Here is a 134407-nt window from a genome sequence, read left to right on the forward strand (position 1 = left end):
AGTTTCTTCCCTGTGGACAGAAACTCCATAACAGCAGGAGCGAGAGAGGAGGCTGGGCCCCGCCCAGATAAGAGAGAAAAGACCACATATTCCTCATTCTCCTTCTCGGTCAAGGAGACCTTCCCGACTACACATGTGCAGAAAGGCTCCTTGGGTCAAAAAGGGAGGGGGTGCCGCCCCATAGTAAGTGATGCCAACATACCCACAGGCCTCTTAGCTAGAATCCACCTTGGCTAAGAGATGCGCACGCACACAGGGGAGGACCCTGAGATGTACCAAATACGGACTCAGAACAAGGCAAAGCAAGATGATTGGCCAAAGGAAACCCGGCAGAAATGTCCCATAAAAGTGATTCAAACTACCACGAGGGCGTGACTCTCCTCTGAGCCCGCCTGTGTGTCTATCCACACGTACCCTTTTTCCTCCTAATAAACACTTTACTTGTTTCACTACTTTCCATCTCTATGTGGAAATTCTTTTCTACACAGCTGACAGGCCAGGCCCTTGTCACTGGTCACTGGTGGTGGTGGTGGCCTAGTGGCTAGGGTTCAGCCCGCTCACTGCCGAGGCCTGACTTCAATCTCTGGCTGGAACCGAAACCCTGCTTTAAGCTGCTGCAGGCAGAGGCCACCCGAGATCAATTCTGTCCCACACAACAGGTCCCTTCTCTAGTTGGGCCCCTCACCATCTCCCAGTACAAGGAGTGTACAATATAAAATCTCTATTTTCCTATGAAAACTTTTTTGTTCACGTTGAGGTTTTAATTTTTTGTTTTTTTCAGGGAGGGAAAGGCTTGTTGCTTTGCTCACCGATGCTTTACATTAGGGGTTGACCACTCCTGCTGCTATCAGTACAGTAAACACTGTTGGGGAGAGAATCCGGCTGTGTCTCCAACCCACCCTGCCCCCACCCCCAGCGGGGTCTCATTGAGGGGATGATCCCTGAGGCTCAGTTTTGGGCCCTGCCTGTCACAGCCTGCCTTTGCCTAAGCGAGTTGCACAGTAGAACTCAGAGACCTCATTGTTGTGTCTCACTGCTGTTTCTCGTGGCCTGGGTAGAGAGTAGGAAATACCTGTGTCTTCTGTACTTATCCATCTTGGCTCCCGATGCAGTTCTTCCAGGACCTGCAGTAAAGACACCTTCAAATACAAAAACTGTTCAGACTCAACTTCCTTGGAGATCCTCAATGTGCCCATGAGAGAAGGAGACTTTTATACCAGACGTGTCAGTAGGAAAATGACTCGGAGCCACTCTGTTAGGTAAGAACGGAGATCATGTAGATCTTAGAGCCAAGAGGGGTGTTGAAGAGCCTGAATAAATTGCAATGCATGCACGATTTTGCTTCTCGTAAAGGGACACAGACACTCTTGGTCTCAACATCTTTCTAAGGGATGACAACATTAATCAAAATCTACAAGTTACAAAATGAGTGCATAATATTTATTGTACATTAAAAATATACTTACACATTATATACTTACATATTTGTATAGGAATGCATTACATCTTATACATATGTAAATTTCTGCTCATACTTTTTTATATTTTAAACTTCGATAACTTTCTTTAAATATTCTAGGCTTCTGTTTATGATCAGCTTGGCATTACAGATCATCCACGTGGGAAACAGTAAGAACCATTTTGTTTATAGTCTCTTAGTTTTTGTTGCATATTTGTTTCTCAATCATTATCAGTCTCATATTTTCAATTAACTTTTTAAGGCTATCAAAGAGAGAAATATAAAGGTAGTAGAGAAGGAATCAACAGTGCTACAGCTCAGAAGCTCCAGCAGAAGACACTCGACTGGACCTTGAATAATTTTAGGGAGGAGAACGACAGCGCGGAGGGCTGGAGGCCGCAGGGTTCATTGCCCTACTCGCGGACTTTCCGAGAGCGTAAGTCGCGATGCTGCCCACAAAGGTCATCTCGGTCAGTGAACTCTGAGTTTAGGATCTGAAAAGTAACCTAGGATAATTTAAGGATAAAACATTTTACCATCTTCAAATAATGATACCTTATAAAGTAAAAAATATTTCCTAGTGAGGTTCTCTGTTACTCTGAAAAATGTTTTACTATTTTATTGGTAAAACGATGCGTTCGCTTTTAAACGGGTATTTTTCTGCGGGTCCAGAGCACCGTGATTTAAATGTATGTAAAGCAACCATCCCAACCCAGGATAATAGCGGACCTTTTCTAGTCTTATTGCAGACTCTCAGGCTCCAGACCCCTGGTCCCCAGGGGGTCCGCAGTGAGGTGTTGGGTGGATGGGCAGTGGTGGAATTTTAAAAAAAAATTTTTTTTGGCGTCTTCACACCCGTGGGTGGTCCCCGCCCGCCCGAGAGGCCTGTCTTTAATCACCATCTTGGGAAGTCACAGCCTAACTTTAACATGTGAAAGGAAGAAAGAAAGAACCCCCTACTTGTAGGGGGCAGGGTTTCCCGTCTGTTTTAGGGCTCCGGCTGCTTCCTGACCCGCCGGCACCCCAGGTAGTTCGTGTTTTAATCCTTAAGTTAACAAGCAGGGTTTACCTGAGCAAACACTCTTAGCAGGGAGCCAATTTTATTGCCTCCCGGCGGCGATCTTGCTCGGCCCTCCTCGGGCTTCTCAGATGCAGAGGGCCGCGCGCGGCGCTGACGCCCAGGCCTCCCCCACAGGTGCGCCCCCGCGGCCGCGCTGCTGCCGGAACGGCGGCACCTGCGTGCTGGGCAGCTTCTGCGTGTGCCCCGCTCACTTCACCGGCCGCTACTGCGAGCACGACCAGAGGCACAGGTAGGCGGAGGGTTGAGCAGGCTGCGGGCGGCGCGGGTCGGAGGGGGCGCAGCGGGCGGCGGGGCGGCGCGGGGGGGCGCTGCGGGCGGCGGGGCCGCGCGGGGCGGGGCCGGGGGCGCGCGCGCCGGCCGCACTGACGCCGGGCCTGCGCCTCCGCAGCGAATGCGGCGCGCTGGGGCACGGAGCCTGGACCTTCCGCGGCTGCCGCCTCTGCAGGTGTGTCTTTGCGGCCCTGCACTGCCTCCCGCTCCAGACGCCCGGCCGCTGTGGTAAGAAGACCCGCGTACTGTGCGTACAACCCACACACGCGTGCAGCTGCTCCTTCCTACCCAGCGATCTCCCTGTGCCAGACGATCCAGGCATGGGCAACCTGGGTCGATTCATGACTCGGGAAAGTCGTCGTGAATCACGCAGTGTATTATCATTACTGTCATTTAAAAATTTATTCCTAAGTGTCCCATATCCCGATTGCCGAGTGTATACGTGATGCCCAAACAGTGTCCTTAAGTGTCCTTTACAGAGAGCAGAATTCGGGGAGTGCGCAAGCTGGTAAGCAGAGCCGCGCCTGGCAGACAGGTATTTCTCTACACTAAGCCAACACCACCTTCTCACCTGTGAAATGCAGAGGGCACGCTGGAGCAGGACGGCAGCAGGCCTGCATGGCCAGGTGCTGCCCTTCAAGGCCAACCCGTCAGTGCTCCCAGGGAAGCAAGGCGCCTGGTAACCACAGCTCAGACCCGCCACATAAATAAAAGCCAGTGGGGTGTGGAGAACACGCAGGGTGAACACGCATTTATGAAGATTCTGAGCAGTTCCCAACTCAATGCAAATGTTTTGCTTGTAAAACTAAGTAAGGAACGTGAACTTCCTAGGTCAGAAAACAAACAAAATGCTCTGCTGCTAAGCCATCGTCTTGGGCAGGGACCAGGGACACAAGTAAAGAAGGCACAGCATTTCCATCGCCCTCTCCCCTTTTCAGTAAGCTCTGGCTGGGACAGCAGTGAGGGGCTCAGTTAATGCAGGCACAGCCCTTCAGCCCTCTCTGTAGCCCTGGGTGTGCTCCATGTGAAGCCCTTAGGCCCACTCCCCTGTTCCTCCCTGCACTGCAGTCAACCCTGGGCAGATCCCACTATCTAAGGGCACGCGTAGTGGTAGCGCAAACCTTCATCCCCGCTTCACACCCTCTTGTCCACTGTCAGGACTGCAGTAGAGGGGCAGCACTCTTGGCGGTGGGGTTCCCTGGGTGGGGCCCCTAGTGGAGTAACACGCTAAATGAACGCTCAGCCTCCCTCCTCTGCAACCTGGATTAGCAGTCTAGTGACACTGTTAGTGAAGGTGCAGCCCTTCAAGCCCACGTCTGCTCCCCCTTCTCAGCCAGCTCTGCACGGTGCACGGTGCACGCAGTGTCTGTGGGGGGGAGTGTGATTATAGTACAATATCATTTCCCTCCCTCCCTCCTACTGGGCTCTCTGTTTGTTGGGCCTGTGCCCCTGATTCACTAGCTGCTCTTTCAGCGCCCCAGAGAACGGAGGACAAAATTATGGAATAAGCATCAGAATTGCAGGTGGTGCCTGTGTAGTCCTACAGGTGAAGTCATTTCCCACTTGTCATGTGCTCCCAGCAGTGATGTGGGGAAAGGGCTAGCTGTGATCATTTCCAGTCTTCTAAGCAAGGCCAGCTTGGCTTCAGAAGCAACAAAGCAGGAGCTGGGTTCTAGGATGTCTGCTCACATCCTGGGAAACACCCAAGGCTGGGACCGCTGTCTGCCAAGGACAGTGACAGCGACTCTGAAAATGTGGCTTCTGCTCATCAAAGTTGAACAAAATAGTGCAGTCATCTTTCAGGGTAACTTGTCAGGCGCAGAAAGGGCAGTTACCTTTTGTACTCTTTGACCCATTGATTCTGCTTCAGGGCAGGTGACAGTGGTTGTGGCTGTGCTGACAGCGGTTATGATGACATGAGGATGACGATGATAATGAGAGCAGCTGCACTGATAGATGTTATGATGATGTGAGAATGGCAGTCATCATGACGGTAACTGTCTTTATTAGCTCTCAGTATATTTCAGGGACTTTATACACTTAATCCCATTCAAGTCTCATAACAAGCCTATGAAATAGGTGTTATCCCTTTTATATTTGAGGAAACTGAAGCTTACCGTGGTTAACTCCTATAGTTAGTCTTTGTTTTTTTTTTTCCTTAAGAGATCATCACAGAGGTTAGTTGTTAATTTAGAAACAATATATGGTATTTTACAATAACATTTAAATTATTTTAAAATATAAATTAACATACCATGGCATATTGATATAAACATTGACATAATGATAATTAATATGTAATTAATATTAATCTGTGAATAAAATTGCTACCGTTCACAGAGTACATAAGCACATCCCTAAACTACATCAAACACTTTTTTAAAAAATTGAGATATAATTGCCATATAACGTTATATTAGTTTCAGGTATACAACACAGTGATTTGATATTTGTATACATTGAGAACTGATAATCACAGCAAATCTAGTTAACCTCCATCACCACACATAGTAATAATTTTTTTTCTTGTGATGAGAACTTTTAAGGTCCACTCTCTTAGTAACTTTCAAATATGCAATACAGTGTTATTAACTATAGTCACCGTGTCGTACATTACATCCCCATGACTTATTTATTTTATAACTGAAGGTTTGTACCTTTTGACCCCCTTCACCCATTCGCTCCCCCCACACCTTTGGCAATCACCAATCTGAGTTTGGTTTCTTTCTTTTCTTTTCTTTCTTTTTTTTTTTTTTAGATTCTACAAAAAAGTGAAATCAGAGGTATTTGTCTTTTTTGTCTGACTTATTTTGCTTAGCATAATGCCTTCAAGGTCCATCTATGTTGTTGCAAATGGTAAGATTTCCTTTTTTTAATGGCTGAATAATATTCTGTTTTATATACATGTATGTAAATAGCTCACATTTTCTTTATCTATTCATTCATCAATGGACACTACGGTGCTTCCATGTCTTTTGTTCCATAGCTATTGTAAATAATGTGCAATGAACACAGAGATGCAGATATCTTCTAAAGTTAGTGTTTTCATTTCCTTTGCACAGATACCCAGAAATGGAATTGCTGGATCATATGGTAGTTCTATTTTTAATTTTTTGAGGAACTTCCGTACTGATTTCCATAGTGGCTGCACAAGTTTACATTCCCACCAAAAGTGCACAAGAGTTTGGGGTCTGATTCTTAACGACTTTACTATTCCAGACTCTTCCTATAATTATCAGTATAAATTAAGGACGATATTGTTTTGGAGTGTTTTTTTTTTTACACTAAAATTTTATTATGGATATAACCAGAACTTTTATTGGCAAAATCACATTTTTTATTGAATTTTTCTCTGAGCCACTGAGTAGATTTGCCCTAAATATATCTTTTTTTTTAATTGAATGAAAGATTCTTTAAATTCTATAGTGCTTTACAATTTTCAGAAGTTTCACACACATGATTTCATATAATCCCATAATAACCCTTTTATTTTCCCTACGCCTATATTGCCCCTCCCCCCTTTCTTCTCCCCTCTGGTAATCACTAGTTTGTTCTCTATATCTGTGAGTCTGCTTCTTTTTTGTTTTATTCAATAGTTTATTGTGTTTTTTAGATTCTGCATATAAATGATACCATACAGCATTTGTCTTTCTCTATCTGACATTTCACTAGGCATAATACCCTCCAAGTCCATTCATGTTGCTGAAATGGCAAAATTTCATTCTTTTTATGGCTGAGTAGTATTCCTGTGTGTGTGTGTGTGTGTGTGTGTGTGTGTATCACATCTTCTTTATCCATTCATCTGTTGGTGGACACTTAGGTTGCTTCCATGCTTTGGCAATTGTAAATAATGCTGTTATGAACATTGGAGTGCATGTATCTTTTTGAATTAGTGTTTTTGTTTTTTTTTGGATGTACACCCAGGAGTGGAATTGCTGGGTCATATGGTAATTCTAGTTTTAGTTTTTTGAAAAACCTCCATACTGTTTTCGACATTGGCTACACCAATTTATATTCCCACCAACAGTGTACGAAGGTTCCCTTTTCTCCACATTCTCAACATTTGTTCTTTGTGTTCTTTTTGATGATACCCATTCTGATAGTTGTGAGATGATATATCATTGTGGTTTGGATTTGCGTTTCCCTGATGATTAGCGATGTTGACCAATTTTTCTTGTGCCTGTTGGCCATCTGCATTTCCTCTTTGGAAAAATGTCTACTCAGTTCTTCTGCCAATTTTTTTAAAGCTGGTTTTTTGTTTTGTTTTGTTTTTTATGTTGAGTTGTATGAGCTGTTTATATATGTTGGATATTAACCCCTTATAGCTCATATCATTTGCAAATATTTTCTCCCATTCAGTAGTTGCCTTTTTGTCAGTGGTTTTCTTTCCTGTGCAAAAGCTTTTAAGTTTAATTAGGTCCCATTTGTTTATTTTTGCTTTTACTTCCTTTGCTTTAGGAGACAAATCCAAAAGAATACTGCTGTGATTTATGTCAAAGAGTGTTCTGCCTGTGTTTTCCTCTAGGAGTTTAATTGTATCCATGCTTACGATGTAGGTCTTTAATCCATTTTGAGTTTATTTTTGTGTTTGGTGTTAGGGAGTGTTCTAATTTCATTCTTTTACATGTAGCTGTCCAATTTTCCTAGCACCACTTATTGAAGAGACTGTCTTTTCTCCAATGTGTAATCTTGTCTCCTTTGTCATAGATTAATTGACCATAAATGTGTTGGTTTATTTCTGGGCTTTTTAAGAATATTTTTGATAGTATTATTTAGAATATTGAAAATTTGACCATGTTGTAAATCCAACAGCAGAATAATAGGTAAGTAAATGTTTTAACTCCTTTAATGGAAGATTATGATGACTTTGAAGAGTATATGGAAGATAGAATGGAAAACTGTATTTACAATATATTTCTAATGTGAAAGGACACATATGGATGGGGGATCACAAATAGATAACAACATGCTACAAAATTGTGGTCCTCTGGCTCCTCCAGGGACCCAAAGGCCAAAGGATCTCCAAGGGCTCTCCCTGCTATGATACTCTATGGGTCCAAGTTTGACAGGCTTTCTTAGTCCCATTATAATATCTTTTCAAGGGCAGGATAACCTGCCCTGTGAGGGTGCAGGGCAGGATAAAATTTATGCAACATATTCTTGTTTGTTGGTGTGAGCTATTTTGTAATTTTTTTCTGTTCCATGACCTAAAATAATGCTTTCTGCCTAATAATTCTAAATAAATATTGAATGGATGACCTTTGACCTTTTAGTTCCAAATATAGTGCCAAAGAAGAAACACCATATAAGCTATGACCTACTATTATATTACATTAAAACAATCAATTTTCAGTGCTCTGAATACAATATGCTTAAGACAGGCAACTATCCTTCTACCATTTTCTTCATTTACATTTGTTAATTTTGCATTTAAAGAGGCAATGTGACATATAAAAAAAGCATGGGAAATCCCCCAAATACTTGTTCAAACCCCCCAAAACACTTGTTGTAATATTCATGATCTTTATGGAAGGTTAAATAACTGTGCTTCAGTCTCCACAGCAGCAATATTTACCCCATTGGTTTGTTAAGATGAAAAGGCCCTATACCTCTTTCATATTATACATAAAGTAAAATATTGTTACTTTATTATCATCACCATCAACCGTATTCACATCAATACAATGAGGTTAGAAAAAATGACTTAATAATCTAGCACTTATATGCAAATGTACTGAAATGTGGTTTTTAGGTTGTGAACAATACCCACTATACCATTAATTGATGAGCACTGTTAATTAGAGTTAAAAAAAAAAATCAAGAAGAATGACAACCTTGGAGCTAGCAGTCCTTGAATCAGCCCAAGATCTCATTTTACCAAGAGGGTGATTCTTCCTACACATAGCCCAAAGAATTAAGTATTTCTTTAGTATCAAGAACCATTATGTTCTAAAATTTAGAGTCTAAATAATGACACAGTGAAGTAGCAAATTCGAATGTCTTCAGAGATAAACAGGTCATGTAAATGTCAGACTGGGGTCAGGTCAAGCCTCACCTTCAAACCCAATTTAAAAAAAATACAGTTCTGGCACAAAGCAGTCAGCCAACCAACCAACAAGGAAACGAACAGAGCCAGCCTGTGGGCCTGTTGGAAGGATGGCCCTCCTAGGTCCTGGCCCCAGCTGGCTCTCAGCAGTGGGTGTGCTGCCCAGGAGAGAGCAGGCTCTTTGTCAGATCCCTCTGGGACATTCTCCCATGACAGATGCCGTTTCAGTGGGGGAGCTTCTCTGGGTGTCATCACAGAGAGGAAACCATCTGGCTTTCCAGGGGCATTCAGGGATATCTTCAAATTGGAAAGTTTGGGGAATGCTGGCTCTGGACCTCATATTGAAACAAGATATTATCGTCATCCAGGTGGTCTCTGTTTAAATCCCCACTCAGTGGTGGTGACACGGTGACACATGCTGAGCATTCACAAATTTGATTTCACTTATATTTCCTTTACATACATGCCTAAGACTAACATAATGATAAAAATCTCTGCTATGTCTGCATAAGTCTAAAAAGAGACCTTTTGAAAAGTGTATAATTAAACCCCCAGGTTATAGTAAATCATCCATCGGTAGCAGAGTTTCCTTTTTGGTATGACATAAACTAATGACAGGCCATAGAAGCACTGATTTCATAGATTCTAATAAACAGTAAATATTACTAAAGCTTATTTAAATTTTTTCCTGTCAGTATATAGTGGAAGTTCTAATATTTTCTCGCTAAGCTCAATGGGTGACCTTGGGCCCCCTGGGAGGGACTCTGCATGGTGCTCACAGCCCCAGTTTGGGGACCCCTGCTTGAGGGACGGACTCCGTCTAACCAAATTCACAAAGCTGACTATAACAATGGCCTTTGAGTTCATATACAAGAAAAGACTGCCAACAGGGCCTGAATCCTTCTCTCTGTGGGCAGCCTGTTCCCTTCCACCAGGGGAAAATCAGTGAAGCTCAGTATAGGCTGACCCCTTCTTTACCTGTAGCTGCTTCTCACATGGGGACCACCTGTTGTATCATCAGCTTTTCTGGACCCTCCTCTGAGCCCACATGCTAAGGTTCCTGTTTTGTGGGGTTCTAGTACCCTGGAACAACCCTCTCCCATGTGGGGTGGTGTGGGGAATGGTGCCCAGGTCTGGAGTGGGCCTGACCTCGGTCTTGTGCTGAGCGTGGCCTCCTGGACATGCCCACCATAGTCACCTACGGACAGATGCAGGGCAGGTCCCCGCTGCGATGGCTCGTCTTCATCGTTACTCATTAGTTTCTGACGGTTCATGCTCACCACAGGTTTTCACGTTCAGAAGGCACTTTCTGGAGGAATCCTAGAGGACAGCACTTTGTGGGTTTGTCGGGGGAAGAGAAGGCTGGCCTCTGCCAATCAGCCCTGGGGAAAAGGTCCCTTTCAGTTGGCCCTTTCCTCATTTGCATGCTTCCCTGCCCAGCTGACCCCACATCCAGCCCAGACTTGCTTGTGAGAATGCTTAGTGGAGTTGGTGCCCCTGCCTGCGGCCATGCCTGTGGGGCTTGTCAGCTTCACAGGGTAGCCACTCAGCACCGGCGACTTTGGCCGAGACCCTTGCCCGGTCTCACTACCCCAGAGATTCCCACTCAGCACCTTTGGGCTGGGGTCCTAGCTGTATAGAAAGCCAGACGCACGGAGCCTTGGGGCTCAGAGTGAGACCTGCAGTGGAGGACCCACATTGCCTCAGCAAGGTGGTGAGCACTCCGGGTGGGGCATCGTCCCCAGTGCTCTGCAGCTGCGCCTTGTTGTAACTTCCTCTGTGGGGATATCCGCCGTTGCTGTAGGGATGGGTGCTTTCCTCGTCTTCAGTAGGTGGTCCCTAGTCAGAGAAATAGAGTCAGGACTAATTGGGGAAAAGTTGGACCCTCTTTGCGACAGATGGGTGCAAGCTATTTTATGTTATTTTATTTAAAATCAGATCCACTTACCTGGATTGCTAAATGACGGGTGTGGAACTCTGAACCATCACCTTGGCCAGCTCACGTGCCAGATGAGAAGGGCTCAAGGGCTGTTTCTCTGTGAGCCTTAAAAACAGCAAACTGATTCTCCTTCAGCTCTCCAAGTTACACAAAAATCCCTCTGTTTCCGGCCGCAGCTCGGGGAATGTACAAGCTAAAGGGAAGCACGTCTTCCTGGAGCTGCGCTGAGCTCTCCACACTGGGCTTCCTTCCGCGCTCCGCGCTGCCCTCCTCGTGGCCAGGAAGCCTCGGCTTAGGCTCCGCGGCTGATGCAGAGCCTGCTGAGCAAGGCCTAGAGAGGAGGCCCAGCGAGAAAAGGGCTTTACCGGAGCAGGTGCAGACATCTCTGCTTCACTCTCTTAAAGCAAGCCTGCCACAGCATGTCTCATACACCCTCGGGATTTTTTTCCAGACCTGAAAGACTTTCTCGCCTCACACTCTAATGGACCAAGAATGCGGCTCACGGGGAATGTTCTCCTCCTCCTGCCCTGCTTCCTCCTGAAATCCATCCTCAGCGAAGGGGGAGGCCGCTGACGGGACCGCAGTTCCCCCCGGCGGAACCAGAACCGCGCCTGGCCTCCCAGCGTGGCCGAGCGAGGTGGCGTTGCATGGGGAAGCCGGGCTTGCTTGTCCTGTTGTATTGTCTATGTTGTAGGCCATAGATTGGTTTCATTTCTTATAAAGTGGAGCATTAGATGCATATTTGTGTTGTTTAATAAACATTTGCATGAAAGAGCCTTTCTTGCTTTCCTGGGTACACGATTTAGAAGCGCAGGAGTAGACGCTAGAGGTTGGGGCCCATTCAGCCCGAATCTCTGATGATTTCCGAGTAGACCAAACATGTGGCCCCTCCCAGATAGCAGCTCCCCTTTGAGCACTCCTTGAGCCCCACACAAAGCTGCGACAACACTTCACATCAGTTATTTGCTCATTCAGTCTCCCCACTAGTTTCTAAGTCCTGGGGGGCAGGGACGGTGCCACCTGTGTGTCCCCAGCACTGCTATGCTGTGAGTCTGCCAAGAAGAAGATGCCTAAAAATGCTCCATAGACAGAGAAAGGAAGGCAAGAAGGGGGGGGGAGCCAGGGCTGGAGGCAAGCGGCGGGGCACCCCATCTCCTTTTCTCCAGCTTCCTCTACTAATGGCTCAGTTGTGACATCCTTTTCGGGACAATTAGCACTTCTTGGGATTATCACTAACATCTCTGTAAAAAGGAGCCCTTAAAATAAAGTGGACCAAGGAGGCTGTCTTCCCGCCAATCACACAGTACTTGGGAGTCTGGCGTTTCTCAACTGGATCTGTCAAATATATTAGCTCTCTATCGATTAAACAGAGCCCTGTTTGGACAGATACCATAACTCGAAATCAGAGGAGTGAAAACAAGAAGAATATTGTAAATTATTCAGGCAAACTAATCAATAAGAATAAAATATGAGAGAGACAAGGACTCTGGGATAGACAACACAGCCTGAATTAAATTAATTGGTCAAAATATTGATATTTTATAAACCTTATAGAATTTCCTTTAAAATATTCAAAGCTGAATTCAATGGGAAGGCCATCACGGGATTTATTGTGCATGTGATATAAAGCTACATATACTGGAGTGCTGTTGTGGGCAGAAAAGTGTCTTTCAATCAACATTGAAACCGCTCTGCCGGGATAGGGTGGTCCCAGTGCACGACACATACAGGTGAATAGAGAGTTCTCAGTGTAAGCACTGAAATGGGAAGTCTGCTGAACTAAATGGGGTGCTACTTTACAGCTCTACAGAGTGAACGTGAGCGCGCACACGCGCACACACACACACACACACACACACACCAATGCTGCAAATATCTTCTGAAGCCCACCATAAGCTGGGATTGGTGGCTCTGCCCTTCAAGCTTGAGTGGGAGAGAGAAGTGAAAAAGTGCAAAGGTCAGTGACCACAGAAGTCCCCCAGGACGTGGGGGGCACAGGAGCCAGGCAGGCTGAGAAAGGCCCCCTGCACATAAAGCTGCGCACTTTAGAATGTTCACTTTGAATGCACTCAAAGAGGTGATATTTCCATTGAGTTTGTCAGCTTTTTAAACCCACTTTAGTTCATAAGCCTATGTAATAGTTATTTTTTTAATCTATATTGTAAATTAGTTTATTGGCATTTTCAAACTTTTCCACCATTGGCTATGAAAATATGAATTTGATGTAATATTCAAATAAGAGTTCAAGAAAAAGAAGGTAGAATTCAGTAAAGGGTTGACTGGGACTCTGGTTCAGGAGAAAATAATTATTAAAGTTTTGAAACATAAATATTTCTAGGTAATAATGACTTTGATAGCGAAGTTGTCTTTACATGGTTTCAAGTACATTTTGAGCAGTACCATCTGTTGCAGCTTAATTTTATGGAAACAAGTGATGAACTTTGCAAATTTATCCTAAGAACCTGATGAATATGTTTATATTATGTGTACAGTGTTTACAAAATGCGCATCTTCTACACTTTTATACCAATATGAAGTGTGCTAAAAAAAACATAGGCAGACAAAAGGATACATTGTCTCATTTTCAATAGCTCCACTTCAGGAAATTGAACTAAGAAGGCTGTTCCACACCTGAGAGTCTACAATTGTGGTAAAAAGGAAAACCAAGACATGTTCATTTTTAGTATGAATATCCAGGATATAAACACTCATTTACATTTTAAATAGAAAATTAGGAACCAGGATTATGGATTCTCCTAATAGAATAATTCCTGATTTTAAGCAAAAAAACCCCAGATTAACCATTTTCTCTATCTATCCATTTATCCATCCACCTAACTAACTAACCAGTTGAGAAACCATGACCTACCTAGCTCTGAAAAGATCAGAAATTGTGAAAAGTGAGCTGCCAACTTTTTCTGTAGTGCATGGAGAATTTGAAGGTAAAAGGTATTTTCCCTGTAAATAGCACCCCAGTTGTTCAGAGAGACCATTAAAAAGTAGAAACTTCCCTGGAGACAAAAGACGATCCTGGGCTCCTGGTTGGAAACTTCACATAAATGTGTCATGTATCTTATCTGTCTCCTGCTGTTGAGGAGAGTAGATAGAGACAGCCTTCCTGGGCCATTATCTCAGATCTGCCCCCTGCTCCCCACCCCCAGAGAAGAGCTTTTTCACACCCTGGTTTGGCTCACTCTGACAGAGAGCGAGGGGACCCTCCTTTGGAGAAAGCAATAACAAGCTCTCTCCAATTCTGGATTGTTTATAGAAGCCACTCTTTCCTTTCCAGCTTTTGTTCTCACTCGGTCTACCCTGGCATATCCTAGAAAACTAGGATCTGCCCCCACGTGGCCATGTGTGTTCTCGCTAAGGGACCCACACAGGGATACTGAGAGAAGGAACAAGGAAGTCCACAAGGATTTATACTAGTCACATGATTTCAATTCCCTGACTGTTCAGACCTTCCAACCCATCTCTGTGTTAGGGTTTACTTCAGAGCCAAAGCAAATGCCTTTTGCTGGGAAGGAGCCCTCTTGCACCTGTCGGCCACAGCACAATTGCCCCCCATCTAGCCTGGAAGCGACTGACTTTTCTTGGCTGGGAGCATTGAAAAGCAGCCTCTGAATGCATTTCCAATTTCTGCTGTCTGCAAAAGCCACTCTGGCACATGTAGCTTTATGTCACACAGGCAGTAGGTCCTGTGACAGACCTTTCTATTAAATTCAGCTTTAAATAGCTAAAATTGAGCTCTGTAAGCGTTTTAGGCACAGTCTTTTCTCATTTCACCTGGACTGTCTGCTACTGGGAGAGGAAAATGAGGGGCCGTGTTTCTTCCAGTTAGAACTGTTGGGCACTCTGCTGATTTCCTGACCAGCAACTGGACCCCTGCGGGACCCCGGCTAGACACAGTGAAATTCTGTAGCCACAGAGATGGCTGTCTCCAGCAGTTGGACACTGCCAAGCTGAGAGAGGGCGCTGTGCTTCAAATGTCTGCAGCGCTTCCAGTGGGGCTGATACAATGACGTGCAAGTAAACGTTTAATACCCAGCTCTCCAGAAAAAAATTATATATACATCAGTTTACTATAAGTAATGTGGTTTACTATGCATAAGCATATACAGCACAGAATGTGCAAATAATAACAGGATGTATAATGCTCTATGTTGTAAATTCCATGTAGCAATAAGCTTTTGTTGATTTTTACCAAAATCTACATCTGTACCCAACCTATGGTTGTGATTCAACCATGATTTGACAAACGGTGCTGCATCCTGCCAACAGAAGTAATCAATAAACAATCTATAATAGGAATAGAAGAGAGTTTTATTTGAGCCAAACTGAAGACTATAGCCCAGGAGACAGCCTCTCAGATAACTCTGAGGAACTGCTCCAGAGAAGCATGGTTTTCAGCACAGTTTTATATCTTTTCAGAACAAAGAACATCAAACAAGTCAGTGATAGATTCCTTCAAGGTTTCAAAAAAAAGAAAGAGAAACAACAGATCAGCATGTACATAGCGAGTCAGCATGGCCTTGGCCCCTGGGAAGGGACCCTTATCATCGAAGGAGTACCAGCATTGGCATCAAGAGAAGCATTTAATCTTTGTTTTATTTATTTTTTTATACTTTATTTTTTCTTCCACTTTTATTGAGATATAATTGACATACAGCACTGTATAAGTTTAAGGAGTAGAGCAAAATGATCTGATTTATATACATCACAAAGTGATTATCACAATAAGTTTAATGAGCATCATCTCATATAGATGCAAAATGAAATAATTCTTTTTCTTGTGGAGAACTCTTAGGATTTACTCTCTTAAACAACTTTCATATATAACATACAGCAGCATGAATTATATTTATCATGTTGTACATTACATCCCTAGTACTTATTTATCTTATACCTAGAAGTTTGTGCCTTTTGACTGCCTTCATCCAATTGCCCCTTCCTCCAACCTCTGTCTCTGGGAGTCACAAATCTGATCTCTTTTTATATGAGTGAGTTTGTTTGTTTGTTTGTTTTTCTTTTTTCAAATTTATTTTCTTTTTGGCTGAGTTGGGTCTTTGTGGCTGTGCACAGGCTTTCTCTAGTTGCAGCGAGCAGGGGCAACGCTTCATTGTGGTACATGGGCTTCTCACGGCGGTGGCTTCTCTTGTTGCGGAGCATGGGCTCTAGGCGCGTGGGCTTCAGCAGTTGTGGCTCGCAGGCTCTAGAGCACAGGCTCAGCAGTTGTGGCGCATGGGCTTAGTTGCTCCGCGGCATGTGGGATCATCCCCGACCAGGGACTGAACCCGGGTCCCCTGCATTGGCAGGCACATTCTTAACCACTGAGCCACCAGGGAAATCCCTGTTTGTTTTTCAAGTATAATTGATCTACACCATTATGTTAGTTCCTGCTACACAACGTAGTGATCTGATATTTCTAACATTCCAAATTGATCACCATGGTAAGTCTGGTTACAATATGTCACCATACAAAGATATTACATAGTTATTGATTGTATTCCTCACAATGTACATTTCATACCCATGACTCATTTACTTTGCAACTGGAAGTTTGTACTTCTTATTTTTTTAATAAATTTATTTATTTATTTTTAATTTTGGCTGTGTTAGGTCTTTTTTTTCTTTTTTCACACTTTTATTGGAGTATAATTGCTTTATAATGGTGTGTTAGTTTCTGCTTTATAACAAAGAGAATCAGCTATACATATACATATATCCCCATATCTCCTCCCTTTTGCATCTCCCTCCCACCCTCCCTATCCCACCCCTCTAGGTGGTCACAAAGCACGGAGCTGATCTCCCTGTGCTATGCAGCTGCTTCCCACTAGCTGTCTATTTTACATTTGGTAGTGTATATAAGTGCATGCCACTCTCTCCCTTCATCCCAGTTTACCCTTCCCCCTCCCAGTGTCCTCAAGTCCATTCTCTACGTCTGCATCTTTATTCCTGTCCTGCCACTAGGTTCTTCATAACCATGTGTTTTTTTGTTGTTGTTGTTTTTTTTTAGATTCCATATATAGGTGTTAGCATACAGTATTTGGTTTTCTCTTTCTGACTTACTTCACTCTGTATGACAGACTCTAGGTCCATCCACCTCACTACAAATAACTCAATTTCGTTTCTTTTTATGGCTGAGTAATATTCCATTGTATATATCTGCCACATCTTCTTTATCCATTCATCTGTTGATGGACACTTAGGTTGCTTCCATGTCCTGGCTATTGTAAATAGAGCTGCAATGAACATTGTGGTACATGACTCTTTCTGAATTATGGTTTTCTCAGAGTATATGCCCAGTAGTGGGATTGCTAGGTCATATGGTAGTTCTAATTTTAGCTTTTTAAGGAACCTCCATACTGTTCTCCATAGTGGCTATACCAGTTTACATTCCCACCAACAGTGCAAGAGGGTTCCCTTTTCTCCACACCCTCTTCAGCATTTACTGTTTGTAGATTTTTTGATGATGGCCATTCTGACCGGTGTGAGGTGATACCTCATTGTAGTTTTGATGTGCATTTCTCTAACGATTAGTGATGTTGAGCATTCTTTCATGTGTTTGTTGGCAATCTGTATATCTTCTTTGGAGAAATGGCTATTTAAGTCTTCTACCCATTTTTGGATTGGATTGTTTACTTTTTTGATATTGAGCTGAATGAGCTGCTTGTAAATTTTGTAGATTAATCCTTTGTGAGTTGCTTCATATGCAAATATTTTCTCCGACTCTGAGGGTTGTCTTTTCGTCTTGTTTATGGTTTCTTTTGCTGTGCAAAAGCTTTTAAGTTTCATTAGGTCCCATTTGTTTATTTTTGTTTTTATTTCCATTTCGCAAGGAGGTGGGTCAAAAAGGATCTTGCTGTGATTTATATCATAGAGTGTTCTGCCTATGTTTTCCTCTAAGAGTTTTATAGGGTCTGGCCTTGCATTTAGGTCTTTAATCCATTTTGAATTTATTTTTGTGTATGGTGTTAGGGACTGTCCTAATTTCATTCTTTTACATGTAGCTGTCCAGTTTTCCCAGCACCACTATTGAAGAGGCTGTCTTTTCTCCATTGTATATTCTTGCCTCCTTTATCAAAAATAAGGTGACCATATGTGTGTGGGTTTATCTCTGGGCTTTCTGTCCTGTTCCATTGATCTATATTTCTGTTTTTGTGCCAGTACCATACTCTCTTGATTACTGTAGCTTTGTAATATAGTCTGAAGTCTGGGAGCCTGATTCACTCAGCTCCATTTTGCTTTCCCAAGATTGCTTTGGCTATTTAGGGTCTTTTGTGTTTCCATACAAATTGTGAACTTTTTTGTTCTAGTTCTGTGAAAAATGCCATTGGTAGTTTGATAGGGATTGCATTGAATCTGTAGATTGCTTTGGGTAGTATAGTCATTTTCACAATGTTGATTCTTCCAATCCAAGAACATGGTATATCTCTCCATCTGTTTGTATCGTCTTTAATTTCTTTCATTAATGTCTTACAGTTTTCTGCATACAGGTCTTTTGTCTCTGTAGGTAGGTTTATTCCTAGGTATTTTATTCTGTTTGTTGCAGCGGTAAATGGGAGTGTTTCCTTAATTTCTCTTTCATATTTTTCATCATTAGTGTATAGGAATGAAAGAGATTTCTGTGCATCAATTTTGTATCCTGCTACTTAACCAAATTCATTGGTCAGCTCTAATAGTTTTCTGGTAGCATCTTTAGGATTCTCTATGTATAATATCATGTCATCTGCAAGCAGTGACAGGTCTACTTCTTCTTTTCCGATTTGTATTCCTTTTATTTCTTTTTCTTCTCTGATTGTTGTGGCTAAAACTTCCAAAACTATGTTGAATAATAGTGGTGAGAGTGGGCAACCTTGTCTTGTTCCTGATCTTAGTGGAAATGGTTTCAGTTTTTCACCATTGAGAACGATGTTGGCTGTGGGTTTGTCATATATCGCTTTTATTATGTTGAGGTAAGTTCCCTCTGCATACTTTCTGGAGGGTTTTTATCTAAATGGGAGTTGAATTTTGTTGAAAGCTTTTTCTGCATCTATTGAGATGATCATATGGTTTTTCTCCTTCATTTTGTTAATATGGTGTATCACATTGATTGATTTGCATATATTGAAGAATGCTTGCATTCCTGGGATAAACCCCAGTTGATCATGGTGTATGATCCTTTTAATGTGCTGTTGGATTCTGTTTGCTAGTATTTTGTTAAGGATTTTTGCACCTATGTTCATCAGTGATATTGGCCTGTAGTTTTCTTTCTTTGTGACATCTTTGTCTGGTTTTGGTATCAAGGTGATGGTGGCCTCGTAGAATGAGTTTGGGAGTGTTTCTCCCTCTGCTCTATTTTGGAACAGTTTGAGAAGGATAAGTGTTATCTCTTCTCTAAATGTTTGATAGAATTCACCTGTGAAGCAGTCTGGTCCTGGGCTTTTTTTTGTTGGAAGATTTTTAATCACAGTCTCACTTTCAGTGCTTGTGATTGGCCTGTTTATATTTTCTATTTCTTCCTGGTTCAGTCTCGGAAGGTTGTGCTTTTCTAAGAATTTGTCCATTTCTTCCAGGTTGTCCATTTTATTGCCATAGAGCTGCTTGTAGTAATTTCTCATGATCGTTTGTATTTCTGCAGTGTCAGTTGTTACTTCTCCTTTTTCATTTCTAATTCTGTTGATATGAGTCTTCTCCCTTTTTTTCCTGATGAGTCTAGCTAATGGTTTATCAATTTTGTTTATCTTCTCAAGAACCAGCTTTTAGCTTTACTGATCTTTGCTATTGTTTCCTTCATTTCTTTTTCATTTATTTTTGATCTGATCTTTATGATTTCTTTCCTTCTGCTAACTTTGGGGTGTTTTTGTTCTTCTTTCTCTAATTACTTTAGGTGTAAGGTTAGGTTGTTTATTTGAGATGTTTCTTGTTTCTTGAGGTATGATTGTATTGCTATAACCTTCCCTCTTAGAACTGCTTTTGCTGCATCCCGTAGGTTTTGGGTCATCATGTTTTCATTGTCATTTGTTTCTAGGTATTATTTGATTTCCTCTTTGATTTCTTCAGTGATCTCTTGGTTATTTAGCAGTGTATTGTTTAGCCTCCATGTATTTGTATTTCTTGCAAGTTTTTCCTGTAATTGATATCTAGTCTCATAGCATTGTGGTCAGAAAAGATACTTGATACGATTTCAATTTTCTTACATTTACCAAGGCTTGATTTGTGACCCAAGATATGATCTATCCTGTAACATGTTCCATGAACACTTGAGAAGAAAGTTTATTCTATTGTTTTTGGATGGAATGTCCTATAAATAGCAATTAAGTCCATCTTTTTTAATGTATCATTTAAAGCTTGTGTTTCCTTATTTATTTTCAGTTTGGACGATCTGTCCATTGGTGAAAGTGAGGTGTTAAAGTCCCCTACTATGATTGTGTTACTGTCAGTTTCCCATTTTACGGCTGTTAGCATTTGCCTTATGTATTGAAGTGCTCCTATGTTGGGTTCATAAATAATTACAATTGTTATATCTTCTTCTTGGATTGATCCTTTGATCATTATGTAGTGTCCTTCTTTGTCTCTTGTAATAGTCTTCATTTTAAAGTCTATTTTGTCTGATATGAGAATTGCTCCTCCAGCTTTCTTTTGATTTCCTTTTGCATGGAATATATTTTTCCATCCCCTCACTTTCAGTCTGTATGTGTCCCTAGGTCTGAAGTGGGTCTCTTCTAGACAGCATATATACAGGTCTTGTTTTTGTATCCATTCAGCCAGTCTGTGTCTTTTGGTTAGAGCATTTAATCCATTTACATTAAGGTAATTATCGATAGGTATGTTCCTATTACCATTTTCTTTATTGTTTTGGGTTTGTTATTGTAGTTCTTTTTCTTCTCTTGTGTTTCCTGCCTAGAGAAGTTCCTTTAGCATTTGTTGTAATGCTGGTTTGGTGGTGCCGAATCCTCTTAGGTTTTGCTTGTCTGTAAAGTTTTTAATTTCTCCATCAAATCTGAATGAGATCCTTGCTGGGTAGAGTAATCTTGGTTGTAGGTTTTTCCCTTTCATCGCTTTAAATATGTCCTGCCACTCCCTTCTGGCTTGCAGAGTTTCCGCTGATAGATCAGCTGTTAACCTTATGGGGATTCCCTTACATGTTATTTGTTGTTTTTCCCTTGCTGCTTTTAATATTTTTGTTTGTATTTAATTTGTATAGTTTGATTAATATGTGTCTTGGCATGTTTCTCCTTGGATTTATCCTGTATGGGACTCTGCATTTCCTGGACTTGATTAACTATTTCCTTTCCCATATTAGGGAAGTTTTCAACTACAATCTCTTCAAATATTTTCTCAGTCCTTTTCTTTTTCTCTTCTTCTTCTGGGACCCCTATAATTCGAATGTTGATGCATTTAATGTTGTCCCAGAGGTCTCTGAGACTGTCCTCATTTCTTTTCATTCTTTTTTCTTTATTCTGCCCTGTGGTAGTTATTTCCACTATTTTATCTTCCAGGTCACTTAACCATTCTTCTGCCTCAGTTATTCTGCTATTGATTCTTTCTAGAGAATTTTTAATTTCAGTTATTGTGTTGTGCATCATTGTTTGTTTGCTCTTTAGTTCTTCTAGGTCCTCGTTAAATGTTTCTTGTATTTTCTCCATTTTATTTCCAAGATTTTGGATTATCTCTACTATCATTACTCTTAATTCTTTTTCAGGTAGACTGCCTATTTCCTCTTCATTTCTTTGGTCTGGTGGGTTTTTACCTTGCTCCTTCATCTGCTGTGTTTTTCTCTGTCTTCTCATTTTGCTTAACCTACTGTGTTTGCAGTCTCCTTTTCACAGGCTACAGGTTCATAGTTCCCATTGTGTTTGGTGTCTGCCCCCAGTGGCTAAGGTTGGTTCAGTGAGTTGTGTAGGCTTCTTGGTGGAGGGGAGTAGTGTCTGTGTTCTGTTGGATGAGGCTGGATCTTGTCTTTCTGGTGGGCAGGACCACTTCCGGTGGTGTGTTTTGGGGTGTCTGTGACCTTATTATGATTTTAGGCAGCCTCTCTCCTAATGGGTGGGGTTGTGTTCCTGTCTTGCTAGTTGTTTGGCCTAGGGTGTCCAGCACTGTAGCCTGCTGGTCGTTGAGTGGTGCTAGGTCTTAGCGTTGAGAATGACATCTCTGGGAGAGCTTTCACCATTTGATATTACGTGGAGCTGGGAGGTCTCTGGTGGACCAATATCCTGAACTCAGCTCTTCCATCTCAGAGGCACAGGCCTGACACCCGGCCGGATCACCATGACCCTGTCAGCCCCACGGTTTGTTACTGTTCTCTGAAATCAGTCCTCCACATTGTTTCCTTAAAGAGTAAAAGCTTGTGGAAAGTATAGTCCAGGCTCTTCAAGGAACACACAACTGGGGATACCAAGGAGAAAACAGAACGCAGATGCTGCAGTTTTCCAAGTGCTGTCTGTCCTCCCCATGTGGTAGATTTTTCTAATCTTTATTTTTAACATGGACATTCTTACTTCTGGTCAATGTGCCCTTTCCTTAATAATTAAAGCAGATGTACAATGTATGTTTGATAGGACTCAAACATGCTGTTTTAGTTAGCAAAAAATTCAAGTTAACTCATGTATAAGCCAGAATGACTTCCCCATACCTCAATATGTGAAAATTGCTTCCATCAATCCTAATTCACTGACTCTTTCTCCAATAAATGTCATTAAATCTGATATGTGATCTACTATGAAACTATTTCTACTCCTCATTATGTTAATTAACTGAAATCTCTGAACTTTGGCAGTTCAGTTCTTTGTCGACATGAATGATTTCTTTGCTGCTTTAAAATCAGGCTTGGTAAGACACACAGACACAGAAATGACTGTCATTAAGGAAGTTCTCTTCCTCACTTGTGCCAGCCATGGTTGTTGTGTGGTAAGCAAGAAACACTGTAAAATAAAAAAAGAAGCAAGGGATCTTCAGGGACTGAGCATCAGGTGGGCACTTGACCTCCCTCCTCAGAGGATGAAAGACTAGGTCTTGCATTGAAGGCTGGGGGAAGGAAAACTCAGCAGTGGGAAAGGAAAAGCACACTCAGGCTCCTGCTGAGCTGACCTGTTAAAACAGGTGCTTGCTGTCTTCTCTGACCAGGAGACCAACAGCAGCCAGTGTCCCGAGGCTCCTCCCTGCATACCACTCTCCCAAGTTAGCTAATGTAGCACCAGGTATTTAGTTTCTGAGCTGCATGGGTTTAGAATTAGTTTTGGCAATATTCTTTACATTTAATGTTGGAATTTTTATGTTAAACAATATTTATTCCCAGTTGTTTCAAAAGAATTTTACAAAAAAAAACAAAAAACAAAAACAAAGATAGCTCTTAATAAATTATTTGAGGCAATTACCCTGGTTCCTGCCACTGAGGTCATGCCTTCTGTCATACACTCTTTGCTGGACAAAGCCGTTGCAGATTTAGTGTTTACCATCTGTCCTATGTCCTTTCTAGGCCTTTAACTGTGCTCAGTTTGCTCATCCCTCTAGGGGTCATGAGAACAATATTACCTGAGGTCTTGCATGATGACTTGGACATTAATACGTTTATACTGTAGATCAGTTTTTTAGCTATAAAACTCATGGCTCACAGTTTCTTTCCATGAGTGTCTTTAAATATGTTACTCTATTTTCTTCTGACATAAAATATTGCCCTCAGAAATGGTGATGAGACCCTATTTTTTTTCCTTTATACAGTATATTATTTGCTCTTCTTTTCCTAGATGCCCAAGGATTTCTTTACTAGCTCAAGTCCTGCCATTGGTTCTGAGTCACTGCTCAGTGTTCCCTGTCAACACACAGTTTGAACATATTTCCTTATTTCCAGGGAATTTTTCTGAATTATAACTTTTAATATTTGCTTTGTGTCTTGGCTTTGGTTTCCTTTTTCAGGCACCCCCTCCAATTATTCATCTTCAGTGCTTATCTTCAAATTTTGACATTTTTTCTCGAATCTTTATAATCTCTTGTTTAATTTCTTTTTTTTAGCATTTTCTTCTTTTCACCTTCCATCTCTCATAAGACATTGTCACTTTACTTTTGCTTTATAATTCATTCATAAATGATTTTCATTTTTTTTCTCATTCTTTTCTGAGGTCTGTCCTTTCATTTCTGAGTTGTTCTAATTCTAACTTATGATGTCATTTAATGTCTTGTATCATTTTCTTAAGGCCTTTTTCTTCATTTTTGGAAAAAGCACATTACAATTCATGAAGTACATCAAGAAGAAATGCTTTCATTTTCTTTGTGGTGTTATTCTGAAAGTATGCCCCTTTACCCACTGTGGTACTGTTGCCTGGAATTCAACACCAATATTTTTCTGTAACTAAACTTTATATGAAATTTGTTTTCTCAAATTTGTAGAAAGCAGTATGATTTAAATAGCTTTTCTCTCCTGTTGTTGTTATGAAATGCTAACAAATATGGCACCTTGCTTCTGGAGTTTTCTCAGCTCTGTTCTTCCACCCTTCTTTCCTGGGGGGTCTGTCTGCTCTCTCATTTCCACCACTGCAGCTGCCCTTCTCTATACCAGTTTTGCTCTTCAATATAGCGAGCAGCTTTAGAGCTTATGAGAGAACAACTGCCAACATCTTCCTCAAAGCTATAGCTATTCCCTTTAATTGGTTACATATTTTCAGATTCAGCTTTGAAGCTATTTTCAATTACATACATACTTTAAAATTATTTAATTTCTGAGTTATTTTAACTTAATTTTAATACACATTTTATTCTTATAACTATTTTTTTTAACTTTATTCTCATAAATTTTTTTAAATTAATTAATTAATTTATTTTTGTCTGTGTTGGGTCTTCGTTTCTGTGTGAGGGCTTTCTCCAGTTGCAGCAAGTGGGGGCCACTCTTCATTGCGGTGCTTGAAGAGGTGCTTGGAGAGGTGTCGCGGCCTCTCCCGTTGCGGAGCACAGGCTCCAGACGTGCAGGCTCAGCAGCTGTGGCTCACGGGCTTAGTTGCTCCACGGCATGTGAGATCCTCCCAGACCAGGAATCGAACTCGTGTTCCCTGCATTGGCAGGCAGACTCTCAACCACTGTGTCACCAGGGAAGCCCTATTCTTATAACTATTAATTTTTAGTTTCTTATTTATTTTAGTCATGGATTTTTAAATAATTTTTGTTATTTATATTTGAGTCATTTGATTTTAAGAGTTGTTAATTTTAGTTTTATTTAACAAAAAATTATAATAGATTAATTTATTTAGCAAACAGAATCTTCTCTGTGCCAGGTTTTTGGAAAATATTCATAAGATTAGGATCCCAGTCCAAAGAAGCTTACAGTTTTAGACAACCTCAAACACATTACAAGGTTATGTGTTGTTAAAATGTATACAAATGAAATTCTATGGAGATGACTAACTCTTCCTACAGTAGCTAGTGAAGATTTTTTGAAAGTGGTAACACTGTACTCTCCGAAAAAAGAAGAAAGGGAATGACATTTGATACTTGTGCAGAGTCCGAAGGTTATCATTTTATTTATTTCAGGTTTATCTATTTTGAGGGATTTGTTATGGCAATTTATTTTTAGTTTTTAAGTGGTTGCTTTTTATTTCTAGTTCTTTAGAGTCCTGGTCATGTAGGTTCAAAATAATGTCTAATTGGGCCTACAACTTTATCAGCAAATGGCTATTGCTATTATCAGGCACAGACACCAGACTCTCCCTGGGGCCTCGTGTATGACATGGGGCTCCCAAGTATAGTCTTAAATATTCACCCATGCTACATATAAAAGCACTATTTTGGAAATGACCTCTAACAAGAAATAACTCTTAATTTTTTTGACTTTTTTTAAAACAATTTAAGTGCATGTAAGAAAATATGTCAGCCACATTATACCGTGAATTTGATTACTGAGAATCTTGAAAACATACACCTAAACTAAGAATTATGTGACTCAAAAGACAGAAATGTTGGTCTCCTGCAAATGAATGGGCTCATGTGCCAGGGTTTCAGAAATGCACCCCAAGCTCTCTGTGCCTAGGTGACTCTGCCACTCACTGCCTGTGAACTGTCAGTGCTCAAGGGAGCCAGAGTCATGGCTGCGTCTGAAGCACCTCCCCGTGGCATCTCTCTCCACCAAAGACAAGAGCTACATCAAACAAGGCCTCTTCAAGACCTGAGCCCCATGGCCCTGTCGTAGAATCTTCCAAGGAAAGGCTATATTAGTTCATAGGTGACAGTGTGTCATGTGGTGGATGAGCACGGGGCCTGGGTGACTGTGTTCCATGGAAAATGTGAGCATATTCTGCACAGAGCTCACTGGGAAAACCCTTGGTCTAAGTCACTCATAGACTAATGACAAATTACACCATCAAGTTATGGGCCTGTCCTACACTTGCTTTCCAAATGGTGGGCAGAAGGGCCTTGATTGCCCCAAGGGTAGGCAGACCCAGAGACAAGAATATCAAATTCTTGGCTTTTCTGTGGAGAAAGAGAATGTTAGGAGATACAAACAGGGGATTGGCAGCCAAGGCAATTTGGGTAGTGTCTGTGACGGGCGAGGGTCCCACCCAGGCAGAGTCCTGGTACAGACTGCCTTCCTATATGTAGCCCAGTGACCATGGCATCAGGGTCTTTCCCTGGGTGTTAAGGAAGGCAGGGGGTAGGACAGATGGGCAGGCCCAGCTTTGCAGGCATGTGGTACAGTCATTTTTATCTTTGAACCTGTGACTTGTAATAGGGCATGTGCATGAGGACAGAGAGGAAATGCCCGAGGTGGGCATGTGCATCTGAGCAGGCACAGCAGGCCATGGGAAATGTGCAGCCTAGCCCTTGGCTTGATCTAATTAGGTTTTTGGGCTCCTGTGCAGGGATGGTTTTTGACGTCAGTACTTGGGACTTGCCCTGACCCCAGAAGGACTCTTGTAGCTGTTCCTTTCCCTGATTCTCTCTGGCAAACCAGCTAGCCTGCAGTCTAGCTTTTATCTCTAATGAATCTACCAGTCTCCTCTTAATTGCTTTTTACCACAAGCTCCATTATTTTTTGAGGGAGCTCTTCAGTTTGAACTCTCCCACATTCTGTTGCAAATAAAGTCAGCTCCTTTGGGAAGACCTTCAGATCTCTTTGTTATATGACCTGCTTCTCCCTGGGCAAAATCTCTGAACTCTAGAGTAGAAGGTAGGGATAGGCACACTTCTCTGTTACCTGCTTTAGGAGCTGGAGGGGGTGGTAGCCTCAGGTCGTCTTGGCTTACCAATCCTAGCATGGACACCTTGCTTTTCAGACAGGGACGAGGACAGTTGTGGTTCCAGTATTTTCCATGCACCACACCCAAGGTAGAACCTTTGTCCATAGGGACAAAACCTTTGTCAATAAGAACTGGACAGAAGAAAGAGCCCCAATCTCTTGGCCACTCTTGCCTCCACAATGAATACCTGGGGAGAGAATGAGAACATGTCAGCACACTGCCTCTCCCAAGAGGATGTTATAACCCTCAGACTGGGAGCTGGAGGGAGGGGGAGCCTGTTGTCCATGGCCATCTGTTGTCATGTTGAGCTGGGATGGAGTAAGGAAGAAGTAGGTAGTGATTCAAGTTCCAAAGACTTTTGCTATTCTCGCTAAGTTTTTGTAGGTTTTCTTGAATAAATTCTTCTTCATTTGTTATATGCCCATAGGACCATTTCTGGAGACTTTTTGTTTTTAATTAATTAATTAATTAATATTTTGGCTGCGTTGGGTCTTCATTTCTGTGCGCGGGCCTTCTCTAGTTGCAGCGAGCAGGGGACACTCTTTGTTGCAGTGCACGGGCTTCTTATTGTGGTGGCTTCTCTTGTTGTGGAGCACCGGCTCTAGGCATGCAGGATTCAGTAGTTGTGGCACACGAGCTCTGTAGTTGTGGCGCATGGGCTTAGTTGCTCCACAGCATGTGGTTTCTTCCCAGACTGGGGCTCGAACCCGTGTCCCCTGCATTGGCAGGCGGATTCTCAACCACTGCATTACCAGGGAAGCCCTGGCAGGCGTATTCTTAACCAATGTGCCACCAGGGAAGTCCCGAGACTTATTTTGGAAAAATAATCTTTACCAGTTTCACCGGGGAGTCAGAAGTAGCACTTCCAGCCGGAAATTTTGAGATCATTTGCTATTCAGTAAAGCTAACAGATACAGGTTAATAAGTGGAGATATTTTTAAATCTTTGGCATTTACAGTCTGAAATCTTTGTTCATTTCTGCTTTCTCTTATTTCTTCTGGTTCGTATTTGGGGTGGTTTGTTTCCTTTTGTGGTTCGTTATGTTTGACCACATGCTGGTCAACTAATTATAGGGACTTCCTTATACCAAGAATGAAGGTACCATCCTCTAGAGTAGTTCGGCATTTGTATGGGTCACAGACCACCTCAGACTACATTCACAGCTTGATGTGACCCCTGGCTGGTCAAGCTATAAGCGCAAATCTGCCCCTACCCTTGTCTTCCCTTTTCGTCTGGTTGCCAGGCTTGAGGGTGAACAGTGTATCTTATCCTATTAGGCTTTTTGGGATCCCAGTGTAATGTGGGGAGTATTTCCTCTAAGGTTCTTGAGACGGTTAATTTTACAGGTCAACTTGCCTAAGTCACAGTGACCAGATATTTGGCCAAACATTATTCTGGACATTTAAGTCAGTGGACTTTGAGGAAAGGAAATCGCCTTCCATGATGCCGGTGGACCTCATCCAATCAGCTGAAGGTCTCACTAGAACAAAAGACAAACTGTCCTGGAGCAAGAAGGTATTTTGCCAGCAGACTGCCTTCAAACTTCAACTGCAACATTGTCTGCTCTAGGTCTCCAGCCTGACAGCCTTTGGATTTTGTATTAAAATGTACCTATGGGATTTTAACTTATGGAGGTGACCAGGTGATGACACAGAGGGCAGTGCCATTGAGAGAAGACTCATGACTTACACTTCCCAAGAGGAGGGGGCCCTCTACCCGACACAGGGCCACATGATGAAGCATCAGTCTGGTCAAGAGACAGAAGCAGAAGTGAGAGGAAAGCATGGCCCAGAGCCTTTATTGTGGTTTCCGTGGAAAAAGCGAGACAGGCAGGAAAACAGTTTAGGATTAGAGAGTGTGAATAATGTTAGCCGGCTCTAGGCTATATGGGTGGCCTCCAGTTTTCTGCAGTGATTTAGGGCAGGGGAAATACTGGCTTGGAATGTGAGAGTTAGATAAAGAAAGCTGTTGCGGGTATGGATTTGGGATTGGTTGTTTGCATATAAAAGGTATGTTCACAGTTGATTATTATTTCTCCCAGGCCAGCAAGGCCTCCCAACATGTCAAACCATCATGAAATACAAAACACTTAAAATATGGTTAATATGCCCTCAGACTGCTGCATCAGTTCTTCCCGAGTCAGCCCACCCTGCAAATTTTGGATTTTTAGTCTCTATAATGAGCCAATTCCTTAAAACTGTCTTTCTCTATAGATAGATAGATAGATAAACATGCAGCTGGTTCTCCGGAAAGCCCTGACTAATACAGCTTCCTTCCTGTTGCCTTGGCAGATGTCTGCTGAGGCCCAGTTTTGACCTATATATTAGAATACGCTTGTAGCAAAAATAACTTTGGGTCTCAGATATTCTGATTGTAGGCTTTCCTCCAGAATTTGGTCTGGCAGATCTCCACTCTCTTTCTACCTCTTCATGAAGATTTTTTTTTAAATAAATTGATTCAAACTTAATTTCTTTCCTTCTTTTTTTTTTTTTTTTTTTTTTTTTTTAGTGGAAGACTCAATCCAAATAATCTAGACCACCTGTGGCAGTTGTCTCCCAGTTGTCCCTCCAGGGGCCCTCTCACCCCTCCTGCTGATCTTGGGGTGATCTTTGTCCCTCCAGGCAAACTCTCATACCCTCCTTGTCTGTGGGGTGGGGTGGGAAGTGGGAAGGTGTAGACAGACTCTTATTCCCTCTGGTGGCAGTTGCGGTCAGCCAGGGGGAGCCTTAGCTGAAGATTTGAGGAAGGAAACAAAGTGGTCAGGGCATTTATTTCCATGAAACCTCCTCTTGTGAGGTTTCCTAGGCTCGCTATGTCCCTCAACTGCAGGTCTCCCCTTCTCTCAAGGCAGCCTCTCCATGGTTTTCCCACCCAAACTATTAGAGCCTAGAACTGGCGAAATCTCTGTTTCTGCTGCTTGGGCCAGGCACCTGAACTGGGCCTTCTCTTTTCCATGTACCCCAACCATACTTTGGTAGTTAGTTCTTTTGTAAATAAACACTTTACAAATTATCCTCCCTTAGTGTGCCAGCTCCGAGGTCCATACTTTGTGATGTCCATACAAGGTAATGGTTGCATTTCTCTCTCATCTGTGTTTATCCTATTATTCACTCAATCTAGTGTGCTCTTTAATTCAACTACTATATTATTCCTATGTAATATTTTGACTTTGTTCTTTTCTGTGGTTTCTTTGTCTTGGGTCTTATTGCTAATAATATTTTCCTATATCTATAAGGATATTAATTAGCTTATTAAAATTTTTTGATCTGTCTTTTCCAACAACTTTATTTCAAATACAGTAAGTCCCCTATACGTATGAATGAGTTCCGTTCTGAGAGCACATTAGTAAGTCCAATTTGTTCTTTAAGTCCGACAAAGTTAGCCTAGGTACCCAACTAACACAATCGGCTCTATGGTACTATACTGTAATAAGTTTATAATACTTTTCACACAAATAATACATAAAAAATAAACAAACACAAAGAATAAAGAAAACATTTTTAATCTCACAATACCGTACCTTGAAAAGTACAGCAGTACAGTACAACAGCTGGCATACAGGGCCTGGCATCGAGTGAACCGGCAAGAAGAGTTACTGATTGGAAGAGGGAGAGGAGTTGGGAGATGGTAGAGCTGAAGGATCGTTGGCAATAGGAGACGGAGGGCAAGCTGCAATTTCACTCATGCCTGACGTTGATGGCACAGGTTCTGGTTCCTTGCTGGATTCAATTCTATCTACCCTCTTAAAAAAATGATCCAGTCATGTCTGGGTAGTAGCTTTTTTTTTTTTTTTCTCATCACAGATGACACGGTACCACTGGATTGCATTCTGAATGGCTGCTGCAACCTTTGTGTACCGTTCTATGTGCGGGTCCTGTGCCACAAAAACTAACAGTGCCTCCTCAAATGAAGAAAATCCCCTTGCCATTTCCTGCATTGTGAATCTGTTCGGTTCTTCAGTTGCTTCTTCTTCCTCTTGTCTCTCTTCGTTCTTTCTCTGGTAAAGTAAAGTGCACAAAAGCACAACCACTTGTAGAAGATGCACTCAAGTGACAACATAACGCCAGACACATGAACTAACTTACATGATTGGACATGTGAACGCACGTTTGCATCTTTGAAAGTTTGCAACTTGAAGTTTCATATGTAGGGGACTTACTGTAATCTGTAACATGCAGTCTGTTGTATTTTTCCTGTGACAGTCACAGTCAGTGTGTAGTTATGCGGGCATGTGTGCTTGTGTTCATCATGGTTAGCAGACACTCTGTCGCTCTGTTTGGTACAGTGCACCAGAGAAGGGTAAGGTCCTGAAGAGTTCAAGGAGAAGGGGGAGTGTCCCCAGAGCAGAAGTCCCCAGGCACCAAAGGGCCACTGTTAATCTTTCCTCCGTACTGACCCCCCCCCCCCCAGGCAGCTCCTGTAGTCGGGGCTTCAACTTTAAAGCCTTAGAAGAAATCACAGTGGAAGGATCAAGTCTCCCTAGTAACAATCCCCCTGCCCTTGGGGCTGTGTAGAAGTAGGGGGATGGAGGACAAGTGCTCGAAGGTGGCTGGTGGGACCTACATACCAGTTGACACGGCCACCCTGAAACACACTGGCACCAGAGAAGGAGAGGCAGCATTTATCTTGAGGATGCGGGGTGGGAAGGGGCAAGAGCAGAACATGTAAAGGGCCTCTTCAAGCCCATTCTCTCACTGCCTTCCCTTCTTCCCCCAGCTACAGGCCACTCCAGTGTCTCCAGGTTTTCTCATTGATTTTGGTTTCTGAAATCTACATTTCTTCTTGTCACCTCCCAAGCTCATCCAGGGTTGATTCTGAGGTGGGAAGCTCCCGATGGCAGGTCTGGTGAAAACCCCTGCAGGGGCCACTCCCGGCCTGTCCCCCAGCCCGAGACACATCGGCCCTGCAGATCTGCTCTGCACTCTGCCCTCCATCTTGTTATCTGGGATCTTCCATCGCCACTGACCAGAGGGAATTCTGGGCCACATTTGGGACAGGTCAGTCCTGAAAGAGGGATTCAGACAGGGCCTGAAGAGTCTGTGAGGGGCCTGCACTAGAGAGGAGAACAGAGGTCTCAGAGCACTCTCAAGACGTCCAAGCCGGAATTCCTGTTCCACTAGTGACTACTCACGGACCTCAGACAGGTTACTTACCCAGGCTAGGCCTTGTGTCCAGATCTGTAAAAAGAGACCAAAGCTGGATAATGATGCTGAGCACTGAAGCTGATTCCAGGTAATAGGGAAGTGGGCTGGGGTTGGAGCTGTGACTTGTCAGGTCTCCAGAGTGTCTGGGAAATGTATTTGTGTCCACTGAGTTGGGGGCCCAGGGAGCTTCACGGAGAAGCAAGCAGTCACATCCCTCCATGCTCCACACAGAAACGTGCTGCTGATGGACAGAGCAGAAGTCACCATATGAGAGAAATCCAGCACAGCCAGCACGAGGCCACTGTGGGTTGAAGGAAAGCGACAGTTCCAGGGACCACAGGTGGCCGAGGCTGCAGTTCTGAACTGACCAAGCGCTTGCTCGCATCTCAGGCCCAGCGGCCCTGCTGGGGAGCCCATAACTGAGCCCACTGTCAAGGGAGGGCTTTCTCACTTCCAGACACTGCTGAACTGGGAAGGAAATCTCTGTGTGAGTAGAAGCAAGATTCTGGTGACCACGTGCATGTGACTTCACCTGTTCTCACTTGCTGGTGAGGTGACAGGGCTATCTGGGTGACAACAGGTTTGGAAGGAATTTTCACAGAACACCTGATGGCACTTTAGACTCAGTGGACCTGCAATGACTCAGGACTGCTCCCTGACCATCAGGGGTCCAGACTGGGGGCTGTGGTTGCAGGACTCTTCTGAGAGATCTGCTAACTAGTTAAGATTCTGTGACCCAGACATGTTTGCCAGGGGCAGCTCAGGACACGGCTTATGGGCTCAGTGCTGAGCCAGCAAGTCCTAGGCCAGCCCAACCTCAACCACTGCAGGACGTGGCAAGTCCACGGTGGGGGTGGGGGGAGTAGGGTGCCCTGGAGACTGGCAGAAGACAGGGCTGTGGGTAGAGGGGGAACAGGCTTGGAGCTGAGCCTTGGAACAGAGCTCTGAGGATGGCTGACCTGAGCCTCCTGGCCAGGGCCCTTTGCTGTCTACTTCAAATCAAGCCTTTCCAGCAGAGCCTCAGTGGCCTGTGGGCCTGGAAGAGCCTTCTCCATCCTCAGCTCAGGGCAAATCATCCATGGCTAGGACGACGATTATGTTGGCCACCACTGCCCTGCAGGCCCTAGGGCATGCCACTTCCTCCATGAAGTGATGCTTTGGCCCTGAGCCATGCCAGCTCTTCTGGAAGACTCACCAAGGAGGGTTAAGCTCCAGATGGCCAGCCAGCTGCTGGGTGACCCTGTCCTTCCCCACCCCCATCCAGGGAGGAGCTCAAAGCACAGTTGGGTTAGGAGTGCGAGATGGCTCTGATGAATCAGAAACAGGAGCAGGAAGTTTCTTCCATTATTTTTATTTTATCAGGCCTGGAGCAGACTTCAGATGGCCAGGAGGGCTCAGAGCTGGACACATTCAAGTAGAACCCGTTGGCACTAATGCAGACAGGCTTCCAGGGAGAGGGCCAGGTGGGCCCCATGCATCTGTCACAGCCACCGTGTCCAGAGGAAACTCAGCAGCAGGAGGAAGGTCTGTGAAGTCACAAGGGTCAGGAAGCTGCTGGGCTTGTGGACGCTGCCCAGAGAAGTGAAGCTGGGCTCAGAAGGAGGTCTGCTCTCAGGAGGAGGGGAAGAAGGACCAGCATTGGGTGAAGCAGCCTGCTTCTCGGAGATCCACTGGGCGAAGTAGGAGACCTTGGTAAAGACGCTGGGGCTTATGGGCTCCTGGCAGGGCAGAGTCCAGCTGGACAGCCCAATCAGAAGCCAGGTATTATTCAACTGGCAGACGAGGGGACCCCCAGAATCTCCCTGAGGAAAGAGAGGGCATGAGTCATGGGGACCAAGATGGAGAAGGACATGCACTGCTCAGACAGTGTGAAGACACCAGAGTGGAGTTGAGGAGCCCTTATGGCAAGGTGGGGATGTGAGTGAGTTATTCTCATCAGAATCACCTGGGCAATTTGAAAGGTCCAGACACAGGGTCCCACTGCAGACCTCCTGGATCAAAATCTCAAGGGTGGGGGCTTGGAGCCCATTTCACGTCTACAAGAATACACAGGGGGACCCCAGGATCTGGATGCCAGGCCTCTGCCCTTCCAGCCCCATGTGGGAGAAGGCGCCCCCCAGTGTCCTCCAGAACGGCCATGGCAGGCCTGGAGGCCTCTAGCTAAATCCTCTGCCTAGTACTGCATCCTACCTGGGACTTCATTTTTGACTCATTAAGGACTCCAGTTTTTCCTCGATTTCTTGATTAAGCGTCTTTAGAAAATGCCAAGCTGTTGGATGTGCTCAGAGGAAAAGAGGTGATGCCTGTGCCCAGGCTGGTGGGGTGGCTGGAATTGCAGGGGATCCCAAGGGGCTCCCAGAAGAATGTGAGGAACTTTGAGCGTGGGATGCCAAGGCAGGAAGGCACCTGCCACCATGGGGCAGAACGCTTCCATCCCACAGGGCAAATGTGGGAACCAAGGAAACACAACACCCCTCCAGCCTTCTGTTGAATGAGCATGCCTGAGCATGCTCTGTGTGTGGGAGACGATGAGGTGACATGCAACACAACACGGACAATGCATCCCACACATCTGCAGACTCCAGATGTGGAACAGGGGTGCCCAGAGGAGGGCCTTCAGAAAGCTTCTCTGACAAAAAGACTGGAGGGGTGAGCAAGGCCTGACTCTGGAAGATGCAGGCAGAGGTGGCCAGCACGCTTGGCATGGCTGAGGCCAAGGACTAGCAAGGCCAGCTCCCAGCTCTCATCAGCCAGGGGCTGGGGGTGAAGGAAGCACTTAAGGACACTCAGCAGGGAAGTGATGTGACCTGAATCGAATTCTAAAAGGATGGCAGGGTGGTTCTGGGGCTGGGTGGAACACAGCCAGTGGGAGGACATGAAATGCTGCAGGGAGACCTGTCAGGACACGATTGTGGCAGCAAGGGTAACAAAGACAGGCAAGAAACAGTGAGGCATGGGGTTTGCCCTATATGACCCTTCCTCTCCATCTAAGGAAAGAATGGAGCAAGACAAGAAAACAGGATGAGTGCTGAGGGGTGGGTCCTTGGTGTGCTGGTGTCAGAAGAAGGAGGAAGAGAGCAGGAAACACAGGAGGGGCCGCCCTCCGAGTCTGATGAAAGATGCTGGAGGGTGCACTGCTGAGTGGGGGGGCGAGGATGTCCACCAGCAGCCCCGGTGAGACCGAGGTCTTTGGTCATCTTGATAAGAGCCGTCTGGAGGAATGGCAGGTGCAGAAGTCTGATGCAGTGAGCTAAGGCAAGAAGGAGAATTGAGGAAGCAAGAGAGGGCAAGTGCAGACACCCTGGGGCCAGCCCTGCTGGGAAGGCAGGCAGAGAATGAGGGCAGTGGGCAGAGGTGGGAAGGGTCATGTGGTGTGTTTTCAGATGGCAGCATGTTTCTAGGAGACAGAAAGTGCTAGAAAGAAGGTGCAGGAGAGGGAGAGGAGGCTGTGTGAGGAAGCTTGTGGGGCCACAGCCCGAGAGGAGGACATGGCCCCTCCAAGGTTGACTGTGACCATGCTCTCTTTCTTTGGGCTGTCCACTTCCCTTTCTGGGCCTCAGCTTCCCCCCCGTAAAATAGAAGCACTGCCCAGAGTGGGAGAAGACATTGACAGTGCACGCACGCAACATTGGACTCACAGCCCACAGTTCAATTTGAAATAAGGGCAAAAAAACCATGGATAGACACAACAGAAAAGGCAATACCCATATGAAAAAGTGCTTGCCTTCATTATTCACCAGAGAAATGCAAACGGAAAATGCATGCAATGGTTAAAATGAAAACGGTGGACAGTGTGAAGTCCTGGCAGCCACGTGGAGCAGCCATTGCTGGTGGGAGTGCAGATGGGTCCGAGCAGGTTGGAAGGCTGCTCTCCAGTATCTAGGAGAGGTGAGCATGTGCACATTTTATGGTGCAGTAACTCTACTCCCAGGGCTATACCCAGCCAAACTGTGAACCCATGTGCACTAAAACACACGCACAAGGATGTTCACAGCAATGCCATTCGCAATGGTCTCAAGCAGGAACTACCCAAATGCCGCCAACACTAGAATGGACAAAGAAAATTACAGTATATTCACACAACAATAAGTAATAACAATAATTCACAACAATAATACAGTATATTCACACAACAATTACAGTATATTCACACAACAATAATAATACGTACAACAATATGACACACAACCAAAACTCCACACAAGATGGACAGACCTCACAGACCTGACTGAAGGGGACCAGCCGAGGGTGTGTCGAGTGAGATTCCATTTAAGTAAGTCCTGACGTGAACCCACAGGGCACTAGCAGCCAGGTTAAGTTTACTCTGCGGTGACAGGAAGGAGGTGTAAGACCGTTTGGGTGCCTGTTACATGAATGTGTCAATGTCTAAAAACACACATCCAACAATACACTTGTAAAGTATGCCCTTTTCTATGTATGCTGTCCTTCAACAAAGCTCCTAAAAGTTATCAAGAAACTGGATGGAATAGACCAGCACCCTTTGGGGGCTTCTGTGCTTCAGCTGTGATGCTTCAGGATGGGGTGGGCCCAGGAAGAGGAAGTCAGGGGCTGGGGCAGGGTTCAGAGAAGACACAGAGGAGAGGTGACAGATGCCGCAGGAGAGGAGAGGCAGCCCACGTCACTTACTCGGCAGATGGACTTTCCTGTCATGAGGTCCCCGGCACACAGCATGTCATCACGTATAGAATAGGTATTGTTGTTGGGATCTGGCCCCTGGAAATACGATGTACAAACCTGGCTGTCGATGACACCAACCTCTCCCTCCTGCAGCGTGTAGGGAGCAGACAGGACCCCTGTGTGTGGGGGGGAGAGGGGTTCAGATGTGGGGTGTACCCTGGGAGAGAAAACAGCTCCCTCCCTAACCTTCCTGCTAATAGAGATGCCATCAGTTCTAGCTGCCAGGACTGGGGAAGCCGTCAGAGATGTGCAAAGGTGAGGCGGAAAGACATCCAGGGCAGATGAGAGAGCAAATGTGAGGGGCCTGTGGTGGGGAGGACGAGGAGGGAGCTCATCGTGGCTGCAGTGGGGTGGGAGTGGCGGGGGAAAAAGATGACGCAACATCATAGCAGAGTCCAGAGCAAGCAGGGCCTCCTCACCAGGATGTGGAGCTTGGATTTCATTCTGAGCACACTGGGAAACCACTGAAGGGTTATATTTAAAAAACAACGAATCTGGCTGCTATGTGGGGACAGAAGCGGAGGCACAGTGGGTGGACGCTGGAAGTCCTGGCTTGGCCAAAGTATGGCAGTGATGTCCTTAACAATGCCCAGTAGGTGGCGTGACAAACAAGGCGTGGCCTTGCCTCTTGAGCAGCACCTGGTCTGGGGGCACTGCCCACATGGGTTCTATTTCTAGATCTTGCTCACAGATGGAAGGCATCTTCCCATGGCAGCACGGTGTTATGGTGACAGCTCTCTCCTATGGAGCACTTGCTGTGTGTGCCTCACGTGTCGCTGGGCTGGCCCAGGCTCAGCAACTGCGGTCAGGGGAGGGCACGGAGGAGGAAGGACAGCTGCCAGCTGAGACTCCCTTTGGTGTCATCTGCTCCCTGTCCTGGTAGCTGCTGCAGCCTGCGGCTCCCCTTCATGCCCCAACTCCTGCCCTCCCACCTGTCTTGGAGAATCCTCCTTGCCCTGTCAGTGGTTCTTAACAAGTGAAAGTCCATCCCAGGAGAGTGTCTTTGGAAATGTTGGAGAGTTGGCTGTCCTCATGACGAGGCGTTGTGACTGACATCTGTGGCCAGGAGCAGGGATGCTGGCACTGGCCTGCATAGCAAAGAAAGTCCTGCCCCAAAGGCCTCCACTGAGATACTCTGCCAAATCATGACCTACAAATCATGCCAAATTGACATTCTCCTTTTTTTTTCACTCAATGTTATTATTTTTCTAAATCAAAAGCATTCACCCTAGAGCAAAAATCTTTGCCCAACATTTCTCCTCTCTCGGTCTAAAAATATGCAAGCCCAGCAAGCTGGCAGAAAGGGCAAGTTCCACTTGAGTTAAGGGGTGAGGGAAGTGAGGCTCACAGATGTAAAGGTTCTTAAGCCATAAATGCCCCAACTTCACCTCCCAGGCCAGAGAGCAGGCCTACCTTCATTTCCTTACTGGTGCCCCAAGTACCTTCTACAGCAGTGGAAGCTCAAGAGGTGTCCTGAAGGGGCCTGGCCCAAACAGGCCCTGGGAGTCAGGGTGGAATCCTGAATGCCTGAGTCAAAGAGCTCAGGTGCCTGATTCCAAAAGTTAGAGATTCTCAGACTGTTTTGAACCATGGACCGAAGGAAACTTGAACTGATAGCAGACATGCTATCAGGTCTGGAAGGGCCTCACAATGGTCACTGCTCTCCCCCCTCCTCCTCAGCCCTTGCTCTCCTCGCCTGCCCTGCCCCCACTCACGTTCCTCGGTGACCATCCCCCAGCCAGTTATCCAACAGGAGGTATGAGGGGGCAACTGTGTGTTAGGTCCCGGGAGGCAGACGGGGCAGATGTAGTCGGAAAAGTCCACGGGCCGATACAACTGCAACAGGGTGATGTCACTCCCCATGTAGTAGCACTTGTTAAAGTCAGTGTTGATGATGACTCGGTACACTGATGCCTGCCGACTGTGGGAGGTAGGCGTTTTTAGCCGATAGTACCCTAGCAGGACTTTGTAGGCAGATGGATCATGGGACCTGTCGTGGGGAAGCTGCGTTATCACCCATGTCCTCTGGGTGCTGGGCCAGCATGCTCGCCCTGGCTGCCTACCTCCCACCCCCTCCTCCTGGTGAGACCCCACCGTTATTCAAAACCATTCTCTCCCCTCCCTTCCTAATACTGAGGTAGGTTTGATTGCTGTCCATAGCCTCAGCACATTTGTCCTTTGAAAGTTTCTGATGGCTTTCCCAGCACGCACCAGAATCAAAGGAGCAGAGAATCTTCGTGCTGGAAAGCAACCTTGGGGGTACATCAAACTGTACCCCTTCAGTTTAGATGAGCAGAGACTTGGCTCATTCCCAGCTCTGACCAGAACCCTTGGAAGTTCTCAGGGCCTGGGGTGATTCTCAAAGACCCTACTTCCCAGCCCAGAATGATGCATCCCCCTCCTGCCCAGTCCTCACACACTGATTTCTCTAAAAGCTGGTCCTCCTCTGTTGACAAGCACTCAACAAGCCTTTGTGGAGCAAATAGAGGAGTGCATGGAACTAAACTTCTGGCTACTGGAACATGAGCAACTTTCCACCCACATGTCCTGCTTGGGCTGTCTCCCTACCCAGACTCCTCCCACAAGGCCCCTCCAGCTCCAAGCCCCTCCTCTGATGGGACCCATAGAGCTTCCTCTAATAGTGGCTCAGGGTCTACCCTCTTGCACATTCTGGCCTCCCATCCTGCATCACAGTAGTTGGGCTTGTGTCTCACTTTCCTGGTAGGATAAGAAACTTCAAGGTGGGTCCTGCATCTCCACGTCCCCCACAGTGGGCCTCACATGGGGCCTGGCACCCGTGGGTGCTGAATGAATGAATAGAACCCAAGTGGGATCTCAAAGACAGCTGATGCCAGCAGCTCTATCCTCCTGACTTGGAGGGTGACACTCTCCCCACCCACTCTGGGCACAGAGCAAGCCCAGGATGCACCTGAGGGGCAGCCCACTCTCTTGACTGCTGTGTCCCATCTCCCCGGACAGAGGCCATCTGCTTTATGCCTCGCTCTGGCCTGTTGGGACGGTGGTGACCACAGCTCCTCTTTGGCACATGCTTTAACAGAAGTGACAAGAAGAGCTGGGTCCCAGGATGCCTCCAGAGAGAAACATGTCAGACTGTGCAAGTGGTCAGGACCCAGGGAAGCCTCCAGCGGTTGTGCTGGAGATGGCCTGTGGATAGCCTGGCTTGAAGGGGGCAAAATGCTTGTCCACACCAGGGCCTGATGGATGCCCCCAGCCCTGGGAAGTGGGGGCCCTGGGACTATGGTTCTAACACAAAGCCTGAAGCATGTGGCCAGAGACACTACACACCCACCGCCATTTGCACAAGAGGAAAGTAAGGCTGAGATCTTGTGGACTCTCTAGAGCTGGGCAAGATGTAGAAACCAGAGTCCACCTTGAGTGGGAACAAGATCTAATTCCTTAAGTTTAGGGAAGATAAAGAGTAGACTGGAAGCACTTTCAATGGAACTAAAGTCTGTTTTCCAGTATTTATTGATCATCACAGTTTGAGTTAATTTCCATTTAGCTGTTTAAAAGTAAACTACACACAGCTGAGATAAGCACAACATCTTGGCAAGTCTTACCAAAGTGTGAGGAGGCATCCCTGGAGAGAGAGAGGAGGTAGATAGCCCCTGTCCTGGGATATGTGACTCAGACAGTCAGGAGACTGGAGTCCAGTGGGGAGCAAGGATGGCCTTCCAGGGAGAGGGAACTGCTGAGTCAAAGGCAGGGGCAACAGCACACACAGAGACACCTGGTGGCAGCAAAGCCTAAAAAAACCTGGGAAAAAAAAGCCTGGGACAACCTTCATCCCCTTCTGTTCTGCTCATTTGTGCTCCCTCCGCATCCCACCCAGCAGCGGGCTGTGGGGAAGACGTACAGTTGGAAGCAGTGGGCAGCTGAGGCCACCCGGTAGGCACTGATGAGGGCGGCTGCACAGATGTGCTGACCATTGTAGAGCAGGCTGACCTGCCATGGCCACCGCTTCTCAGGTGCGTCCCGGCCACCGAAGATCCTCCCAGTTACGGCAGGCCGCCCACACACTGTGGAGACAGTCCCAGCCATGAGGCACCTGTGTTATGGATGCCAACCTCGGTGCCTCTAAATGTCAGCATCCATAGGACCCAGGGCCACCACAGCCCATCCTCCCACTTCATAGCTGGGAAATCCACGGCCCAGGGTGAAATGACATGGCCCACATGACAAAGGGCCACCTGGCTTCGCTGTTGATGGCAGCGCTAAGGAAGCAGCCTGCGGGTCTGGAGGGGGCGGGAAGGGAGGCAGCTGCAGAGGGTCTCAGCACACCAGCTGGGGGCAGAGGTCTGGGCAGGGAGGTGGTGCTGCTCCAGACCCTTTCCCAGACCTAGTTCACGTAACTAGCACCCCGCTGTCTGAAGTCCCAGAAACTGAGGCCTTCCAGAGCGATGCCACTGAGATGAAGTGGTTACATCCTTCTCACCCAGCCCAGTATTCTAGACAGACTGAGGCCAAATGGAACCTACTCTGCTTGACAATTCCCCTCTGAAAGCAGTACTCCCTCATTTACCAAATGAAGAGGGTGCGGGGGCCGACAAGGACCGGCCAGGTCAGGACTCGAGTCCTTGGACTGAGGACGCTTGAGATCTAGCGGGAAGAGCCAGCGGGGAAGATGGCCCTCCCTTCCCCCACCTCCCATGCCCCCTAGGGACCCAGGGACTCCTGAAACCACTGGGCAGGTAGAGGTCCTACCTGTCTACCGTCGGGGCGGGGGGGGGGGCAGTAGGGGGAAGGGAGGGACATATGAGGGGAAAGAGACCTTGACCCTCTTGCCCGCCTGCCCACTCACCCTCTTCGGTGCGCAGTGGTGGTCCAGCTGCGGCTGGCTGTGGCGGTCCCGCTGTGGTGGTCCCAGACACCTCAGTGTGCAGCAGGAGTGAGTGTAGGTACAGCAGGATGACAGCCAGGGTGCAGGCTCCCCGCCAGCCTGGACCTGAGCCCCCAGCCCCCTTGATCTCCATGTAGTCAATCCTACATCTGCGACCTGACTGAGCCGACAGCGGCTCGAGCGGGCCCTGGGGGGTGCTGGGAAACCGCCTCCTTTTGTGGGCCACACCCCTGACCTGGACCTGACCACCTGCCGCTCGCGCACACACACGCGCGTGCAATTGGAGAAGCAGCGTGCCACGTGTGTCCGGAGCTCTCGCAGCCGTGGTCCGTAGAAGGCAGTAATCGCTGGGAGCCCCCAGGCTGATGCAGGAAGCAGAGGGCACATAGGATCCCTGCGTCCAGGGACCCCAGTTTGCGGGGAGACATCAGGACAGCTATGGCACTATGCCAAGGAATAAATACTAATGCTCAGAGGTCAGGTGCTCGTATAAGTGTCACCAAATGTGCCCAACTTGCTTTCAAGATCCAGTGCACTTTGCATTCATCTGTTCCTCTGCCCCCAGTCCCCATGTGATCAGGTCAGGGCCACCAAGGGTAACATCCCTTTCTCAGACTCACTTGGTACTGTACAACATGACATAATCATGGGGTGGATACTCACAGGTCTTTCCCACACTCAGCAGAAGGGAATTATACGAGAGGATGGGTCATTAGGGGGTCCAGCCACTGACCTCTAATGACTCATGTCCTTCCTTCTCAAATGCTAAATCATTCACTATGCCTCAAGGTCCCCAAGAGTCTCATCCCGTTAAACTTAAAATTCAAAGTCTCATCTGTTGGAGGAGGTCATCAAGAGGAGATAATTGCAGGTTGACCCTGGAGCAAGACCTGGGCAACTGGGGGCTCCTCACCCCTCCCCCGCCCTTGGAATGTAGGTTTTGCCCACAGTGGGTGCTGCTCCAAGGATGCAGCCCTGAGAGAGGAAGGTGTTGGTGAGACCATCTGGACAGTTTACGTGACTGAACCCAGTTAAGACCTCTGTGTGAACATTAAGAATCTGGGGAGCAGGTGCAGAGATCTACTTGTCTTGGGGCCACCAAGTTCTTTAAAGCTTAAAATTTTTCTTATAAATTCACTTAAAATAATAGAGACTTACTGTAAAAATTATGAAGAAAATAATAATTGTGGACACTTATCATGTCCCTTTTTACAGAAAGTAGCACATGTTTGCACTGGAAGAGTTCTATCAGGTTACTTCCTGCTAGTAGAAATCTGAGGGTCCAACTTTCATTTTGTACTTTCTCTGTCCCTTTCAGTACAAGATGGCAGTGTTTCTACTGACATAAACTTCTCAAGAACCTTGTGGTCCTTGCTGTGGATTTCACTAGGTTTCACTCCATTAGACAAAGCCACATCCACAGACTGTTGAGATAATTCCTTTTCTAACTTGGCCTCCTGTTGAGATGTTATGTATATATCACCACAATAAAAAGCTGGAAAAAAGGTAATATGACTGTCTCAAATATATCTAGAGACATAGAGGAAAAGATTGGAAAATTTGAAGAGAAGTTGGAGGAAGTGAACAGAACAGGGAGGGAGGCGGGGAAGCATGATGACTGGACTCAAAGGTGGCACCAAGTGTGGGGGAGTAGAGGCGTTGCAGATGCTAAGAGTGACAAGGGGCAGGATGCAGGACACACCAGGCAGGTGGGTCTGAGGACAAAGGCAACCTCCCACTGGGGCTGCGAGAAAACTCTTTTCAGGGAACATTGGGAGATGAAAGGGATTTTGGCGAAGCTGGGGTCCAGGGGATTTGCTGCTCACCATCTAGGCTGCATCTGATGGTGTTCAGAGGAAGGAAGGGCATGACTGGCACCAGGACAGATGCCTTCCATGCGTCCCACATGTGATCTTCACAACTATCAGCATCCCCAGTTTGCAGGTGAGGAAACTGAATCCAAGGATAACCAAGCCTTATACAGGGAATGCAGGGCCAGCACTCAAGCCCAGGTCTGCTGCTGGCTTGCCCTTCTGTGTCCTGCTCCTGGTCAATCAGAGCTCTAACCATTACACTTCCTGCCCCAACCCCAATCTGTTTCCAAGGAAGTGCAGAAGATAGATTGTGTGCAACCTGTGGCTGTAACCAGGCTGCTGCCACCTTGAGCTAGGTAGGTTTGGAGAGGAGGAGGGTGCTATGAGCAGTGGCAGGGTGCTGGGAAGGCTGCAGGCACCTGGAAAGGAGCAAGCACCCTGAGGCTTCACAGCCACCTGGGAGGATAGACTGTCCAGAACCCCTTCGCAGATGAAGAACCAACATCACTGAGAGGCAAAGTGACCTGCAGGTAGGGTCAGTGCCAGCACTGGGCCCAGCTAGCAGGCATTAGAATCCATGACAGTAACCATTGCCCCACACAACCTGTCTCTACAGGCTTGCAAAGTGCTGGGACAGGACAGCACCCCTACCTTTTCTAAAACTTTCAGTATAGTTGATTTACAATGTTATATTAGTTTCAGGTGTAAAACATAGTGATTTGATATTTTTATAATTATACTCCATTTAAAGTTATAAAATATTGGTTATATTTCCTGTGTTCTACAACACATCTCTGCATTTTATTTATTTTATACCTAGTAGTTTGCACTTCTTAAGCCGTTTTCCCTACCTTGCCCCTCCCCCCAGCCCTCTCCTCAGTGGTAACCACTAGTTTATCTGTATCTATGACCCTGTTTCTGTTTTGTTATATTCATTAGTTTCATTTTTTTAGATTCCACATATAACTGAAAACATGCAATATTTGTCTTTGACTTACTTCAAAAGCATAATAACTTCAAAAGTGTAATATCCTCCAGGTCAATCATATTGTTTTACATGTGGCTAAGTAATATTCCACTGTGCATATATTATATACCACATCGTCTTTATCTATTCATCTGTCAATGTACACTTAGGTTGCTTCCATATTTTGGCTAGTGTAAGTACTGCTGTATTGGGGGTACTTACATTGGGGTGCATGTGTCTTTTCAAGTTAGTATTTTCATTTTCTTCAGATATATACCTATGAGTGGAATTGCTAAGACCATATGGTAGTTCTATTTTTAATTATTTTAGGAACCTCCATACTGTTTTCCATTGTGGATGTACCAATTTACATTCCCACCAACAGTGAACTAAGGTTCCCTTTTCTCCACATCCTCACCAGTATTTGCTACTTGTAGATTTTTTCATGGTAGCCATTTTGACAGGTGTGAGATGATATGTCATTGTAGTGTTGACTTGCATTTCTCTAATAATTAGTGATGTTGAGCCTCCTTTCATGTGCCTTTTGGCCAGTTTGGTTTTTGCTATTGAGTTGTATGAGCTGTTTATATATTTTGGATATTAACCCCTTATCAGACATATCATTTGCAAATATCTTCTCCCACCCATTCTGTAGGTTGCCTTTTGTTTGTTTTTTTTTTTTTTTTTTTAGGGTTTCCATAGTTGTGCAAAAGCTTTTAAGTTTAATTAGTCCCACTTGTTTATTCTGGCTTTTGTTTCCCTTGCCTGAGGAGACAGATCCAAAAATATATTACTAAGGCATGCCAAAAAGTGTATGTTTTCTTCTAGCAGTTTTATGGTGTCATTTTACACTTAGGTCTTTAACCCATTTTGAGTTTATTTGTATATATGGTGTAAGAAAGTGTTCAAATTTCATTCTTTTACATGTAGTTGTCCAGTTTTCCCAGCACCACTTATTGAAGAGACTGTCTTTTCTCCATTGTATATCCTTGCCTCCTTTGTTGTAGATTAATTGACATGGGTGTGTGGGTTTACTTCTGGGCTCTTTATTCTATTCCATTTATCTATGTGTCTGTTTTTGTGCCAGTACCATACTGTTTTGATTACTGTAGCTTTGAATTATACTCTGAAGTCCAGGAGAGTGATACTTCCAGGTTTTTGCTTGTTCATTTGTTTGTTTGTTTTTCTCAAGATTACTTTGGTTATTCAGAGTAAAATTCATACATATTTTAGGATAATTTGTTCTAGTTCTGTGAAAAATGTTTTGGGTAATTTGATAGGGATTGATTTAAGTCTGTAGATTGCTTTGGGTAGTATGGACATTTTAACAATATTAATTCTTCCAATCCTAAACACAAGATATCTACCTGTTTATTTGTATCACCTTCAGTTTTCTTCATCATTTCTTATAGTTTTCAAAGTATAGGTCTTTCACCTCTGTGGTTAAGTTTATTCCTAGGTATTTTATTCTTTATGATGTATTTATAAATGGGATTTATTTCTTGCTTTCTCTTTCTGATACTTCATTAGTAGTTTATAAAAAAGCAATCAATTTTTGTATATTTATCTAGTATCCTGTAGCTTTACAGAATTCATTCACTAGTTCTAATACGTTTTTGGTGGAGACTTTAAGGTTTTCTATACATAGTTATTGTGTCATCTGCAAATAGTGACAGTTTTATTTCTTCCCTTCCAATTTGGATGCTTTTATGTTTCTTTTTCTTGTCTGATTGTTGTGGCTAGGACTTCCAATACTATGTAAAATAGAAATGGTGAAAGTGGGCTTTCTTGTCCTGTTCCTGATTTTAAAGCAAAAGCTTTCAGTTTTTAGCTATTAAGTATGATGTTAGCTCTGGGTTTGTCATAAATGGCCTTTATTATGTTGAGATATGTTCCCTTTATACCAATTTTGTTGGAGTTTTTTCATGGATGGGTGTTGGATTTTGTCAAATGCTTTTACTATGCCTATTGAGGTGATCATGTGATTTTTACCCTTCCCTTTGTTAATGTGGTATATCACATTGATAAATAGGGATATTGAACGATCCTTGCATCCCTGAATAAATCTCACTTGATCATGGTGTATGACTCTTTTATATATTGTTTAATTTGGTTTTCTTATATTTTTTAAGAATTTTTGCATCTATATTCATCAAGGATATTGACCTGTAATTTCCTCTCTTGTAGTCTTTTGTCTGGTTTTGGTATCAAAGTAATGGTGGCCTTGTAGAATGAATTTGGGAGTGTTTTCTCCTCTTCAATTTTTAAAAATAGTTTGAGAAGGATAGGTGTTAACTGTTCTTTATATGTTTGGTAGAATTCCCCTGTGAAGCCATGCAGTCCTGGACTTTTGTTTGTTGGGAGTGTTTTGATTACTGATTCAATTTCACTACTAGTGATCAGTCCATTCAGATTATCTGTTCATTCTGATTCAGGCTTGGAAGATTGTATGTTTCTGGGAATTTATCCATTTTTTCTACATTGTCCAATTTGTTGGTAATTTGTTGTTCTAGTATTCTCATGATTTTTTTGTATTTCTATGATATTGGTTGCAATTTCTCCTCTTTTATTTCTCATTTTGGTTATTTATTTATCTCTGTTTTTTCCTTAATTAGCCTGCTAAAGATTTATCAATTTTGTTTATCTTTTCAAAAAACCAACTCTTGGTTTCATTATTGGATTTTTTTTCTTACTCTCTTTTTTTTTTGTCCCTATTTTATTTATTTCCTCTCTGATATTGATATTTGTTATTCCTTCCTTCTGCTGACTTTGGGCTGTGTTTGTTCTTTTTCTAATTTCTTTAGATGGTAGATTAGATTGTTTATTTGATATTTTTCTTATTTCTTGAAGTACGCCTGTATTGCTATAAACTTCCCTCTTAGAACTGTTTTTGCTGAGTCTCATAAATTTTGGAAAATTGTGTTTTCATTTTCATTTGGCTCAAGGTATTTTCTGATTTCCTCTTTTATCTCTTTGTTGACCCACTGAGTTTTTCTTTTTAAACATCTTTATTGGAGTATAGTTGCTTTACAATGTTGTGTTAGTTTCTTCTGTATAGCAAAGTGAATCAGCTATATGTATACATATATCCCTATATCCCTTCCCTCTTGACTCTCCCTCCCACCCTCCCTATCCCACCCTCTATGTGGTCACAAAGCTCCAAGCTGATCTCCCTGTGTTATGCAGCTTCTTCCCACTAGCTATCTATTTTACATTTGGTAGTGTATATATGTCAATGCTACTCTCTCACTTCGTCCCATCTTACCCTTCCCCCTCACTGTATTCTCAAGTCCATTCTCTATGTCTGGGTCTTTATTCTTGTCCTGCCCCTAGGTTCATCAGAACCATTTATTTTTAAGATTCCATTATATATGTGTTAGCATATGGTATTTGCTTTTCTCTTTCTGACTTACTTCACTCTGTATGACAGACTCTAGGTCCATCTGCCTCACTACAAATAACTCAATTTCGTTACTTTTTATGACTGAGTAATATTCCATTATATATATGTACCACATCTTCTTTATCCATTTATCTGTCAGTGGACGCTTAGGTTGCTTCCATGTCCTGGCTATTGTAAATAGTGCTGCAATGAACATTTTGGTACATGTCTCTTTTGAAGTAGGGTTTTCTCAGGGTATATGGCATGGGATTGCTGGTTTACATGGTAGGCCTAAGTTTAGTATTTTAAGGAACCTCCATACTGTTCTCCATAGTAGCTGTATCAATTTACATTCCCACCAACAGTGTAGGAGTGTTCCCTTTTCTCCACACCCTCTCCAGCATTTATTGTTTCTAGATTTTTTGATGATGGCCATTCTGACCAGAGTGAGGTGATACCTCTTTGCAGTTTTGTTTTGCATTTCTCTAAAGATTAGTGATGTTGAGCATCTTTTCTTGTGTTTGTTGGCAATTTGTGTATCTTCTTTGGAGAAATGGCTGTTTAGGTCTTCTGCCCATTTTTGGATTAGGTTGTTTGTGTTTTTGATATTGACCTGCATGAGCTGCTTGTATATTTTGGACATTAATCCTTTGTCAGTTGCTTTGTTTGAAAATATTTTCTCTGATTCTGAGGGTTGTCTTTTCATCTTGTTTATGGTTTCCTTTGCTGTGCAAAAGCTTTTAAGTTTCATTAGGTCCCATTTGTTTATTTTTGTTTTTATTTTCATTCCTCTAGGAGGTGGGTCAAAAAGGATCTTGCTCTGATTTATGTCATAGAGTGTTCTGCCTATGTTTTCCTCTAAGAGTTTTATAGTGTCTGGCCTTACATTTAGGTCTTTAATCCTTGTTGAGTTTAGTTTTGTATACGCTGTTAGGAAGTGTCCTAATTTCATTCTTTTACATGTAGCTTCCCAGTTTTCCCAGCACCACTTATTGAAGAGGCTGTCTTTTTTGCATTGTATATTCTTTCCTCCTTTATCATAGATAAGGTGACCATAGGTGTGTGGGTTTATCTCTGGGCTTTCTATCCTTTTCCATTGATCTATATTCCTGTTTTTTTGTGACAGTACCATACTGTTTTTATGACTGTAGCTTTGTAGTGTAGCCCGAAGTCAGGGAGCCTGATTCCTCCAGCTCCGTTTTTCTTTATCAAGATTGCTTTGGCTGTTCGGGGTCTTTTGTGTTTCCATATAAATTGTAAAATGTTTTGTTCTAGTTCTATGAAAAAGGCCATTGGTAGTTTGATAGGGATTGCATTGAATTTGTAGATTGCTTTGGGTAGTATAGTCATTTTCACAATGTTGATTCTTCCAATCCAAGAACATGGTATATCTCTCCATCTATTTGTATCATCTTTAATTTCTTTCATTAATGTCTTATAGTTTTCTGCATACAGGTCTTTTGTCTCCAAGAAAGATTTATTCCTAGGTATTTTATTCTGTTTTTTTTTTTTTTTGCAGTGGTAAATGGGAGTGTTTCCTTAATTTCTCTTTCAGATTTTTCATCATTAGTGTATAGGCATGCAAGAGATCGCTGCGCTTTAATTTTGTATCCTGCTACTCTACTAAATTCATTGATTAGTTCTAGTAGTTTTCTGGTAGCATCTTCAGGATTTTCTATGTATAGTACCATGTCATCTGCAAGTAGTGGCAGTTTTACTTCTTCTTTTCTGATCTTGATTCCTTTTATTGCTTTTTCTTCTGATTGCTGTGGCTGAAACTTCCAAAACTATGTTGAATAATAGTGGTGAGAGTGGGCAACCTTCTCTTGTTCATGATCTCAGAAGAAATGGTTTCAGTTTTTCACCATTGAGAATGATATTGGCTGTGGGTTTGTCATATATGGCCTTTATTATGTTGAGGTAGGTTCCCTCTATGCCTACTTTCTGGAGATTTTTTAATCATAAATAGGTGTTGAATTTTGTCAAAAGATTTTTCTGCAACTATTGAGATGATCATACGGTTTTCATTCTTCAGTTTGTTAATATGGAAGATCACATTGATTGATTTGTGTATATTGAACAATACTTGCATTCCTGGGATAAACCCCACTTGATCAGGATGTATGATCCTTTTAATGTGCTGTTGGATTCTGTTTGCTAGTATTTTGTTGAGGATTTTTTCATCTATGTTCATCAGTGATATTGGCCTGTAGTTTTCTTTTTTTATGACATCTTTGTCCAATTTTGGTATCAGGGTGATGGTGGCCTCATAGAATGTGTTTGGGAGTGTTCCTCTCTCTGCTACATTTTGAAAGAGTTTGAGAAGAATAGGTGTTAGCTCTTCTCTAAATGTTTGATAGAATTCACCTGTGAATCCATCTGGTCCTGGGCTTTTGTTTGTTGGAAGATTTTTAATTACAGTTTCAATTTCAGTGCTTGTGATTGGTCTGTTTATATTTTCTATTTCTTCCTGGTTCAGGCTTCCAAGGTTGTGCTTTTTGAAGAATTTGTCCATTTCTTCCAGGTTGTCCCTTTTATTGGCATATAGTTGCTTGTAGTAATCTCTCATGACCCTTTGTATTTCTGCAGTGTCAGTTATTACTTCTCCTATTTCATGTCTAATTCTGTTGATTTGAATCTTCTCCCTTTTTTCTTGACGAGTCTGGCTAATGGTTTATCAATTTTGTTTATCTTCTTAAAGAACCACCTTTTAGTTTTATTGATCTCTGCTATTGTTTCCTTCATTTTTTCCCATTTATTTCTGATCTGACCTTTATGATTTCTTTCCTTCTGCTAACTTTGGGGTGTTTTTGTTCTTCTTTCTCTTATTGCTTTAGGTGTAAGATTAGGTTGTTTTTTTGAGATGTTTCTTTTTTCTTGAGGTATGATTGTATTGCTATAACCTTCCCTCTTAGAACTGCTTTTGCTGCATCCCATAGGTTTTGGGTCATCATGCTTTCATTGTCATTTGTTTCTAGGTATTATTTGATTTCCTCTTTGATTTCTTCACTGATCTCTTGGTTATTAAGTAGTGTATTGTTTAGCCTCCATGTGTTTGTATTTTTTGCAAGTTTTTTCCTGTAATTGATATCTAGTCTCATAGTGTTATTGTCAGAAAAGATGCTTAATACGATTTCAATTTTCTTACATTTACCAATTCTTGATTTGTGACCCAAGATATGATCTATACTGGAGAATGTTCCATGAGCACTTGAGAAGAAAGTGTATTCTGTTGTTTTTGGATGGAATGTCCTATAAATATCAATTAAGTCCATCTTTTTTAATGTGTCATTTAAAGCTTGTGTTTCCTTATTTATTTTCATTTTGGATGATCTGTCCATTGGTGTAAGTGGGGTTTTAAAGTCCCCTACTCTTATTGTGTTACTTTCCATTTCCCCTTTTATGGCTGTTAGTATTTGCCTTATGTATTTAGGTGCTCCTATATTGGGTGCATAAATATTTACAATTGTTATATCTTCTTCTTGGATTGATCCCTTGATCATTATGTAGCATCCTTCTTTGTCTCTTGTAATAGTCTTTATTTTAAGATGTATTTTGTCTGATTTGAGAATTGCTTCTCCAGCTTTCTTTTGATTTCCATTGGCATGGAATATATTTTTTCATCTCCTCACTTTCAGTCTGCATGTGTTCCTAGGTCTGAATTGAGTCTCTTGTAGACAGCATATATATGGGTCGTGTTTTTATATCCATTCAGCCAGTCTATGTCTTTTGGATGGAACATTTAATCCATTTACATTTAATTACTTAAATTAATAAATTAAATTATTTAATTAATAATTTAATTATTAATATGTATGTTCCTATTACCATTTTCTCAATTGTTTTGGGTGTGTTTTTGTACATCTTTTCCTTCTCTTGTGTTTCCTGCCTAGAGAAGTTCCTTTAGCATTTGTTTTACAGCTGGTTTGGTGGTGCTGAATTCTCTTAACTTTTGCTTGTCTGTAAAGTTTTTAATTTCTCCATCAAATCTGAATGAGGTCCTTGCTGGTTAGAGTAGTCTTGGTTGTAGATTTTTCCCTTTCATCACTTTAAATATGTCCTGCCACTCCCTTCTGTCTTGCAGTGTTTCTGCTGAAAGATCAGCTGTTAACCTTATGGGGATTCCCTTGTGTGTTATTTGTTGCTTTTCCCTTGCTGCTTTTAATATTTTATCTTTGTATTTAATTTTTGATAGTTTGATTAATATGTGTCTTGGCATGTTTCTCCTTGGATTTATCCTGTATGGGACTCTGTGTGCTTCCTGGACTTGATTGACTATTTCCTTTCCCATGTTAGGGATGTTTTCAACTATAATCTCTTCAAATGTTTTCTCAGACCCTTTCTTTTCTCAGACCCTTTCTTTTTCTCTTCTTTTTCTGGGACCCCTATAATTAGAATGTTGGTGTGTTTAATGTTGTCCCCGAAGTCTCTGAGACTGTTCTCAATTCTTTTCCTTCATTTTCTTTAAACTGCTCTGCGGTAGTTATTTCCACTATTTTATCTTCCAGGTCACTTATCCGTTCTTCTGCCTCAGTTATTCTGCTATTGATTCCTTCTAGAGAATTTTTAATTTCAGTTATTGTGTTTTTCATCATTGTTTGTTTCCTCTTTAGTTCTTCTAGGTCCTTGTTAAACGTTTCTTGTATTTTCTCTATTCTATTTCCAAGAATTTGGATCATCTTTACTACCATTACTCTGGATTCTTTTCAGAGACTGTCTATTTCCTCTTCATTTATTTGGTCTGGTGGGTTTTTAACCTTGCTCCTTCATCTGCTGCATATTTCCCTGTCTTCTCATTTTCTTTAACTTACTGTGTTTGGGGTCTCCTTTTTGCTGGCTGTAGGTTAGTAGTTCCTGTTGCTTTTGGTGTCTGCCCCCTGTGGGTGAGGTTGGTTCAGTGGGTCATGTAGGCTTCCTGGTGGAGGGGACTGGTGCCTGTGTTCTGGTGGGTGGGTCTGGATCTTGTCTTTCTGGTGGGCAGGTTCGCATCCAGTGGTGTGTTTTGGGGTGTCTGTGAACTTAGTATGATTTTAGGCAGCCTCTCTGCTAATGGGTGAGGTTGTGTTCCTGTCCTGTTAGTTGTTTGGCATGGGGCACCCAGCACCGTTGTTTGCTAGCCATTGGGTGGAGCTTGCTCTTAGTGTTGAGACGGAGATCTCTAGGAGAGCTCTCACCAATTGATTTTATGTGGGACCGGGAGGTCTCTTGTGGTCCAGTGTCCTGAATTCGTCTCTCCCACCTCAGAGGCTCAGGCTTGATACCAGCCTGGAACACCAAGAACCTGTCAGCCATACAGCTCCAAACTCCACACTCCAAAGGCAGCCATTTGGATGTGCCAAAACCTACAAGTTTTAAAAGTTGTGTTTTTCACTTTTTCCTTGCTAAGTGTCTATACGGGGAAATGGCTGGGGGTAGACTGGGGAGAAATATGAAGGGTTAAGTGCCCAAGTTTGTGCAAATTTTGTTCCATTTCATAGGCTGACCTCTTTGTTTATTGTCTTTTCCACTGGTGGCTTTCAAACTTTATTGACTCAGATCCAGTACCTTTCTTAAACTCTGTAAGTAGACTCCAAATAGGACCTGATGAAGCAGGTTCTCTTTGTATTGTATGGTGCCAATTAGCATGACAGTTTCTTCATCTTAGCTCATTAAATTCTGGATTCCCTCTTTTCTGATCTTTATCTTCAGGAGGGCCATCTCCATGTAGTCAAATACTGAGCTGAGTATCTGGAGAACTGGGCTCTTGTGTAGGCTGTACACTGAGTGTGAATTTGGGTAATTTCTCTTTTCTGGGCTTTAGTTTCCACATCTCTGTAAAACTAGGGCTCAGGTTTTTGGATCTACTGTCCAGGTCAAGGGAAAAGTTTTTCTACCAGTCTCCAAAACATCACTAAGGAGGAACAGAAAACTGTCAGAGGTATGTATATTATTCAAATCAACCCCAAAGAAACTCTCCTCGAGCCAGAGAGCATCTCAACTGAGAATATCCCTTTGCAGCCTCCTCCTCCAATTTAAGCCTCAAAGAGGCTGACGGTGCTGCTCTGTTTGTAATTTTCTTGTTTCTAATTGTGACCTTTTCCTTTCCACCCATAGAAATTCCTTTAGTATTTGTTGCAATGCTGGTTTTGTGGTGCTGAATTCTCTTAGCTTTTGCTTGACTGTAAAGCTTTTGATTTCCCCATCGAATCTGAATGGCAGCCTTGCTGGGGAGACTATTCTTGGTTGTAGGTTCTTCCCTTTCATCACTTTAAGTATATCGTGCCACTCCCTTCTGGCCTGCAGAGTTTCTGCTGAGAAGTCAGCTGATAACCTTATGGAGTTCCCTTGTATGTTATTTGTTGCTTTTAATATTTTCTCTTTGCCTTTAATTTTAGTCAATTTGATTACTATTTGTCACAGCATGTTCCTTCCTGGGTTCCTTGCCTGGAACTCTGTGCTTCCTGGACTTGGGTGACTGTTTCCTTTCTCATGTTCAGGAAGTTTTCAGCTATTATCTCTTCAAATATTTTCTCAGGTCCTTTCTCTCTCTCTTCTCTTTCTGGGATGAGAATGTTGGTGCATTTAATGTTGTCCCAGAGGTCTCTTATACTGTCTTCATTTCTTTTCATTCTTTTTTCTTTATCCTGTTCTGTGGCAGTGATTTCCACCATTCTGTCTTTCAGGTCACTTATCCATTCTTCTACCTCATTTTTTCTGCTATTGATTCCTTCTAGTTTATTTTTCATTTCAGTTATTGTATTGTTCATCTCTCGTTGTTTTGTTTTTAGGTCTTCTAATTCTTTGTTAAACATTTCTTGTATCATCTTGGTCTGTGTCTCCATTATTTTTCTGAGATCTTGGATCAACTTTACTATCATTACTCTGAATGCTTTTTTGGGTAGATTGCCTATCTCCACTTCACTTAATTGTTCTCTGGGGTTTTATCTTGTTCCTTTGTCTGGGACATATTCCTCTGCCTTCTCATTTTGTCTAACTTTCTGTGATTGCAGTTTCCATTCTACAGGCTGCAGAGTTGTAGTTCTTGCTTTTGCTGTCTCGCCCGTGGTGGATGAGGCTGGTCTAAGAGGCTTGTGCAGACTTCCTGGTGGGAGGGACTGGTTCCTGCCCACTGGTGGGTGGAGCTGGGTCTTGACCCTCTATTGGGCAAAGCTGGGTCTTGTCCATCTGGTGGGCAAGGCCATGTCAGGTGGCAGCTTTGGGCTCAGGGAGACTTTAGTCATCCTGTCTGCTGATGGGTGGGGCTGATTTCCTACCCTGCTTGTTGTTTAGCCTGAGGTGTCCCAATCACTGGAGCCTATAGGCTGTTGTGTGGGACCAGGAATTGGTGAGAAAATGGCAGCCTCAAGAAGGGCTCACACCAATGAGTACTCCCCAGAACTACCACCACCAGTATCTTTGTCTCCACAGTGAGCCACAGCTACACCACTTCTTCAGGAGACCCTCCAATACCAGCAGGTTGGTCTGGGCCAGGCTCTTATGAGGTCACTGCTTTTTCCCCTGCGTCCTGGTATGCATGAGACCTTCTGTGTGCCACCCCAGAGTGGAGTTACTGTTTTCCCCATTCCTGTGGAATTCCTGCAATCAAACCCCAGTGGCCTTCAAAGCCCGATGCTCTGGGAGATCATCCTCTCATTGCCAGACCCCTATGCTGGGAAGCCTGACATGGGACTCAGAACTTTCACTCTTGTGGGAAAATCTCTGTGACATAATTATTTTCCAGTTTGTGTGTTGCCCACATGGTGGGTATGGAATTTGATTTTATTGTGGTTGCACCTTTCCTCCTGTCTTCTTGTGGATTCTTCTTTGTCTTTTTATGTAGGATATCTGTTCGGTAGGTCCAGTTTTTTTTGTCAGTGGTTGTTCAGCAGTTAGTTATGATTTTGGTGTTTTTGTGAGATGACATGAGCTCACGTACTTCTACTCTGCCATCTCATCCATATGTGCAACATTTAGAGGCATGACTGCTTCTTTCTAAAAAATACCACAATAACAAGAAGGTTCTATATAAAGCAACCTCTTCAGATTGTTTGATGTAGTGCAGCCAGAGTGATGTTTCTAGATGCATTCTCTGGGTCAAATTACAGCAGAACACAATTGGCTGAACCAGGTCCTTTTGCCCAACAGGCAAGCCAAACCCTGAGACACTGGCTGAGGTTTGCAGTGGAGAAAGAGTTTATTCACAAGGCAGCCAAGCAAGGAGACCAGAGAACAAGCCTCAGGCCCACCTAAAACAATAAATTTAAATGGACTAAAAATTGATGATTGAAAGATAAATATTGTCAGTTTTTTAAATCAGATATATGTTGTTGATAAGATATAACCCTAAATAAACAACAAAGATGGTTAGAAGTAAAAAGAAAAAGATACAATAAGCAAATACTGATTAAGTGTAAGGTAATAGAAGACAGAAAGTAGACTTTATAGCAAAAAAACATTACTAGAGTGAAGAGGGTCACTATGTAATGATATGAGGGCCCAGTTTATCATAAAGGTAGACAATCAATATACAAAATAACAAAGACTAAAAATTCATAAAGCAAAAATTGATAAAATTTTGAGACTAAATTAACAAAACAACCCTCAGAGAGAAAAATTTTAAGACCACCTCTCTCTAATTGATAGATCCATCAGACAAAATAAATAAGGATATAGAATTTTGAACAATGCACTTGAACTAATGAACAAATTTAGAACATAGCACTCAAGAATTGGAGAATAGATAGCACATTTAAGCATGCCTGGAATTATTTAAAAAATTGACCACATGCTACCCCATATATCAAGTCTAAGTAAATTTCAAAAAAAAAAAATTAATTCCTATGCAGGTCATGGTATCTGAGTCCAGTGCAATTAAGTTAGAAATAAATGACAAAAAGATAATTAAATAAAATATGCTTGGAAATTTAAAAACTAGACCAAAGACCAATTAATTAATAATGGAAATTAGAAAATGTTTAGAATTGAATGATAATTAAAATATTACATACCAAAATTTATGACATGCATGCAAGCAGAATTTAGAGGAAAATGTGTATTCATATATCCTCTATACAAAAGGAGAAAGGCTCAAAATTCATGACCTAGGCTCCAAATTAAGAAATTGAAGAAAGAACAGCAAGTATGTGTCAGATAGCTATGACTGTGTATCATAGGGATCTTGCAGATGTCATTAAATTAAGGATCCTGAAAATGGAGGGTTGTCCTGGATTATCTGCAATCTGACCTGGATTATTGCAACCATAAAGGTCCTTACAAGGAAATAAGGAGGCAGGAGAGTGAGAAAAGGTGTGATGATGGAAGGCAGAGGTGAGAGAGAGAGAGGGAGGGAGAGAGAGAGTTGAAGATGCTATGCTGTTGGCTTTGAAAATGGAGAAAAGGCCACCAACCAAGAAATGTGGGAGGCCTCTAGAAGGTGGAAATGACAAGGGCACAGATTCTTCCCTAGGGCATCCAGAAGAAACACAGCCCTAATGACACCTTGATTTTACCCCAGTAAGATCCATCTTTGACTTCTGATCTTCAGAACTTTAAGATAAGAAATTTGTATCATTTTTAACCACTAAGTTTTTGGTAATTTGTTACAGCAGTAATAGGAAACTAATACAGTGGTTTTGGTTTGGATGGCTCTTCTCTGCTCCCCATAGTGTCCCATGTACCACAGATTCACCTGGGTATTTCCTGTGGCAGTGGAAGTTTCTAAGAGAGCAGAAGTGCTCAGAGGCTTGGACCTGGCACTCCATTACTTCCATTGCATCATACTGCATAAAGAAGAGCACAACACCACGTTCACAGGATGACACAATGGACTCTACTTCTTGATGGGAGGAGTGTCAGATCACATTGCAAGAGACCAGGATAATGGGAGGGAAAATATTTTGGTTGCTGTAGCAATCTGCACCCACCTTGGAAAACAACAAGGTTGAAGATGCCCTTACTCTATGGTTCAGCAATTATATTTCAAGATATAGTTCCTAGAGAAACACTTGCTCAGCTACTCCATGATCATAGCAGCACTGTTACTTTTAGCTAAAAATAGAAAACAACCCAATGACCTGCAGTAAGAGAATGAGTAAATGCATTATGGAATGTTCACACAATAGAATACTATACAGCATTTAAAATGAATAAACAGCTGTACACATCAACATGGATGAATCTCATAAATATATTGTTGTTGCAAAAAAGGCAAGCCACAGAATACTTTTCAGTTCCATTAATGTGAAGTGCAAGGAAATGGGAAAGATTAAACAACATGAGGTTTAATAACGTTTTACAGAGAGAGTGTAAAAGATAGACAATATGATTAATACAAAACTGAATAAAATGGTTATTTGCATGTGAGAGGGAGGAAGATGTAATTGGGGACAGTAGGGGAATTCTAAACTATGGATAACATATGTCTTAAGCAGGGCCCACAGTGTTTGTTCCATTTGTTGTACTTAAAATGTCATAAAGTGTTTATGCACTGTTTAATGTATGATGTGTTCCAAACAAAAGAATTAATAAAATATGTGATCTGCAGCCTCTCTTTCTTGAGCCTTCCCACCTTCCCACCTCCTTTTGCATATGAGAAGGTAAAGTCCTAGAGAGGGAAGGAATGTGCCCAAGGTTACACGCCTGTTTACCGAAGAGCTAGATTTTGGCTCTCCAGCTCCTGACCATGCTGGTTTAAAAGGCCAACAGCTAGTTTCTGTCTGTATGGTAGCATTGAGTTTGACTCTCCAGCATGTTCATTTTTGGTCCTGGAAAAGAGCACAAGCATGTCTAGGGCAACAATTATTGGTCTAAATGTGAGCATGTATCCTAAGTTGTCCATCAGTGACAGGAAAGTCCTAGACAATGGGATGCATCTCTCTCTTCGGTGGGCTCAATGGGAACCATCTGTGGATGCCAGGATGACAGAGTTCTGAGCTCTCCTGATATGTTTTAGGAAGCTGGAACATCCAGATACTTATCCTCTCCCTTACAGCTGGTTCCGTTAGGGATGGAACATGACTTGGACTTACTGAGAGAGATGTCCACATCCCAGACCTGGAATCAGGAGCCAATGATGACAGAAGCAAAGGCAGGAAAAGTATTTGGCTGCAACATCAACTTCCTGGGCAAGAAAGACCATCCCATGCCCACATTATGTGACCAGTGGTGCAGGTCACAGCACCCCCCTGGCCAATGCTGCTATAGTTTAGACTGGGTTATGGCTACATTGCCTCTGTGCCTGGTTCTGCAGGCCTGTTAATGATTCTGAGACCTACCCAGGATCTTGCAGTGCATTTTTTCTCTGGATGAACCAGCCAGAGGAGTGTTCTGTTTCTTGTGACTAAGAGCATGGATTTATGCAGAATTTGTATCAAAAAAATGAGGGTATTATAAATTATGGGTTTAAACAATAGCAAAAGAAAACTTGAACTCATAGAAAACACTTCCCTGAAGATTCTATCAATACATTATAAACTGAATAATTTTCCCTACCAATTTATAAATTCAACCTAATTCCAATGAATGCTTATATCAATATTGCCCTTATCAAAAATTAATGAACAAAGATAACCAGGAATATTCTGTAAAAGCAGAGCGATGAGTGGGCACTGGCCCTATATAAATATAAAACAGTGTGGTACTAGCACATGAGCAGTCAGAAGAACAGAACAAAATAGAAAGTCCAGAAATACTTGTAAAATTGTGGCACACAGATTTATTAAGCTACTCTCTCAGCAAAAACTCAAGCTTTATACTTCTCTTTGTGACGCTGCGGCTGAGGGTCTCAAATCACATTATTCTTTGCCAGCTGTTAAGCTGTTAAGCTCTGCCAAAAATGTTCACTAGAGATGCTGGAGGGCACGAGTGGGGAGGAGATAGAGATACTTCCGGTTCTGCTCCCCGTTCTTGTCCGCATCACCTCAACAATAGCCCTTCCCCTCAGCAGTAACAATTGGTGCCAGTGTCCATCCTTTCAAGCTCTCTCTTTGTGGCGTCTCAGAAATACCAGCACCAGCCAGACAGTACCTCCTGTGCAGAGATCTGAGTCTCAGTGACACGAAGCCCCTTCTCTGAGCCTCTAGGTTCAGGTAACCCCAACCCTTTCTCTTAGTCCACAGCTCTTGAAGGGAAGCTTCAAGTTATTGTCTCTGTTACTCTCCCAGGGCCCCTTCCACATGGCTAAATATGCGTAAATAATTCCCTATATTCAAGTCTTTCTGTTAGAGTAATTAGTGTGGTTTTGTTTTCTGACTGGTCTCTGACAGGTATTAAAGAGAGAGAGAGAGGGAGAGAGAGAGAGAGAGAGAGAGAGAGTGTGTGTGTGTGTGTGTGTGTGTGTGTGTGTGTAAAGGCATCATTCCTTATCAGATAGTGGGAAATGATTTGATCACTCATCTTTGGACAATTGGGGGCCACCTAGATTAAAAACAAATTTCACACGAAGCAAATATTTAAATAGAAAAATAAAGCCATAAAAGGTAGTAGAATTTGTTATAATCTCAGAGGGGGGAAGTCCTTTCTAAATGGGATACAGAATACAGAAGTGTTACAAAGAAATAGTAATTGGTTTTCCTATCTAAAACTATAAAATTCTACAGAAGGGAAAAATATGATAAGTGAAGTAAAAGGACAAGTCAAATATTGTGACAAGATAATTTGCTATTGATATCAAAAAGGGCTAGTTTCCTTAAAATATAAAGACTCTAAGTTTAAGGCCAAGTAACCCTATTAAAAATTACCAGAGAACATATACGCAGTCTACATAAAAGGAAATAGTCATGGCTCATAAAAATACAAAAAGGTGATTGACCTCATAAAATTGGAATGGAAAATAAAGTCACAATGACATGACATTTTTCACTTTTTGATTTGGTAAAAATCCATGAAGTTTAAGAATACCTTCTGTTGACAACAGTGTGATAAACGTAACCTGTGAGAATGTAAATTGTTCTAACCTCTAGGGAGGGCAATTTGCAACAACTAACAATGTTTTAAATGCACACAACAATAACTCTATGTGATAGATACCATATTGTCTTGCCCATTTTACAGATTAGAAAAGTAAGGCACAGAGAAATTAAGTACCTTCTCCACTGTCGAAGATCTAATAAGTAGTAGAATTGGGATTCAAATTCAGGCCATCTGGCACTAAATGACATGCTCACAAACACTACACAATATGAGGATTTTTATCCACACACAGGAGCCAGGGATTCTATTCTTCGTTATTTATCCCACAGCTATAATTGCTTATTTATTTATTTATAACTGATATATAACATTGTATATGTTTAAACTATACAATGTGTTGATAGATACATTTAAATATTGCACTATGATTACCAATATTATAGCTTTTGCTAATACCTCTGTCACAACACATAGTTATCTTTTATTTTTTGTGGTGAGAACATTTAAGATATAGTCTCTTAGCAACTGTGAAATATATAATACTGTTAAGTGTAATCTCTATGCTGCACATTATATCTCCAGGACTTACTCATCTTCTAGTTGCAAGTTTGCACCCTTTAACAATATCTCCCCAATTCCCCACCCCTCAGCCCCTTGTAGCCACCATTATACTCTTTTTAAAATTCTACATATAAAGTAATATCATATAATTTTTGTCTTCTTCTGTCTAGCTTATCTCACTAAGCATCAAGGTCCATCTATGTTGTTGCACATGGCAGAATTTCCTCTTTTTAATGGCTGAATAAGATACCACAGTGTGTATATATATCACATCATAGATGGATAGATAGGTAGATAGATAAATTGATAGATAGATGATAGATAGATAGATAGGTAGATGATAGGTAATCAGATTTCTTCTCTATCCATTCATCTGTTGATGGACACTTAGGTTGCTTCCATGTCTTGGCTATTGTAAATAATGCTGCAATGAACATAGGGGTGCATATATCTCTTTGAATTAGTGTTTTCATTTTCTTTGGGAAAATACCCAGAAGTGGAATTGCTGAATCTTATGGTAGTTCTACCTTCAATTTTTTGAGAAACCTGCATACTGTTTTCCATAGTGGCTGCACCAATTTGCATTCTCCCCCCCATAGTGTTCCTGGGTTTCATTTTTCCACAATCTCTGCAAAACTTATTTCTTGTCCTTTGATAATAGACATTCTGACAGGTGGGAGGTGATATCTCATTGTGGTTTTGATTTGCAGTTCCCTGATGATTAGTGATCTTGAACATCTTTTCATGTGCCTGTTGGTCACCTGTATATCTTCTTTGGAAAAATATCAATTCAAGTCCTCTACTCATTTTTAAATTGGATTTGGGGTATTTTTTGCTATAAAGTTGTTTAAGTTCTTTATACATATTGAATATTAACCTCTTATCAGATACATTATTTGCAAGTATTTTCTACCATTCAGCAGTTTGTCTTTTCATTTTGTTGATGATTTCCTTTGCTGTTCAGGAGTTTTTTATTTTGATGTAGTGTCACTTGTGTATTTTTGCTTTTGTTGCCTTTGCTTTTGGAGTCAGATCCAAAAATTCAATTCCAAGGCTAATGTCAAGGAGATTACTGCCTATGTTTTCTTCTAGGAGTTTTATGGCTTCATGTCTTAAATTCAAATCTTTAATTCATTTTGAGTTAATTTTTTAGTATAGTGCAAGATAGTGGTCAAGTTTCATTCTTTTGTATGTAGCTGTCCAGTTTTCCCAACACTATATATTGAAAAACCTGTCCTTTCCCCATTGTATAGTCTTACCTCATAAATTACTTGTCCATATATTTGTGGATTTATTTCTGGGTTCTCTATTTTGTTCTGTTGAGCTATGTGTCTGTTTTTATGACAATACCATACTGTTTTGATTCCTATAGCTGTGTAATATAGTTTGAAATCAGAGAGTGTAACTTTCTTCTTCTTTCTTAAGATTGCTTTAGCTATCTGGGGTCTTTTGTGATTCCCTAAAAATTTTAGGATTCTTTGTTCTACTTCTGTGAAAAATGCCACTGGAATTTTGATAGAGATTTCATTGAATCTATAGATTGACTAGTATGGATATTTTAACAATATTCATTCTTCCAATCCAAGAACACAGAATATCTTTCCAGTTTTTGTGTCTTCAACTTCTTTCATCAATGTCTATAGTTTTTCAGTGAACAGGTCTTTCACCTTCTTGGTTACATTTACTTCTGGGTATTTTATTGTTTTTGATATAATTGTAAGTGGAATAGTTTTCTTAATTTCTTGTTCCTATAGTTGGTTATTAATGTATGGAAATGCAGCAGATTTTGTATATTGATTTTGTATCCTGCAAATTTACTGAATTCATTTATTATTTCTAATAGTTTTTTGATGGAGTCTTTAGGGTTTTCTATATTTAGGATCTGACATCTTCAAATAGTGACAGTTTTATCAATACTTCTTCCTTTCCTAATTTGATGTATTTTATTTCTTCTTTGTGTGTGTGTATGTGTAATTGTTGTGGCTAGACTTCCAATATTATGTGGAAGAAAAGTGAAAATAGTGGGCATCCTTGTCTTTTACCTGATCTTAGGGGAAAAACTTTCAGCTTTTCACAGTTGTGTATAATGTCAGCTGAGGGTTTGTCATAAATGGACTTTATTATGTTAAGGTATGTTCCCTCTATACCCACTTTGCTGAGAGTTTTTATTGTAAATGGAAGTTGAATTTTGTCAAAAGATTTTTCTGCATCTATTGAGATAATTATGTGGTTTTTTCCTTTCCTTTGGTTAATGTGATGTATCACATTGATTGATTTACATATGTTGAATCATCCTTGTGACCCTGGAATGAATTCAACTTGATCATGTTGTATAATCCTTTTTATGTATTGTTAGATTTGTTTGCTAAATTTTGTTGAAGAATTTTTTATCTATATTCATCAAAGATATTGGCCTGTAATTTTCTTTTTTTATAATGTCTTTGTCTGGTTTAAGTATCAGGGTAATGGTGGCCTTGTGGAATAAATTTGAGAGTGTTCCCACCACTTCAATTTTTTGGAAGAGTTTAAGAAGGATAGGAACGAATTCTTCAAATGTTTGCTAAATTCACCAGTGAAGCATCAGTCCTTGACTTTTGTTTGTTAGGACTTTTAAATTTTTTTTTAATCGAAGTATAGTTTATTCACAGTGTGTTAGTTTCTGGTGTACAGCAAAGTGATTCAGTTATATATAGATTCTTTTTCATATTCTTTTCCATTATGATTTATTACAGAATTTGAATATAGTTCCTGGGCTATACAGTAGGGCCTTGTTGTTTATCTATTTTATATATAATAGTGCATATCTGCTAATCCCAAACTCCTAATTTGTCCATTCCCCACCTTCTTCCACCTTTGATAACTATAAATTTGTTTTCTCTATGTCTGGGAGTCTATTTATGTTTTGTAAATAGTTTCATTTGTGTCACAGATTCCACATGCAAGTGATATCATAGGGTATTTGTCTTTCTCTTTCTGACTTACTTCACTTAGTATAATAATCTCAAGGTCCATCCATGTTGCTGCAAATGGCATTATTTTATTCCTTTTTATGGCTGAGTTATATTCTACTGTGTGTGTGTGTGTGCTTGTGTGTGTGTGTGTGTGTGTGTGTGTGTATACTACATCTTCTTTATTTATTCATCTATCAATGGACATTTAGGTTGCTTCCATGTCTTGGCTATTGTAAACAATGCTGATATGAACATTTAGGTGTAAATATCTTTTCAAATTAGAGTTTTCTCCAGATATATGCTGCAGAGTAGGATTGCTGGATCATATGTCAAGTCTGTTTTTAGTTTTTAAAGGAACTTCCATATTGTTTTCTATAGTGGCTTCGCCAATTTACATTCCCAGCAACAGTATAAGAGGGTTCCCTTTTCTCCACACTCTCTCCGGCATTTATTGTTTGTAGACATTTTGATCATGGCCATTCTGACTGGTATGAGGTGATACCTCATTGTAGTTTTGATTTGCATTTCTCTAATTATTAGAGATGTTGAGCATCTTTTCATCTGTCTATTGGCAGTATGTATGTCTTCTCTGGAGAAATGTATATTTAGGTCTTCTGCCCATTTTTTGATTGGTTTGTTGCCATTTTTATTATTGAGTTGTATGAGCTGTTTGTATATCTTGGAAATTAATCCCTTGTCTGTAACATTGTTTGCAAATATTTTCTCCCAGTCCCTAAGTTGTCTTCATTTTGTTTATTGTTTCCTTTGCTGTGGATAAGCTTATTAGTTTTATTAGGTCCCATTTGTTTATTTTTACTTTTATTTATATTACCTTAGGAGATTGACCTAAGAAAACATTGCTACAGTTTATGTAAGAGAATGTTTTGCCTGTATTGTCTTCTAGGAGTTTTATGGTGTCATGTCTTATACTTAAGTCTTTAAGCCATTTTGAGTTTATTTTTGTGTATGGTGTGAGAGTATACTCTGATTTCATTGATTTACATGTGGCAGTCCAGCTTTCCCAACACTACTTGTTGAAGAGACTGTCTTTTCTCCATTATATAATTCTTGCCTCCTTTGTTAAAGATTAATTGAGTGTAGGTGTATGAGTTTATTTCTGGGTTCTCTATTCTGTTCCATTGGTCCATATGTCCATTCTTATTCTAACGCTACACTGTTTTGATTACTGGAGCTTTACAGTATTGTCTGAAATCTGAGAGAATTATGCCTCCAGCTTTGTTCTTTTTCATCAGGATTCCTTTGGCAATTTTGGGTCTTTTATGGTTCCATATAGATTTTAGGATTATTTGTTCTAGTTCTGTGAAAAATGTCATGGATAGCTTTGGGTAGTATGACCATTTTAACAATATTAATTCTTCCAATCCAAGAGCATGGGATATGTTTTCATTTCTGTAAGTCATCTTTAATTTCCTTTATCAATGTTTTATAGTTCTCAGCATATAAGTCTTTCCCATCCTTAGGTTTATTCTTAAATAGTTTTTGAAGCAATTTTAAAAGGGGCTGTCTTTTTACTTTCCCTTCCTGATGTTTCATTGTTAGTGTAAATAAATGTAACCAATTTCTATATGTTAATCTTGTATCCTGCTACCTGGTTGAATTAGTTTATCAGTTCTAATAGTTTTTGTGTGGCGTCTTTAGGGTTTTCTATATAGAGTATCAGGTCATCTGCATATATTGACACTTTTATCTCTTCTCTTTCAATTTTGATACATTGTATTTCTTTTTCTTGTCTGGTTGCTGCAGCTAGGACTTTCAATACTATGTTGAATAGAAGTGGTGACAGTGGGCATCCTTGCCTTGTTACAGATTTTAATGAGATGGCTTTCAACTTTTCACCATTGAGTATTACATTGGCTCTGGGTTTGTCATAAATATTTCTTATTACATTGAGATATGCTCCCTCTGTACCCACTTTGGTAAGAGTTTTTATCATGAATGGATGTTGAATTTTTAAACAAATGCTTTTTGTGCATCTATTGAGATGATCATGTGGTTTTTGTCTTTTATTGGTATTGTGTATCACATTGATTGATTTGCATATGTTGAACCATCCTTGTGACCCTGGTATGAATCCAACTTGATCATGGTGTATGATCTTTTTAATGTTGTGTTGGATTCTGTTTGCTAATATTTTGCTGAGATTTATATTCATTTATATTTATATTCATCAAAGATATTGGCCTGTAATTTTTCTTTTTTGGTAGTGTCATTGTCTGGTATTGGTATCAGGGTGATGGTGGCTTCATAGAATGACTTTGGGAGTGTTCCCTCCTCTTCAATATTGTGGAAGAGTTTGAGAGGGGTCAGTATTATATCTTCTTTGAATGTTTGGTAGAAGTCCCCAGTGAAGCCATCCGGTCCTGGACTTTTGATTGCAGGCGGTTGTTTTTTGTTTGTTTGTTTTTTATTACAGATTCTATTTCACTTCTAGTGATCAGTCTGTTCAAATCATCTATTTCTTCTTGATTCAATTTTGGCGGGCTGTATGTTTCTACAGACTTGTTCACTTCTTCTAGGTTGTCCAATTTGGGGGCACATAATTTTTCATAGTATTATGTTATGGGTTTTAAAAAATTTTTCTCTGGTATGGGTTGTTATGCCTTCTCCTTCATTTCTTTTTTTTTTTCTAAATTTATTTTTAACTGTGTTGGGTCTTTGTTGCTGTGTGTGGGCTTTCTCTAGTTGTGGCGAGCAGGGTCTACTCTTCATTGCAGTGTGCAGGCTTCTCATTGCAGTGACTTCTCTCATTGTGGAGCACAGGCTCTAGACGCACAGGCTTCAGTAGTTGCAGCACGCAGGCTCAGTAGTTGTGGTTCATGGGCTCTAGAGTGCAGGCTCAGCAGTTGTGGCACATGGGCTTAGCTGTTCCGCGGCATGTGAAATCTTCCCAGACCAGGGATCAAACCTGTGTCCCCTGCATTGGCAGGTGGATTCTCAACCACTGCCCTTCTTCCCTTCCACCAGGAAAGCCCTCCTTCATTTCTTATTTTGTTTATTTGTCTCCTCTCTCTTTTCTTCTTGGTGAGCCTGGCTACGGGTCTGTTGATTTTTTTACCCTTTCAAAGGACCAGTTCTTGGTTTTATTGATTTTTTTCTATTGCTTTTTAACTCTATTTTATTTATTTCCTCTTGATCTTTATTATTTTCTCCCTTTGGCTGACTTTAGGTTTGTTTGTTCTTCTTTTTCTAATTCTTGTAGGTGTACATTATGTTGTTTACTTGATATTTTTCTTGAATTTTGAGGAAGGCCTATATTGCTATGAACGTCCCTCTAAGAACTGATTTTGCAGCATCCCATAGATTTTATATCATTGTTTTCATTGTCATTTGTCTCAAGGTATTTTTTTAAGTAACATGTTTTTTAGTCTCCATGTAACTGTTTTTTCTCATTTCTTTTTCTGTGGTTGATTTCTAATTTCATGTCATTGTGGTCAGAAAAGATGCTTGAAATAATTTCTATCCTCTTAAATTTGTTGAGGCTTGTTTTGCGTCTTAGTATGTGGTCTATCCTAGAGAATGTTCCATGTGCACTTGAAAAGAATGTGTATTCTGGGTTTTTTCTTTTTTTTGATGTAATGTCCTGAAAATATGAATTAAGTTTAATTGTGCTATTGTGTCATTTAGGATCTCTGTTGCCTTATTCATTTTCTCTCTGGAATATCTGTTCATTGATGTCAGTGGGATAATAAAGTCTCCTATTATTGTATTATTGTCAATTTCTCCCTTTATGTCTGTTAGTATTTGTTTTATGTATTTAGGTGTTCCTATATTGGGTGCATATATTTATTTTTTATTGAAGTATATATCATGACACTCCTTCTGGCCTGCAGATTTTCTTTCATTTTTTAAAACTTTTTATTTTATATTGGAGTATAGCTGATTAACAATGCTGTGATAATTTCAGGTGCACAGCAAAGGGACTCAGCCGTACATATACATGTATCCATTCTCCACCAAACTCCCCTCCCATCCAGGCTGCCACATAACATTGAGCAGCGTTCCCTGTGCTATACAGTAGGTCCTTGTTGGTTATCCATTTAAAATATAGCAGTCTATACAGATTGATCCCAAACTTCCTAACTATCCCTTCCTCCCATCCTTCCCTTCTGGTAACCATAAGTTTGTTCTCTAAGTCTGTGAGTCTGTTTCTGTTTTGTAAGTAAGTTCATTTGTATCATTTCTTTTTAGAGTCTGCATATAAGGGATATCATGCGATGTTTCTCTTTCTTGGTCTGACTTACTTCACTCAGTATGACAATCTCTAGGTCCATCCATGTTGCTGCAAATGGCATTATTTCATTATTTTTAATAGCTGAGTAATATTCCATTGTATATATGTACCACCTCTTCTTTATCCATTCCTCTGTCGATGGACATTTAGGGTGCTTCCATGTTTTGGCTATTGTAAACAGTGTGGCCTGCAGACTTTCTGCTGAAATATCAGCTGATAACTTCATGGGAATTCCCTTGTATGCTATTTGTTGCTTTTCCCTTGTTGCTTTTACAATTTTTTCTTTGTGTTTAATTTTTGTCAGTTTGATTACTATGTGCCTCAGCATGTTCCTTCCTGGGCTTATCCTGCCTGGGGCTCTCTGTGCTTCTTGGACTTGAGTGAGTGTTTCCTTTCCCATGTTAGGAAAGTTTTTGGCTATTATCTCTGAATATTTTCTCAAGTCTTTCTCTCTCTCTTCTCATTCTGGGGCCCCTATAATGCAAATGTTGGTGCATTTAATATTGTCCCTGAGGTCTCTGAGATTGTCTTCACTTCTTCTCATTCTTTTTTTTTTATATTTTATTCTGTTCCATGGCAGTGATTTCCACCAATCTGTCTTCCAGCTCACTTATTCTTTCTTCTGCCTCATTTATTCTGCTATTGATTTCTTCTAGTGTATATTTAATTTCAGTTATTGTATTGTTCATCTCTGTTTGTTTGTTCTTTAAATCTTCTAGCTCTTTGTTAAACATTTCTTGTATCTTCTTGGTCTGTGCCTCCATTCTTTTTCTGAGATCTTGGATCACCTTCACTATCATTTATCTGAATTCTTTTTCAGGTAGATTGCCTATCTCCACTTCACTTAGTTATTCTTCTGGAGTTTTATCTTGTTCCTCCATCTAGGGCACATTCCTCTGTCTAACTTTCTGTGTTTGTGGTCTCTGTTTGGCAGGCTGCAGGATCGTAGTCCTTCTTGCTTCTGGTATCTGCCCCGTGGTGGGTGAGGTTGGTCCAAGGGCTTGTTCAGGCTTCCTGGTGGGAGGGACTTGTGCCTGCCCACTGGTGGGTAGAGCTGGGTCTTGTCCTTCTTGTGGGCAGGGCCTTATCAAAGGTTGTGTTTAAGGGCGGCTGTGGGCTCAGGATGACTTTAGGTAACCTGTCTGCTGATGGGTGGGACTGTGTTCCCACCCTGCTGGCTGTTTAGCCTGAGGCATCCCAGTACTGGAGCCTGTAGGCTGTTCAATGGGGCCAGGTCCTGGTGCCAAAATGGCGACCTCCAGGAGAGCTCATGCTGATGAATATTCCCTGGGACCTCCACCACCAGTGAAATAGGATTCTGGCATTTTGACATTCAGGGATGCAACCCTGCCACTAGATAAAACCACTGAGCAACCTCTTCTGAAAACAGAGAATCTTCCAAGGGAAATGTTGAAGCCTGAAAAGTCCTCTTCTTCTTCTCTTCTCCCAGCAACTCCTCAGTTTCTCCCTTTATATCTGTTAGTACTTGCTTTATATATTTAGGTGCTCCTATGTGGGGTGCATATATGTTAACAAGTGTAATATCTTATTTTTGTATTGATCCTTTTTTCATTATATAATGCCCTTCTTTGTGTTTCATTTCAGCCTTTGTTCTAAAGTCTATTTTGTGTGATATGAGTATTGCTACCCCAGATTTCTTGTCCTTTCCTTTTGCATGAAATATTTTTTTCCATCCCCTCACTTTCAGTCTCTGTGTGTCATTTTTCCTGAAGTTAATCTCTTCTAGGCAGCATATTGAAGGACCTTATTTTTTTATCCATTCAGCCAACTTATATCTTTTGATCAGAGCATTTATTCCATTTACATTTAAGGTAATTATTGACAGGTATGTACTTATTGCCATTTTATTACTTCTTTTCCAGTTTTTTTTTTCTTTTCTGTTAATTTCCTCTTCTCTTTGTTTCTCCCACTGTGGTTTTATGATTTTCTTTGTAATATACTTGAGTTTTTTCTTTTTGCTTTTTGTGTATTTATTGTATGTTTTTGATTTGTGGTTATCATGGGGTTCATATATTTTGACCCAGAATTATATCTACTTGCTTTAAACTGGTAATGATTTAATTCAGACACATTCTAAAAGATCTACATTTTTAATCCTCTCCTTCACATTTTGCATTTTTCATGTTATATTTTATATCTTCATGCTTATCCCTTTACTGTTTATTGTATTTATAGTTGTTTTTGTAATTTTCTTGTTTGTTTTTTAATCTATGTACTGCCTTATTTAAGTGATCTTCAATCTTTACTATATATTTGCTTTTCCCATTGGGATTTTCCTTTTCCATCAGATTCTACTTCTTTTCCGTTTAGAGAGGACCCTTCAACATTTCTTTTAGAGTATGTTTAGTACTGCTGAATTCTTTTAGTTTTTGTTTCTATGAGAAGTCAGCAGAAAAATTAGCTGATAGCCTTATGAGACTTCCTTTGTAATGTGACTCTTTGTTTTTCTCTCTTGCTGAGATTAAGTCCTGTTTATCTTTAACTTATGCCATTTTCTTTATGTTATGTCATGGTATGGGTCTGTTTGGGTTCATTTTGTTTGGTACTCTCTGTTTCCTGTTCCTTTCAATCTGTTCCTTTCTTCAGCTTTGGGAAATTTTCACTCATAATTTCATCAAATACATTTTATGCTCCTTTTTCTCCCTTCTCCTACTGAGGCCTCTATAATGTGAATGTTAGTATGCTTGATGTTTTCCCAGAGGTCCCTTAAGCTGTTCTCCTTTTTAAAAAGTTTTTTCATTTGCTGTTCTGAATGGGCAATTTCCATTATTCTATCTTCCAGATCACTTATGCATTCTTGTTATCACCTAGTCTGCTGTTAATTCCTTCTAGTGTGCTTTTTATTTCAGTTTTTGTATTCTTCAGCTCTGACTGATTTTTAAAATATATTCTTAGTTCCTTGTTTAAATTCTCACTGTGTTCATCTATTTTTTCCCCCAGTTCAGTTAGCATTTTTATTACTAATGCTTTGAACTCTTTGAGTTCAAATAAATAAATAAATTAGATAAATAGATAAATAGATAAATTATTTATCTCTGTTCATTAGGGGTTTTTTCAGTTTTTTTCCTTGTTCTTTCATTTGAAACAAATTACTCTTTCTTCTCATTTCACTTAACTTTCTCTGTATCTATGAAATTAGGTGAGACAGTTACCTGTTCCAGGTGTGTCCTTGTGTGGAAGCACCCTTATGCAGTCTGCATGTGCCCAGTGGCTTTGGTGGGAGAGCTGGATCTGAAGTGAGGACAGGCTGTGTCTTCCCCTAGGGTGTGCTGGCAGCCACTACCTTGGTGGGAGGTGGGGTTGGAAATGGAGGGTCTAGAGCTACAGTTGAGGATTTTCCTATGCTTGTGACCACATCATCCTATGTGGATGGTTTCATTATCCCAAGGTGCTGCAGCAGAAACCCTGAGGGTTGGTCCAAGCTGGTTCCATTCCTTCTAAGTGTCTTCTCTCCCACCTCCCAACAATGGCATCTTCATCCCAGTGGGGAGCAGCACTGGAGCAAGAGGGGCCAGGGTCAGCACCCAGTGTGGGGCCAGGCTTATGTTGGGATGGACCCAGCATTCCAGTCAGAACTCCAGACATCTTCTGATCTGCTGCCTTTGTGTGCCAGCAATGGCTTCTCTCGCCCATTTTAGATGCAGTGCTGGGTCCAACCTGGCTCTGTTCCCCCAGGTGCACACTCTCCTTGGCAATGGCAGCCTTCACCCTAACTGGGATCTGCACCAAAGCTAGAGATGCTAGAGCAAGCACTTGGTGTGGGCAGGGGCACATGCTGGGTTGGTAATGGGAAACTGGCCAGAGCCCTAGGCTGTTTCAATCTGCTTTCTGCACCTTATCCCAGGAGTAACTACGCATGTGCATGCTCTTCATGAGTAGAGTCTAAGTTTCTTACAGCTCTCCTGTAAGTCCCCTGGTTTTCAAACCAGCCAAGGGGACTCATCTTCACAGTGTCGCAAGCCAAGTTTGGGATGCCCAATATGTGGTTCGAATAACTCACTCTCCAAGGAGGATTCCCAAGACTGTGATACCCCCTCCTCTTCTGTGTCCCCTGCTAAGGGCATAGGTCCTGAACTGATCACTTCTCTTTCCTTCCGACCTGAATCCATGTGGATCTTTCTTTACAGCCTTGGTTGTTGAAGAGCCTTTCTGCCACCTTCCAGGTTGTTTTCCAAGAGAGTTTCTCCACATGTTGATGTATTTTTTATGTGTTTGTGGAGTGGAGGTGAGCTCAGCATCCTCCTATTCCACCATCACCATCTCCTCTCTCACTAATGTTCTCTTATTAATTGCTTTCTGGTTGTTTTCATTTCTATGCTTTCTTTCTTTCTGTTTCTGACTATATTTGCATATGGGTGGTTTTCCCTGGTGGTATCCTATTTCCCCTTTCTTTATTTTTTGTGAATCTACTCTAAGTTTTTGCTTACTATGAGGCTTACATATGACATATCATACATAAAACAGTTCATCTAAAGCTGATAGCAAATTAACTTCAAGCACCTATAAAAGTTTCACCCTTTTACTCCCCCTTTTTATATTTTTGATGTCATTATTTACCTTTTTAATATTGAGTTCTAGATATCCAAACATTTGAGCTCATGAATAAAAACATCTGGGGAGGGACTGAACTCAGACGTTGAAAATGTAATTGCATGCACTGATAAAAACTGCTGGCTCCAATGAGTTACATACCAGAAGATGACACTCCAGGAGAGAGGCCACACTATAAATTTCCAGCTAAAATAACAGGTCCCATCCTGTCCCAATGTACCTTTGCTCTTGCCACATCCCTGCCTACAGTATTCCACTCTCTACAGTGCTCCAAACCTGGGCTCCTGAGATCTCCTTAGATTTCCTCTAGGAAATTCCCTGACCCCTGCAGCCAGCCCCCAAAGGTGCCCACAGGTAAGCAATGAATGATTTCTTACTCTGCCTCTTAGTAGTTAAGCTTGTCTTCAAAATTAGACTGAGCTCCTTGGAAGGGACCATGTACCCCTATACTGGGAGACACATAAGTGCAGTGATCACACTGGCCCTTCTCTACAACCCAGGACCCAGTTCTTAGTGTGCCCCCTCCAGGGACATGGCTGGGAGCCTACAGGGAACAAAGTCTTGAAGTCAAGCTGGTAGCAAGACCCCAACCTGGCAAGCAAGAGGCAAAGATTGTGGCAGACAAGAGGCCTGGCTGCAGCAAGCAACCCCAAAGGTAGGACAATCTGCACATGTCACCACCTTCTGACTCTCAGCACAGGACAGGGCTCCTATCCACTTCCACCTGGCTGTCAGGGGCCCCAAACTTCTCCCCTGGAAAAGGTCTGTTCTCAGAAGTCACCAGAGATGGGAGAAAGAATACCTTCCTTGGCTTGCTCCAGGGGCTGTGTCCTCAGAGAGCTCCTTGCTCTTTCCTGACAGCCAGTCCAGAACTTATTACCAGAGCCCTGTGGGGCAGCAGGTGGATCGTAACCTTGATGAAACCAAGGTAGAATGATAAGAGGGCCTCTGGGGTTGTCCCAGATGTTCCAAAGTTGGATGGAGTCAGAGAACACTTGAAAAAAGTTATTAGCTCTAACAGAATCTATTGACCAAAGTTAATTAAATAGGCTGCTTTTATTCTCAAGGCCAGCATTGAGATTGAGAGTAACAGAGCATTTACCTGACATGTCTAAAATAGTCTATATCTTCCCACTTCTGGTGTCTCAGCTCAATTTTCAGAATATTAGAGCTGGCAGAGGCCTCAGAGCTTGGGTGGTTCAACCCCACATTTCAGAGATTGGAGTGGAAGCCTAAAGACAGATTGGGGTGGTGCAGAGCCAAGGCTTACTGGGCCTGAGTCCCCTGCCTGTCAACCCAGCATAGCTTCCTCATGTCCAGACAGGGGCAGAAGGTCCTCTCAGGCCAGTGATGAGGAGCTCTGCCACTGCCCACTCTCCTGGGTGGGAGAGGGCTCATCCACTCAGGGAAAGTCACATAAGGACTCAGCAGGTGATGCCAGGTGGGGACCACAGGACAAGTCCCAACCTCTTAGCTTCTGTGGTCTCAGTCTGCATTCCTAACTCCCCAGAAGGCAGGATGTGCCCAGAGGTGGATTCTCCTCCTTTTCAGGGGATCCAGCCTCAGGGTATTTCAGTGCTCATATGGGGAACACAGAGATGGGGAAAGATGGAAAGTTCTCCAAGGGGAAAAAAGAGACATACTTAATAAAAATAGTATATTTAACATTCATGTTTACATCTGCCTCTTCAAAAACCTCACAAACATGCAGTAGTGAACAAATAAAGGTATGAACTCACCAGGAAAAAGAGGGTGAGTGAGGACAACACAGACTAGAGATGTCAGTGATATGTTGGTAGGGGAAGAAAGACAGACAGGGAGAAAGGGGGCAGGAACTAACTCGGCGGGGCTGCAAAGTCCAGGTCTAGCCTTCCTGAGAGGAGAAAGCTATAGGAGAAAGTCAAGAAAGACTCTAGACCTGCCCCACCAGAAGTGGGAGAGAGGTCTGAGCTGGAGTCCAGGTGCGCTGACTGACTGTACAAGTAGCAGTGAGACCCCAGACTCACCCCCTCCCCTGAGAGGCTCTGGATTCCAGGGCAGTAGACTCAGCCAAGATTAGGGTGAGGACCTAGGGTGAAGAAAGAGGGCTAATCAGAATGTTTGTGAATGCTGAGACCTCAGACCTCTCCCCTCAGCAGGCTGTTATGAGCTTGACAATAACTCAAAGGCAGGAAATTGTTGGATTCTTCTCCAGAGAGACTGAATGAGCCCAGACACTGTGGGACATGGAGCATGGTGGGAGGCATGAACAAGCCATCACACTGCACAATCACCCTATAATGGAAGCCCCAACACATAGTTTCTCACTCATTTTCAATGCCTCACCCTTAAGTAAAACAAAAGCCCAAGAATTACCAAATATTTGGGGGAAGCCTCCAAAGTCAAATACAGAAAGCAAAACAAATACTTTAGAGAAAATAGGAACTCAGAAGAAAATAGACAAGGTAGATGCATAAGGAAACTTGAATTTATATAATTTATACAATAGAACTAATAAAAGATACAGAATCCATGACACAAGAAAAGGTGCTATAAGAAAAAGAACAGTGTCAGAAAGCACTTCTAACATCTATTAGGAGTTCTTAGAAATAAACATTATGACAAGAGAAATTAAAATTCGATAGAATGGGAAGATAAATTTAGGAAAATCTATTAAAAAGTAGGAAAAGTAATAAAATTTTAGGATCAATTTAGGAATTCCAACTTATAAATCCTAGGACCTCCAGAAAGAGAGAGAAGGAAAGGAATTATTTATTTGTTTGTTTGTTTGTTTTTGGATGCATGGGTCTTCGTTGCTGCGTGCAGGTTTTCTCTAGTTGCGGCTCGTGGGTGCTACTCTTTGTTGTGGTGTGCAGGCTTCTCATTGAGGTGGCTTCTCTTGTTGTGGAGCCAGGCTCTAGGCACACAGGCTTCAGTAGTTGTGGCTCGTGGGCTCTAGAGCGCAAGCTCAATAGTTGTGGTGCACAGGCTTAGTTGCTCCGTGGCATGTGGGATCGTCCCAGACCAGGGCTCAAACTCGTTTCCCCTGCATTGGCAGGTGGATTTTTAACCAGTGCACCATGGAGGAACTCCCTATTTTTTTTAATTCAAGAAAATTTCCCAAGATTTACCTTTTAGATTTAAAGAGTCCAGAGTGTTCAGCACAATAAGAGAGAACAAAACATCAAGTTACATTATCAATGTGTTTCAGAATCACAGGAATAGTGCTAAAAGCTTCCAGAGAGAAATAAAATACACAGGGGACAAAGGATTTGAAAATGGAAGAAACAGGAGCAATGCCTTTATAATTCTGCAGGAAAATTATTTCCATCCTAGAACTTAGTACTCAAACTATCAGTCAAATCTAAGAGTGAGATAGGATTGCCTTAGACATTCAAGGTCTCAAAAATTTATCTAAGGAAGCTATTAGAGTACAGATTCCAGCAAAATCTGTGAATTAACCAAGAAAGAGGAAAATGATATAACACAGGAGAGAAGTTAATGGCATTCTCTGGATGATGTTAAAAGAAATTCTAGGACAGACCTAACATGAAGCCAGAACCCATAGGAGCAGGAGAAGAAGGGATACCAGAGAAAAAGCATCCAAAAAGAAAAAAGGAAAGCTATCAGCAGACTAGGAATGCATTTGACCATGTGGAAAATATATGGAGATATTGTTTACATATTCACTGAAGAGTTTGTGAGTAGCAACAGAAACATGGAAAATTAAACAGACACAAAAGGAAGCAATGATTAACTCCAGGAAAAATGAAAAGTTATACAAGGACAGAAACATAGTCATAGCATACTTTGGAGTTTATCAGTTAATAATGCCTACATAATTATAATGTGAATGCTATATTGATTTAGCAAAATAAAAGTTATCAGAAAGAACTCATTTCTCGTATTCAAAAATATTTGGAGGTGTCTTTGCTGGAACAGGGTTAGATTTACCCAGAGTCCACACTCTCTGCCTCTTCCTCCTGGTGAACAATGTGGTGTTGTAAAAAATCTCCCGCCAGAGTGGGTAGCTCAGTCTGCAGGTATGGAAAAAAGGATTTCCCCTGAAGTCTGCAAATCTAGTTATAAATCTGGCTGATGACCCAGCCTAAGCAGTCAGAATCTAAGTCATGGCAGCCCAACCAAAGTTGTCTGCACATGCCTGCAAGTGGCCTGCCTGATTCTGTGTGTGTGTGTGTGTGTGTGTGTGTGTGTGTGTGTGTTTGTTTGTTTATTTATTTATTTATTTATTTTTGGCTGTGTTGGGTCTTCGTTGTTGCGCACGCTTTCTATAGTTGTGGTGAGTGGGGGCTACTCTTTTTTGTGGCGTGTGGGCTTCTCATTGCAGTGACCTCTCTTGTTGTGGAGTACGGGCTCTAGGCAGACGGGTTTCAGCAGTTGTGGTGCATGGGCTTAGTTGCTCCATGGCACGTGGGATCTTCCCGGACCAGGGCTTGAAACCATGTGCCCTGCATTGGCAGGCAGATTCTTAACCACTGCACCACCAGGGAAGCCCCCTGCCTGATTCTTAATGTAGTGGAAACACACAGGTTTGTGGTGCCGTGGTAGATTTGAGTTCTAGTTTCTGCTCTGCTTTAATTCATTACTCTAGGCTAGTCATTCAACTCTGGCCCTTAATTTCTTCATCTCTCAAATGAAGACAAGGACACACACTCACAAGGTTGCCGTGAAGTTAAGTAACTGTAACACTAAGTGACACTTATTGAGCACTTACTACAAGCAAAATTCTTTACATATATGACTTTGCTTCATTCTCACAATGACTCTGTATGTTAGGTGTTATTGTTTCCCCCATCCCAAAAAAAGATAAACTGGAAGAAACTGTCACCATTTTTCCCTGTGATTTATCCCCCAAACATCAGCCAGTTGGCCCAACAGTCATTTTATGCACAAAACCATTTGTAAAACCTCAAATTCTAAAATGTTGGAGTGTTTCCCCACTTCTCCTCTAAGAAAGACTGAATCAGAGCTGAAGAATACAATAATCAAAATGAAAAATACACTAGAGGGAATCAAAAGCCGATTAGGTGATACAGAGGAACACATAAGTGACCTGGAAGACAGAACAGTGGAAATCACCCAATCAGGACTGCAAAAAGAAAACAAAAATTTTTTAATAAGAATAGTTTAAGAGACTTCTAGGACAACATCAAGTATACTAATGTTCACAATATAAGGGTCCCAGAAGAAGAAGAGAGAGATAAAGGTGCAGAAAATTTATTTAATGAAATTATGGCTGAAAATTTCCTGAAGCTGAAGAAGGAAACAGACATCCAAGTCCAGGAAGCACAGAGAGTCCCAAATAAGAAGAACCCAAAGAGACCCACTAAGACATATCATGATTAAAATGGCAAAAGAGAGAATTTTTAAAGGCAGCAAGAGAAAAACAAAGAGTCACATACAAGGGAACCCCCATAAGGATATCAGCTGACTTTTCAGCAGAAACTTTGCAGGCCAGGATGGAGTGGCATAATATATTTAAAGTGCTTCATGGATAAAAATCTACAACCAAGGATATTCTACCCAGCAAAGTCTCCATTCAGAATTGAAGGAGAGATAAAGAGTTCCCCAGACAAGCAAAAACTAAGAGTTCATCACCATTAAATCAGCCTTACAGTAAATGTTAAAGGGTCTTCTTTGAGTGAAAAAGAAAAGGCTATAACAATAAATAAGAAAATATATGAAGGGAAAAAGCCTTACTCATAAAGGTAAATATATATTAAAGGCAGTGGATCAACCACTGAAGCCAGTACAAGGGATAAAAGACAAAAATTGTAATATCAACTATAATCACAATAAACAGTTATGCCATACACATAAAGATGTAAAGTATGACACCAAAACATAAAATGTGTGTGGGGATGAGTAAAAAATGTAGAGCTTTTAGAATGTGTGTGAACTTAAATGACTGTCAGTTTAAAACAAATAAAATTAGTTATAGGCCAACCTCATGGTTCACGGATCAAAAACCTACAATAGATACACAAAATCTAGAGAGAAAGGAACCCAAAAATAATACTAAAGAAAATCATCAAACCACAAGGGAAGAAGAAAAGAACAGAGAACAACTACAAACACAACCAGAAAGCAATTAACAAAATGACAATAAGTACCTACCTATCACCAGGGAGCTTATAAGCAACAGAGAGAAAACTGAGTACTTAAAAAGAATCAGCAAATAATTTATGACAGATTTGTATTGTTCAGAAGATGAGCAGAATAATAAATTAATTCAAGTGTATTAGGTGTCTCTGCTAAGGTCTTTCTCTGGGCATAGGGGCATCCTCAGTTCATGCCCTGGACAAATCAGAACTACCAACACCTATAGCATTTGGATGCTAAATATGTGGTTCAGCTCCTTCCCCAGGTGCAGGTAACTATGAGGAATATTCTAGACTGAGGGCCAGACTCTCTACAGAAGCAAAAGACTTGATAGAATATCATACTCTTTATCAGCTACCTCTAGGTCACATTCACTACCAGTGCTTCCTGGCATCACGTCCCAAATAAACTGTCGGCACTTATATCCTCAGGGCCTATTTCTGGAAGAAGCCAAATAGGACAGGTTATAGTACAGTGATATCTTTCACTCTTCACCCTTTGGCCAGGCCCTGTGCAGGCCCTTGTTCCTATGGAAACCCTCCCTCCATCCCTTGCCATACGGTCATGGCTTGTCCATGACACAGGCTCCAAATGCATGGTACCTAGGTCCATATGGGTCCAGCACATGCCCTTGCACAGCAACCTCAGGAAGAGGTGCCCTCTCATGATTTCTTCTGAGGAAAAGTCACGTAGGGTAAGCATATAGCCAAGGACAGCAGGTGTCTGTTCAGCCACCAGGACTCTGGGTATTTGCGGAAGGGTCTACCACTTCCTTCAGTGGACTGTAGTGGGGTTTGAGGAGATAATGAACAGACTTCACAGGGGGATATGCCATTTACTCCTGAACCACTGTTGAAAAGGACGATGAGGAAGAGCAAAGTCACTTGACTTAAAGCACAAACAGATGATAATGATCATGACAATGATCCCAGTAATTATCTTGTAGGTAAAAGTAAGCTGTAAATAAACTCATAGGTAACAATAACATGGAAAGTATTGGAAGAAGCTAATGCATGTGAAGGCTCTTGACCTTTCAGGAAGGAGAAGAAGGGTAATTAACTCTAGAATTTCTAAAAATATATAATGTTAAGTGTATTCTTCAAAATTTTAACTAGTAAAATAAAATATAGATAGAAAGGGTAGGTCTAGTTTTTGTGCAGCCTAAAAGTTATACAATTTTACAAAATAAAATCACCAAAACAAAATGAGGTACAAAAGTGAATATTTTTAAATGCAGAAAAAATATTTTTATTATTTTACTTTTTATTGAGGTAGCATTGGTTTATAATATTAGATAAGTTTCATGTGTACAATATTATATTTCAACTTCTGTATACACTATAGCATGCCCACCACTAAAAATTTAGTTTCCATTCCTTACCATATGATTGACTCCCTTTACCCACTTCATCCTCCTCTCATTCCTTTCCCCTCTAGTAACCACTACTCTGTTCTCTGTATCTATGTGCTTGTTTGGTTTGGTTTGTTGATTTATTTGTTTGTTTGTTTTTTATACTCCACATATGAGCAAAATCAAAGGAGCAAAAAACATACAATGGAGAAAGGATAGTCTCTTCAATAAATGGTGTTGGGTAAACTCAACGGCCACCTGCAAAAAAAATGAAACTAGACCACTATCTCACACCTTACACAAAAATCAACTCAAAATTGATTAAAGACTTGAATGTAAGACTTGAAACCATAAAACTCCTCAACAAAAACACAATACACACAATTGTCAAAGGGAATACACACTCTGATGTTGACCTTAGCAATATCTTTCTGGATATGTATCCTCAGGTGAAGGAAACAAAAGCTAAAATAAACAAATGGACTACATCAAACTAAGAAGTTTCTGCACAGTGAAGGAAGCTATTAATAAAATGAAAAGACAACTTATCGAATAGGAGAATATATTTGCAAATCATATATCTGATAAGGGGTTAATATCCAAAAAATATAAAGAACTCATATAACTCAAAGACAACAACAAAAAACAACCTAATTCAAAAATGAATAGAGAAGTTGACTAGACATTTCCAGAGAAGACATACAGATGGCCAACAGGCACATGAAAAGGTGTTCAACAACACTGCTTATTAAGGAAAATACAAATCAAAACCACAATGAGATATGACCTCATGCTCATTAGAATGGCTATTATCAAAAAGGCAAGAAATAACAAGTGTTGGCAAGGATATGGAGAAAAGCAAACCCTCATATACTGTTGAGTGGGAATGCAAATTGGTGCAGCCACTATGGAAAAAGGTATGGAGATTCCTCAAAAAAATTAATAATAGTACTATCATAGGATCCAGCTATTACACTTCTAGGTATTTACCCAAAGAATAGAAAACACTCATTCAAAAAGATACATGCGGGCTTCCCTGGTGGCGCAGTGGTTGAGAGTCTGCCTGCCAATGCAGGGGACACGGGTTCGATCCCTGGTCTGGGAGGATCCCACATGCCATGGAGCAGATGGGCCCGTGAGCCACAATTACTGAGCCTGCGCGTCTGGAGCCTGTGCTCCACAACAAGAGAGGCCGCGATGGTGAGAGGCCCGTGCACCACGATGAGGAGTGGCTCCCGCTTGCCACAACTAGAGAGAAAGCCCTCACAGAGAAACGAAGACCCAACACAGCCATAAATAAATTAATTAATTAATAAAAAAAAAAGATACATGCACCTCAGTGCTCACAGCAGCATTATTTACAATAGCCAAGATATGGAAGCAACCTAAGTGTCTCTCAACAAATGAATGAATAAAGAAGATGTGGTATATATGTATACAGTGAAATATTACTCAGCCATAAAAAAAAGATGAAGCCTTGCCATTTGCAACAACATGAATAGACCTTGAGGGTATTATGCTAAGTGAATATTTATTTAAATGGGGCCCATTCAAATGAGGTATTCTAAAGCTTAAATTTTATTAGCTTCAAAATGAATCTATCTCCGTTAGGCAAATGGGTAATGGGAAAAACTCAATTCAATGGACAGCAGAAGAGGAATCAAATAAGAAACACAGGGAATAATAAACATAACATAATATGGCAGAAATATACTTAAAAATATCAGTAGTCACTGTTAAAATGATCTATCATAAATGTTTGCCAGATTTACATATATATACACACACACATACATATATTTGTGAGTGTGTATAACCATGTGTGCATATGTGTGTGTGTGCAGTTTTTTAATATCAGCCATGTTAATTATACACCTATATAAATAATATTTGTCCATGAATATGTATAACCGTGTGTGTGTGTGTGTGTGTGTGTGTGTGTGTGTGTGTGTGTAGGGTTTTTGACATATAAGAACTTAGAGAAAAATAACAAAATCATTCATAATTTCACGACCCAAATACAATCACTATAACATCTCAGTATACATTCTTCAGGTCCTTTTGATGAATATATTTATTTTACAGAATTAAAACCAGATTGTAGTACTTCTTCTAGACTGCTTTTTGTTTAGAAATATTCCATGAATATTTTACCAGGTTAAAAATATGGTATCTGACATATTTTCAATGTCTCCATGTTTCTCCACTATATGAATATACCAAAATTTATTTGACCATGACCAGTTTGGGGGGCCAAAAAATGCTGCTTTCTATTTTAGGCTGCATTATAAGCAATGACATGGTGAACATCCTCATGTTTTGCCATGTGTTTGATGGTTTCCTAGCCTCTTTGCCCACTTTATTTTTCTTCATAGCCCTTATAACCAATCAACTTACTATAACTTGTTTATTTATTGTCCACCTCCCCCAATCAGAATATTAACACCAGGAAGGTAGAACTTTATCTGGTTTATTCCTAGCAGCAAGAACAGTGCTGGGAATGTAACAGTCACCAAATAAATATTTGTTGAATAAGTGGATGGATGGATGGGAGGATGATGTGCCAGAAATACTGGTGTGAAGAAGATAATAAAAAATCCTAGGAAAAGGGTCCAAAGGAGGCAAGTGTTTTAATGGAAGGAGGAGGGAGAGACAAGGTTTGACAAGTTCTCTTAGTGATCAGGAAACAGTTTTATGCATGTGGATGCTGAGGCTAGGGGTCTGTGCTCATTGGTTGGAGTTCCTATCAGAAGAAATTCCCCCTCTTTGGAATAGATGACCCCTAGGTCTCAACCAGTCTCAGACACTATCATTTTGCTACACAGGTATCTTTTATAAGCTAAATGAAATTGTGCCCTCCAAAACTAGATTTCAATCTTTGTTTTCCAGTGTTTAAGGGAATGGTCGTTAATAATGTGAGAAGAATAAGAAATATAACTAAGCTGGAGAGCACTGACATACATTTTTTAAGTAAAAGGGTTAAAGTAAAAAAGTAAACTGTGTGTAAGTTTACAAAAGTAAACTTACAAAGCTACAGCAATAAAAAAAAGTGGTACTGGCATAAAGACAGACATCAACCAATAGAATAGGTTAGAAAACCCAGAGATAAACCCTCACAGAGATGATCAAATTATCTTCAACTAGGGTGTCAACATCATTCAGTGGGGAAAGGACAGCTTTTTCAGCCAAAGGTACTGGGGAAACTAGATGTCTGTATGCAAAAGAATGAAGTTAGGCTCATACCTTACACCATATAAAAATTAACTCAAAATGGGTGAAAGACATGAACATAAGAGATAAAACTATATAACTTTTAGAAGGAAACATAGGGGGAAAGATTCGTAACCTTGTATCTGGCAATGTTTCTTGACAGATGTCTTAGATGTGACACCAAAAGCACAGGAAACAAAAGAAGAAAATAGATAACTTGGACTTGGCCAAAATTAAAAACATTTGTGTATCAAGGGATACTACTGAAGGAATGAAAAGGCAACTCAAAAAATGGGAGAAAATATTTGCAAATCATATGCCTGATAAGAGGCAAATATCCTCAATATATAAAGAATTCCTACAACTCAACAACATGGTGGTATTGGGATTTCTAGTATCCATCCCCTCCCAGAAGTATCAATTTGAACAACTATTTGCACACAAAAATACCTATATAAGAGCTATAGATTCCAGGTAAAGAATTACAGCAGCTGGGTGAAACACAGAAATAAAAAACATATTAAGGAGGTAGGAAAGGTAGATTCACATTACCCCATCACTCCTCCCTCAAGCCTTGGCAGCCCAACATGGAGAAAGACACCCTCCCATGGAGAAAGACACCTCACCCATAGCACCGGACTTCACATGGACCCCAATGCTGGCCTGCCCCTGCACCAGGCCAACTCCCATGGCCTTAGATGTCTCCTTAAGAGAAAAAAATTATTCATGTATAAGGGATGTACAAGGCTATCAGTGGATGTCTCAGCAGAAACCTTGCAATCAGGAGAAAGTAGAATGATCTAGTCAAAGTGCTGAAAGAAAAAATAATTGTCAACCAAGAATACTTTATCCAACAAAGTTGTCATTCCAAAATGAAAAGAGACAAACTTTCCCAATCAAACAGAAGCTGACGGAGTTCATCAACACCAGACTTACCTTAAAAATGATGAAAGGAGTTCTTCAAGTTGAAATAAAGGGATGCTAAATAGTAACATGAGAACATATGAAAATATAAAACATATTGGTAAATTCAGAATAGTCAAATTCAGAATACACTAATATTGTAATATGGTGGTGTGTTAAACCTTAACTCTAGTAGAAAGGTTAAAGGACAAAAATATTTTTAAAAAATAACTGTAGCTACAATAATTTGTTAATGGTACACAGTAAAAAAAAGACGTAAATTGTGACATCAAATACATAATGGGGGGGGATGTAAAGGGCAGAGGTTTTGTATGTGATCAAAAGTAGGTTGTTACAAACACAAAATAAACTGTTATATCTATAAGATATTTTACATAACCCTCATGATAACTACAAAGCAAAAACCTTCAGTAAATACACAAAGATAAAGAGAAGGTAATCACAGCATACCACTATGAAAAATCATCAATTTGCAAAGAAAGGCAGCAAGCAAGAAAGGAAGGAAGAAGGGAAAACAGCCAGAAAATAATTAATAGTATGGCATTAGTAAGTAATAAAAAGGCACATATAGCTAGACGGATTGAAAACCAATACCAAACTACATGTTGCCTACAAGAGACCTTCTTCAGGTTTAAAGCCATAGGTTCAAAGTGAAGGGATGGAAAAAGTTACTCCATGCAAATGAAAACTAAAAGAGAGCAGGGGTAGCTATATGTTCATCAGAGAAAATAGCCATTAAGTCAAAACTGTGACAAGACTGAAGAATAAAAACCATATTATCATCTCAATAGATGCAGAAAAAACTTTGGATAAAATTCAACACCAATTTATGATTAAAAACTATCCAGGAAGTGGGCAAAGAGGGAACATACCTCAACATAATAAAAACCATATATGACAAACCCACAGCAAACATCATTCTCAACTGTGAAAAACTGAAAGCATTTCCTCTAAGATCTGGAACGGGACAAGGATGTTCACTCTCACCACTTTTATTCAATACAGCTTTGGATGTCCTAGCCATGGCAATCAGAGAAGAAAAAGAAATAAAAGGAATACAAATTGGAAAAGAAAACGTAAAACTGTCACTGTTTGCAGACCACTGACACTATACATAGAAAATCCTAAAGATGTTACCAGAAAACTACTAGAGCTCATCAATGAATTTGGTAAAGTTGCAGGATACAAAATTAATACACAGAAATCTCTTGCATTCCTAAACACTACCAATGAAAGATCAGAAAGAGAAGTCAAGGAACCAAACCCATTTACCATCACATCAAAAAGAATAAAATACCTAGGAATAAACCTACCTAGTGAGGTAAAAGACCTATACTCAGAAAACTATAAGATACTGATGAAAAAAATAAAAGATGCCACAAACAGATGGAGAGATATACCATGTTCTTGGATTGGAAGAATCAATATTATGAAAATGACTATACTACCCAAAGCAATCTACAGATTCAATGCAATCCCTATCAACTTACCAATAACATTTTTCACAAAATTAGAAGAAAAAATTTTACAATTTGTTTGGAAACACAAAGGACCCAAATAGCTGAAGCAATCTTGAAAAAAAAAATGGAGTTGGAGGAATCAAGCTCCCTGACTTCAGACTATACTACAAAGCTACAGTAATCAAAAAAGTATGGTACTGGCACAAAAACAGAAATATAGATCAATGGAACAGGATAGAAAGTCCAAAGATAAACCTGCACACCTATGGTCACATAATCTATGACAAAGGAGGAAAGAATATACAGTGGAGAAAAGACAGCCTCTTCAATAACTGGTGCTAGGAAAACTGGACATCTACATGTAAAAGAAAATTAGAACATTCTCTAACACCATACACAAAAATGTACTCAAAATGGATTAAAGAGCTAAATGTAAGGCTGGATACTATAAAACTCTTAGAGGAAAACATAGGCAGAACACTCTCTGACATAAATTGCAGCAAGATCTTTTTTGATCCACCTCCTAGAGTAATGAAAATAAAAACAAAAATAAACAAATGGTACCTAATTAAACTTGAAAGCTTTTGCACACAAATGAAACCATAAACAAAATTTTAAAAAAAACTCACACAATGGGAAAAACTATTTGCAAATGAAGTGACCAGCAAGGGATTAATCTCCAAAATATATAAACAGCTCATGCAGCTCAATATCAAAAAAACAAAACAAAACAAAACAAACTATCCAATTAAAAAATGGGTGGAAGATTTAAGTAGACATTTCTCCAAAGAAGACATACAGATGGCCAACAGGCACATGAAAAGATTCTCAACATCACTAATTATTAGACAAATGCAAATCAAAACTACAATGAAGTATCACTTCACACTGGTTAGAATGGCCATCATCAAAAAAATCTACAAATAATAAATGCTGGAGAGGGTGTGGAGAAAAGGGGACCTTCCTACACCGTTGGTGGGAAGGAAAATTGGTACAGTCACTATGGTGAACAGTATGGAGGCTCCTTAAAAAGCTAAAAATAGAGCTACCATATGATCCAGCAATCTCACTCCTGGGCATATACCAGAGAAAACCATAATTCAAAAGGATACATGCACCACAATGTTCACTGCAGAACTATTTATTGCTGCAATAGCCAGGACATGGAAGCAACTTAAATGTTCATCGACTGAGGGATGGATAAAGAAGATGTGGTACACATATACAATGGAATATTACTTAGGCATTAAAAAGAATGAAATAGTGTCATTTGCAGCAACATGGATGGACCTAGAGATTGTGATACTGAATGAAGTATGTCAGACAGGGAAAGACAAATATCATATAATATCACTTATATGTGGAATCTAAAAAAATGGTGCAAATGAACCTATTTACAAAACAGAAGAGTCACAGACATAGAAAACAAACTTATGGTTACCAAGGGTGAAGTGGGGGAAGGGATAAATTGGGAGACAGGGATTGACATACACACACTACTGTATGTAAAATAGATAATTAATAAGAACCTACTGTATAGCACAGGGAACTCCATTCAATACTCTGTAATGACCTACATGGGAATACAACCTAAAAAAGAGTATATATATGTATATGTATAACTGATTCACTTTGCTGTACAGCAGAAACTAATACAACATTGTAAATCAACTATATGCCAAGAAAAATTAATTTAAAAAACAAAAAAATAAAATAAATAAATAAAAGCTATAATTCAAAAAAGAAGGTCATTATATAATGATAAAGGGGCCAATTTATCAGGGAGATATAATAATCATAAATATATACACATCCAACATTGGAGCACCTAAATATATGAAGCAAATACTAACAGATTTAAAAGGGGATACAAACAATACAATAAAGATGGAATGTTCTCCAGGATAGATCATATGGAAGTCTCAGCAAATTAAAACACTGAAATCATACCAACTATCTTTTCTGACCACAATGGTATGAAACTCAAAATTAATAATAGGAGGTAAACTGGAAAGTTCACAAATATGTGTAAATTAAACAGTACACCTCTGAACAACCAATGAGTCAAAGCTGAAATCAAAAGAGAAGTCAAAAAAATCTTGAAACAAAAATGGGAACACAATATAACAAAATTTATGGGATGCAGGAAAACCAGTTATAAGAGAGAAGTTTACAATGATAAATGCCTACATTAAAAAAAAAAAAAAGAAAAATCTCTAATAAACAACCTAACTTTACACCTCAAGGAACTAGACAAAGAAGAACAAATTAAGACCAAAATTAGCAAAGGAAGGTAATAACAAAGATCAGAGCAGAAGTGAATGAATAGAAAATATTAATAAGACTAAGAATTGTTTTATTTTTAAAAGATCATCAAAATTGTCAAACTTTTAGATAGACTAGTAAGAAAAAAGAGAGAAGGGTCAAAGAAATAAAATCAGAAATGAAAGTGGAGACATTGCAACTGACACCACAGAAATACAGAGGATCATGAGAAACTGTTATGAGCAATTATATGACAAAAAGTTCGATAACCTAGAATAAATGGATATATTCCCAGAAACATACCATCTACCAAAACTGAACCATGAGGAAATTAAAAAATTGGATAAACCAATAATGAGATTGGTTCCTTATTGATTCCAATAAGGAGATTGAATGAATCAGTAATCAAAAAAAAAATCCAACAAACAAAAGCTCGGGACCAGATGGTTTCACTGGTGAATTCTACCAAACATTTAAAGAAGAACAACATTCTTTCTCAAACTCTTCCAAAATATTAAAGAAAGAACATTCCCAAACTCACTTTACAAAGCCAGCATTACCCTTATACCAAAGCCAGATAAGGACACTATAGGAAAAGGAAACTATAGACCAATACCCTACAGAATATACATTTAAAAATTCTCAACAAAATACTTGGAAACTGAATTCAACAGCACACTGAAGGATGATACACCATGATCAAGTGTGATTTAGTCTCTGGGATGCAAGGATGGTTCAACATATGCAAATCAATAAATGTGATATACCACATTAATAAAATGAAAGATAAAAATCATATGATCACCTCAATAGATGCAGAAAGAGTACTTCACAAAATTCAACATTCTTTCAGTATAAAAATTCTCAACAGATGGGCATAAAAGGAACATACTAAACATCATAAAAGCTATATATGACAAACATTCAGCTAACATCAAACTCAACAGTGAAAGGTTGAAAGCTATCCCACTAAGATCAGGAACAACACAAGGGTGACCATTCTCCCTATTCCTATTCAACATAGCACTGGATATCCTAGACAGAGCAACTAGGTGAGAAAAAGAAATAAAAGGCATCCAAATTACAGAGGAAGAAGTAAAATTGTCTTTGTTTCCAGATGACATGATCTCATACTTAGAAAATCCTAAGACTACCAAAAAACTATTAGAACTAATAAACAAATTTTAGTAAAGTTGAAGGATACAACAACATATAAAAATCAGTTGCATTTCTATACAGTAATAAAAAACAATCTGAAAAAGAATTAAAGAAAATAATTCTATTTGCAATATAATCAAGAATAATAAAATACTTAGAAATAAATTTAACCAAGGAAGTGAACAATCTGTACACTGAAAACTACAAGACATTGATGAAAGAAATTGAAGAAGACAGAAATAAATAGAAAAATATGCCATGGAGGAAGAATTAATATTATTCAGATGTTTGTACTATCAAAGCCATTTATAGGTTCAATGCAATCCCTATCAAAATTCCAACAGCATTTTTCAAACAGAAATAGAAAAAAGAATCCTAAAATTCCAAAGGATCATGAAAGACTCCAAATAGCTGAAATATTGAGAAAGAAGAACAAAGCTGGAGGCATCACACTTTCTGATCCCAAATTTTATTACAAAGTGATAGTAATCAAAACAGTACTGTATTGGCACAAAAACAGACATGTAGACTAATGGAACAGAATCAAGAGCCCAGAAATAAACCCATGCATATATGGTTAGCTAATATTTGACAAGGGAGCCAAGACTACTCAGTGGGGAATGAATATTGTTAGGAAAACTGGATATTCACATGCAGAAAAAAGAAATTGGAACCCTTAGACCACTCACAAAAATTAACTGAAATGGATTAAATGTTTAAATGTAAGACCCAAATTGTAAAACTCCTGGAAGAAAACACGGGGGTAAAGCTCCTTGACTTTTGTCCTGGCAATGATTTTTTAGATACAGCACTAAAAGTGAAACTAAGCAGGACCCTACAAAGCCTTGCTGGGGACAGATCTCCCCCCACCACCATGTCCCCAGCCACTGGTTTGTAAAAAAGCTTTAGCCTCCTAGGCATTCCCCAAGTTCCAAACAACAAATTTAATCAGAGAAGTGAGAAAATGCAGAAACAAAGGAAAGCAGTCAAGCCAGACAAAATAATAATAGTTTAGGCCATAAGGCAAAGTCAAAGATATTTAGTTCCTCTTCAGTGATACCCATGAGATGTTTTGTAGATATTAAAACCCCCACCAGGTGGAAGAAATTAACTGCATGCTGACGACAAGCATGCAGAACTCAGACAGGTTGGAACCAGAAGATTGATGATGTTAACTCCTGAAATACCACCCTATTACCTCACCACCAGTGAATCAGAAGAATATCTACCAGCTGCTCAGGCACCCTACAAACTTCACCTCTAATGTTGCCTTTAAAAACCCTTCCCTGAAGCCATCAGGGAGTTCAGGTCTTTTGAGCATGAGCTGCCCATTCTCACTTGGCCCTGCAATAAACGTTGTACTTTCCTTCACTACAACCCAGTGTCAGTAGATTGGCCTTGCTGCAAGTCAGGCAAGCAGACCCAAGTTCAGTTCAGTAACCAAAGCACAAGCAACAAAAGTAAAAATCAACAAGTGAAGCTAAATTAAAAAGCTTCTTTATGACAAAAGAAATAATCAACAAAATATAAAAGCAAGCTATGGAATGGGAGAAAATACTCACAAACCATCTGTCTGATAACGGGCTAATATCCAAAATACATGAGAAATTCATATGACTCAATAGCAAAAATAAAAGAAAACCAATATGACTAAAAAATAAACAGAGGATCTGAATAGACATAGGCCATTATAAATGGCCAACAACATGAAAATGTGCTCAATATCACTAATCATCAGGGAAATGCAAATCAAAACCACAATGAGATATCACCTCACACCTGTTAGAATGGCTATTATTAAAAATACCAAAGACAACAAAGTGTTGGCAAGGATGTGGAGAAAAGGGATCCCTTGTGTGATGTTGGTGGGAGTGGAAATTGGTGTAGTCCCTATGGAAAACAGTATGGAGGGTCCTCAAAAAATTAAAAATAGAATTTCCATATGATCCAGCAATCCTACTTCTGAGTATATATCCAAATGAAATGAAATCACTACCTTGAAGAGATATCTGCACCCCCATGTTCATTGAAACATTATTCACAATAGCCGACATGGATGGATGAATGGATAAAGGAAATGTACACACACAAACACACACACACACACTGGAATATTATTCAGACATAAAAAGAAGGAAATCCTGCCTTTTGTGACAACATGGATTGACCTTGAGGGCTTTATGATAAGTGAAATAAGTCAGACAGAGGATGGCATACACCACATGAAGTCACTTATATGTGGAATCTTAAAAAGCTGAACTCATAGAAACAGAGAGTGGAAGGGTGGTTGCCAGAGGATAGGGGAAATGGGGAGATATTGGTCAAAGGTATATTGGAAGTACAAACTTCCAATTATAAGATGAATAAGTTCTGGGGATGTAATGTACAGCATGTTGACAATAATTGACAATACTGTATTGTATACTTGAAAGTTGTTAAGAGAATGAACCTTAAATGTTATCTCCTCAGCTCCCCCAGATGGCAATATTGTGAAGGGATAAAAGTGTTAACTAACCTTATTGTGGAAAATATTTTGCCATATATTTGTGTATAAAATCATCAAGTTCTATACCTTAAACTTACATATGTATCGGGTTGCCCAAAATGTTCGTTCAGGTTTTTCATAACATCTTAAGGAAAAACCCAAACGAACTTTTTGGCCAACCCAATATATGTCAATAATATCTCAATACGGATGGAAAAAAAGACAAATAATCCAATTTAAAATTCAATAAAGAACTTGAATAGATATTTCTCCAGAGAAGATATACAAATGGCCAATAATCACATGAAAAACATCCTTAACATTACTAATTAGGGAAATGCAAATCAAAATCACAAGGAGATACCAACTCACACCCATTAGGATGGCTATTATTTAAATAAACAACAAAAACACAGAAAATAACAAGTATCTGCAAAGATGTGGATAAATTGCTGGTGGGAATGTAAACTGGTACTGCCACTGTGAAAAGAAAGTGATGGTTCCTCAAAAAACTAAACATAGAATTACCATATGATCAACAATTCCACTTCTAGGTCTATACCAGAAAGAAGTGATAGCTGAAACTTGAACAGATATTTGTACACTAATGTTTATAGCAGCATTATTCACAATAGATAAAAGGTAGAAACAACCCAAATGTCCATCAGTGGATGAATGGATAAAGAAATGTGGTACATACATACACTGCAATATTACTCAGTCTTAAAAAGGAATGAAATTTTGATACATGTTATTATACAACATGGGTGAACCTTGAAAACCTTATGCTAAGTGAAATAAACCAGACACAGAAGGGCAAATATTGAATGATTCCATTTATATGAGTTACATAGAAGAGTCTAATTCACAGGGAAAGAAAGTAGAATACAGGTAGAAAGTAGAATACAGCAGCTAGGAGGAGTGAGGAATGAGTAGTTAACACTTTATGGGTACAGAGTTTCTATTTGGGGTGATGAAAATATTTTGGAAGTAGGTAGACATGATGGTATACAACTATGTAATGTACTTAATGACACCGAACTGTACACTTAAAAACTGTTGAATTGAAAATTCTATGTTATGTATATTTTGCCACAATTTAGAAAAAGAAAAAGAAACTCTGTTCAGTTTTTTTTAAGATGGACGTTTTAAAATATAGATAAATGTAAAAGAACAAGAAACCATCCAGCCATAGCCATAGCCACTTCATCTGATAGTACCCCTCACACTAGTTTGTTTGAGATTGGGGAGGACATCTTGCTGCAGGGGAACTGACCTGAGTCCTAGAGTGCCTCTTGCCATGCCCATCCTTGGAGCCATTGGCCCTCCTCCCCGGTCAGCCATCTGCACCAAATTGTGGCCCCTGAAGCATGTTCTTCTCCAAGTTGACAGTCCCAGTCCTGCCAGACTTCCGCAGAGGTGTGGGGTTCCACCCCCTCACCTCCCAGTCCCTTCAGATGTGGGCCCCACATGGAACTGGGTTCTCAGGCTGCAAATCTGGAGCCTTGCGCACCCACTGATGCAGCTGGCCAGATCAGCATCATAGGCTGTTGTTAAATTTGTGCTCACAGTTAAGTGAAATCCTCTGGGTCTGTCAGAAAGCAAGGGGTGTGGCCAGGGGGCCTGAGATCCTCCAGTCAATCAAGTCACCTGGGAGCCCAGGTCAGAAAACCCTAAGAGCCCATGCCAGGAAAGAGGGTTATAGCCACAGCGTGAAAATGCAGATGAGAAAACTAAGTCAGTGTATTACAAAAATAACATAAAGTAAGTTTATATTAAAACAATTTAAAGAAAAAATCTTTCAGTAATATCTAAACTGGGAAATCTTGGTGTGAAAGGTCTTTCCAGGGGTCCTTGGAGAAGACCAGATCCCATGTCTTGGGGAAAAAAATTATATATATGTGTGTGTGTATATATATAGTTTATTTATATATATAAATATATTTTATATATAATATATAATTATATATAGTTTGTTTATTACATATAAATATATATTTATATGTTATATATATATATATATATATATATATATAGTTTGGTTTTGTTTGGGGTTTTTATACCCCAAAATAAGGATGTTTTTAAACTGTCTAAAAGGAGGAAGTAGATGGCTTAGAATAGTTCTCACTGACAAAAGGGTGACAAGCTGAGCATTGCTAGACCAATTATCACTCAATGGAAGAAGTTAAGGGAAAATTTGTTCTTGTAATGCTGTAATGCGGAAGAAGGAAGACCATAATAGGAGAGGCTAATCTTTGTTAACTTAAACTGGTGAGGACTGTGGAGTCTAGGGGATCCTACACTTGATTCAGGGTTATGTGGCATGAGGCACAGATCCACCTGTGTTTCTACGTAATAGGGGGGAAATTGATTCTGGGAACTCTGAAGGCCAGAAACTGCCAGGAAAGGTCAGGACTATACCATCAACATGGGGGGAGGGAGAACATCTGGGGTGACGATGAGTCAGTCACTGGGTAGAAAGACGATTCAACTCCAAGAAATGCAAGAAGGGGGCCTCACCCAAAGGTGGTGGGTGATCCTCGCTGAAGGAGGGGCCTGCGGCGGAGCTGCTCTTGACTGGGGCGACTGGGGCGGGACGATCTCAAGGTGACTGATGATGAAGAAGGCTGCTGATTTATGACAAAGCCAGCCCAGACCAAGGAAGGACGTCTTGTATCCAGGGGATTTTTTTTTTTGGAAATGGGAACAGGGAGGGAGCCCATCAGGCTCAAAGAAAGGAATGACCTTCGTCATCCGCGGAGCCCCGACCTCTTTGGGGCCTCAGCCCAAGCCTGGACTGCAAGACTCCTTCCTTCTTCCTCCCAGCGCTCTCTGCCCGTACTCTCCCCCATCACCCCACCCCGCCCCGCCCCACCAGCCCTGCCTGTGCTCCGCCCCTCACCCATGCTCCTGGCACTTCTCTCCGAGCCATCCCGGAGTTGCTTACTCCATACTTTATTCCTGCTCCCAGCGTGCAGACCCTCCTTCCTCAGCTCAGCGAGGAGAGAGTCCCACAGCACTTGTGCCCCTCCCGCAAGACTGCGGCAGGCCACAGCACCGGCAGACGCCACACTGTGAGTACCTGTGAGGGGAGCATCTCGTTCCTCCCCGTTAATAATATAATCGGGCCCAAGAAAGGCACACTGTAAGGAAGGCGCTTGGAGACTCTGCCCCGCATCTCGAGATTGGGCTGCTCCTTCTTCCAAACCCGCTCCGAATCCTGGGGAGGGCTCGTGACTCGGCCCTTCCGAGAGGTTTGGATAAACGTGCCCCGGCGCTGCGGGCTGTGGGGGGTAGGGGCACCCACACCTGCGCGCTCTCAGGAGTTCGGACTGCGGCGGGGGAATACGGTCGGGGGCGAGGGGAGACGACTGGGCGGCTGTCAGTCTGGGGAGCCCAAGAGGCTGGGCCTGAGGGATGCAGAACCACAGCCCTGCGGGGGGGCAGAGACGCACGGAAGCAGATACCGGAATAAACACGAACAAAGCGAGACCGAGCGCGGTCCGGGCGGCGGCCCTGCCAGAGCAGTCCCCACCCGGCCCCGCGCGCCGCCTCGCCCACTACTGCGCGGGGGCGCCTACGCGGCCGACTGGCTCTCTGCCCGGCCCCGCCCCGCCCCGGCCCGATTGCCCTCCGGCGGCTAAACCCCTGCGGGCCCGCCTCCTGCCGCGGCCTCCCAGCCCCTCCTGCGGCGAAGGGAGGGAGCTGGCCCTCGGCCTCCCAGGGTCCGGCGGGCGCGCGCGGCGCAGGGAGCTGACCGTGGTGCTGAGCTCTCAGCTCGGGATCGGGCGCGGCTCCCGGACCTGCCCAGGCCGCGTCCTGCGACGCTCCAGGCCCCAGCGGTAAGTCGCCAAAGCCCCGAGGATGTAGGCGTGGAGCGGAGGGCAGCGATTTGGAAATTTTTGTGCGTTTTTCGCGCAATGGGCGGGCGGAGAGGAGGAACCAGTGTCTGCACTCTGTCCACTCCATGATGCGGGGTCTGGGAGCGATGACCCAGACCTGAAAAGGTCTGGGCTAGGGAAGGGGGGAACCTTGTCCCTCGGATGCGGGTACTGGGAAAGGACGAGTAAGACCGGAGACCCATCTTTTCACCACTGGGCAGGCCAGGACCGCCCAGAGACTCCCTTAGAAAAAGTAGACCAGGACCTTCGCTCCCCAAAGGTCCCTTTGTCTCCCCAACGTGGGGGCTGGGTGAATTGGTGATGTTCTAAACACTGCAGATTCTATTTCTGCTTCATTTCCCACCCCACAACCATCCCAGAACACAGAGGCTGTCCCTCCCTGCAGTGGCCTTCACTCCATCACCCTGAAGGTTTTGGCTTAGACAAGGCAGCCTATTACAGAGATAAACTATTGCCCCATACATAGCCTCTCCACCCCAATGTCCAGGATGTCCCTGGGCGGGGCTCCCCTCAGAGGCCCCTACTCTCTTATCACCATTCACCCCTTTGTGTTTCATGTTTGTGATTTTCCTGGATATTGAGGGTGGGGCAAGAGAAGCAGGGTAAATACCAAAACTATTAGTCAAAATTTTTATATTTCCAAACTGTTTCTGTTGCACATGTGTAGCTCCAAGGTTTTTATTTTGCTCCATGAAATACCTGGTCATTTTAATGTTCAAAAAGGAAAGAAAAACATAGAATTACCTTACCAAAAGGAAAAGAAAATTCTAGGCAGTTGAGCTAAAGTTAGTCATAATGTAGAAAAGCAGCAAGGGGAATTACTTTATTTGCTCAATTTGCAGTAAGTTTGTATGCATGTGCATGCTCTATGTAAGATGCTGAGATGTAAGCTTTCACACGTGGGAAGTCTCTGCCACCACTTTCTTTCCACTGGACCTTCCTCTGGCTCCTAACCTGCCCTCTTGTGTCCACTCTTGCTCCTATTTTACATTCTCACCCACAACTGGAGTGACCTGTTAAAACTGAAAATTGGCCTCCCTGGCTGGCAAATGATGGGGGAGTATCTCTCAGTCTCCACAAAGAGGGTGTCTAACCACAGGGTTACAAGGCAGATTGTGCATTTTTGCAACTGAGAACCTGGACACATGGCCTTTGCCCTCAGGAAATGAGAATGCCAGCACCTGGCTGTCCAGATAAATTCCACTGTGCCGCTGAGAATTATCATGAAAGATGACTACTCAGCTTGACTCCAGTTGGGCACTGGGTCTTCTGACCTCTCAGGGAGTTCCCACCCGTGTCACATATGGACCCCACATTTCCAAAGAGTCAGGATCTGGTGAAATATTTTAACATGGAAACTGAATGGACTGAACACACACTGAATTTCACCTGATTGCTCCAGTATTTTGCAAGTCTCTGGTTCATTGTTCTGGGCCTTAGTGCTTACTGTCCTAACAACGTGCAAAGTGCTAAATGAACTCAGGAAATAGGGTTGGCAGTATTAGTGACATTTGGTCCCAACACCTATAGCAATGACAGCTGTTTTGAAAGACCATTTTCCAACTTTAGAGTGTGGTGAAATTTCCAACTGCTCATGATTTTAAATCAGTAACTATTCCAAGAATTTGATTTTAAATCAGTAACTATTCCAAGAATTTGATTTTAAATCAGTAACTATTCCAAGAATTTGATTTTAAATCAGTAACTATTCCAAGAATTAAGAAACTAGTAGTTTTATTTATAGAGATCAGTATCAAATAAACCATCTGATTTTCTGTAGTTGCAAAATTCTGCACACAGTGAAATAATCTTTATCATGCCTGGTTGAAGTTATTTCCCAAAGTACAGTAATAAAAAGATTTTTCTAAAACATGGAAAAAAAACAAACGCAATAGAAATCTCATAATGAATATCTCCAAAATTTCTTGCCATAGAAATTATACTACCTTCAGTTACAATTTTTCTAAGTTTGTGAGATATACTTTTGCTTTTAATCGTCATTTTCATTATGCTTTCCAAAATTTCTCACAAAACCACATTTATTATTCAATGTTTAGATTTCCCATGAAGGGTGAGCTGTTAGTTCATAGAATGTCTATCAGTTAAGAGCACATGTTTAGTATCAGACAGGCTTGGGTTCAAATCCTAGGTCTGTTACTTACCACCTGTGTGACCTGGGCCAATCCGTTGACTTTTCTGCACCTTAATTTCTCCTTTATCAAATGGGGGTTACAGTAGTATGTCCCTTATAAGGTTATGGGCCAAGCACTCTGCCTGGTTAGGTAGATGGAACAAAGACTCAGATACAGGTCTTCCCACTCCAGAGCCCAGAAAGTAACCGCTATGCTGTGTGTACCCAAACCCATCAGAGCTAGGCTACAAAAGATTGTGTGGAGTGGAAATGGGGTCTGCAGGTACAGGGTGGGAAAGACTTGGGCACATGCCACCTGGCAGGAGGCAGAAAGGCAGCTTGAGGGACTGACCCATTGTCCAGGATGCTGCCACCAAGAGCTGAACTGCAGCCAGAGGCAAGCCTGGGCTCTGCAGCCTTCCCTGACACAGTGCCTGCTCCTTCTACTGTCCTCTGGCCAAAGGCCCCAGGTGTTCCTCTGCAGGGGAGGAAGCATTGCCCACAGGTGGGAGTGGGGTGGAGGCCGTGACACTTGCCCTGTGAGCCTCTGCAGTGCCAACTTTGCCACCCCTTTTCATCCTCTTTGGCTTTAACATTGCCAGCTGGGCCTGGAGGCAGCCCCTCTGCCCGCCTCCAGAACCCCATGTTGAAGCATTTCCGAGACTCTCCGGAGGGGACTGGGAGGCCTCTTTGGCAGTGGGTGTGAAAGACATGCAGGCCAATAAAGCCACTTGCCTGCCACCTGCTCCATTCCTCCCTCACAGACTGTGGACTGAGGAAGAGTGAATCTCGGTGCTCCCCATGGAGCACTCCTTATGGAGAGCCCAAGAAACCAACCAGAGGACCAACTGTCAGGTCCCTCACTGCCAAGGAGAGGTGGAGACAGTGAGGCAGATGGATCCTGGGAGCGGGGTACCTGTGAGGAACAGCACACCAGGGCGGGGGGTCTCTCAGGGGGTGTTCTTCAGCACTGCCTTCTTCTTCTTCTTCTTTTTTATTTTTGAGTTATGTTTTATTTGGCGGGAATATTTAGGACTTCAAGCACAGGAGGCAGCATCTCAGGTAACCCTGAGACAACTGCTCCGAGGAGGCGAGGGGGGGAATCGGGTTATATAGAAGTTTTGCAACAAAGGGCAGGTAGTCTGAACGTCAAAAAATTATTGTTAATTAAAGAAAACCAGCTATCCCAAGTTAAGGAGTTTAGCACTTTTCTGTGTATGGGGAGATGCAAGATTCTGGGCTCACTGAAATCATTCCTTTGACATGCACCTCAGCTACCTGGGGCCAGCATCCTGTGTTTTCACACCCTGAGTTTCCTGACGGCTGATCATGGGAGTGGCTGCAGTCTGATGGCTGCTAGATGGCAGGTATTCTTTCCTTCCTGAGTTTCCTCAGGGCTCACCGGCTCACACTGGAGGGCTGCAATCGCTGATGACTGTGACATCCTTTGTTAACTGATATAGCATTGCCTTCTTTCGATGTGGTCTTGTGGGTCTCCAAACTCACCCCAAAGGCAATGCGTTTAAAACTAGACCCTTGCTCCTCTCCCCCAAACCAACTCTTAACACAGGTCCCTTCCTTGCCTTTGCTCACCTCTCATCCTCTCCACTTTCTGGACTTTTCCCACTCCTATGGTCCCCCTCATGGCATGAATCCCGGCCTCAGTGTTTATGACTTCTGGCCTGCTTGTCTTTCTTTATTTAGTTGCTAAATCCTGGTGTTTCTTCCTTTGAAAGACCCTATGACTTTACCCCTCTTTTTCATGCTTAGAACTGCAGTTTCCATCTAGACCTTATCTCCATATACGTGGCCCATTTTAGCTTCCTCCTGTGAGTCCTCTCCGTTCAGATCCTCGAGTCCATCCTCCACTCAGACATCAGATAAATGGTCTCAGACCATCAACTTCATTATGCCACTGCTTCCACCCACTCCCTCAGAAGACTTCCATAGCTCTTCCCTGACTGGGAGTAAGGCCAAACTCCCCAGCTGTGCAAGGATGATCAAGTTGTTAACACCCTTACCACCTTCCCACTCCCAAACCCAGGACAAACATCAATAAGCCATTCCAACACTCTTTCCCATTGAACTCAGACTGGGCATCAGAACCTTTCTCTGGATGGCACTCCAGGTAGCAATGTTTACAGTTAGGACGTGCACAAAAGACGACACCTGCCTGCACTTTCAGCTCATGATGTGCTGTGTGTGGCCAGTCTGCCTGTTCCGGGTCTCCTGCTTGTCTCCTCCCTTTTGCCTTCTGCCACATTGCTCTCTTCTCCCTGCTCAAGCTCTCGTGCACCATGAGATGCTTGGCTGTGCCTTGCCTGATGGCCTCTGTGTAGACTGACTCTTCCCTCCTCAAAAAGATGCAGCAGTCCTGGAGGGCATGCATGTGTCTTCCCTCCCCCCATGCCCACATGGCCCACTGCACCCAGCCCAGGAAGTAGGCTTGGGTTTCCTTGTCTCTTGCATGAAGGAAGCAACTTATTTATTGAGTCCTCTGCTTCATCCACTCAGAAGGGCCATGATACTCCTCCTAAGGATATGGTGCTGTGGGTAGAGTGCCGGGCCTGGGCATGGAAGTCTAACTTGCCCAGATAAGCTCTGAAAGGATGCTTGAGGGAGTCGCAAGATCACAGCTACAGGAGTACCAGACCCCAGTACGTTCTCATTTTGTCTCCTGTTGTCTGCCTTTAAGCACATGACTTAACTTCTCTGGGTATCAGTTATCTACAAAGGCTGGAGCAGCAAGCCTGTGGGTGGGGCAGTTCCCATCTCCCTCTCCTCTTGCCTCCATGGAGGATCCAAGCTCAGATGTCAGAGCTCAGCTCCCATGCCCATGTGGGCAGTGGGGGGTGGGGGGGGAGGCAAACACAGGTCTTCTAGAACCACAGGCCTCCATCTTGGATACCGAGTGCCTCCTTCTTTCCTCCACAGCAGCAGGGACACTGCAGCATGGAGCTGAAGAGAGGAAAGACATTCATCAAATCTAGCCTGCAGATTGACCATGAGAAACCCCCAGATCCAGCAGCCACTGCCCCGGCCACGGAGGATGCAGTCTCACCAGGAGGGCAGCAGCGACCCCACAGTGAGAGGGGCCCCCAGGTCAGTCCCAGCACCCAAGGATATGACAGGTGCTCCGACAAGGGGGCCCAGCCAGACACCAATGGGGGGCCTGCAGCTCTCTGTGGGACCACCTTCAAACCGGTGCAGAAGAGCAAGACTCACGACAGTGTGCCCAGGGCTGACAGGGCAGCCGCAGCTACAGGGCAGCTGGTGGGCAGTGCAAGCTTCCCAGGGCCCCCCAGGAGCCAGCGCATGATTGACTACCGCCACTTTGTGCCCCAGATGCCCTTTGTACCAGCTGTGGCCAAGAGCATCCCAAGGAAGAGAATTTCCCTGAAACGACCCAAGAAATGTTTTCGGAATCTATTCCACATCCGCAGAAACAAGACTGAGAATTTGGCCTCGCTGACAACCAAGGGGAAGAGCTTGTCCTCCCCTGAAGGCCCATCAGAGGCTGGAGGGCAGCAAGGCACAGCTTGCTTCCCCTTGGGCGAGGGGCTGGGACTGGACAGCCTGTGCCAGGACCTGTCTGACAGTGAGTTCCTGCCCGACTCCTCCTTTGACCTCTGCAGGGCCCTGTGTGAGGACGTGGCCTCACTCAAGAGCTTTGACTCACTCACCGGCTGCGGGGAGATCTTTGCAGACGAGAGCTCAGTGCCATCCCTGGAGCTGCATGAGGGCCTGGAGAGCCCTGCCCGGGCATCCCAGGCCCCTGACTCCATGGCTTCCAGGGGCCCCTTCCAGGGCAGCGTAGAGCAGCTGGCATCGCCTGCCCAGAACGAGATGTCTGACTTTGACAACTTCTGGGACCGTGTGAATCACTCAGTGAGGCAGCAACAGCGCGCCCTGCTAGGTCCGTGGCTGGGGGGCCCCCAGGGGTCAGACACAGACAAGCCTAGGCCAGATGCATCTGGGCTTGCTGAGCTCCCCCTGTGCCCATGCAGGGACCCCCACAGTGGCTCCAAAGCCAGCTCCATAGACACAGGCACCCCCAAGAGCGAGCGGCCAGAATCTGTGTCCACGAGCGACGAGGGCTACTATGACTCCTTCTCACCAGGCCTCGAGGAGGACAAGAAGGAGGCCCCGAGCCCAGGCACACCCGCAGCCGCCTTCCCCCGGGACAGCTACAGCGGAGACGCCCTCTATGAGCTCTTCTATGACCCCACTGAGGGCCCCGGGAGCCTGAACCTGGATGACGACCTGTGCGTGTCTGAGAGTCTGTCGGGGCCGGCACTGGGAGCCCCGCTGTCCATGTGCAGCTTCCACGTGGGGGCAGAAGAGAACCTGGCCGCCGCTCCAGGCCCAGACCTACTCAGCCAGAGCTTCTTGCAGAGCTCCTGGAGGGGCAAGGAGTGCCTGCTGAAGCTCTGCGACACTGAGCTTGCCATCACCATGGGCATTATCAACTGGCTCCGCCGGAGCCCAGAGCTCCGTGCCCCGCCTGCCTCGGCCCCCAGGGAGCCTGCGGCGCCCCCGGGAGGACTGGTGGAGAAGCCAGGAGCTGGCTCTGAGAAGGTGTGCCTGGGTCCAGTGAAGCTGGAGGGCGGGGGGACCCGGGCCTTAGATGCAGGTAGGACCCCCGTGAGCTCAGCACCCAGCAGGCGGGAGCTGTGGGCATGTTCGGGCACCAAGGGCCTGCCTGCTGGAGTGAGCGAGGTCCTAGCGGGGGCCAAGCAGGGGACCAGCTCTCCATCCAGGGACTCCTCTCTGGAGTGTGTGCAGGTCTCTGGGGAAGAAGGGACACAAGGCCACCCTGAAGGCTCGCTCTCCTCTGTGGGGTCTGCAGCCCCCGTGGCAACCAACACGTCCAGCAAAAACAAGGTCCCAAACCCCTCTGCCTGGCCTGGCTCCCAGGAGCCCAGGCTGCCTGGAAACCTGGGGTGTTTCCAAGGTCCCTGGAGGCCAGGTCTTGGGGGAAGCACTGTGGATTCAGAGCTCACTCTGACAGGCTGTGTGGCCCAGGTGGCAGCCCTACAGATCCACCCAGACTGTCAGCCCCCAAGGCAGAACACAGGTAGCGGGCTCTGCGGGCAGCCTCAGGCCAGGGGCCCTGACATTCTGCCACAGAAACAGCCTAACAGCTTCCCTAGCACGGCTGCCATATGTGGCCTGCCCTCCCTGGCCAGCCCACTCCACAGCCCACAGGACCAGAGGTGCCCAGGCCGCATTCTGGACCTGAACCAGATCAGGGTGGAGCCCGCCAGGCTGGATGCCCAGGCCCATGCCTCTGTGGAGGACCAGCCTCTGCAGCTCAGCTCAAGGGCTATAGAGCAGGCTGCACACAGGAGCCAGCTGGACCCATAGCCCCCTCAGTCCTGCTGCCTGGGATCACCTGCCAGGAATTCTGGCCCTCACTTCCAACAGCCAGTGGGAGGGGGCCCACTCTGCAAGTGCCCCAGAAAGCCGCTGCAGCTTCTTGGACCACGAGGGCATCCTTTGCAACCAGCAGGAAGTAGGAGCTCCCAGGCCAGCATGGCTGAGACCCACCTTTGGAACAGTCTTGTGTCTTTGTGGTCACATTCAGGAGAGCCTAAGACCCAAATCTCCACCCTTTGTCCCTGATGTGAGGACTGTATTGGGGGGGAGGGGGTGGCAGGACTCAGGCAAGTGGGGCGGGGCATTTTAACATGGAGGCATCCATAGCTGAACCCACCAGCTCAGCCAGAACAAGTCCTGGGCAGCCCGAGGCCAAGGACAATTGCAAAGCTGCTAGTGCTCTCAAAATGTGCCTCCCCAGTTTCCCCACCAAAAAATGAAGCATCTAAACCCAGATGTGAAGTAGCCACATTTGGCCACTCCTCATACAGCATGTCAGAGAGAGGAGCTCGGGTTTGAAACTGATGGGGTGGAAATGGTACATATTATAAAGGGTGCATATTGTGCTGATAACTCTGAACAAGGGTTGAGAGTAATAAATGTGAGTGGGGGGTCTGAGGCTCAGGGGTAGGAGCTTGAGACGGGGTAGGGGGTTGCAGATGAGCTTGGGAGTGCCCACTCGCCCCACTCCAGCCTGCTCCCCACCCCCAGGATGAGCAGCCACAACCTACGGGACCCTGAAGGGCTTCTCTGAGGGAATCAGAAGCAGAACCAGCCATCTCAGCAAGAGCCTTGAACCAGCAGATGCCATGTATTCCTGTGCAACCTTGCCAGGGCTGGCCAGACCCTGCAGACCTGACCTATGGGTGTTCTCTGTCACAAAGCATCCCATCCAAACAATGATTTCCCCCAGCTTGCACTCTCTAACTGAGCAACAGGTGGCAAGATGCTCTTGGGGAAGAAGCTGACTGATTCTCCACACTGCCATTCTTGCCCTCCACACTGCCAAGCATTCTAGCCTCCCGCTTCAGGAAGGCTCACCTTTGAATGAGGCTGTATCCCCCAACCCCTCAAAAGCCACATGTGCACAGCACCAAACATTCAGAATCACAGAGGGAAAGGTGGCTCTCACTTCAGGAAGGGCAGGTGTCTGTTTGGCCAGCCTCAGGGCAGCAGGCCAGCAGCCAGCCCCTTGCCAGGGTTCCCTACGATTAGATCCTGCCTCAGCTGCCCTGTTGTGGTGAGGTGCCAGGCGGGGGTGGGGGTGGGCGTGGGGGGGGCGGAGTATGCCACAGGCAGCTATGAAGCTGTTTCTAGAAGAGAGGCCAGCATAGAAAGGGGGTGGGCCCAGTGATGAGGGAGGAATTCCAGATGGAGGGATGCAGTCTGACAAGCTGACCGCAGGCTGGGGCCTCTCCTGATTGCCTGAGGCTTTGTTTCAGGCTAGAACACGCTCCACAGCCCTCATTAACAACTGCTTCCTGGGGCCCACTGTGCGGAGGATGCATGCAGCACATGGGAGGTTCAAAAGGGCATGACAGGGCTCCTGACCAGGCCCATCGAGACAGGACACAAGGAAGGTCAGGGCCAGCCTTCCTGGGAAGCTGTACTTGACCCTTCCTCCCAGCACTGCCACAAGCGGTCACAACAGCGTTATTGGGCCTAGATGTGAGCAAGTGACATGTGGAGTAGCTCGCGGCATCCCTGCAGCAACTGGAATGCAGCTGCTCCCCTGGTTTCTGACATGGAAGCCGAGGCCAGGGTGCGGACGTGGCTTGCCCATGACACACTCGGCCAGTGTGTGGGACTGATGGTGTTGGAGCTGAACCCCAACTCCTAGGGCCCAGCTCTCGGTAGGCTCCTGCCATGAACACCCCTCTCGAAGCCTCCCCTCCTCCCTTCTTTCAGGGCACAGTTGTCTGGGGCCTCTGGGTGCCAGGAGTGCATCTCCGTTACTTTGTACCGCACCTGAGCAGAGCAAGTGCTCAGTAAATACTGTTGCAAGAATGAAATATCAGAGGGTTGTACATGGTTTTCTGATTTCTTGTTGCCTGTGGGCCTTGTGTCTAGAGAGCAGCAGAGTTGGGTTTAACCTGGCAGAAGTGACTTCCTTGATGTGACACACTGACTTGTGGAGATGTGGAAGAGCCAGCCCAGTCCAAGAGCACTGGGAAGAGCAGGAACCAAAGTGGTCCAGGTCAGGAGGGGCCTGGGGTCAGGAGGGCAGTGCCAAAGGGGACCCAGGACTCAAAGCAGGTGCACGGTGACCCAGCAGCAGGGCAGCAGAAACAAGGACCTAGGGCCATGCCTACTGGGAGGAAATCTTGCCCAGTGGCTCTCAATCTGGGGAGCCTCTTAGGCAATCCCAGTACTGTAGAGATTCTCACTCAGCAATCTGGGGAGCAGTCCCAGCAGTGGTCTGCTGGGCGCCCTGCTGGGAGAGTGAAAGAGGCTGTGTGATCTTCCTCTTGTGTGCACTGAGTCAAGGATCCCTCAGCCCATCTCTCTTTCTGCACCCCACCCCTCAGGCTGCCCTCCCCAGCAAGATGGGTGCAGGCAATGCCATTCTGACTGGGCTCCACAGGCCTCAAGGGTGTCCTCAAGGTGACCCACTGGGAGGAAGAGGGGAACCTCAGGGTCCAGCTCTTGAGACAGGTGCCTAACCCAGTGATGGGTGTGGAAGAGACCTGCTTGGGGCATTTTCAGAACTCTGGTCAATTTCCAGCCCTCTCATTCATACGTGGCTGTAGAGGTTATAGGAGATTTTTCCCATGTAAAGTAAAATCCTGAGAAGTAGGTCCAGTTGTCCCCAGCTCACAGCTGTCCCAGGGTCACACAGTGGTGGGGGAGCTGGGGTTCACCCTGGCGCCTGTGCGCTGTGCTTCCGCCCTTCCAACCTTCTGAGGTTGAGTTAGAAAATAGGAAGGTACCCAGGCAGCCTCCCAACTCGGGGAGGCCTGGGCCCTACAGCAGGGTGGACCAGGAGGGCAGGGAAGAGAGCAGGAGAAGGTGCTGGAAAGAAGAAGGAGGTGAAGGCCAGCACAGGTTGGGGAAGTGCCTGCAAACTACATTGGGGGTGCTTCTTACCTTTCCTGGATCTTCATTTTATTTATTTGTTTGCTTATTTATTTATTTATTTTTATGAAATGGGGACAAATATACAGAATACAAAACTCAAATGACACAGAAGGGAGAACAATGAAAAGTGAGTCTCCTCCAGTTCCTCCCGTACCCCCTGTTGTTTTGAATCAAAATTAATACCCACTTACTACAACCAATTCAAACAATGCCAAGTGCAGAGCCTCCTCTTCCCTGTCCTTCTTGAACATTGGATGTGTCCTCAGACCCTTTCTCTGCCCATGACATAAACACACATGGACTTGAACCTTTTTTCTTACTGCACACTGTATCACAGATGTCGTCCTTGAGCTTAACAGGCACCAGGAGCACGCAGGTTCTCCATTCTCTTGAACAGCTGCACAGCAGTCTCCTGTAGGTGGCAAGTAATTTAAACACTCTCCTGTTGATGGATAGTCAAGTTATTTCCCATTTTTGCTGTTACAAACAATGCTGCACTCACTCCTTTTTCTCCTAAATGTTGTCTCTGAAAGTCCTCTTCAAACTATAAAAGTGAAATTTAACAAGGAAAAGATTCATTTTTTAAAAATGAACAGTGCATCCTACTTCTATGTCTCCACCCCAATGCCCACCTACCTAAGGGCCTGATGTTAATGGCCTGGGTTCCATGCTCATACAAACATACTACACACCCCCATCTTTGGAAGGGGAGAGGTGGGTTCTTTTGTTATTATGTATAAGGCCTTGGAAGTTGTCATTCCCATCCTTACAACAAGAAAAATGTGGACAAACTGAAAATCCATGACTTTCCTTGACTCATCAGAGAACTGAGGTCACAGAGCAAATAACTCCTCTGAAGCCTGGAGGCAAAGGTGCATCCAGAGAAAGGAGGCAACCGAGACCTGGTGCAAGATGCCAAAGAATTGGTAGGAACTGTTAAAGAGTAGTTTTGACAAGTGGCTGTAGGCTGAATAAGAAGCTATAAGGGGCTGGGCAGTAAAGGGGGGCCCACACTTTCATGGCTTTCCTCCAGGAACCACACTGTGTTTTCAGGGTGAGGACAAAAGACCCCCTCATGGGCTTGGCAAAGGGAAAAGAGTAGCCATTGTGAAACCCTCCATAACCTTCTCCCTAACAGGCCTATGTAAAGGAGAGGGGCTTCCCAGGGGGCTATTCAGCTTCTCTAAGCTGAAGGAAGGCACTCCACCCAGTCATCTCCAGCCTTCCTGTCTCACTTAAGAAAAAGAAAGATAGATAGAAAGATAAAAAGAAAAGGACAGTTAACCAGAAGAGAACTCCAAAATACAAAACTGGAAATGGTGGACCAGAAGGGACTAGGGTTTTGGAAGGCTTAACCCCACCCTGGGGGCACAGGCCCACAAAAGACTGAGACTGATTAGAAGCTTAGAAGATAAGGACACATTCTCTCCCTCCAGACTAACCCCATCACCACACTAATAAGCCTCCAGTAATAAGAACTGTGGATTAAAACTAAAAGAGCTACAAGACAAAGACTCTCTAAAGATCAGAACAAAGGGAAGCCACAAAGAAAAGAAGGGAAGAAAAAGTAAGCCCACTAGAGTAATATGAAGCCTCTGGTGCCTATAGTTACAAGAAATATTAAAACAGCCCAACTCTTAGCCAGATTAACATAAATCCTCACACTAAAAGCCTGTTTACCTCAGTACCTATTACCCTATACAATGTCAAACTTTCAACAGAAAATTATAAAGCCTGTTAAAAGCAAGAGGAAACAACGTCTGAGAGACAAAGCTATTGCCAGAACCAGTCACAGATGTTGGAATTATCACATAAAGATTATAAAATAAGATTGATTAATATGTTAAGAGTTCTAGTGAAAAAAGTAGACAAAATGCAAGAACAAGTGGTAATATAGCTGACAGGAAGAATTCCAAGAAAGAAATCCAAAGAATATGCTAGAAGTCAAAAACATTGCAAATTAAATGCAGAATTAAACATGTCTGAGTAAAGAGTCTGCAAGCTTTATTAGAAAATACTTGAGACAAAAATGAGACACAATATACCAAAACTTACAGGACACAGAGAAAGCAGTGCTAAGTAGGAAATTTATTGCTACAATGCATACATTAAAAAAGAAGAAAGCTCTCAAATCAATAACCTAACTTTATATTTTAAGGAACTAGAAAAAGAAGAATAAACTAACCCAGAGCCAGTAGAAGGAAAGAAGCAATAAAGCTTAGTGGAGATAAATACAATAGAGAAGAGAAAAAAAAAAAAACAGGAAAAAGTCATCAAAACCAAAGTTGATTTTTTGAAAAGCTCAACTAAATTGACACACCTTTAGCTTAAACTGAGAACAAAAGAGAGAAGACTCAAAGTACTGAAATCAGAAATATAAGTGGGGATATCACTACCAATTTTATAAAAATAAAAAAGATAATAAGAGAATGCTATGAACATTTATATATCAACCAATTGCATAATCTAGATGAAATGGACAAATTCCTAGAAATGTACATCTATCAAAATGAATCACGAAGAAAAAGAAAATCTGAATAGACCTATAACTAGTAAGGAGACTAAGTCAAGTCAGTAATAAAAAAAAAAAATCTCTCAGTAAAGAAAAGCCTGGGACAAGATGGCTTAACTGGTGAATTCCATCAAACATTCAAGGAGGATTTAAAACTAATCATGCTGAAACTCTTCCAAAATATTGAAGAGGTGGGAATAGTTCCTAACTGATTCCATGAGACCAGCACTACCCTGATACCAAAGCCAGAAAAGAAACTAAAAGAAAACTACATACCAATATTTCTTATGAATATATAGATACAAAAATTCTCAACAAAATACTAGCAAACTGAATTCAGCAGCATAGTAAAAGGATTATACACCAAGACCAAGTGAGTTTTATTCCTGAAGTGCAAGGATGGTTCAATATACAAAAAACAAACTATGTAATACATGCCATTAATAAGATGAAGGAAAAAAACACATGAGCATCTCAACTGATGCAGAAAAGGCATTTTACAATATCCAACACCCTTTTGTGATAAAAATACTCAATAAACTAGGAATAGAAGGAAATATCCTCAACACGACAAAGGGAATTAAAAACTCACAGCTAACATTACAATGGTAAAAAGACTGAAACTTTCCCCTAAGATCAGACATAAGACAAGGATGCCCACTTTCACCCTTATATTCAACACAGTATTGGAAGTTTTAGCAGAGCAATTAGGCAAGAAAATGAAATAAAGTACATCCCAACTGGAAAGTAGAATTTTTTCTGTTTGCAGACAACATGATTTTAAAAATAGAAAATTCTAAAGATACACAAGAAAACTGCTAGAGTTAATAAATTAATTCAGCCAAGTTGAAAGATACAAAATCAACAAATATCAGTTGAATTTCCATACACTAACAATGAACAATCCAAAAAGGAAATGAATAAAACAATTTCATTGCATAAAAAATAACATACTTGGGAATGAATTTAACCAAGGAGGCAAATTAATTGTACGTTGAAAACTATAAAGTATTGCTGAAAAAAATTTAAGACATAAATAAGTAGAAAGATAACTTGTGTTTATGGATTGGAAGATTTAATATTGCTAAAATGACAATACTATCTAAAGCAATCTAGAGATTCAATGCAATCCCTACAAAAATCCCAATAGATTCTCTTTTGCAGGAATAGAAAAACCTATCTTGAAATTCACATGGAATCTCAAGGGACTCAAAATAGCCAAAACAATCCTGAAAAAGAACAAAGTTGGAGAACTCACACTTCATAATTTGAAAACTTACTACAAAGCTACAGTAAACAAAACAGGTACTACTGACATAAGGACAGACATACAGAACAATGGAATATAATAGCGAGCCCAGAAATAAACCCTTACATATTTGGCGTACTTTGACAAGAATGTCAAAACTATTCAATGGAGAAAGGACCATTTTCTCCACAAAAGATTCTGGGAAAATTGGATGCGACATGCAAAAGTATGAAGGTGGATCCTTACCTTATACCATATACAAAAATTAATTCAAAATGGATCAAAGAGAATTGAGTCAAGATGGAGGAGTAGGAGGATGTAAAGTTCACCTTTCCCCACAAATGCATCAAGAATACACCTACAAGAGGGAGTTAAGATGGCAGAGGAATAGGAGGATGTGGGGTTCATCTCTCTCCACAGATGCATCACGAATATATCTATAGATGCAACAGTTCTCACAGAACACCAACTGAACACTGGCAGAAGACCTTGGACACTGGATCTTTATAGTCCTTTCTGACTATAAGGACTATAAAGATCCCTGCATAACTAGGTGGGATGAAAAAAAGAAGGGAGAAAGAGGAGGAGAGGAAGCAAGATGGGACCTGCACCCTGGGGAGGGGGAGCTGAAGCAGAGGAGAGATTCCCAAATTCAGGGAAACCCCCTCTCCAATGGGGAAACCTCTTCTCTGATGGGGAAATCAATTGGGACAGAAGGGAAGCATTTGAGGCTGTTGGAAGAGGGTGAAGTGGCTGATCTGTGGCAGACTGGACAGAGTGAGAACTACACAGATGGTCTGTACCATGGCCCTATGTGCCCTGGACTGGGACGTGTGTTCACAGGTGTGCAAGGGAGCTGGTAGCTGGAGCATGTGGACTGGAGAACAGACCCAGAGCAAGAACTGCTGTTGGCTGTGGGGAGACAGACGAGACGGGAGGGAGGAAATCCACAACAGGGAATGCCTACAGAGGAAGACCGGACTGCCACAGAAGCAGGGCACTACTGCTGAGTCACACGCAGGGGGAGGAGCCACTATTGTAACCTCTCTCTCCCCACATGCCAGTGCTGGCCGATGACAATAAAAGAAGCCTGATCAGGGCTGACTCTTGCGTGCCAGCTGCTGAGCAATAAAAAAAGCCCCCATCAGAGGTGGCCCTCACATGCTGGCTGCGGGGAAATAGGAAAAGCCATCTCAGGGCTGGCTCTCATGCGCCGGCCACCGGGAACCAGAAAAGCCCCTCACTATGGCCATATCTCTTGCACCCGTGGCTGCTGGCTTCCCTGCACAGTTGGCACTGCCTGGGCTCCCACAATCCAAGCAATCAGACCACCTCTTCACCCTGTCCTCACTGGGGCAGACCCAAGAGCTCCAAGGCAGCCTCAGGACCAGACTCCTATAGGTGGACCACACACAGAGGTGGGGATAAAAGCAAAGCTGAACCCCAGGGACGGGGTGACTAAGGAAGAAGACTGAAAACCTTTCCATCAGCTGCACTAGCTGCAGATTAAATCCACACAATCAGATAGGTAAACCCTGCATCTGTGGAATACCTGAGTAGACAATGAGTGTTCCCACAAATGAAAACAGTCTGGTTCTGGCAGCTGTGGACTTTGGGGGTAGCACACACAGGAGTTGGGCCAGATCAGAGTCTCAGTGGTCCCCACAGGGCCCACAGCAAGTCCAGAGACCAGCCCAGAGACAGAGGAGGACCTCTTGCAGAGGCAGAGGTGGGCTGTGGCTCAGGGTGTGTGCAAGGACACTTACAGCTGAGACCTCAGGGAAACATAATTATTGCTATTAATTTTATTATGTTTTGATTCATTCTGTTGTTGGTTCTGCCTTGTTTTTTGTTTTTTAGTATTTTTTTTTTACTTAGTATTTTGGGATCTTCTTGTTTTAGAACACCTTTTTTATTTTTATTTTTATATATTTCTATTTTTACTTTTCTTTTCTGTTGTTCTGTGTTCTTTTCGCTTACTTTGTCCTTCTTCTTTTTCCTGTATATATGTTTTTTTTATATTTCCATTTCTACTTTGCTTTTCTCTTGTTCTGTGTTTTTTCCCTTTTTTAAAAAATCATTTTTATTGGTTCCTTCTCTTTCTTTGCTTTATGCTTCAGTAGGCACACTGCTTTGGTTTTGTTTTTAGGTTTTCTGTTTTTGTTAGTTTTGATTCAAATTGTTTGATTTTGTTTCAGTGCTCTTCTGTTTGTCTGGTTGTTCTTTGGTTTTTGTTTTATTTGGTTCTGTTTTTGTTTCTTTTGCGTGTCTGTGTGTTTCCTTGTTTCTGTTTTTGGTTGTTTTGATTCTGTTTTTACCAGTTGTCTAGGTTTTTTTTTTTCTTTAATATGTTTTTATTTTATTTTTTTATATTTCTATTTCTACATTGCTTTTCTGTTGTTCTGTCTTCTTTCCCCTTTTTATTCTTTTTTTAAAATCATTTTTGTTGGTTTGTTCTGTTTCTTTGCTTCATTCTTCAGTTGGCACTCTGCTTGGATTTTGGTTTTTGGTTTTGTGATTTTGTTAGTTTTGTTTTTAATTGTTTAATTTCATTCTTGGGTTCTTTTGTTTGGTTGTTCTCTTGATTTTGTTTTATTTGGTTCTGTTTTTGTTTCTTTTGTGTGTATGTGTGTTTCCATGTTTCTGCTTTTGTTTGTTTGATTTTACTTTTTACCATTTGTCAAGGGTTTGGTTTGTCTGCTTTTGTTAATCCCCTTTATTGCTGGGATTAGTGACTTGTGAGGTCTTTGTTCCCTGACTGGAAGTAAAGCCTGAGGCTCTGGGGTGGGAGCACTAGGTCCAGGATGCTGGACCACTAGAGAATTCCTGGCCTCAGGGAAGATTGATCACCAAGAGCTCTCACGGAGGCCTCTATCTGAATCGAAGACCCAGCTCCACCCAGCTGCCTGCAGTTTCCAGAGCTGGATGCCTCACACCAAACAACAAACAACACAGGAACACAAACCCACCCATCAGCACACAAACTACCTAAAGTCATACTAAGTTCACACACACCCCAAAACACACCACCTGACACCACCCTGCTCATCAGAGGAAAAAGACTCAGCTCCACTCAACAGAACACAGGCACCAGCCCCTCCCATCAGGAAACCTATGCCAGACACTGGACCAACCTCACCACCAGGGGCAGAGAACAGAAACAAGAGGAGCTATGACCCTGCAGCCTAGGGAAAGGAAACCACAAACACAGTAAGTTAGAAAAAATGAGAAGACAGAGAAATATCTTGCAGACAAAGGAGCAAGATAAAAACCCACAAGACCAAATAATGAAGAGGAAATAGGTAAACTACTATGAAAAAGAATTCATAGTAATGATAGTAAAGATGATCCAAAATCTCTAAAACAGAATGCAGAAAATACAAGAAACACTTAACTAGGACCTAGAAGAACTAAAGAGCAAACAAACAGTAATGAACAACACAATAACTGAACTTAAAAGTACTCTAGAAGGGATCAATAGCAGAATAACTAAGGCAGAAGAATGGATAAGTAAGCTGGAAGATAAAATGGTGGAAATAACTGCCACAGAGCAGAATAAAGAAAAAAGAATGAAAAGAACTGAGGACAGTATCAGAGACCTAAGTGCACCAACATTTGAATTATAGGCATCCCAGAAGAAGAAGAAAGAAAGAAAGGGTCTGAGAAAATATTTGAAGAGATTAGAGTTGAAAACTTCCCCAACATGGGAAAGGAAATAGTCAATCAAGTCCAGAAAGTGCATAGAGACACATACAGGATAAACCCAAGGAGAAACACACCGAGACACATATTAATCAAACTAACAAAAATTAAACAGAAAGAAAAAATAAATAAAAGCAACAAGGGAAAAACAACAACTAACATACAACTAACATAGAAGAGAAAAGCAACAACATTCCCATAAGATAAACAGCTGATCTTTCAGCAGAAACTCTGCAGGCCAGAGGGGAGTGGCAGGATATATTTAAAGTGATGAAAGGGAAAAACCTACAAGCAAGATTACTCTACCCAGCAAGGATCTCATTCAGATTTGACAGAGAAACCAAAAGCTTTATAGACAAGCAATAGTTAAGAGAATTCAGCACCACCAAACCAGCTTTACAACAAATGCTAAAGGAACTTCTCTAGGCAGGAAACACAAGAGAAGGAAAAGACCTATAAAAACAAACCTAAAACAACTAGGAAAATGGCAATAGGAACATACATATCGAAAATTACCTTAAATGTAAATGGATTAAATGCTCCAACCAAAAGACACAGACTGGCTGAATGAATACAAAAACGAGTCCCATATGTATGCTGTCTACAGGAGAACAACTTCAGATCAAGGGACACATAAAGACTGAAAATGAGGAGATGGAATGGAAAAAGATATTCCATGCAAATGGAAATCAAAAGAAAGCTGGAATAGCAATACTCATATCAGACAAAATAGACTTTAAAATAAAGACTATTACAAGACACAAAGAAGAACACTAAATAATGATCAAGGGATCAATCCAAGAAGAAGATACAACAATTGTAAATATTTATGCACCCAACATGAGCACCTCAATACATAAGGCAAATGCTAACAGCCATAAAGGGGGAAATGGACAGTAACACAGTAATAGTAGGGGACTTTAACACCTCACTTTCACCAATGGACAGATCATACAAAATGAAAATCAGTAAGGAAACACAGGCTTTAAATGACACATTAAAGCAGATGGACTTAATTGATATTTATAGGACATTCCATCATAAAACAACAGAATACACTTTCTTCTCAAGTGCTCATGGAACATTCTCCAGGATAGATCACATGTTGGATCAGAAATCAAGCCTCAGTAAGTTTAAGAAACTTGAAATCATATGAAACGTCTTTTCCAACCACAATGCTGAGACTAAATATCAATTACAGGAAAAAAAAACCGTGAAAAATGAAAACACATGGAGGCTAAACAATATGCTACTAAACAACCAAGAGATCAGTGATGAAACCAAAGGGCAAATCAAAAAATGCCTAGAAACAAATGACAATGAAAACCCAATGACCCAAAACCTATGGGATGCAGCAAAAACGTTCTAAGAGAGAAGTTTATAACAATACAATCCTACCTCAAGAAATAAGAAAAATCTCAAATAAACAACCTAACCTTACACCTAAAGCAACTAGAGAAAGAAGAACAAAAAAAAAAAACCCCAAAGTTAGCAGACAGAAAGAAATCATAAAGATCAGATCAGAAATAAATGAAAGAGAAATGAAGGAAACAATACCAAAGATCAATAAAACTTAAAGCTGGTTATTTGAGAAGATAAACAAAATTGCTAAACCATTAGTGAGACTCATCAACATAAAAAGGGAGAAGACTCAGATCAACAGAATTAGAAATGAAAAAGGAGAAGTAACAACTGACACTGCAGAAATACAAAGGATTATGAGATATTACTGCAAGCAACTCTATGCCAATAAAATGTACAGCCTGGAAGAAATGGACAAATTCTTAGAAAAGTGCAACCTTCCAAGACTGAACCAGGAACAAATAGAAAATATGAACAGACCAATCATAAGCACTGAATTTAAAACTCTGATTAAAAATCTTCCAACAAACAAAAGCCCAGAGCCAGATGGCTCCACAGGCGAATTCAATCAAACATTTAGAGAAGAGCTAGCACCTACCCTTCTGAAACTCTTCCTAAATATAGCAGAGGAAGGAACACTCCAAAACTCATTCCACGAGGCCACCATCACCCTGATACCAAAACCAGACAAAGATATCAAAAAAAAAGAAAGAAAATTACAGGCCAATATCACATAGATGTAAAAATCCTCAACAAAATACTAGCAAACAGAATCCAAAACCACATTAAAAGGATCATACACCATGATCAAGTGGGATTTATCCCAGGAATGCAAGGATTCTTCAATATATGCAAATCAATCAATATGATACACCATACTAACAAATTGAGGGATAAAAACCGTATTATAATCTCAATAGATGAAGAAAAAGATTTCAACAAAATTCAACACCAGTTTATGACAAAAACTATCCAGGAAGTGGGCATAGAGTGAACCTACCTCAACATAATAAAAGCCATATATGACAAACCCACAGCAAACATCATTCTCAATGGTAAAAATATGAAAGCATTTCCTCCTAGATCAGGAACAATACAAGGGTACCCAGTCTCACCACTATTATTCAATATAGTTTTGGACGTTTTAGCCACAGCAGTCAGAGAAGAAAAAGAAAAGGAATCGAAACTGGAAAAGAAGTAAAACTGTCACTGTTTGCAGATGACATGATACTATACACAGAAAATCCTAAAGATGCCACCAGAAAACTACTAGAGCAAATCAATCAGTTTGCTAAAGTAGCAGGATACAAAATTAATGCACAGAAATCTCTTGCATTTCTATATACTAAGAACAAAATATCAGAAGGAGAAATTAAGGAAATGCTCCCATTTACTATTGCAAAAAAAGAATAAAATACCTAGGAATAAAGCTACCTAAGGGGGCAAAAGACCTCTATGCATAAAAGTATAAGACACTGATGAAACAAATCAAAGATGACACAAAAAGATGGAGAGATATACCATGTTCTTGGATTGGAAGAATCAGCATTGTGAAAATGACTTCATTACCCAAAGCAATCTACAGATTCAATGCAATTCCTATCAAATAACCAAGGGCGTTTTTCACAGAACTAGAACAAGAAATTTTTACAATTTGTATGGAAACACAAAAGACCGCAAATAGCCAAAGCAATCTTGAGAAAGAAAAACGGAGCTGGAGGAATCAGGCTCCCTGACTTCAGACTATACGACAAAGCTACAGTAATCAAGACAGTATGGTACTGGCACAAGAACAGAAATATAGATCAATGGAACAGGATAGAAAGTCCAGAGATAAACCCACAGACCTATGGTCACATAATCTATGACAAAGGAGGCAAGAATATATGATGGACAAAAGACAGTCTCTTCAATAAGTGGTGCTAGGAAAACTGGACAGCTACATGTAAAAGAATGAAATTAGCACACTCCCTAACACCATACACAAAAATGTACTCAAAATGGATTAAAGAGCTAAATGTAAGGCTGGACACTATAAAACTCTTAGAGGAAAACACAGGCAGGACACTCTTTGATATAAATTGCAGCAATATCTTTTTCTATCCTTCTCCTAGCATAATGAAGTGAAAACAAAAATAAACAAATGAGACCTAATTAAACTTAAAAGCTTTTGTATAACAAAGGAAACCAGAAATAAAACAAAAAGGCAGCCCACCAAATGGGAGAAAATATTTGTGTACGAAGTGACTGACAAGGGATTAATCTCTAAAATATACAAAGAGCTCATGCAGCTCAATATCAAAAAAACAAACAACCAAATCAAAAAAATGGGTGGAAAATCTAAATAGACGTTTCTCCAAAGAAGACATACAAATGACCAAGAGACACAGGAAAAGATGCTCAGCATGACTAATTGCTAGAGAAATGCAAATCAAAACTACAATGATGTACCACTTCGCACTGGTTAGAATGGCCATCATCAAAAAATCTACAAACAATAAATGCTAAAGAGGTTGTGGAGAAAAGGAAACCCTCCTATACTCTTCATGGGAATGTAAATTGGTACAACCACTATGGAGAACAGTATGGAAGTTCCCTAAAAATCTAAAAACAAAGGTACCATATGATCCAGCAATTCCACTCCTGGACATATATCCAGAGAAAATCATAATTTGAAAAGATCATGAACCCCAATGTTCTTTGCAGCACTGTTTACAATAGCCAAGACATGGAGGCAACCTAAATGTCCATCAACAGAGGAATGGATAAAGAAGATGTGTTACATATACACAATGAAATATTGCTTAGCCATTAAAAAGAATGAAATAATATCATTCGTGCCAGCATGGATGGACCTAGAGGTTGTCGTGCTGAGTGAAGTAAGTCAGATATCACTTATATGTGGAATCTAAAAAAAGGAACAAATGAACTTATTTACAAAACAGAAATAGAGACACAGATGTAGAAAACAAACTTATGGTTGCAAGGGCGGAAAGTGTGGGAGGATAAGTTGGGAAACTGGGATTGACATGTACCCACTACCTTATATAAAACTGATACCTAATAAGGACCTACTGTATAGCACAGGAAACTCATCTCAATACTCTGTAATGACCTATGTGGGAAAAGAATCTAAAAAAGAGTGGATATATGTATATGTATAACTGATTCACTTTGCTGTACAGCGGAAACTAACAAAACATTTTAAATCAACTATACTCCAATAAAATTTTTTTTTTAAAAAGGGTCAAAGACCTACATGTAAGAACTAAAACTGTAAATATCTTAGAATAAAACATAGGGGAAATTCTTTATAACATTGGATTTGGTCATGATTTCTTAGATATGACACCAAAAGCACAGAAAAAATAGAAAAAAATAGATAACTTGGACTTCATCAAAATTCAAAATTTTAGTGCATCAAAGTACACTATCAAGAAAGTGAAAAGACAATCTACAGGATGCGAGAAAATATTTTCAACTCAAAATTTAACAACAAAAGACAGATAACTCAATTTTTAAAAGTGGCAAAAGACTTGAATAGACTTTTATCAAAGAAAATATACAAATGACTGATAAGTACATTAAAAGATGCCCACCATCACTAATCATCAGGGCAATGTAAATCAAAACCACAATGAGATATCACTTCACAATCATTGGGGTGGCTATGATATATATATTAGAAGGGAAATAACAAGTGTTGGTAAAGATGTGGAGAAATTGGAACCCTTGTGCATTGCTGGAATGTAAAATGATTTAGCCACTGTGGAAAACAGTTTGGCAGTTTCTCAAAAAATAACACAGAAATCCCATATGATCCAACAATTCTACTCCTAGTTATATGCCCAAAGGAAGTGAAAGCAAGGACTCAAACAAATATTTGTACACCATTGTTCATAGCAGCATTATTCACAGTAGTCAAACAGTAGAAACAACCCAAATGCTCATCAAGATGTGAACTGACTAGCAAAATGTGATATAAACATACAACAGAAAGTTATTCAACCTTAAAAAAGCAATGAATTCAGATACATGCTACAACATGGATGAATTTTGAAAACATTATGCAGTGAAATAAGGCAAATACAAAAGGAAAAATATTGTGAGTCCAATTATATGAGGTACGTAGAGCAAGCAACTTCTTAGAGACAGAAAGTAGAATAGAGGTTAACAGAGACTGGTTGGGGGGTGGGGAGGGCAGAATGGTGAGTTATTATGTAATGGGATAGTTTCTGTTTGAAATGATGAAAAAGTTCTGGAAATGCATAGTTTAATGGTTTGCCAACTGTGAATGTACTTGATGTCACTCAATTGTACACTGAAAAATGGCTGAAATGGTAAATTTTATGTTATGTATATTTTATAGCAATAAAAAAATTCAGTGAGTTTGAACATAAGTAACTAAACCTTCCCAATTTGAAACACAAAGAGAAAATTAACTGGAACAAAACCCAGAATAGAATATCTAAGACTTTGAGACATAGCAAAAGGTGTAGCATACATGTAATGGAATATCAGAAGGAGCAGACAGAGAATGGGGCATAAACGTATTGAAGAAATAATGGCTGAGAACTTTCCAAATTAATGACAGATCTGAGAAGTTCAGAGAATACCAAACAGGACAAATACCAAATACACACACACACACACACACACACACACACTGGATATATCATATTCAAACTGGGGAAACCAAAGACAAAGAGAGAAATCTGAAGAAAACCAGAGGTGATAGAAAGTGGACACCTTAACTACAGAGGATCAAGAATAAGAATTACAGTGAACTTCTCATTAGAAACCATGAAAGAAATGTTAAAATAATTTTGTTAGACAGAAGGAAATTAAATAGGTCAAATATCTGGATCTACATAAAGAAAGAGCATCAGAAAAGGAATAAATGGTGTTAGGGAGTGTTCTAATTTCATTCTTTTCCATGTAGTTGTCCAGTTCCCAGCACCACTTATTGAAGAGACTGTCTTTTCTCCATTGTATATTCTTGCCTCCTTTATCAAATATAAGGTGACAAAGATATGCACATGAGTTTATCTCTGGGCTTTCTATCCTGTTCCACTGATCTATATTTCTGTTTTTATGCCAGTACCATACTGTCTTGATTACTGTAGCTTTGTATTATAGTCTGAAGTCAGGGAGCCTGATTCCTCCAGCTCCCTTTTTCTTTCTCAAGATTGCTTTGGCTATTCAGGGTCTTTTGTGTTTCCATACAAAACACCATACACAAAAAAAAAAACCCTCAAAATGGATTAAAGACCTAAATGTAAGGCCAGATACTATAAAACTCTTAGAGGAAAACAGAGGCAGAACACTCTTTGACATCAATCACAGCAAGATCCTTTTTGACCCACCTCCTAGAGTAATGGAAATAAAAACAAAAATAAACAAATGGGACCTAATTAAACTTAAAGGCTTTTGCATAGCAAAGGAAACCATAAACAAGACAAAAAGACAACTCTCAGAATGGGAGAAAATATTTGCAAATGAAGCAACTGACAAGGGATTAATCTCCAAAACATACAAACAGTTCATGCAGCTCAATATCAAAAAAAACCAAACAACCCAATCATAAAATGGGTGGAAGACCTAAATAGACATTTCTTTAAAGAAAACATACAGATTACCAACAAACACATGATAGATGCTCAACATCAATAATCATTAGAGAAATGCAAATGAAAACCACAATGAGTTATCACCTCACACCAGTCAGAATGGCCATCATCAAAAAATCTACAAGCAATAAATGCTGGAGAGGGTGTGGAGAAAAGGGAACCCTCCTGCACTGTTGGTGGGAATGTAAATTGATACAGCTGCTATGGAGAACAGTATGGAGATTCCTTAAAAAACTAAAAATAGAACTACCATATGACCCAGCAATCCCACTACTGGGCATATACCCTGAGGAAACCATAATTCAAAAAGATACATGCACCCCAATGTTCATCGCAGCACTATCAACAACAGCCAGGACCTGGAAGCAACCTAATTGTCCATCAACAGAGGAATGAGTAAAGATGATGTGGTACATATATACAATGGAATATTACTCAGCCATAAAAAGGAACGAAATTGTACCATTTGCAGAGACGTGGATGGACCTAGAGACTGTCATACAGAGTGAAGTAAGTCAGAAAGAGAAAAACGAATATCATATAATATTGCTTATGTGTGGAATCTAGAAAAATGATACAGATGAACTTATTCACAAAGCAGAAATAGAGACACAGATGTAGAGAACAAATATATGGATACCATGGTGGGGGGGGATGAATTGGGAGATTGGAATTGACATATTTACACTGCTATGTATAAAATAGATAACTAATGAGAACCTACTGTATAGCACAGGGAGCACTACTCATGCTCTGTGGTGACCTAAATGGGAAGGAAATCCAAAAAAAAGGGGCTATATGTAAACGTATAGCTGATTCACTTTTCTGTACAGTGGAAACTAACGCAACATTGTAAAACAACTATACTCCAATAAAAACTAATTTTAAAAGAAAGAAAAGGAATAAATGAAGGTAAAATAAATTATGTTATTTTTCTTATTCTTAATTGATCTAAAAGACTTACTTAAAGCAATAATAGTAACAATGTATTGGGTATTTATGGCATATGAATTAATAACATGAATAACAGCAATGTCACAAGGCATTGGGGGGAGAATTGAGCAAACTCTATTAGGAAGTAGCTGCAATCCACATGAAGCAGTTAAGGTGATCTGAAGACAGATTTAGATTATTTTTAAATTCATGTTATAAACTCCAAGGCAACCACTAGAAAAGTTTTAAAAATAAGTATGAATGATATATTAAGATGGAGATACAATGGAATCATATATACTTAAAACCAGAGAAGACAGAAAAAGTCAGGGGAATGCTACAGAGAATAAATGCAACGAATATATACACTTACCAAAAATGGTAGATTTTACTCCAACTATATCAGCAATCCCTTTAATTGTGAACACCAGATGAGAATGAGATCATGAGACTAGATAAAAAGACAAAAAGACCCTACAAGAAACTCACTTTAAGTATAATGACATCTATACCTTAGAAGTAAAAGTATAAAGATATACCATGCTAATAGTAATGAAAAGAAAGTGAGAGTAGCTTATTAATTTCATGCAAGCTGATTTTAGAACAAAGAAGACTATCAGAGATAAAAAAAAAAAAGAACTGTTATATACAGTCATCCTTTGGAATCCATGCGGGATTGGTTCCAGGACTACCAACCCCACCCCCACACACACAGTGGATACCAAAATTCATGGATGCTCAAATCCCTTACATACAGTGGCCTAGTACGGTAGGCCCTCCACATCCACGGGTTCTGCATCTGCAGATGCAATCAAATTTGATCCTTGCTTGGTTGAATCTGTGAATGCAAAACCTACAGATATATAGATGGCAGTTTGTAATTTATAAGAGTTAACTCTCCAAGAGGACACAACAATTCTAATCGTATACACTTGACAGTAGAGCATCAAAATACATGAGGCACAAAATGATAGAAGTAAAATACTAGAGCTGGACACATCAACACTTCTTTGTCAGTAATTGATAGATCAAACAGCTAGAAACTCAGCGAGGCTATAGATGACCTAAAGTACACTATCGATCAACTTGATCTAAGTGACATTTATAGAACACCCCATACAACAGCAGAACACACATTTTTATCAAGCACACATGGAACATTCACAAAAATAGACCACACCTGGGCCATGAAACACATCTTAACACATTGAAAAGAATAGGAATCATACAAAGTGTGTTCCCCTGGGGGCACAGGTTAATAGCTCAGAACCCACTGAACATGTTTACTGGGAGTGAACAGATAAGTAAAGTGATGGTAACTGGCAGATGGTGGGTGCCAGGTCCTCACGCTTGGAGCTAAGGTTACAGATAAGCAAGAAGAGAAGGCTAACATGAAACATGGAAAAGGATTAGAATCAGAGACATCAGTATGAACTCATGTTTAGCTTATTGTAGGTGCTGATGGATAAATGTAAAAGTAATTATATATGTGTGTAGATAGATGGACCAGTAAACAGACGTGTATTTCCTCTCTGTCCACTGAGAGGACCTAGAAGCAAGGACACCTCAGTAGCAAAAGCACACCCAGCCCCCAGATCTCAGTTACTAATACTATTCTCTAATAAAAGGAACCTTTCCTCTCTGGAGAAATGGTTAATTCAAGGTCTGATGAGAGAATACACAGAGCCTGGAGCATCAGAAAGTAAGAAAGTTCTTACACACACACACGCACACACACACACAGTGATGCAGTTTGTCAGGAGGACACAGAAAACCATTGAAATTGCCCCCAGTGGTCAAAGCTGGAACAAGTTGAGCAACAAAACAAACGACGCGGTATTGTGTTATATCTCAAAGATGCATGAGCTGTACTTAGGACTTGCTTCTAGAGTCAAGTGTGGAAAGAGGGTGAAAAGTAACTTTATAGTGGGTAAACCTGGCAAGTGTTATCTTAGCCAGGCAGTCCAGGAGAAGCTCTGTTGGGAACATTCTCCCTTGACAGGAGACGGTGAGAACGCACTGATCCTCTGTGATCTCCCTCCCAAAACCCACAAACCCAGTCTAACTACAAGAAAAACGTCAGACCAGCCCAAATTGAGGGACACTCTACAAATACCTGTCAAGATCATCAAAACAGGGAAAGTTTGAGAAACTGCCATAGCCCAGAAGAGACTAAGGAGACAGGACAACTAAACAGATGTGGTGTCTCGGATGATTCTGGAACAGAAAAGGCACATTAAGGAAAATCTCAGGAAATCTGGATAAAGTATGAAGTTTAGTTATTAATGATGATTAATAATAATGATTAATAATATTGGTTAATTAGTTGTGACAAATGTACCATAGTAATATAAGATGTTAATATTAGGGAAACAGTGTGAAGCATATATGGAAACTCTCTGTACTGTTTCTGTAATTTTTTTGCAACTTTTCTGTAAATCTGAAACTTCTTAAATAAAAAGGTTATTTAACTGTTTGTTTTTTTAAAAGCTAGTACCAGCACCACCACCTCCTGCCCATAAATAACAACAAAGAGTAAATCTGCTGATACTGCTTACTGCTCCTAATTATAAATACACAAATCCTATTGTGGGCAATGGAGATATTAAATGAGATACCTTTTGATGGAGAAGGCAGACTGCTAGAAAAGCATGGACAGTATCTCAGCTGCACTTGTTAGCATGCCCAGTATAGAGACAGGCCTCCTCCTACATTGCCCATCTGTGCCATTTAGGTCAGCCAAGAACAGTCTATTTTTTTCTGCATGATGACAGCTCAAGATTTGACACTCACACTTATTGCTAAGGGAGCTTTCTTTCTTACTTTCTTTCTTTCTGTGTGTGTGTGTAATTACACCCGTCTTCTGAGAGAAATCATTTACTTCCTGTGATATCACTAAGATATCCACCCATATCTTAGTCAGCTGATGCTGCCATAACAAAATACCACAGACTGAGTGGCTTAAGCAACAGAATGGTATTTTCTTACAGTTCTGGAGGCTAGAAGTCCAAGATCAGGGTGCCAGCAGGGTTGGTTTCTCCTGAGGCCTCTCTTCTTGGCTTGCACGTGGCCACCTTCTCACTGTGTCCTCACACGGTCTTCCTTCTGTGTGTGTGCATCCCTGATGTCTCTCTGCGTGTCCTAATTTCTCCTTCTTATGAGGACACCAGTCAGATTGTATTACGGCCCACCCAAACAGCCTCAGTTTTAACTCAAAAACCTCTTTAAGGCTCTATTTCTAAATACCATCACACTGAGAGGGGGTTAGAATTTCAACATATGAATTTAGGGGCACATGATTTGACCCCTAATAGTGGCATTGACAGCTGGTGGGCAAGTCAATGGTTGTTTTTGGCACTTGCTGGTTGGTGGCACTCATGTGTCCCACAGTCTGATAGGTCTGACCAGGCTTGGACAGCCACCTGGCTCCTCAGTTCTAACTGAACAGTGATCTTGGGAAGAAAGTATTAAAGCCTCATCTCCTTTTACAATCTGTGGCCAACATACTGCCTACCTCAGAGAGTTATTGGAAGGATTTGGGGCTCAAGGACGGAAGGTCGTCCACAGAGGTGGCTTTCTTCTTAGTGTCGTGAGTCAGGGACTCAGCCACGGCGCCACCTGAGCTCTGCTGCTTCCACCACGTCACAGGTGTGGGGCAGTCATGAGCATTGAACCATATGCTAATAGCACAGCCCTTGACTCAGCATTGTTGTTCAGTTGGTGATCTATCTTCAAAATTTGGCCCAACTTTTTTGAAAATCTATCTACCCCCCGCCAAACATTTTAAAGAAGTGACCCAAGATTTCTTTTTATCTCAGAGATTTTTAAAAAGCTATAAGGGATATAATTCACAGTGTATCCAAAAACTTGACACTTTAAAATAAAAAGTGTATATCATGTTTTCAAATTTATTCATTGGAATCTAAGCACCTTAGCACTTTGGTGACTATCTTACAATTATTTTTAATGAACAAGATTTTCTTTAATTTACATTGTTTCTTTGCTCCTTGGACTTATTTTTCCACTCTACTTCCTTGACAGAACTTTCTTCTACATCTTGTTTTTTTTATTGCTCTCCCTGTCAGAGGCACTCTGGGGAAGATTAGTTGTAGAGTAGAGATGTGTGGAAATTAAGAATCTGGGCTCACCAGGATGAAGAATGGGAATCCGAGTGTGCCTCAACCTGGTTTGTTCTGGACAATGTCCTTCAGGTGGCTTCAAGTTAAGGCAGCAGAGAAGGCAGGTGGGAGCCCCACAGGCAGGTATCAAAAAGGCAGGGAGGACCAGAAGAAAAGCCAGATAGGGCTGATGTCAGGCAGAAATAATTCTGGGAGGAAGGAGGAGGAGAAGGCCATGGTAAAGGTGAAGAATGGCTCAGGCAGGTGTGCAGGGCCTTGGGCAGAGGGTGCCCAGGCAAGAACCACGCAGGACATAGGGGCCACCATATGGGAGGCAGAAAGGGAAGAGAGGAGCCAGGAGACTGGGGGCTCAGAAGACCCTGATGGAAAATGGTCGGGAGGAAGGCTCAGTTCTAAAGCAGCATCTCTCTGAGGCTCACATGTGCATTGATTTAGCATGTTTGTCTTCTATGCATGATGGAGAATGGGCTGGGGAGTTGCATTTTCAAAATGAATTTGCTACACATACCAATTAAAACACTTAAAAGAAGCAGGGGGGAAAAGCCTATAAGCAAGGAAGAGTATTTACACAATTTACATTAAGAGGAAGGAAATTATAACAAGAACTGTGAGGTGATAGTGGGTTAATTATAATAAGTTGGTGAACAAATTCAATTTTCTGAGACAAACGTACTTTATAGCTTGGTGTGAAATGATGCAATTTTCTACAGCAAACATTCTGAGAAATGCAGTTTCCTATAACAATCATATAGGGTCTCTAGAATACAACTTATAAGCCATGGGACGGTATGTCAACTTTATGATGACAAGATGGAAAAAACATTAAAATTCACCTTAAATAGGTCCTTCACACTATGAATTAATATTTATAAACTTCTTGAAACAGTGCCTGACTTATAATAAGTACTATATAAGAGTTTGTTAAATAACATAATAAAATAAAATATTTAATTTTCATCACTTGTGCCTCTATAGTAACTAGTAAGTATTTCCCAACCTTCTTCGTATTCTATTTCAAAGGGTTGGTGTCATCAGCTGAATTGTGATCACAAATGTCATATGTTGAATCTCTAACCCCAGTTATGACTGTATTTGGAGATAGGGCCTTTAAAAAGATAATTAAGGTAAAATTAGGCTGTTAGAGTGAGCTCTAATGCAATCTGACTGGTGTCCTCATAGAAGAGGAGGAGACACCAGGCAGGTGTGTGTACAGAGGAAAGGCCAAGTGAGAACACAGCAAGAAGCAGGCTGTACGCAAGCCAAGGAAAGAGGCCTCAGGAGAAACCAAACCTGCTGACACCTTATTCTTAGGCTTCCAGCCTCCAGAACTATAAGCAAATAAAATTTTGTTGTTTAAGACACCCAGTCTGTAATTATTTTGTTATGGCAGCCTGAGGTGACTAAGACATTTGGCATTCCCAAAAGCACTCAAGATATCAACCTTTTTTCTTTACTCTCTGTTTCTCTCTTTTAATATTATTGTGATCTGTGGTTTTAACTACAGTTTTAACCAAGGCAAAATCACAGTATTTTGCGCTTATAATTTTATACTTTTCAGTATTTTAACAGCTATATCCAGTTTGATCACTACCTTAAGTAATAACACTTAATTAATCAGACTTGGTTCCAAACAATTTAGATGGTTTCCACCAATCCAATCTCACTCAAAAGCCTACACCATGTTGATTTTTTATTTATTTCATTAACAAAGCAGTTCAAGAGAGGTTTCCTGCCACTTGGCTTGTTCCCTAATGGCTGGCTATGGGGGAAAAGGGTGGATGTGGGTCCCAAGCATGAAGAACTAACATGGTATATAGGCCAGTCTAGCCATGGACACAGTGGGGGTCAGGCTCTGGCTCCTAGTGGCCATCATTCCTAGGGAAGCATGACTGGGAAGCCAGGCTAAAAATAGTACTGTTGACAGGGGGAGATCAAGATGGCAGAGCAGGAGGGTGCTGGGCTCACCAGCCTTCACAAACACATGAAAATTACAACTAAATATAGAGGGGCCCTTGCTGAAGTCAATCTGGGGACTAGCAGAGCAGCTCTTCCACAACCAAGGCTGTAAAGAAAGATCCACATGGAGTGGTATGAGGGGAGGAACAGTCAGGATCTACACCTGTAGTGGAGGACACAAAAAGAAGAGGATATCACAGGCTTGGGGATCCTCCCTGGGGAGCAAAGTGTTCAAGCCACAAATTAGACATCCCAGCCCTGGGGACCAACTCTGGGAAGATGAGTTCCCTTGGCTGATTTGAAAGCCAGTGGGACTTACTGGAGAGCTGTAAGAAACCAAGACTCAGCTATAGAAGAGCGGGCACAGGCTTGCTTACACCTGGTCAAAGCACAGAAGCAGCAGATTGAAAACTGCCTAGACCTCTGGCCAGCCCACCAGGACTGCTCCAACACACCCTCCAGCCTTCACTGGGCTCCTGCTCCAGGTCCTCTTGCTCTGGCTCTGCTATCCACGAAGGCAGAGGCTACCATTGTCAATGAGACTGCACACACATGGAAGGAATGGAGCTATCTTGGACCCAAGCCCTGCTTCTGACTAGGGCAGAAGCAGCCAGTACAAGCTTGGGGGCATCCCTGCACACACTCCAGAAGGGGTGAAACCAGCTCCAGACTGGCTACTGCCATTGCCTGAGCTCCCCTCCCTGTGCACACTTGGGAGAAGGCAGGGTCAGTCCAGTGGTATGACACCAGCCCCTCGGGTCCTGATCCATCTTCTAACCAAGGCATGAAACTTGGAGAAAAAGGGAAACCAACTCAGAGGTGCAGGCCCAAGCACTCAGGCCCAGATACTTCCCAAACAATGGTAGAGACTGCCATCACACTGGTGAGAAACAACACTCCCTCAGGGTTCCTGCTCTAGCACCTTGAGCTTGACCCACTCTGATAGGTGGTTATGGCCAATGAGCATGGAAGAAGCCTGGCTCACACTTGGCTCTGGCTCTAGCCCCTCCAATTCCAGCCCTACCTCCCATCAAGGTGGTAGCTACCAACACAGCCCAGGGGAAGATGCAGCTTGCACTCACTTCAGATCTAACTCTCCCACCAAAACCACTGGGCACACACAGACTGCATAGTGACACTCCCACACAAGGACACACCTCCAACTGGGATAAATAATTGTTTTACCTAATTTCATAGAGATAGAGAAATTTAAACAAAATGAGAAGACAGAGGACTATGTTTCAAATGAAAGAAAAAGAAAAAACCCTGGGGAAAAAAACCCTAATGAAACAGACATAAATAATTTACCAGATAAAGAGTTCAAAGAAATAGTAATGAGAATGCTGACAGAACTAGGGAAAAGAATAGATGAACTAAAAAATGTAAAGCAGAACCAGTCAGAACTGAAGAAAATAATAACTAAAAGAAAAATACGCTATACAGAATTAGCAGCAGACTAGGTAATAAAGAAGAATGTATACACAATCTGGAAGATAGAATAGTGGAATTCACCCAATCAGAACAGCAAAAAGAAAAACAACTTTGAAGAAATGAGGATAGTTTAACGGACCTCTGTGACAACATCAAGCATTAACATCTGCATTATAGGGGTCCCAGAAGGAAGAGAGAGAGAGAGAACGGGGTAGAAAATGGATTTGATAAAATTATAGTGAAAAATTCCCAAAACTGAAGGAAACATATTTCCAGGTACAAGAAACACAGAGTCCCAAACAAGATGGACCCAAAGAGACTCACACCAAGACATATCACAATTAAAATGGCAAAAGTTTAAGATAGAGAATTCTAAAGGCAGCAAAAGAAAAACAAAGAGTTGCATACAAGGGAAATGCATAAGGCTATTAGCTATTAGATTTTTCAGCAGAAAATTTGCAGGCCAGAGGGGTGTGGCATGATATAGTCAAAGTCCTGAAAATGAAAAATGTACCTAGGACACTCTACCAGCAAGGATATCATTCAGAATTGAGGGAGAGATTAAGAACTTCTCAGACAAGCAAAAACTAAGAGTTCATCAATACTAAACTGACCTTAAGAGAAGTGTTAAAAGATCTTCTTTAAGTAAAAAAGAAAAGGCTACAATAAGAAATAAGAAATTATAGGAAAGGGGAAATTCCACTGCTTAAGGCAAGTATATACTAAAAGCTGTGGAGGAACCACTTAAATAAGATAGTAGGAAGGTTAAAAGACAAAAATTGTAAAATCAATATAACTACAATAAACAGTTAAGGGATAGGCATGACAATGTAAAATATGACATCAAACACACAAAACGTGTAGTAGAGGTAAGTAAAAAATGTAAAGTTGTTAGAATGCATTTGAACTTAAATGACCATCACTCTAAAACAAGTAGATATAGTTACAGGTCAACATATGTGAACTACATAGTAACCACAAATCAAAAACCTACAATAGATATACAAAATCTAGAAACAAAGGAACACAAACATAATACTAAAAAAATTATCAAACCACAAGGGAATACTAAAAGAAGAAGAAAAGAACTGAGAAGAACTACAGAAACAAATAACAAAATGACATTAAGTACATACCTATCAATAATTACTTTAAATGTCAATGGACTAAATGCTCCAATCAAAAGACATGGCTGATTGGATTAAAAAAAAAAAAAAAAGACCCATCTATATGTTGCCTATAAGAGACTCAGTTCAGAGATAAAGGCACCCACAGACTGAAAGTGAGGGGATGGAAAAAGATATTCCATGCAAGTGGAATGAAAAAAAGCCAGGGTAGCAATACTCATATCAGTCAAAGTAGATTTTAAAACAAAGTTTGTAATTAAGGACACAAAAGGGCGTTATATAGTGATAAAAAGATCAACACAAAATAAGTCTATAATGTTCATAAACATATATGAACCTAATGTAGGAGCACCTAAAAATATAAAGCAAATATTGAATATTAACAGACATAGAGGGGGAAATTGACAATAATACAAGAATAGTAGGAGAATTGAACACCCACTTACATCAATGGACAGATCATCTAGACAGAAAATCAATAAAGAAACAGTGGCCTTAAATGACACATTCACCAGCTGGACTTAATAGATATGTATAGGGCATTCAATCCAAAAGGAGCAGAATACACATTCTTTTCAAGTGCATGGAACATTCTCCAGGATAGATCACATGTTAGGCCACAAAACAAATCTCAATTTAAGAACACTGAAGTCATATCAAGCAACTTTTCCAACCGTAAGGGTATGAAACTAGAAATCAATTAAAGGAAGCAAAATGGGACAAGTAATCAGAAAGAGAAAGCAAGAAGAAGACAGTTCCCATTTACAATCACATCAAAAAGAATAAAACACCTAGGAATAAATTTAACCAAGGAGGTGAAATTAGAATTTGTATGGAACCACAAAAGACCCTGAATAGCCACAGCACTTTTGAGAAAAAAGAATGAAGCTGAAGGTATCATGCGTCCTGACTTCAGACTATACTACAAAGCTATGGTAATCAAAACAGTGTGACACTGGCACTTCCATAGATTAATGGAAGAGAATAGAGAGCCCAGAAATAAACCCATGGACATACAGTCAATTAATCTACAACAAAGTATGTGAAAATATATAATAGGGAAAAGACAGTCCGTTCAACAGGTGGTGCTGGAGAAACTTGACAGCTACATGTAAAAGAATGAAATATGAACATTTTCTCACTCCATATACAAAAATAAACCCAAAATGGATTAAAGACCTAAATGTAAGACTGGAAACAATAGAACTCCGAGAAGAAAGCATAGGCAGAGCATTCTTTGACATAAATCATAGCAATAATTTTTTTGGAGTTGTCTCCTCAGGCAAGGGAAACAAAAGCAAAAATAAACAAATGGGAGCTAATTAAACTTAAAAGCTTCTGCACAGCTAAGGAAACCATCAAAAAAACAAAAAGACAACCTACTGAATGGAGAAGATATTTGCAAATGACATGTGGGATAAGGGATTAGTATCCAAAATATATAAATTGTTCATACAACTCAATATCAAAAAAACAAACAACCTGATTTTAAAATGGGCAGAAGACCTGAATAGATATTTGTCCAAAGAAGACATACTGATGGCCAAGAGACACAGGAAAAGATACTCAAAATCCATAATCATCAGAGAAATGCAAATCCAAACCACAATGAGATATCACCTCACACCTGTCAGAATGGCTATCATCAAAATGATCACAAATAACAAATGTAAAGAAAAGGGAACCTTAGTTCACTATTGATGGGAATATAAATTGGTGCAGCCACTATGGAAAACAGGATGGAGGTTCATCAGAAAATTAAAAATTGAACTACCATATCCAGCAATTCCATTTCTGGGTATATATCCAAAGAAAATAAAAACACTAATTTGAAAAGATACATGCAACCTAATGTTCATAGCAGCATTATTTACAGTAGTTGAGATATTGGAGCCACATAAGTGCCCATCAACAGAAAAATGGATAAGGAAGATGTGGTATATATAAACAATGGAATATTACTAAGCCATAAAAAAGAATATGTTTCCATTTGCAACAACATGAATGGACCTGGAGGGTATTATGCTTAGTGAAGTTAGCCAGACAGAGGAAAAAACAAATACTGCATGTTTTCACTTATATGTGAAATCTAGAAAATAAAACAAGTGAATGACTGTGACAAAACAGAAAGAGACTATAGATGCAGAGAACAAACTAGTGGTTACCAGTGGGGAGAGGGGTGGGGGAAGGGCAAGATAGGGGAAGGGGATTAAGAGGTACAAACTACTAGGTGTAAAATAAATAAGATACAAGGATGTAATGTACAGCACACCAAATATAACCAATAATCTTGTAATAATTTTAAATTGAGTATAATTTATAAAAATATCAAATATTAGTTGTACACCTGAAACTAATATAACATTATAAGTCAACTATACTTCAATGTAAAAAATAGGACTGTTGAGCGAAAAGCAAAGAAGTATTGAATCTGCTAGAAGAAAAACACAATCTCTTTGACAGCTTCCAGGAGATACATGATGCAACCAGTGGGCACTCTCCCATGTGACTGCCCTGTCCTGGCCAGGCACACAGTGGTCCCAGTTTAAGAATATCTCAAGTATGAATTTGTGGATTTGTAATCCAGTTGAATTAATAAATACTTTTTTCTTCATCAGAAGGAGCTCACAAATTGTGTTAATACTCTTCCTTAGAGGTAGCACTTAGCTGCACCCCTCCAGCTTGAGCCCCTATCATGTCCCACTTGAACAAGCACCATCACCTACTAAGTGTTTGACTTCTCTCATATGTACCAGATACACAGTGCAATCTCCACACCAATGTAACCTTCCTTAAACTCTAGGTTCTCCATGTTGTTCTCCTAGATCAAAAACTTTCAATGGATCCCTATTACCCCTGGAGTGAACCTCAACTTTTCATCACAGCACTCAAGGCCTCTGATCACAGGCTATCCCACAGCCACTTCCATGTCCCACACATGAACACCAACATGAGTTGAGCATCTTCACTTTAAACCTGCTCTTTCAACTCTTCCCGTCTCCCCAATCTCACAAGTCATTCTAGACCTTCCCTGTTTGTCTAAGTTGTTATATCCAGACAAGTTCTATCAGTTCATCAATTCCCCCCTCAGACGTTTCTCTTCCACTCCACCCTCTGCCTCTGCTGATCTTTCCAGCACTGCTGTGCTTCAAGATCCTTGTGTTGTCCCTGGACCCTGGTGGCAGCCCTCCAACGGGACTTCCTGCCTCTGGTTCAGCCTCCTTCAGTCCACCCTCCATACTTCAGCTTGGGAAATTTTCTCAACAATATCACTTCTCTGAATATAAACTTTCGACCACTCTCTCCCACCACCAGAGTGATGGTTTTGAAGTCTCGCACTAGAATTGTTGCAGAGCTGATTAGGAGTCAAGATGTCTCAGTCTCACCTGGACCTCCTGGTCAGAACCTTAAGCAGGAGGACCCAGACAGCTTTTGGTTTAACAAACTGCTCAGGAGAAACTCTTTCTTAGACCACTTTTTATGTGTCCCACAAGCTGAGTGGTTTTTTTATTTGAGTATTTTCTTTTTTATTTGCTGATAATTTTTTCCAGCTTTATTGAGACACAGTTGACATATAACATTGTATAATTTTAAGGAGTACAAAGTGCTGATTTAATACACATATATTGCAAAGTGACTACCACCATAGTGTTATCTAACACCTCCAGCACATCACATAATTACCTTTTTTTTGTGGTGAGAACATTTCAGATCTAGTCTCTTAGCAACTTTGAAGTATATGATACAGCATTATTAACTATAACCACCATGCTGTACATTATATCCTCAGAATTTATTTATTTTATAACTAGAACTTTGTGCCCTTTGACCAAC

At 41.7% G+C, this 134407-nt stretch overlaps 2 protein-coding genes across 2 annotated transcripts; one reads left to right on the forward strand and one right to left on the reverse strand.

Moving 5' to 3' along the window:
• Positions 1–33622: 33622 nt before the first annotated feature.
• On the reverse strand, positions 33623–94974 carry LOC103018026 (serine protease 40-like). The gene is made up of 6 exons (XM_057551377.1): positions 94945–94974; positions 41662–41860; positions 40717–40879; positions 38555–38829; positions 36789–36955; positions 33623–33943 (listed from the first exon to the last, which is right to left on the reverse strand). The coding sequence occupies exons 1-6, from the start codon at positions 94972–94974 to the stop codon at positions 33623–33625; spliced, it is 1155 nt and encodes a 384-aa protein (XP_057407360.1).
• Positions 94975–95021: 47 nt separating this feature from the next.
• AMER3 (APC membrane recruitment protein 3) lies at positions 95022–103708 on the forward strand. The gene is made up of 2 exons (XM_028166706.1): positions 95022–95116; positions 101010–103708. Exon 2 carries the CDS (start codon positions 101028–101030, stop codon positions 103440–103442), a length of 2415 nt encoding a protein of 804 aa, XP_028022507.1. The 5' UTR covers positions 95022–95116; positions 101010–101027; the 3' UTR covers positions 103443–103708.
• The last annotated feature ends 30699 nt before the right edge of the window (positions 103709–134407 follow it).

Source organism: Balaenoptera acutorostrata, chromosome 8, assembly GCF_949987535.1.
Source record: "Balaenoptera acutorostrata chromosome 8, mBalAcu1.1, whole genome shotgun sequence".
Taxonomy (NCBI): Eukaryota; Metazoa; Chordata; class Mammalia; order Artiodactyla; family Balaenopteridae; genus Balaenoptera; species Balaenoptera acutorostrata.

Coding starts and splice junctions, on each gene's coding strand:
- LOC103018026 (XM_057551377.1), bottom strand. CDS start 94,974: ATGGCTCGGAGAGAAGTGCCAGGAGCATGG. Junction 36,956..38,554: donor GGGGATGGTCACCGAGGAAC/GTGAGTGGGGGC, acceptor CCCCACACACAG/GGGTCCTGTCTGCTCCCTAC. Junction 33,944..36,788: donor CAGGAAAGTCCATCTGCCGA/GTAAGTGACGTG, acceptor CTCTTTCCTCAG/GGAGATTCTGGGGGTCCCCT.
- AMER3 (XM_028166706.1), top strand. CDS start 101,028: ATGGAGCTGAAGAGAGGAAAGACATTCATCAAATCTAGCCTGCAGATT.